Source organism: Dipodomys merriami, unplaced genomic scaffold (genome assembly GCF_024711535.1).
Source record: "Dipodomys merriami isolate MVZ:Mamm:240054 unplaced genomic scaffold, mDipMer1.0.p SCAF_13, whole genome shotgun sequence".
NCBI lineage: Eukaryota > Metazoa > Chordata > Mammalia > Rodentia > Heteromyidae > Dipodomys > Dipodomys merriami.
The window spans coordinates 42167378-42305460 of NW_027202604.1; the positions used below are offsets into that span (position 1 = coordinate 42167378).

Consider the following 138083-nt stretch of genomic DNA (forward strand, 5'->3'; position numbering starts at 1 on the left):
CGGCTGCCCAGAGCAGAGTCCTGGCACCTTGAAATGTGTCCCTCGCAGAGATGAAACCCTTTCACAAATCCTTAAGAAAAGGTAACTGGACCTCCGGAGCCAGAGGTGCCACCTTCTGTCCCCAGCTGCAACGTGGGAGAGGAAAAGGCCAGCTCAGGAACGACACAGGAGGTGAAGCAGGATACAAGCCCAGCCCAGCGAAAGGAGCTCAAGAGCCTGTCTCAAAAACAAAGTAAATCTAAACAAAAGGCCTGGGCACCCCATCAGAATCTCACACACACACACACACACACACACACACGTGCACTCACACAGTAACTGAACTTAAGTACAATTTAATCTGAATCAAAGAAAGTGAATCCATTCTGGGGAGAAAAACTGGCCAGGGAGCATCATGGACACGGCGCTGCATGAGGTGGAGCGTGGGCCGTGGCTGGGGGCAGCGTGGAGCGTGGACACGGTGCTGCGTGAGGTGGAGAGGCGGCCGTGGCTGGGGGCAGCGTGGAGCGTGGGCCGTGGCTGGGGGCAGTGTGGAGCGTGGGCCGTGGCTGGGGGCAGCGTGGAGCGTGGACACGGTGCTGCGTGAGGTGGAGAGGCGGCCGTGGCTGGGGGCAGCGTGGAGCGTGGGCCGTGGCTGGGGGCAGCGTGGAGCGTGGGCCGTGGCTGGGGGCAGTATGGAGCGTGGGCCGTGGCTGGGGGCAGCGTGGAGCGTGGGCCGTGGCTGGGGGCAGCGTGGAGCGTGGACACGGTGCTGTGTGAGGTGGAGAGGCGGCCGTGGCTGGGGGCAGCGTGGAGTGTGGACACGGCGCTGCGTGAGGTGGAGAGGCGCCGGTCGGCTCTGTGGAGAGAGCTCCCTTTGGATTTCAGGACCTGGCACACAGAGCCCTGCAGACGTGGGTCCATGTGCCTGTCGGCTCCTGAGCTGGCCACGCTGTTACTGACTGAAACCCACACTGACCAACTGAGCAAAGTCCTACTCCAGAGCCAACGACACACACAACCCATGTCACCTGCGGTCAAATCACCTGTGAGGTCACGTCACCTGTGAGGTCACACGTCACCTGTGTGGTCACACGTCACCTGTGAGGTCACATCACCTGTGAGGTCACACGTCACCTGTGTGGTCGTGTCACCTGTGTGGTCACGTCACCTGTGAGGTCACATCACCTGTGAGTTCACGTCACCTGTGTGGTCACGTCACCTGTGAGGTCACATCACCTGTGAGGTCACGTCACCTGTGTGGTCACATCACCTGTGAGGTCGCGTCACCTGTGAGGTCACATCACCTGTGAGGTCACGTCACCTGTGAGGTCACACATCACCTGTGTGGTCACATCACCTGTGAGGTCGCATCACCTGTGAGGTCGCATCACCTGTGTGGTCACGTCACCTGTGTGGTCACACGTCACCTGTGAGGTCGCATCACCTGTGTGGTCACGTCACCTGTGTGGTCACACGTCACCTGTGAGGTCACGTCACCTGTGAGGTCACACGTCACCTGTGAGGTCACACGTCACCTGTGTGGTCACACGTCACCTGTGAGGTCACGTCACCTGTGAGGTCACACGTCACCTGTGTGGTCGTGTCACCTGTGTGGTCACATCACCTTTGAGGTCAAATCACCTGTGTGGTCACGTCACCTGTCACCTGTGTGGTCACACGTCATCTGTGAGGTCGCGTCACCTGTGAGGTCACGTCACCTGTGTGGTCACGTCACCTGTCACCTGTGAGGTCACGTCACCTGAGGTCACGTCACCTGTGAGGTCACACGTCATCTGTGAGGTCACGTCACCTGTGTGGTCGCGTCACCTGTGAGGTCACATCACCTGTGTGGTCACGTCACCTGTGAGGTCACGTCACCTGTGTGGTCACACGTCACCTGGGGGCATGTCACCTGGGGTCACGTGTCACCTGGGAGCAGGTCACCTGGGGACACATCACCTGGAGGCAGGTTACCTGGAGGCAGGTTACCTGGGGTCACATGTCACCTGGGGGCACACGTCACCTGGGGGCAGGTCACCTGGGGTCAGGTTACCTGGGGTCACATGTCACCCAGGGACAAGTCACCTGGGGGCAGGTCACCTGGGGTCACATGTCACCTGGGGGCAGGTCACCTGGGGTCACATGTCACCTGGGGGCAGGTCACCTGGGGGCAGGTCACCTGGGGGCAGGTCACCTGGGGGCACGGGGCTGAGCACACTCCCCATGGGGGCTGCGGTTGGAGGGCAGCAGAGGCAGAGGACAGGGCAGTGCACCCCAGGGAGGAGGAGGACCGAAGTGGAAACCGTGCAGGAATGTGCAGCCGGGCAGGTTCAGGCACCCCAGGCCGCCCCCTGCTGGGAGCCGTGTGGCAGGGGCGCCCCCTGCCTGCGCTGAGACCCGCCTGGGAGGCAGTTTTGTCTCTGGCTTCGCCTGGTGCATGGGTAACGCTGGTCTCACAGGACCAGGTTGTTAGAAAATAAAACCACTTCTGCTTCTCTGCCATGTGGAAATGCGGCCAAGACCCTTGGCTGGGAGCCAGAGCCACGTAGCTTCCGGTGGGCTTCCAGCCACCAGACTCCTGAGCCAAGAACATGCCCTACCAGACACTCAGCCTCAGGCACCGTTAGAGCAACTGAGACCACCAAGCAAAGGCCCGTGGGCAGGCCGCTGTCCCCCAGGCCTGGCCGGGGTGTGGCCATGGGCTGTGCCCGGGGACCGCGTCCCTCCGATCGCATGGTGGCCACGCATGAGGGCCTCGGCAGACCAGCTACGCCATCACCGTCGCTCCCAGTGTGAGGGGCTCTAGGATCACCCCACATTCACTGATGAGTCTTAGCACACATCTTTCTAGAACACTGGGATTATTTGTTCTGTAGCTGGATGGAAGATTTACCTCCAAGTCACCCCTAGGCAGGATCAGGACTCCAGTTTCCCAACGCCCCAGTGCCACACACCGGTGCACATGGACAGACTCAATACGGCACACACAGGGTCGGGCACAGGCCACAGCCACCGCCCTCCCCAGGCCCCCCTCCGCAGCCCCTCCAACACTGCTTCCTTGGCTGCGGGAACCATGGCCACTCTTGCCTGTGCAGGGCCAGGAGTGCATCCTGGCCCCAGATGGAAGTGGGATCCCTGGGAGAGGGGGGGTTGGGGGGGTGAACGGGAGAGAGGCCACAGCCCTGTCTGTCCAGCGTTCAAACACAGCTTACGTAAGCCCACCCTCTTCACTCCAGGGAGGTCTGGGCCAGGACAGGAGCTGGCACTGAGATGTGGAACCATGGAAGGAGATGGACACCGGAGACCCGAGCAGCCCCGGGGCCTGCCCTGCTCTGGGTGTGTGTGTGTGTGTGTGTGTGTGTGTGTGTGTGTGTGTGTGTGTGTGTGTGTGTGTGTGTGTGTGTGTGTGTGTGTGTGTGTGCCCTGCTCTGGGTGTGTGTGTGTGTGTGTGTGTGTGTGTGTGTGTGTGTGTGTGTGTGTGTGTGTGTGTGTGTGTACAGGTCTGCTGCACGCTTCAGGCTGGCAGGCTCCCCACGGAGCACACTGCACAAGCCCTCATCACTATCACCTACCAGCACCTCTGGCAGGGACTCTGCCCACTCCCTTTCTATCTCTAGAACAGACCCATTTCCAATAAGCATCTTGGCTCGGTGGTAGAGCGCTTGCCTTGCATGCATGAGGCCCTGGGTTCGATTCCTCAGCACCACATAAACAGAAAAAGTGGTGCTGAAGTGGTGCTGTAGCTCAAGTAATAGAGCTCTAACCTTGAGCATATTGGAGCTCAGACAGCACAGGCTCTGAGTTCAAGGCATCTGCATGCTGCAACCTCCCCATCTGTTGTGTTCAGGTATGCTCACCTGTGTGTGCGCACAGCAAGGATGCACAACCATCCTGGAGTAGCTGTGCCCCGTGCTGTGTGCACACCTGGCCAATGCAGGACACGGACAGGGAAGGCCCGCCCTGCCCCAGGGACACCATCCAGGAAGGGCCCCGAGAAAATCACTCGGTCACGGACAGGGAAGGCCCGCCCTGCCCCAGGGACACCATCCAGGAAGAGCCCCGAGAAAATCACTCGGTCAGTGCTCAAAGGCTCACAGACACATCACAAGACTTGAGGCCGAGAGGAGGGCCAAGTGCCTGGGTCTCAGTCTGTGGCGCAGCCCGGGCTGGCTGCCACCGCCCCGCGAGCCTGGCCGTGTTCCGAGGCTGCCTCCTGCGGCTGGCTCCCCCCAGGTACAGTGTTGGTGCCGTGGGCGTGTTGCCCAGCCTCTGAGGCAAAGGGCCTGCTCTCCAAAAGCCAGCATGAGTCAGAGCACCTCGGTGCTCACCTCGTGCTCACAGAAGAGGCGGCCCCAGTGGGTGGCCCCAGCCACAGCCTGGGGTCCTACCAGCTCAGCTCCGGGACCCAGGCCTGGGAAGAGGAGGCTGGGAGCCAAGGCAACTGGGGGCAGGCACCCGGACTTGATGCAGAAAAGTGAGGCCGAGGACTCTGGAAGGAACGCAGCACTGGAGCCATGCAGCCACCCCGCCCCGGCCCTCAGAACAGAGGTCGCACCGTCCCCGACGGCCCCCCGCTGCAGGCTGAGCCCCTCAAGTGCTCTCTCCTGCTCATTCACACCCTGAGCCTAAAACAGCGCCTAACTCCACGTGAAGATGTGCTGGAGGAACGGGGTTCTGTTCCACGGCAGCATCACGTGACCCTGTCCAGTGGGGCCTCGGGGAGGCCTGCCAGACCAGCCAAGGGACCGGAGCGGACAGACAGCGGCGGGCGGCATCAGATCAGCATCAGCCTACCAGGCCTGGCCGACTGGATTGGTCTGAGCTCCCTGGGCTTCTCCAATCCCCAAACCTGGTCTTCCTGACTGGCAGTGGCCAGACCTCACAGCCAGGCCAGGACCTGGCCCAGCTTTAAAATGGCAGCAGCCTTTCTGGAAGCCCTGAGCCCTGGGGTGCACCCTGGCATTTCCTGTCTCAACCTGCAGCCCCCAACTGCTGGGAGTGGGTTTCCGGCGGGGCTGCGGCCAGGCCTGCACTATCAGCGCGGCACCAGACACCCCGGTCAGGATACTTGTGGTGAAACTGTGAGGTGGCCGGTCCTTGGGGTTTCTCTCCATGTCAGCCTCCAAGACAAATGGAGAGGAAAGTGACCCCCAGGCCCTCTTCAGCCCTGTGGGGGGAAAGGACCCCAGGCCCTCTTCAGCCCTGTGGGGGGAAAGGACCCCAGGCCTTCTTAGGCCCTGTGGGGGGAAAGGACCCCAGGCCTTCTTAGGCCCTGTGGGGGGAAAGGACCCCAGGCCCTCTTAGGCCCTGTGGGGGGAAAGGACCCCAGGCCTTCTTAGGCCCTGTGGGGGGAAAGGACCCCAGGCCTTCTTAGGCCCTGTGGGGGGAAAGGACCCCAGGCCCTCTTAGGCCCTGTGGGGGGAAAGGACCCCAGGCCTTCTTAGGCCCTGTGGGGGGAAAGGACCCCAGGCCTTCTTAGGCCCTGTGGGGGGAAAGGACCCCAGGCCTTCTTAGGCCCTGTGGGGGGAAAGGACCCCAGGCCCTCTTAGGCCCTGCGCTCCCCTCTGAGGCAGGCTGGGCTGCCTGCAGCTCCCCAAGTCCAGCCCCATCTGCCCTCTTGCCCCCCAAGGCTTGGAGACATGCAAAGGCCAGGCCCGGGCTACTGCGGGTCATACCTTACCAAGTGGGGGCCACAGTGGCCGTGCCACAGGGACAGGTGTCTGTACCCACAGGGAGGGTGCCTGGCTTCCACAGGGCCCCCCAGGGCACAGGGAGGCTCCCGGGGCAATGGCCTGGGGCCCAGGAGGGCAGGAGGCTGGGGCCTGCAGGTCCAGGTGTAGGCCTGAGCAGCACCCAGGGGCCTACATGCCTTCGTGACCAAGCTGTGGCCCCAGAGCAGGCTCTACCAGGACAGGCAGTGCCCTGTGCCCAGCCGGTGTGTGAGGCCACAGCGGGATTGCACAGCCCAGAGCCGTGGGAACCCCAGGGCCCCCTCCGGAAGTGGGGAAGGCCGGCCCGGGCTTCCCCAGGGGAGGGGCTGGGAAAGGTAGGCACACCCAGGCCCTGTCGGCCCCCCAGCTCTCCTCCCCCCGTGCGTCCTCTGCCGGGGACACAAGCAGCCTTGCCTGGGCGGGAGGTGCGGTGCCCTCCCGTGGTGTGCGCCAGTCTCTCCATTCCAACCTGGCTCTAAAACGGTCATCAGGCCAAGCCTCGTCCCACTGGAGCCTGAGCTCCGGCAGACTGGTCTGCGTCTCTCCCAAGCACGTCTGGAAGACCCATGTTGGGATGGATCTGCGTTCCGGTCTAACTGCTAAACTTGCGCTGAGGAACAATCCACCCCTCAGTGGAAAGTACTAGGAAAGCATTTATTTTCATTTGGTCACACGTGCTTTGAAAATAAAACAAAACGTATACACTCACAAAATAACCAAACATCAAAAGTTAGAAGGACTACAAGATGAAGAAGGGGGAAAACATGGACTGCTGAAATGCCTTTGTTCAAAACACGATGGTGTTTGGTGGTGGAGTTCTCTAAGCTCACAACCAGGAAGGCAGGCAGGGCCCGGCCTCTGGTCCCAAGGCCCGGGCCGCCGCTGGGCTGCTGCGCCGCCTCCCTCCACCTACCCTCTGCTCTCGAGTGCAGGCACAGGGCCCTGGACACAGGGCTACAGCGCATCGAGGATGTGGTCGATCTTGGTGACCAGCTCCTGGCGCTTCCCTGAGATGAGCCTCTCGCTCTCGATGTAGGTGTCTTTCTTGAGCTTGCCAGCCACCAGCCGCTCGGCCTCCACTGCCGACTTCAGCACCAGCTCCTTGACCTGCACGTCCAGCTTCTGCATTTCACTCACCTGGCCAAGAGAGTGGGGGCACTGAGAACAGGCCTCTCGCCGACTCAACACAGCCGCGGCCCAAAGCCAGTCACAACAGCAGCCAAGGACAGAGGGGCCGGCCGGCCGGGAGGGACTCTGGGTCCTGCCCCTCTGGGCGCCGACCTCACGGCCAGCCACTTGCCACCCCCGGCCTCATCGGCAGAAAACTGAGGACCAAGGGCAAGCACCGTGGAACCACCTGGCAAGATGCCCTGGTACCCGGGTGAGGGGGAGCATCTCTGCTCTGCTCAGTTAGGCAGTAGACCAATGGCTGGTGTGGGGTTAGGGCCGGCCAGGTGGAACTCATCCCATTACCAACAGTGCATGTGGCAGGGGACTGGAGTGAGCACGGTACACAGCCCAGGCCCAGCTCACGCACACCCAGGCACCGTCCTCATGTGGAGGCTGTACATACACTAATGCCCAAAGAGGAACGGGGCGCAGTCAGGGACCGTGAGGGACAGCTCTGAGCGGTGCCGGAGGTGAGGACACTTGCACCGCATGCCAGCCCGTGTGCAAGGCACTTACTCACAGAGCTACTTCCCCGTAGCTTGACCCAGAGGTCAAGTAACATCCCCAAAGTCAGAGTTGGAAGCAGAGCCTGCATTTGTATTTTTTGCCAGTGCTAGGGCTTGAACATTGGGCCTGGGTGCTATTCCTGAACTTCCTTTGCTCACAGTGAGTGCTCTATCACTTGAGCCACAGCACCACTTCTGACATCTTCTGAGTAGCTTATTGGAGATAAGAGTCTCATGGACTTTCCTGCCTTGGCTGGCTTTGAACCATGAACCTCAGATCCTGTATAGCTAGGATTACAGGCGTGAGCCACGGGCGCCCTGCTTGAGTTCTTTTTCCGTTGTCGTTTTTACCCTTTAGCTAAGTCTGGTCTTGAACTCTAAATCCTCCCACCACAGCTTCCCAAGTAACAGGACTGCAGGCAAGGCCACTGTGGCACTGAGAGGTGCACCCACACTCCGTAGAGGGCCATGGCAGACTGGAGCCCAGAGGAAACCCAGCCCCCCACCAGGACCTGGAACTTCCTGTGCCCAGGTGCAGTGCCTCGCAAACCGTGCCTGAGCAGCTCACCCGGCAGGCCACCTGGCTGGAGGCTGACTGAGAAGAGACCACAATGCAAACACTCACCCTGTCACACAGGTCAGAGCCCTCTGTCTTCAGTCTGGACTGCAGGACTGCGATCTCGCTGGTCACAGCCTTGTGCTCAGTCTCGAGGCTCTTCTTGCCACTGTTGAGGGTGGAGACATCCCGAGACTGTTTGTACCTATTGATGGTCTCGTCAAAGTGACGATAGAGGCCTATCCTCTTGTTGACCAGGGTCAAAACCTGCTCTGTGATGCAAGCCACCTTCATCCTGGCCTCTGCAGCTGGATCCTAGAGGAGGGAAGGGGTGCCATGTCTGACGGTGCTCAAATTTGAGCCCACTGCAGAACGCCTCCCAGGACACCCGGAAGCCCCCATTGTAGAACTCTCAAACCCATGCTGACAGTCAGGACGACGCGTAGCAATGGGCCTGACAGGGAACAAACAGATGAAGCAGCCCACAGGGCTCACCAAGCTGAGCCAGGACGGTAACATGAGAGCACACTGAGAACAGATAGGGAAAGTGCTGAGAAGAGGCTTCAGCACTAGCTGAAGGCTTGAAGGAGGCTTACTGTTACACGCTCCTTCTTAAATAAAGCCTTCGAGCGGAAGCTGGGAGAGCGCTTGCCTAGCAAGATGAGGCCCTGGGTTTGATTCCTCAGTACCACATAAGCAGAAAAGGCCAGAAGTGGCCTGAAGCTCAGGGACAGCGCCCAGGCCCTGAGTTCAAGCCGCAGGACTGGCACCCAAAAAAAAGCACAAACCAAGCATCTGTGGCTGTCTGTAACAGCTGTTAAGAAGCTAAGACCTGAGGATGGTGGTTCAAAGCTAGCCTAGGTAGGAAAGTCGGTAAGACTCTCATCTCCAACTAATCACCCAAAAGCCAGAAGTGGAGCTATGGCTCAAACGGCAGAGCATCAGCTTTGGGGAAAAAGGCGGCCCAGGCCTTGAGTTCAAACCCCAGGATTCCACCCCCAAAAAAGTAAGGAAACTGTTACAGATGACTTCCAGTATGTGTATTTAAAAAAAAAAAAAAAGTTTAAAGAAATAAAAAAGCATCTGCTTATTCTAGAAATTAAAAAAAAATACTATGTCGCATGTGCAGCCCGAGAGGTCTACAGGTATCTGTCAGTAGAGGGGGCTGGCAAGGAAGTGCCACGCCACCCCACCTACCACGCAGCAGGGGCTGCGTAGCCACCACCAACCCATCCACACCCACGCCGCCACGCGGGTTTCCAGAACTGAAACCAGACAGGGACTTCACCCAGTGCACTGGAAACCACAGTATCGAGAGAGAACTGGGAAGGCTGAGAACAAACACCAGGCCCTGGCTTTACCCCCAACTCCACACATACAAAGTATCTGCACAGTAAACGTTCGCCAAGAGGGGAGTGTCTGACAACAGAAGGGGGCTGCTCTCGGCTGTGGAGGTCACCTTGGTGATGGAGAAGTCCAGGCGCACATAGACAATGACGGTGAAGAACAGGATGTAGAAGGCAGCGACCACCAGCAGGGGCTCCTGCAGCATCAGCACCTTGTTGAAGGTGTAGTGGATCTGGGGGAGACGGGGAGACAGGCAGAGTCAGGGCCACAGGGACACCAGGACCTAGGTGCACAGACCCACCCCCAGCCTGGCTCACTCTTCACCCTGACCCAGTGGCAGCCCAAAGGCAGAGACAGGTCAGTCGGCAGCTGCAGATGCACTGCCTTGTGGCAGAACGGCACGGCCACGCACCACAATGTCCTGAATGTGCTGTTCCACCAGGTTCTTCTTGTAGGCCACAATCACGGGACGGCCAAAGGTGTCGAGGTAGGTGTAGTGCAGCTCGTCCGGGGCCCGGCTGATCTCGTAGGGGCTGTCCACTTGGATGTTCCTGGAGACAGAAAGGAAGGACACCCCGCGGCCTCCGGCCTCAGAGCTGGGGCCACAGACAGCGAAGCTCATGCTCCACTCAACACCCTTGCCCTCAGCCCTGAGGAGAACACGCCCAGCCCCAGCCCAGGGCCCACCTACACAGAGCCTCAGGAACACCAACACTCCTCACATGAGGGACAGGCTCCTAAGAGCACACCTGCGGCTCTCGTCTGCCTAGGTGCCCGCTGGAGACAAGAGAGGCCCCTGCTGAGCCATCTGAAGAGCCCAAGACGAAGTGGAGCTCCAGTCACTGCTCCAGTCACAGCAAAAGGCACACCTGGCCATCCTAGCCTCAAGAACTTCCTTCTGCTGGACAGAGCTCTTTATACAAGTTTTTAATTAATAAGTTTTTATTGTGAAAATACCGTACAGAAGGGTTACAATTACATGAGCAAGGTAATGAGTACATTTTTTTTTTGCTTATGTGGTGTTGAGGAATCGAACCCAGGGCCTCATGCATGCAAGGCAAGCGCTCTACCACTGAGCCACCTCCCCAGCCCAATGAGTACATTTCTTATCAAGCATTGTTGCCTCCTCCTCCTGTGTTTCTCCTTACCATCCCATCTCTCTCCCCCCCACTGTACGTCCTCCCCATACCCCCCCCCGAAAGTTTTATAAATAAACCTCATGCCTTCCTTTGAGCTTAACTTCAAGCTTCAGTCAAAGCTTTTGATAGGTATCCACTCAGACCCACGGAATGCAAGTACTTGAGGACCAGCGGAGAAACAGGGACACGGGGAAGGACCAGCATACTCACTTGGCCCCCTCAGGCAAAATGATCTTCACGGTCAGAGAATCTATTACTTGCTCGTCAAACACATGGTCCACAAACCTCATCTTCAGTGCATACTGGTCACCTGAGGAGTCAGGCAGATACAGGCAGCCATTAGAACAGAGAATGGGTCAGCAACTGGATCCAAGCAATGGCGCACACCCATATCCTTGCTACTCAGGAGGCTGAGACACAAGGATCAGGATCGTGGCTCAAAGCCAACCTGGGCAGGAAAGTCTGACACTCTTATTTCCAATTAACTAGCAAAGGCTAACAGTGAAAAAATAGTACTCAGGTATTGAGTTCACTCCCTAGTATTGGTATGCATGTGTGCGCGCACGCGCGCACGCACACACGCGCACGCACACACACACACACACACACAATTCTGTGAACTGGAGAACTGTAACAGAATTAAAGAGAAATATGCTGCATAACACCTATTTGCTTCAATAATGCTCCCATAGCCCAAGCAGGTAAGATGGGGAAAGGAGGATTGTTTTTTATCTGTTGAGTTGTGTGGTAAACCAAATGACTTGACTGAAATGTTGAATTCTGCCATCTGATACCCTCCAGATCCAGATTTCCAACACAGAATTAAATGTAACATACCAACAAAATGTCAACTGTAATACACACATCTTTCATACATGAAAGAAACTGGCCAGCCTCAAAGCAACAATTCTCGTGTGTGTGTGTGTGTGTGTGTGTGTGTGTGTGTGTGTGTGTGTGTGTGTGTGTGTGTGTGTGTGTGTGTGTGTGTGTGTGTGTGTGTGTGTGTGTGTGTGTGTGTGTGTGTGTCAGTGCTGGGGTTTAAAGAACATAAGGCCTAGCCAAGTGCTGGTGACTCGTGCCTGTAATCCTAAGATCACAGCTCAAAGCCAGCCCGAGCAAGGAAGTCTGTGAGACTACTTATCTCCAATAAACTACTAGAAAAAACTGAAAGTGGCGCTGTGGCTCAAGTGGTAGAGCGCTAGCCTTGAGCTGAGGAGCTGAGGGACAGAACCCAGGCCCAGAGTTCAGGCCCCACACAAACAACAACAACAACAAAAACGCAAGGCCTGTGCTCTTTAGGCATGTGCTCTACTACTCAAGCCATATTCTAAGACGTTTTAGCCTTTGTTATTTTCCGTTTTTCTGACCATGTCTCCAAGACAGCACTGACCATGACCCCTCTTATGTTTCCTATGGCGCTGGGATGTTATGTAACCAGCTTTTTCTAGGTTAATCACATTCTCACCTCAACCTTCTGAGTAGTTGCCCAGTCTCATAGATTATGGTCTTAAAATACCATTGTCCACTAGAAGAAACTACAGTTTCTTGAAAACTAAATTTAAGATCTGGGGCTGGGAAGGTGGTTCAGTGGTAGAGCGCTTGCCTTGCATGCATGAGGCCCTGGGTTCGATTCCTCAGCACCACATAGGCAAAAAGAAAAAAGCTGCAAGTGGCACTGTGGCTCAAGTGGTAGAGCGCTAACCTTGAGCTGCAGAGCTGAGGAACACAGAGTTCAGACCCCACCACTGCACCGCTCCCCCCCAAAAAAGATCTGTAGCTGAAATTATACAATTGAATCAGAAATGTCTTTCCACAAGACATCAAGAAAGAAGAGACTGAGCCAGTCACCAATGGCTTACACCTATAATCCTAGCTACTCAGGAGGCGGAGATCTGAGGATCGGGGTTCAAAGCCAGCCCAGACAGGAAAGTCCATAAGACGTTTTTTGTAGGTAGTGGGGCTTGAAGTCTGGGCCTGGGTGCTCTCCCTCAGCTCTTCAGCTCAAGGCAAGTGCTCTACTGCTTGAGCCACAGTGCTACTTCTAGTTTACTAGTGGTTTTTATTGGAGATAAGAGTCTCATGGACTTTCCTGCCTGGGCTGGCTTTGAACCTCTAGCCTCAGATCTCAGCCTCCGGAGTAGCTAGGATTACAGGCGTGAGCCACCAGCGCCTGGCTTATTTATTTTCGGTCAGTCATAGGACTTTTACTCTGGGCCTGGGTGCTGTCCCTCAGCTCTTCAGCTCAAGACAAGTGTTCTACCACTTGAGCCACTTTCTTGCCCGGGCTGGCTTTGAACTATGATCCTTAGATCTTGGCTTCTTAAGTAGCTGGGATTATAGGCATGAGCCACCGGGGCCCAGCAAAACACTGCCTTTTTTGTTGTTCGTGGTGGTGGTTGTGGGGCTTGAACTCTGGGCCTGGGTGCTGTCCTTGTCCCTTGGCTCTTCAGCTCAAGGCGAACACTCTAACACTTGAGCCACAGCACCACTTCCGTCCATAAGACTATTATCTCCAGGTTGCTGTATGGCTCACGCCTGTAATCCTAGCTACTCAGGAGGCTGAGATCTGAGGATCACGGTTCAAAGCAAGCCCAGGCAGGAAAGACCATGAGACTCTTATGGCCAATAAACCACTCAGAAAACAGAAACATGATGTGGCTCAAGCAGTAGAGTGCTTGACTTGCACTGAAGAGCTGAGGGACAGCACCCAAGCCCAGAGTTCAAGCCCGACAGACAAAAAAAGAAACTAAAAATTTAACCAGCTTTCTCTGATAGTAGAGAATTTCCACTAGTGTATGAACCCATTAGTATACAGATGCATTACTTTTACAACAATAATTTGTACAACAGAGTAGGCTCCTGACCTATTAGCATTCCCAAGAATACAAGAGAATACTACTGACACTGGAAGGGCTGGTGTGCTGGGAAAGAGGAAGCCACAAGGGAGGGAGGGGAATAAAAGACAGAAAGCCTCTCCTGTACTATTCTCTCACTGCATACAGACTCACCCAAATTATAGAGGTACTCATAGCTTGGGAGGTTGTAGCCAACCATGTAATGTGTCTTCCACCCGCCAAAGAGAGGGAATCGAGGCCGGATCTCCATCTCCACAGAGTCGTCCAAAATGAGAAGGTGGCTGGTGGAAACATTGCCAATCTCATCCCGGTAATAAACGTCCTGGGCAGCAGCAGGGAGGATGGTCTGCAAGGCAGTGGACACGGCTTCAAGACGCTGCAGGCACCTCCATGGAGTTGACCTCAGAGGCACAAGACTACAGCATCTTCATTATCCCTTCATCTAACTTTACTCCTATGGCTTTGAAATTTCTAATAGTCACATCTAACTCAATCAAGAATGCTAAGTAGACAAGAATCCTCTATATAGTAAATAATTAATCCTTGCAAATGCCCTTGTGAACTAAGCTTAGTAGAGGTAAAAACAATCCTACAAGTGACTATGCAAAAAAAGAACTTAAAGACGGAAGAACTTACATCAAATTACTAGGTAGAGTAAGGCTTTTTTTTTTTAGTCGTGGCCCCAGACTGCCAAAAAAAAAACAACAAAAAACAAAACAAAAAGATTTCTAATACTTGGTCATGAGGGAAGGATGAAATACATAACTCTGTTCATACTTTAAGCCTTTCTACAATAGAGAAGAACATGAAGATATTTAATACTGGGTTAAGAATATAACACAGTTAACCTGACTGACATGCTCAAAGCCTTGGGCTTCATCCCAGAAAAAAAAAAAAAAAAATGTCCTTTTAAGACAAAAAAAAGACACAGAACTATTCAAGTCACTTAATTTTTTTTAAACTGAAAAAGCAAAAATGTTGCTGGGCGCCAGTGGCTCACTCCTGTCATACTAGCTACTCAGGAAGCTGAGATCTGAGGATCATGGTTCAAAGCCAGCCCAGGCAGTAAAGTTCCTGAGACTCTTATCTCCAATAAATCACTAGAAAACCAGAAGTGGCACTGTGGCTCGAGGTAGAGCACTCACCTTGAGCTGAAGAGCGCAGGGACAGTGCCTAGGCCCAGAGTTCAAGCCCCACAACCGACAAAAAAAAAAGTCAACAATACTGTTTGAGTGTGGTATTATTTTTCCTTTCAAACCCATGGTTTGGGGCTGGGACACATAGCTCAGTGGCAAAGCACTTGCCTAACAAGTACAACAACCTGGGTTCCATTCCCAGTTCCAAAAGGAAGGGACAAAAAAAAAACACAGGGCTGGGAAGGTGACTCAGTGGTAGAGTGCTTGCCTAACATACATGAAGCCCTGGATTCATCAATTCCTCAGTTCCACATACACAGAAAAAGCCAGAAGTGGCCCTGTGGCTCAATTGGTAGCGTGCTAGCCATGAGTAAAAGCTAAGGGACAGTGAGTGCCCAGGCCCTGAGTTCAAGCCCAGGACTGGCAGTGAAAAATGAAGTCCAAACAAAAATTATGGTCTAGAGCCAGACACAAAGATACACATCATCCATAATCTCATCACAGAAGCAGCTGGATGGAGTACCAGGACAGCCAAGGCTACATTCCAGACATGATGGTGGTACACATTACTCATAATCCCAGCACATGGGAGGCAGAGGCAGGAAGATCGAGTGAGTACAAAGACATTGCCATATTCCAGTTATAGACCAGCCAAAAAGAATAAAAAATAATAAACCAGGCGCCAGTGGCTTACGCCTGTAATCCTAGCTATTCAGGAAGTTGAGATCTGAGGAATGCGATTTAAAACCAACCCATGCAGGAAAATCCATGAAACTCTTATCTCTAATTAACCACCAGAAAACTGGAAGTGACACTGTGGCTCAAAGTGGTAGAGCACCAGACTTCAGCAAAAGAGCTCTGGACAGACAGCATGTAGGCCCTATGTTCAAGCCCCACAACTGACAATAAAGAAATAAGCAAACAGTCTACTTGTCTAAGTTTTTCACTCAATTACTTGACAATTGATTAATTCCCAAACTATCTACTTTTTGCTACTTTCAAAAAGCAAGAGAGGGAAGACTGATGAAGTCAGTACTCACAGTGTCACATACCTTAAAAGAACGAATGGAAGATATCCCACTGTCTGGCTGCCTCTGGTAGTCGTATCGAGAGAAAGGCCCTTTGAGCACAGCCCCAGTGTGCTTCAAATCCACATTCTCTTCCACGGCAATATTACCCCAGTGGGAGACCTCGATCACACGGGTCATGCCGGTGATGGTCAGGAAAGGGCTGTTGTTCTCATAGTGCACCTTAAAGGCATCCTAGGGAGGAGGAGAAACAAGCACCTCAAGGTTCTGAGAAATAGTTTTCAACACTAGTCTACAATCACATTTGCAGGAGACGGTCTACACACATCAACACAATAGTAAATATGAAACTGCTAACTTTTTTTTCTGAGCCAAGATCTTGCCATACAGTAGCCCAGGCTGTTTCAAACTTGCAATCTTGATCTTTATGCCATCTCCCAAGTATGGCTGGAATTATACTTGGCTATATGCAATATATATATATATATATATTTTTTTTTTTTTTTTTTTTGGCCAATTCTAAAGCTTGAACTCAAGAAGCTTACACTCAACCTGTTCATGGCTGGAACTCTACCACTTGAACCAGTCCTCTAGTGTGTATGTGAACCATTTTTTCTTTTTTTTTTTTGCTTATGTGGTGCTGGGGAATCGAACCCAGGGCCTCATGCATGCAAGGCAAGCGCTCTACCACTGAGCCACCTTCCCAGCCCTGTGCACCATTTTTTAATGACATACATTAGGTCCTTTTGCAAATGTGGAAATAAATGTTCATTTGAAAAGACAAAATACACAAATTTTTTTAAAACCTAACATATCTTTTGTATTTAAAAAATTGAATATAAGCCAGGCACCAGCGGTTCACGCCTGTAATTCTAGATACTCAGGAAGCTGAGATCTGAGAATTGCGGTTCAAAGCCAGCCTGGACAAGAAAGTCCATGAGACTCTTATCTCCAATTAACCAGAAAGCCAGAAGTGGTGCTGTGACTCGAGTGGTAGAGTGCTCCCCTTGAACTGAAGAGCTCAGGGACAGAGCCCAGGCCCAGAGTTCAAGCCACATAACTGGGGGAAAAAAACTGAATATATCTATACTTCACTTACCTTACAGTAATGATATCAGATGGGTTGGGTGATTTTTGTAGGTTTTTTGGTAGGTTGTAGGGCTTGAACTCAGGGCCAGGATGCTGTCCCTGAGCTCTTTCACATCAAGGTTAGTGTTCTGCCACTTTAAAACACAACCTGTTTTCTGGTGTTGTTAATTGAAGAGTCTCAGACTTTCCTGCTTACACTGGCTTTGAAGTGTGATCCTAGGATCTCAGCTTCCTGAGTAGCTAGGATTACAGGCTTTAGCCACCAGTGCCCAGCTGGCTGTACTTTTTTTTTTTTTGCCAGTCTTGGGGCTTGAACCCAGGGCCTGAGCACTGTCCCTGACCTGCTTTTGCTCAAGGTTAGCCCTCTACTACTTGAGCCACAGCACCACTTCCAGCTTTTTCTGTTTATGGAGTGCTGAGAAATCAAGCCCAGGGCTTCTCCCAGCCCTGGCTGTATAATTTTAAACTGTAAATAAAGGAAAACTTTAACTAGGAAATACAAGCTCCAATGAAGACATACCATAAACTAGAAAAAAAAAATATATATATATGTGTGTGTGTGTATATATATATATATATATGTGTGTGTGTGTGTGTGTATACATATATATATATGTATACACACACACACAGTATTACTGCTTTTTTCTAACTGGAGTTCACAAACTTTTTTAGCTAAAACTTATGGAGCTAATATAGAGAGAGCTAACATACATACATGTATCAGGTCCTCTTTTATAAACCTTAAATGCATTATCTCATGCCACCCACAAAATAAGCTAAAATAAGGAATATTTTTATTTCCATTATAAAACCAAAATGGAGGCCCAGACCTAGCAGCCCCCCTTACTTACTAAAGAGCATAACCCTAAGTGGTAATACTGCACATTCAGCTCTGACCTGGGCAGTCCAACTTCATCATTTTATAGTTAAGTACCGCCTCCCACTTAGGTCCAGAAAATTAACATCTATACTTTCATCAGCTTCCTAACTTCTTAGCCACTTTTACCTTGAGGTTATTAGGGGGGAAAAAATCTTGATACCAGCAAAAATCAGCAGCACGAGCTGGGAAGGTGGCTCCGTGGTAGAGCGCTTGCCTCGCATGCATGAGGCCCTGGGTTCGATTCCTCAATACCACATAAGCAGAAAAAAAGCCCGAAGTGGCATTGTGGCTCAAGGGGTAGAGTGTTAGTCTTGAGCTGAAGAGCTGAGGGACAGCACCCAGGCCCAGAGTTCAGGCCCACAACCAACAAGAAAAATCAGCAGCAGCAGCAGCAGCTCTGACCACTGTATAGCCCTAATGCCCTTCTGTGAAAACCCTTGAAGCACAGAGAACAAAATGTCAAAGAGCACCCTCCTCAAGTTCATTCTGCCACTAGATTTTCATTGTCCTCGGCTTTGTGTTCCTGTACTGAGGCTTTAACTCAAGACTTTGTGCTTTTGCTTGACTTTTTTAAAGCTCAAGTCCACCATTCTACCACTGAGCCAAACCTCTAGGAAGTTCCCTGTGACCAGACTTGGTTATACCAGTACACCTTCATGTTTGAAGTTTTCTACAATATCTAAGTCTCAAGCCTGAACTGCTCCCTCCTAGCAGCACCCCAAGGCCCTCAGTCACTCCGGGACACTGCCACCCTAGCCACCCCAGCCCCCATCTCATCCCTCCACCACCCTCAACCCCCATCCCCACATGCAGTTATCCACTGTGCTCCAAGAGAATGGACGCTGAGACACACTCCACTTCAAATGTCCACCCACCCCAAGCCACCCCAGGCTATCAGCCAAGAGTCACTCTGCAGGATGCTACTTGGCCCCACCTGACTGTAGGCAGGGACATCTCTGAAAGGCCCATAATCCAGGAGGTCTTCAGAGCGCGTTGGGTTCCCCAGCTTGGTATAGCTCTCCACGTTTCGGGAAGCAAGCTTCACGCGAGTGGTCTGGGTCTTCGTTGGGTAGGGAGAGTAGAAATAGTGGTTCCCCTCAAAAACCACAAACTGTTTCTCTGCCTGTGTTATCTGGGTTGGATAGGGCTGAAGCACATGGGTGAAGACTGTTTCCACGATGACTGAAATCTTACTCCCGGGATCCAGAGCAACTGGGAGCTTGACCACGAAGAATCTTCCACTGAAGCAAGAGAATTGAGAAAGGTTTAGGTTAAAAGGTTAACAAGTGGGCTAGGAAGGTGCTCAGTGGTAGAGCGCTTGCCTTGCATGCATGAGGCCCTGGGTTCGATTGCTTAGCACCACATAAACAGAAAAAGCCAGAAGTGGGGCTGTGGCTCAAGTGGTAAAGGGACAGCGCCCAGGCCCAGAGTTCAAGCCTCACGACAAAAAAAAAAAAAAAAAAAAAAAAGGTTAACAAGCTTGTAGCTCAAAGTCACAGAAAAATTCTAGACCCAAAACAAATTTTTTTTTGTCAGTCTTGGGGCCCACACTCTGAGCCGGGGCGTTGTCCCTCAGCTCTTCAGCTCAAGGCTAGCGCTCCACCACTTGAACCACAGCACCACTCCCAGTTTTCTGGTGGTTTATTGGAGATAAGAGTCTCATGGGCAATTTCCTGCCTGGACTGGCTTTGAATGGAGATCCTCAGATCTCAGCCTCCTGTGTAACTAGGATTACAGGCATGAGTCACCAGTGCTCAGCTAAAGATGACTACCTTTAAAAGCTCACATTTTTATTTTTTTGGTCAGTCTTGGAGCTTGAACTCAGGTCCTGGGCGCTGTTCCTGGGCTTCTTTTGCTCAAGGCTAGCACTCTACTACTTGAACCACTAGTGCAACTTCCAGCTTTTTCTGTTTATGCAGCACTGAGTTGAAGTTCTAAACAGCAGAAGCCCATAACACCATCTCTAAATAACCAGCAAAAAGCTGGCTTAAGGCATAGCTCAAGTGGTAAAGCGCCACCAAGCAAATAATCAGAGCAAGATAACCTTAGCTCAAACCTCAGTACCACCTTTGTGTTGTTTTGGGGTTTTTTTTGGTCACTCATGGGGCTTGAACTCGGCCTGGGCATTGTCCCTAAGTTTTGCGCAAGGCTAGCAACTTTAACACTTTGAGTCACAGCACCACTTCTGTTTTTCTGGGAGTTAATTGGAGCCTCACAGACTTTCCTGCCCAGGCTGGCTTGGAACCACAATCCTCAGAGCTCAAGACTCCCCAGTAGGTAGGATTACAAGCATTAACCACCAGCACCCTGAATTCAGCTTCTGAATGTTTACTAGTCAGTTCCAATGATTACCCATAGCCAGTTCCCTTCATGACCTGATTCCCTTCCTCTGTTCATAGCACTACCATCTAACCAATTCTGGAATTCAGATTAATATTACCACTGTTAATAGCACTAATATCAAACCAACTGCAGAAACCTCAGGGATGTTCTGATACTTCACTCTACCCCATCCCAAATATCTGGTCAGTCCTGCCTTGGAGATTCCTCTTACACAGTCGTTTGTCAGATTACCTTTTACCCTTGATTTTGGTTTCTCGTACTTCCAGATTATTCTCTTCCTCATCTTCTCCCTTCACCTATTGCAAAAAAAAGTGAGTTATTCTTTAAACTTTTGGTTTCTAAGTTTTTTCTCTACAATAAAAACATAGCCAGCCAGGCACCAGTGGTCTTACCTGTAAAAAAAGGGGGGGGGGCCTGGGAAGGTGGCTCAGTGGTAGAGTGTTTGCCTTGCATGCATGAGGCCCTGGGTTTGATTCCTTAGCACCACATAAACAAATAAAGCTGGAAGTGGTGCTGTGGCTCAAGTGGTAGAGCGCTAGCCTTGAGCAAAAATAAAGCTCAGGGACAGTGCCCAGGCCCTGAGTTCAAGCCCCAGGAGACAGGAAGGGAGACAGACACACACACAGAAACACAGACACACATACAGAATGGGATTTAACACTCAAAGCATTCGAAGATGGTGGTGGTACAGCTAAGTAAAATAAGGCCTGATCCACTCTTCCCAGATACATCTGAGTACAGATGTTTTCATCCAGGGCAAGGCATGAAAGGGATTGGGGTCACTTTAGAATTCCAATCTCTATTACCCCTTTGTAGAGCTCCACATCCAGAACAGAGTGCTCCCAAGAAATGTGACACTCAATGGCTAGTCTCTCGGAGGAGCTGGGTAATCGCTTCCTGCCTTCTGTCCAGCGCCAACGGCCCGAAAAGCGCACCGCTGGGGTCCCGCCGCCTCCCCCGGAATCCACCGGCCCCTTCCTCTGGGCAGGGGAGGGGCGCGGCGCCCCGGGCTCGCCTTGCCCGTCTGGGCTGGCGGGGATCCGGGGCCCCCAGCGCCCTCAGCGCCCTCGGCTGCAGCCCAGAGGCCGCGCCCGCGAGGGACCCGGGCAGCCACGTGGGCGGTGGCCTGCGCGTCGGGGCCGTGCGGACCGGTCCGGGGCGGAGGGCACCCCGACCCCGGCGGCTCCCCGAGGCCTGCTCCCCGTCGGCCCCACCCGCCCCCCGAGCCCGCCCCCCGAGCCCACACCCACCCGCACCGGGGCGCCCCCACCCGCCCCCCGAGCCCACACCCACCCGCACCGGGGCGCACCCACCTGCACCGGAGCCCGCCCCCACCCGCCCCCCGACCCCACACCCACCCGCACCGGGGCGCGCCCACCCGCCCCCCGAGCCCGCCCCCACCCGCCCCCGGGAGCACCCACCCGCACCTCGAGCGCACCCACCCGCACCCCGAGCCCGCCCCCACCCGCCCCCCGAGCCCACACCCACCCGCACCGGGGCGCACCCACCTGCACCGGAGCCCGCCCCCACCCGCCCCCCGACCCCACACCCACCCGCACCGGGGCGCGCCCACCCGCCCCCCGAGCCCGCCCCCACCCGCCCCCCGAGCCCGCCCCCACCCGCCCCCCGAGCCCCCCCACCCGCCCCCGAGCCCGCCCCCACCCGCCCCCGGGAGCACCCACCCGCACCTCGAGCGCACCCACCCGCACCCCGAGCGCACCCACCCGCACCCCGAGCGCACCCACCTGCACCCCGAGATGCGCCAGCCGCGCCTCGAGTTCCGGCTCCAGAGCCAGGAGGAAGGAGGCGGCGCGCGGCGCGGAGCCGCCGCCCGCGTGCGCCAGGACCACCTCGGCCGTGACCTTGGCCAGGTGGCTGCTCAGGTCCACCGTGCGCCTCACGTCCTCGTTGACGAGCGGCGGGGCCTCCGAGGCGCCGCCCGGCGCCGGGGCGCAGGCCCCGAGCCACAGGAGCAGCGGCAGCAGCAGGCCGGCGGCGGGCGCCTCCATGACCGGACCCAGCCGAGCGCCGACGCCCGGCTCCGCCCCCGCCACGGGGCGGCCTCCCATTGGCCAGCCGGGGCCACGGGGCCGCGAAGGACCCCGTCTCCAGGGCAACCGAGCGGCCGCCGCGCGCCTGACCACAAACCGGAGATCGGCCCGGCGCTGCCGGAAGGCCCCCAGGTCCGACTCCGCGCCTGCGCCCGTCCTCTGCCCCCAAGGCCGCCAGCTTAGCTCGGGCAGAAAACGGAAGTTGGGTCCTCCAGCCCGCGACGCCGGCGGAGACTCGCGGGCAAACGAGTGCGCACTGGCCCCCGGACGCTCACCCGGCGTGAGGGCCGCTGGGGCCGCCCCCGCGGGAAGGGCGGGGCCGCCGTCCGGACCCGGGGTGCCCCCCCCCGCGGGAGGAGCCGCCGTCCGGACCCGGGGTGCCCCCCCCGCGGGAGGAGCCGCCGTCCGGACCCGGGGTGCCCCCCCGCGGGAGGAGCCGCCGTCCGGACCCGGGCCGCCCCGCCTGGGCACACTCGGTGGGCACACGTCGGAGTGGAAACTCCAGGGAGGGGTAGCGGCAGGGCCAGCACCGAGCCCGGTCGCGGCACACGGGGCGCCCAGTCCACCTCCGGTCCTCCTCGAATCAGGCTCACTGCCGGCTCGGCCAGGCCAGAGAGTAACGAGGGCGCCTGAGCGCCCTCCAGGCGACCACGGCCAGACGCCCCTCGCTGCGCCCTTCCTGGGCATGAGCTTTTATTTACTGTGGTTGGTCGGTCGTCGGTCTTGAACTCGGGGCTGGGCGCCGTCCCTCAGCTCCGCAGCTCAAGGCGAGCGCTCCACCACTGAGCCGCCCTCCCAGCCCTGGGCTGGGATGATGAAGCCCGAAGGCCACGGGCCAACAAGAAGGATAGTACTCAGGAGGCTGGGCCTGAGGATGGCGGTGCGGAGCCGGCTCTCCACTCAACTGCCGCTCCCTGACAGACAGACAGACCGGCGGTCGGCCAGCTCCGGCAACCGGCCTGGGTTCTGGGCAACACCCGGGAGGAGCTGCACCTCCAAGACGCGCGTGCGCGCACAGGCACACAAACATCCATCAGCCTAAATGAACTATCCGCCACTGGCGTGCGCACACGCCTGCGCGTGAGCACGCACGCGTGCTGGTTCCTCCGGAGGCGGAGGCCCGCCCGGCGAGGCCCGACGGAGGGCCCGGAGGCTCCGACGGAGAGCGCTTCCGCGGGGACGCCCCGGCGAGGCCCCGCCCCGGAGCCGCCGGCCCCGCCCCCGCGCGCTCCCACTGCGCACGCCCGGACAGCCGGACGCGAACTCAAGCCTCTCCAGGCTCCGTGGCCGAAACCACCCACCTAGACCCGGAAGCAGAATCTCCGCAGGTCTAGACGGCGTTACTGCCGCGCCGCCGCCAGAGGGCCGCGTCGGCGCGCGCTCCCCTCGGCGCCCGGGGCGCGGGCCCTGTGTGGTGACGCGCTCTCCTCGGCGTCCCGGGCGCGGGCCCTGTGTGGCGGCGGCGCGCTCCCCTCGGCGCCCGGGGCGCGGGCCCTGCGTGGTGACGCGCGCTCCCCTCGGCGCCCGGGGCGCGGGCCCTGTGTGGTGACGCGCGCTCCCCTCGGCGCCCGGGGCGCGGGCCCTGTGTGGCGGCGGCGCGCTCCCCTCGGCGCCCGGGGCGCGGGCCCTGTGTGGCGGCGGCGCGCGCTCCCCTCGGCGTCCCGGGCGCGGGCCCTGTGGGGGGGCGGCGCGCTCCCCTCGGCGTCCCGGGGCGCGGGCCCTGCGTGGTGACGCGCTCCCCTCGGCGTCCCGGGGCGCGGGCTCTGCGTGGTGACGCGCTCCACTCGGCGCCCGGGGCGCGGGCCCTGTGTGGCGGCGGCGCGCTCCCCTCGACGCCCGGGGCGCGGGCCCTGTGTGGCGGCGGCGCGCTCCCCTCGGCGCCCGGGGCGCGGGCCCTGTGTGGCGGCGGCGCGCTCCCCTCGGCGCCCGGGGCGCGGGCCCTGCGTGGCGGCGGCGCGCTCCCCTCGGCGTCCCGGGGCGCGGGCCCTGTGTGGCGGCGGCGCGCCGGTCCGGTCCGGCGGGTCGAGCCCGCCCCGCGCCTGGAGCTCGAGCCCAGGCCGCGGCCCCCGTCCCAGGCCGGGGCCTCGGTGCAGGGTTGTGCGGGGGGGCCCCCCCCCCCACGACCGCGCTCCTCTGCTCAAGGCGAGCGCTGCGCCACGCTAGCCATGGCGCCCCTTCCGGCTATTGAGAGAAGCGTCTCGGCCCTGCCTGCCGGGGCTGGCCTCGAACCGCGATCCTCAGAGCTCGGCCTCCTGTTGGCGAGGGTGACGGGCCTGAGTGCCGGCGCCCGGCTGAGCGGACATCTGAAAAGTGTTGGGTTTGTGACCACGAAGCTGTGCTGCTTGGTACAGAACGCGGGCGGGGGGGGGGGGGGGGACACGTGGCTCGGTAGCCTGATCGTCTCATGTGCAGGAGGCCCTGGGTTCGATTCCTCAGCACCACACGCACAGAAAAAGCCAAAGTGGCGCTGTGGCTCAAGTGTTGGGGCGCCATCCTTAAGCAAAAGCAGCTCAGGGACAGCGCCCAGGCCCTGAGGTCAAGACCCAGGACTGGCAAAAAAAAAAAAAAAAAAAAAAAAGCCCAAATCTCTATGACAACCTGGAGCCCACACATTCAAAATCTACCGTAAAAAGCAACACACCTAAAGCTGGGCATGATGGTGCACAGCTGCAATCCCAGCTACACTGGAGGCTGAGGCAGGAGAATCATGAATTCAAGGCTGGTTTGAGCTACATAGTAAGACCCTGTCAGATAAAAAAGCAATGAGGGAGCTGGGAAGGTGGCTCAGTGGTACAGCGCTTGCCTTGCATCCATGAGGCCCTGGGTTTGATTCCTTAGCACCGTAGAAAAAGCCGGAAGTGGTGTCGTGGCTCAAGTGGTAGAGTGCTCGCCTTGAGCTGAGGAGCTGAGGGACAGCGCCCAGGCCCAGAGTTCAGGCCCCACAGCTGACCAAAAAAAAAAGCAATGAGAGTGTTAGCAGTGCCCAGGTTCGATCCCTAATACCACCCACAAGTGAATACAGTAAACCTGCATGCAGAGAGATTGTTTGCATGGTCACAGATTTTCTGTAAGTTGCTGTTTTTTAAAGTTATAGAGTACACCTTACTGGGGTTTAGTACAATGGTATTTCTTTTGCCTAGTATGTATGAAGCTCTGAATTTGACCCCTGGTCATGCAAAAACATGTAATAAAATATACATACAAAATAGAATACAACATTGAAGAATTTATAGAAAAGACAATTTTATATTAAAATATTGTTATCTCTGGGAGGTAAATTTATATAGTTTTCTCCTTAGTGTCAATTTTCCAATTTTTTTGGTGTTTTGAGCATGCATTTGAAAATCATGAATGGCTAAAAAAAACTTAAAATCTTGAGTCTAATAAAAAAAAAATACTGGAGACTTTATTTTTTTTTTTTTTTTTTTTTTTTTTTTGTCGGTCGTGGGGCTTGAACTCTGGGCCTGGGCGCTGTCCCTCAGCTCTTCAGCTCAAGGCGAGCGCTCTACCACTTGAGCTACAGCGCCACTTCCGGTTTTCTGGTGGTTTTTATTGAAGATAGGAGTCTCACGGTCTCTCCTGCCCGGGCTGGCTTTGAACCGCGATCCTCAGATCTCAGCCTCCTGAGTAGCTAGGATTACAGGCGTGAGCCACCAGCGCCCGGCTAATACTGGAGACTTTAAAGTTGGCACTACCAAAAAGGACTCTGGCCTCGGGACAAAGGATGGTGTCTTAAGCAGGACCACTAATGGGATCTTCTCAGTCCGTACCCGGTGGCTTTCTTACTCAGTCTTCCTTACCTGTGGCTCTCATCTTTATACATGACACCTCAGGCTTACAAGATGGCATATCACTTCCTCTATCACATCCATGTTTCAGAAAGGAGGAAGGGGGTAAAATGTCAAACTTCCCTTTCTAGCTCAGTCAGCGCTTCTCTTTATGGGCTTCACAGGGAGCACACCCAGCAACTTCACTTCCACCTCGCTTAGAACCCTCTTACCTGGCCACCTCTCCCTGTACTGTGTTACGTGTATGTGTGCTGCTCATGTGCTTGGACATGTTCCAGACTAGCCCTCTACTACTGGAGCCACATCACCACGTCCAGCCTTTTCTGAGTAGTTTATTGGAGATAAGAGTCTCATGAACATCCCTGCTCAGGCTGGCTTTGAACTGTGATTTTCAGATATCAGCCTTCTGTGTAGCTTGGATTATAGACATGAATAGTGAGGTTTTTTTGTTTGTTTTAGTCAGTTGTGAGGCTTGAACAGCCCTGGGCACTGTTCCTCAGCTTTTTTACTCATAGCTTGTGTTCTACCACTTTGAGCCACAGCACCATTCCTGGTTTTCTGGTGGTTAATTAGAGGTAAAAGTTTCCCAGACTTAGCCGGGTGCCGGTGGCTCACACCTGTCATCCTAGCTATTCAGGAGGCTGAGATCTGAGGATCATGGTTCAAAGCCAGCCTGGGCAGGAAAGACCATGAGACTCTTTATCTCCAATAAACCATTAAAAAACTAGAAGTGGTGCTGTGGCTCAAGCAGTAGAGCGCTTGCCTTGAGCTGAAGAGCTGAGGGACAGCACCCAGGCCCAGAGTTCAAACCCTATGACTGACAAAAAAAAAAGTTTCCCAGACTTTCCTGCCCAGGCCAGCTTTGAACCACAATCCTCAGATCTCAGCTTCCTGGGTAGCTAGAATTACAGGTGTGAGCCATCCATGCCCAGCTCAAGCAGTGTATTTTTTTTTAATTAATTTCTTTGGTGGGGTCCAGTCATGGGGCCTGAACTCTGGGCTTGGGCTCTGTCCCTCAGCTCTTCAGCTCAAGGTGAGCACTCTATCACTTGAGCTACAGCAGCACTTCTGGTTTTCTGGTGATTTTTTTTTTTGCGGGGGGGGGGGGGGGGAGTCCGGTCGTGGGGCCTGAACTCTGAGCCTGGGTGCTGTCCCTCAGCTCTTCAGCTCAAGGCTAGCGCTCTACCACTTGAACCAGAGCGCCACTTCCGGCTTTTTTCTTTTTTTTTTTTTTTGCTTATGTGGTGCTGAGGAATCGAACCCAGGGCCTGGAGCATGCAAGGCAAGCTCTCTACCACTGAGCCACCTTCCCAGCCCTCTGGTGATTTATTGGAGATAAGAGTTTCACAAACTTTCCTGCCTGGGCTGGCCTTGAACCGCAATCCTCAGATCTCAGCCTCCTGAGTAGCTAGAATTACAGGCGTGAGCCAGCGGTGCCCAGCTCAAGTAGCATATTCTTTATCCGGACACATTACCTGGAATAGAACACTTCTGTCAGAAGAATGAGAGTAAATACATGGCTTTAGTGTCTATCATAGTATTAATACTTTCTGTGGGGCTTCAAAGCCTTTAAAATCCCATTGTTTAATGGGAATCTTGAGGGGAAAATGCAGTTGCATCCCTGACCCCTTTCTACAGTAGCCATGTGTCAGGAACAGTGTTTCACAGCACAGGTCAAGAACCAAAGAACAAACCCCATCTCTTCAGCTCTTATAGACTGGGTTTGTTAGTCATGTAACTACCAGTAAGAGGAATAGGTCTAATGTCTTTATGATAGTATCACATTGTTTCAGCTTTACCATCTAAAATGCTCATTTTCCACATTTATCATCATAGTTCAGGTTTCTTCCCAGGCTGACCCTCACAACAATCTTTTAGTTTTTAGTGTGGTTTGCTTTTGTTTTTGGTTTGTTTTGCCAGTCCTAGGGCTTGAACTCAGGGCCTGGGCATTGTCCTTGAGTTTTTTTTTTGCTCAAGGATAGGACTCAACCACTTGAGCCACAACACTACTTCTGGCTTTTTCTGTGCATGTGGTACGGAGGAATCGAACCCAGGGCCTCATGCGTGCTTACGCAAGGCACCTTCCCAGCCCAGGCAAGAGAAACTTTGCACTTAACATCTTGAAGTATTTCCTCTTTGTCTTTTTTTTTCTGAGTATAGGTGTGTGTGTAAATATATGCATAAATATTTTATATTTTATTGTAAAGATGCTGTAGAGGGGTAATGAGTCCATTTCCTATCAAGCATGTTACCCCCTCCTTTGTTTTTCCCCTGCCATCCCTTCCCTCCCGACATACTTTTTTTTCAGCAAGCAGTGTTTCTCTTCCTGTTCCCCTTTCTGAGCCAGGCATAAATTGAGGTTAACACAAGAAAGAAGGCTTTGCTTCTGGCTGACATTCCTACTTCCTGGTTAAGGCACACTGGTGACAAAGCTCAGTCAGACAGCAGTGCAAAGTAACAGTGACCTTATCAAAATGGGCGTGTATATGTCACACATCTACGTCCAGACTGGTCTGGGGATGTGGTTCAATGGTAGTGTTTGCCTAGCATGTATAAAGTCCTAAGTTCCACCCCCAACACTGGGGTGAAGAATGAGAAGACTACATGAAGCTACATTGTAGCTGTTTCAGGAATCACCCATATCTCCACAATAGAAATAGAGCCTCCCCCTTTTGCTTCTTCCCTTCTTGGGAGTTGCCATGTTTAAATAATTTAAAACTGGACTGGGATGTGGCTCAGTGGCAAAGCGCTTGCCTAGCAAGTGCCATGTCCTGGGTTCGATCCCCAGTACCAAAAAAGAAAAGACCAAAAAAAAAAAATACGGGCTGGGAAGGTGGCTCAGTGGTAGAGCGCTTGCCTTGCATGCATGAGGCCCTGGGTTTGATTCCTCAGCACCACATAAGCAGAAAAAGCCAGAAGTAGAGCTGTGGCTCAAGTGGTAGAGTGCTAGCCTTGAGCTGAAAAGCAGGCCCCACGACGGACAAAAAAAAAAAAAAAAAGAAAAGAAAAAAGAGCATCTTGGTATGGGAGGATTTGCCTTGCCTGCCTTTACTTTTATGTGTGCCACTACTGAGGTTTGAACTCAGAGCCTGGAGCTCTCCCTTGACTTTATCGCTTAAGGTTATCACTCTAGTACTTGAGCCACAGCTCTGTTCCTGGATTTTTGCTGCTTGGTTATTTGTCTTTTTGGTCGTGGCTTAAACTCTGGATCTGGGCACTGTCCCTCAGTTCTTCACCTCAAGACGATGGCTCTGCTGCTTAATTGAATAGAAAGGTCTCCTGGAATTTCCTGCTGAGTCTGGCTTCAAACCAAGATTCTCAGATTTCAGCCTTCTGCATAGTTAGGATTATAGGCATGCTCCATTATACCCAGCCTGAATTTACATTTCTTAAAGATAATTTTAGGAAGTGAAGCTGTAGAACAAGTGGCAGCGCACCCACCAGCTTTGAGGGGGAAAAGCTGTGAAAGCATCCAAGTCCTGCGTTCAAGCCCAGAACTGGCACACAAAAAAAGAAAATTTTACTTTAACAAGTATAAAACCTACATACCATCAGGTCTAAGAGGAACTGAATACTTCAAAGCCAGGCATCAATGACTTATCCTGTAATCCTAGCAACTCAGGAGGAAAGCTGAGGATCACAGTTCAAAGCCAGCCCAGGCAGGAAAGTCCAAGAGACTCATCTCTAATAAACTACCAAGTAGCTAGAAGAGGATCTGTGGTATAGCAATAGCCTTGAACAAAGGAAACTTGAAGACAGCACCCAGGCTCTGAGTTCAAGTCTCAGGACCAGTACAAAAACAAAAAACAAAAAACTTGCAAGTCACCTATCTTTTAAGACTGAACATCTAGAATAATGAATTTAAAATAGGTAAAATGTATTCCATTAAAATTAAAGACTTCTAAATGTATCAAAGAAAACTTAAGGTTAATGAAGTTTGTCACTATTAATTTGGAGATTATTTATTTATTTTGTGGTTGTGGGGCCTGAACTCGGCCTGGGTGCTGTCCCTGAGCTCTTCAGCTCAAGTCTAGCGCTCTACCACTTGAGCCACAGCACCACTTTTTTTTTCCTGCTTATGTGGTGCTGAGGAATAGAACCCAGGGCCTCAGGCATGCTAGGCAAGCGCTCTACCACTGAGCCACCTTCTCAGCCCCAAGTGGCTATTAATTTGGATACAGTTCTTTTACTAGGGCACTGTAGACCAACTTGAAATGGAGTCACTAATGCTAAAACCAGAGCTGTTTGCTGATGAGATAGAAGTCTGGCTCAGTGGCAGAATACTTACCTAGAATGGGTGAGGTTCCTAGGATCCCCAAAATCTCTCCCCTCCCTAAGGAGTCAAGTGTCCTGTGCTTTAGTAAGGTCCGCGATGTAGGCTGGTATCAGCCAGCTGATAGCTAGTTAGTTGCTTGTTCCCTTCCCACATCCAGTGGAGTTCCTGAGCACTATACAGCTAATTCTCAGTTCTTGAATAACAAGCAAATCAGATCTCCAAAACTCAATTTGTTGAAGTTTTCTTCTTTGATACAACCCATAGAATGGGAGAAAATAGTTAAAGCCAGACATGGTAGCACATGTTTGTAATCCTAGCTACCTGGAAGGACATATTAGCAGACTGCCTGTGGAAAAAGCATGAGACCCTACCTGAAAGGCAAGCTAGGGCTGGGGAGGTGGCTCAGTGGTAGAGTGCTTGCCTTGCATGCCAGAGGCCCTGGGTTCGATTCCTCAGCACCACATAAGCAAAAAGAAAAAAGCCAGAAGTGGCGCTGTGGCTCAAGTGGTAGAGTGCTAGCCTTGAGCTGAAGAGCTGAGGGACAGCGCCCAGGCCCAGAGTTCAGGCCCCACGACTGGACCAAAAAAGTCTCTGGGACTTTTGTGCCCAGGCTGGCTTTGAACCGTGATCCTCAGATCTCAGCCATCTCAGCCTCCTGAGTAGCTAGATGACAGGCCTGAGCCACTTCTACATCCAGGCAGCATGCGTGCCCGCGTGTACGGTGTGTGTGTGTACGTGCACGCACGTGCATGTGTGTACACAGGTGTGCTCGTGTATGTGCGTGTGTGCGTGTGTGCCCGTGTATGTGTATGGGTGTGCCCGTGTATGTGTGCGCGCGTGTATGTGTACGGGTGTGCCCGTGTATGTGCGCGTGTGTGCGTGTGTACGGGTGTGCCCGTGTATGTGTGCGCGTGTGCGTGTGTACGGGTGTGCCCGTGTATGTGTGCGTGTGTACGGGTGTGCCCGTGTATGTGTGCGTGTGTACGGGTGTGCCCGTGTATGTGCGCGTGTGCGTGTGTACGGGTGTGCCAGTGTATGCGCGCGCGCGTGGGCGTGTGCACCCGTGTATGTGCGCGCGTGTGTGCCCGTGTATGTGTGCGTGTGTACGGGTGTGCCCGTGTATGTGCGCGTGTGCGTGTGTACGGGTGTGCCCGTGTATGTGCGCGTGTGCGTGTGTACGGGTGTGCCAGTGTATGCGCGCGCGTGGGCGTGTGCCCGTGTATGTGTGCGTGTGTACGGGTGTGCCCGTGTATGTGCGCGTGTGCGTGTGTACGGGTGTGCCCGTGTATGTGCGCGTGTGCGTGTGTACGGGTGTGCCCGTGTATGTGCGCGTGTGCGTGTGTACGGGTGTGCCCGTGTATGTGCGCGTGTGCGTGTGTACGGGTGTGCCCGTGTATGTGCGCGTGTGCGTGTGTACGGGTGTGCCCGTGTATGTGCGCGCGCGCGTGTGCCCGTGTATGTGCACGCGCGTGTGTGCCCGTGTATGTGTGCGTGTGTGCCCGTGTATGTGCACGCGCGTGTGTATGGGTGTGCCCGTGTATGTGTGCGTGTGTATCTGTGTATGTGCACGCACGCGTGTGCGTGTGTACGGGTGTGCCCGTATATGCGCGTGTGCGTGTGTACGGGTGTGCCAGTGTGTGCGCGTGGGCGTGTGTACGGGTGTGCCCGTGTATGTGTGCGTGTGCGCGGGTGTGCCCGTGTATGTGTGTGTGTACGGGTGTGCCCGTGTATGTGTGCGTGTGCGCGGGTGTGCCCGTGTATGTGTGCGTGTGCGCGGGTGTGCCCGTGTATGTGTGTGTACGGGTGTGCCCGTGTATGTGTGCGCGTGGGCGTGTGCGCGGGTGTGCCCGTGTATGTGTGTGTACGGGTGTGCCCGTGGGCGTGTGCGCGGGTGTGCCAGTGTATGCACGCGTGCGTGTGTGTACGGGTGTGCCCGTGTATGTGTGCGTGTGTGCGCGCGTGCCCGTGTATGTGCGTCCTAGGCCTTGCACTCGGGCCCCCGCCGCCGAGGCCCTCGGTGGTTCTCGGCTTTGGGGCCGCGGCTGGCGGCCCCTCGCTTTCTCCCGATGCTGTGCGGGGCCTCCTGAGGAGCAGCCGCCCGCTCCGCACCCCCGGGTCGGTCGGTCTGTCGGTCCCGCCCCCCGTCCCGGGGTCAGTCTGTCGGTCCCACCCCCCCGTCCCGGGGTCGGTCAGTCTGTCGGTCCCGTCCCCCCGTCCCGGGGTCGGTCGGTCGGTCTGTCGGTCCCGTCCCCCGTCCCGGGGTCGGTCGGTCGGTCTGTCGGTCCCGTCCCCCCGTCCCGGGGTCGGTCGGTCGGTCGGTCGGTCCCGTCCCCCAGTCCCCCCGTCCCGGGGTCGGTCGGTCGGTCGGTCCCGTCCCCCCGTCCCGGGGTCGGTCGGTCGGTCGGTCGGTCCCGTCCCCCCGTCCCGGGGTCGGTCGGTCGGTCTGTCGGTCCCGTCCCCCCGTCCCGGGGTCGGTCGGTCGGTCGGTCGGTCGGTCCCGTCCCCCAGTCCCCCCGTCCCGGGGTCGGTCGGTCGGTCGGTCCCGTCCCCCCGTCCCGGGGTCGGTCGGTCGGTCGGTCGGTCCCGTCCCCCCGTCCCGGGGTCGGTCGGTCGGTCGGTCGGTCCCGTCCCCCCGTCCCGGGGTCGGTCGGTCGGTCGGTCGGTCCCGTCCCCCCGTCCCGGGGTCGGTCGGTCTGTCGGTCCCGTCCCCCCGTCCCCCGTCCCGGGGTCGGTCGGTCGGTCGGTCGGCCGGCCCGCCCCCCGTCCCGGGCACCCAGCCTCCGCTGTTCCGAGGCGTGGGCCCGGGGGGGCGGAGGAGCGGGTCCGACTCCACAGGGCGCCGCGGGCCGCCAACTTTGCGTTCGTACGGCGGCCGAGTGCGCGCGGCCGGGACGTGACGTGACGTGACGTGACGTGAGCGCGGCCGGGGCGGGGCGCGCCTCCTCCGGCGTCGGGCGTCTCGTGACGGGCACTTCCGCTCGGGGCGGCGACGGTGGCGGAAGTGGGAGCGGGGACCGAGCCTTGGCCATAAAGCCCGAGGCGGCGGCGGCGTCGGGGGCTGGCAGACGCAGGGCCGACCGCAGGCCGACCGACCGCCGCAGCGCAGCGCAGCGCAGCGCTCTCCGCCCGCCCTCCGTCGCGTCTCCTCGCGGAGCCCGCGCCGCGGCCGCGGTGAGTAGCGGCCCGGGCCGGCGGCCTCCCCCCCGCGGGCCCGGGCCTGGCGTCCCGCGGCCCGGGCCTCCCCCCCGGGCCGTCCGAGCCGCCGGGCCGCCGCGTCCCCGGCCCCCGGAGCGCCCGCGGGCGGCGTCGCGGCGGGCCCCCCGCGCCGGGCCCGGCCCCACCCGCCCGGCCCGCGGTGGGCGAGGTCGCCGCGGCCTGAGTCAGGGCGGCGGGCCGGGTCACGTGCCGCCCGCCCGGCGAGCGCGGCGGCGGCCGCGGGGCTCCGGGGCTCCGGGAAGTTTCCCGAGTCGGTGCGCGGGCGGCGCGGCGGCTCCGGCCGGCCGCGGGTCTCGGCTCGCCTCCCGCGGGGCCGGGCCGGAGCCGGAGCGGGGCCCGTCCGCCCGCGCCCGCGGCCCCGCGCGCCGCCCAAGGTCACCGTCCGTGGTCCGAGCCGCGGCGGGGCGCCTCGGCGGCGGGTGCTGTGCGGGCGCCGGCCGGCGGGAAGGCGCCGCGCGCGGGGGGGCTGAGCCCAGCCCCGGGACGGCCCGGCCCGCCCGGCGAGGCCGGGGCGCGGGGACAGCGGCGCCCGAGGGGCCCGCGCCGCTCGGGGGCTCCGGCCGAGCGCTGGCGTAAACAAACCCGCGGTGGGCAGGGAAGGCGCGGCCCTGCCACTTGGGGCGGCGTTTTCTTTCCCCTTCTTACTTGCCTGCCGTGCCAGCCATGCCATTGTCACAGCCCCAAACCCTGTCATCACGGAGCAGCCCTTCAAGTACCGTCCGGCAGGGCGCCGTGGCTCGCCTGGCCCCCAGCTGCGGGAGGCTGAGCGCTGGGGAGGGGAGCTAGCCCAGTCTGCACCGAAGCCCACCAGCCTTTTTTATTTTGTTTTTTTAATTGGTTATGGGCCTGGGGTCCAGGACCTGGGTGCTGTCCCTGAGCTCTTGAATTACAGCACCACTTGCAGTTGTTTTTTTTTTTTTTTTTCTTGTGGTTAATTGGAGATGAGTCTCTTGGACCTTCCTGCCAGTGCTGACTTTGAACCACGATCCGCAGATCTTAACCCCTTAGTAGCTAGGATTACAGGATGAGCCCCCACCACTGGCTGAGACTTTCATCTTCAATAAACTATGTAGAAAAACCTGGAAGTGGGATTGGGAATGGAGTGCTTGCCTAGCCTGCCTGAAGCCCGAGGCTCAATTCCTCAGTACCAGGAAACAGAAAAAGCCAGAAATGCCGGTGTAGCTCTCACCTGTCAGCCTAGCTACTCAGGGGTCTGAGATCTGAGTATCAAAGTTCAAAGCCAGCCTGGGCAGGGAACTCTGTGAGACTCCTATCTCCAATTAACCACCAGAAAACCAGAAGTAGTGCAGTGGCTCAAGTGGTAGAGCGCTCACCTTGTGCTGAAGATCTCAGGGACAGTGCCCAGGCCCAGAGTTCAAGCCCCACTACCACCAAAAAAAAAAAAAAGTGGAAGTGGTACTGTGTCCACAAGTGGTAGAGTGTTTGTTAACCTTGAGCAAAAGAAGTTTAAGAACAGCCCACAGGCCCTGACTTTGGAGCTAGTTTTCTGGGTCTACCAACAAATAAAGCAATAAAGTTTGGTCTTTTTTTTTTTTTTTGTCCGTCGTGGGGCCTGAACTCTGGGCCTGGTTACTGTCCCTCAGCTCTTCAGCTCAAGGCTAGGGCTCTACCATGTGAGCCACAGCACCATTTCTGGTTTTCTAGTGGTTTATTGGAGGTAAGAGTCTCACAGACTTTCCTGCCTGGGTTGGCTTTGAACCGTGATCCTCAGGTCTCATCCTCCTGAGTAGCTGGGATTACAGGTGAGAGCCACCGGTGCCCAGCTTTGATTTTTTTTTTTAATTTTTAATCTTTTTTTTTTTTTTTTTTGCCAGTCTTGGGGCCTGAACTCTGGGCCTGGGCACTGTCCCTCAGCTCTTCATCTCAGGGCTAGTGCTCTACCACTTGAGCCACAGTGTCACTTCCGGCTTTCTTCTTTTTACTTATGTGGTGCTAAGGAATTGAACCTCAGGCATGAGGAATTGGGCCTCTGGCATGCAAGGCAAGCGCTCTACCACTGAGCCACCTTCCCAGCCCATACTTGAGCTTTTTTTGGTGCTTAATTGGAGATAGGAGTCTCACAGATCCTGCCCAGGCTGGCTTTGAACTTCCATCTTCAGATCTCAGCCTCCTGAGTAGCTAGGATGACAGCTGTGAGTCAAGCCACTACTACCTGGCAAGAAAGCTTCTGAATGCTGCTTTGGATAGTGGTTCATGAATTACTGGTGACCCTGATGTGGTTGAAATCAAAACAGGCTTTTTAGGAATCTGACTAGCTTCAGTTTTTTTTTTTTGTTGTTGTTGTTATTTGTTTTTTTTGTTTTTGGTGAACTCTGGGCTTGGGTGACCTTCAGCTCAAGGCAAGCACCCTACCACTTGAGCCACAGCGCCACTCCTGGTTTTCTAGTGGTTTATTGGAGATAAAGAGTCTCATAGACTTTCCTGCCCCGACTGGCTTTGAACCGTGATCCTCAGATCTCAGCCTCCTGAGTAGCTAGGATGACAGGCGTGAGCCACTGGCACCTGGTTTAGCTTCAGTTTTATTACTCTAGATTTTGATTCTGAAAACAAATTTGAGATTTGTTACTCAGGAAATTCTCCTGGGGGGAAGAGAAGACTTGGGAGTTAGTTCCAGTGGTGACATTCAATATTAGCCTTGTTCATTTGCTTCAAGAAGCCATACTTGATGCAGTGGGCCTAGAGTCCCCTGGGACTTTCTGTTTAGCTGACATCATCACTACTGTAGAGATTGGTCTGCTTGATTCTATCCATTTCCTGGTCACCTAGGACTGCGTGTGTTGGCATGAAACAAATCTGAGGAAGCACATTGTAGCACATTAAACCCTGAGGACTTAGGCAGTTCTTGTAGGAATTTGGCATCTGACTTGGCAGGTAGAGGAAAGCGGTTCTCTGCTCCAGCTGTAAAGACAGCCTGCTTCTTACTGGGTGACTCATCTGACTTCAGGTGTCCTTTAAATATTACTTAACAGACAGTGCGCATGTGTGCAGGTGTAGCAAGACCGCGGTGTACAACCAACATGGGTTAATGAGTGGGAAAATTACTCATGTAAACAGTTACACCATTTGGTTTCCAGTATTCTTTTTTTTGTTGTTGTTGTTGCTCATGGGGCTTTTGAACTCTGGGCCAGGGCTCTGTCCCTCAGCTCTTCAGCTCAAGGCTAGCACTCATGCAAGGCAAGCACTCTACCACTGAGCCACCTTCCCAGCCTCAAAGCTACTATTTTTAAGGTTTGTTTCCTTTTGTCAGTCCTGGGGCTTGAACTCTGGGCATGGGCACTGTCCCTAGGCTACTTTTACTCAAGGCTAGTGCCCTGTCACTTGAGCCACAGTGCCACTTCGGCTTTTTCTGTGATTAATTGGAAATAAGAATCTCATGGACTTTCCTGTCCAGGCTGGCTTTAAACTATGATCCTCAGATTTCAGCCTCCTGAGTAGATAGGATTAAAGATGTGAGCAACTGGTGTCTGGCTTATTTTTTTTTTAACTATTTTTTTGTCTTTTTTGGTACTGGGGATCGAACCCAGCACGTTGCACTTGCTAGGCAAGCGCTTTGCCACTGAGCTACATCCCAGCCCTGCCTGGCTTATTTTTAAGTTTTTACGTATTTACTATTTTGTGTTGATCTTGGGGCTTGAACTCACCACCTGGGTGCTGTCCTGAAATTTTTGCATTATACTGCTTGAACCAGTGCTCTACCTTGACTCTTCGGTGATGAATTGGAGTAAGAGTATCACAGCAGCTGGGAATGTGGCTCAGCGGTAGAGTGCTAACTAGCATGGATGAGTTCAATTCCTCAGTACCACACAAATAGAAAAAGCCGGAAGAGGTGCAATGGCTGAAGTGGTAGATTGCTACCCTTGAGCAAAAGAAGCTCTGGAGCCAGTTGCTAGTGGTCAACACCTGTAAAATCCTAGCTACTGATGATCATGGTTCAAATCCATCCCAGACAGGAAAGTCCATGAGACTCTTATCTCCAATTAACTACCAAAAAACCAGAAGTGGCGCTGTGGCTCAAGTGGTAGAGTACTTGCCTTGAGCTGAAGAGCTCAGACACAGTGCCCAGGCCCAGAGTTCAAGCCCCAAGCCTCAGGACTAGAAGGAAAAAAAGGTCTCCCAGACTTTCTGCCTGGGCTGGTTTTGAACCATGGTCCTTAGATCTCAGCCTCCTGAGTAGTTAGGATCATAGGTGAGTCACCAGCACCCAGCGAAAGGAACTTTTAATCTTTAAAACCACAGCATAAGCTTAATGAAAAATACTACCTTTTATATATAAATGTAGTATTTTGTTATTCTACCAGCATCGTGGACTGACCTGAAATAGCTCTGGGTTCCCTGAGCCAGACCCTGGTAAAGAGCCTGTGCCATTCAGTTGATGATGGTAGTTGGTTTGCTTGTTTTTAAATACGTGTGTTTTGCTGGGCATCTGTAGCTCAACCTAGTCAGGGGACTGAGGTACAAGAGTTGCGATTTGAAGCCGTTCCAGGCAGGAAAAAAGGCTGTGGAACTCTTCTTTCCAATAAACTACTCAAAGCCAGAAGTGGTAGTGTGTGGCTCAAGTGGTACAGCGCTAGCCTTGAGCAGAAAGTTCAGGAACAGAGCCCAGACTCAGAGTTTAATGAAACCCCAGGACAGCAAAAATAAAGTGTTTTTTGTTTTGTTTTTGGCAGTCCTGAAAAAAAAGAACAACATACTGTTTAGTTTTTATTTTATTTTTGCTGTCCTGGAGTTTGAACTCTGGGTCTGGGCGCTATTCCTGAGCTGCTTTTGCTCAAGGCTAGCGCTCTACTACTTGAGCCACAGTGCCACTTCTGGCTTTTTCTGTGTGTGGTACTGAGGAATTAATTGAACCCAGGGCTTCATGCATACTAGGCAAGCACTTTACCACTAAGCTACATTCCCAGCCCCCCAAAGTGTTTTATAGAAATCTTCCTGCCCTCCATTTGTAAAGTGCTTACAGTTTACATGTTCTCTTGGTGCTCAAGTTCATTTCTTCCTGAGATGGCTGAGGTTGGGTGTCGGGGATTATCTGTCTACTGAAACCAGCTCATGAACTTTCTGATAGACTCTTCTGCGTTTTCTATTACTTTCATGCCATAAGTCTTTCATTTAAAATCACATGTCTTTTGGCTGATTATTAAACTAGTTCTTAAAAAAAAAGAGCTAGGAAGTAAGAAACAAAGAAAAATTTGTGGTTCATTATCCAGAGATCAAAGTATAAACTGGTTATTTTCCTCTTTTGAATGTATACTTTGTATACTTTGATTCTTTTTCTGGGGGGGGGGGGTCCGGTTGTGGGGCCTGAACTCTGGGCCTGGGCGCTGTCCCTCAGCTCAAGGCTAACGCTCTACCACTTGAGCCACAGCGCCATTTCTGGCTTTTTTCTTTTTGCTTATGTAGTGCTGAGGAATCGAACCCAGGCCCTCATGCATGCAAGGCAAGTGCTCTGCCACTGAGCCACCTTCCCAGCCACATATACTTTGATTCTTTAGTGAATCACCTTATCCTGGGTGTGAGCATTGAACTGGGACAGATCTGAGGATCATGGTTCAAAGCCAGCCCGAGCAAGGAAAGTCCATGAGACTCTTATCTCCAATAAACCACTAGAAAACTGGAAGTGGCACTGTGGCTCAAGGAAGTGGCACTGTGGCTCAAGTGGTTAGAGCGCTTGCCTTGAGCTGAAGAGCAGAGGGATAGCGCCCAAGTCCAGAGTTCAAGCCCCACAACCGACCAAAAAAAAAATTAAAACGAATAAAAGACCTTAGAAAGCAAATGTTGGACTTTAAATTATGTTCATAAAGTGTCTAACCAGTTCATGTTCTGTGTTCTCTGGTTTTTTCTTGCTGTATTATAACATGGAGGATTCCTAATAGTGGATTCCACGTGGATTTGTATACATATATTAAAATATTTCTTTTCTGCTTTATTATTTTGACACATAAAGTGAGGATTAATTTTCATACATAGAGTGGACTTTGGGGCTAGTTTTTATTTTCAGGGCTTTTGATTTGTTTTTTGGTTTTTTTTTTTTTTTTTTTTTGGTCCAGTTGTGGGGCCTGATATCTGGGCCTGGCCGCTGTCTCTCAGCTCTTCAGCTCAAGGCTAGCGCTCTACCACTTGAGCCACAGCACCACTTCCGGCTTTTTTCTTTTTGCTTATGTGGTGCTGAGGAATCGAACCCAGGGCCTTATGCATGCAAGGCAAGCGCTCTACCACTGAGCCACCTTCCCAGCCCTTTTCAGGGCTTTTGAATTGGAGAAAGCTTCTAGGTAGGAAGAGTACATTGTGTCAGCTCAGTCCTTCTGTCCTCTGGCTGGTTTTTGAAAGGTTACAAAGAGGTACTAATCATTTCTGCAAGATGTTGTGTAAAATCCCATCTCCAGCCCCTCCTGCCCGGTGACTGTCTCTGGCTTGCAGTTCTAGGAGCCTGTGAGGTCAGCTGAGCCTGCAGAGCACCCAGCTTGTCGCCCCGTTTCTGACGAGAGGTGAGTCCAGTACTACCTGAGAGGGAAGCGCGTGGTTATGCCATTGCCAGCTCTGCCTGCACACCTCCCTCAGGTGGCGTGTGCACCTGTTCAAACACTGCTGGTCAGAAACTGAGGAGTGAGTTGGTTCTTTGCTTCCCACCTCCCCAGGCTCTACGCCTGTGGATACTGGAGAAGGAGAAAAGGTGAAGTCATAGCTCATTGAGTGGTAGAGGGCTTGTCTAGCATGCATGAAGCCCTGGGTTTGATTCCTCAGTACCTCATACACAGAAAAAGCCGGAAATGGCTCTGTGGCTCAAGTGGTTAGAGTGCTAGCCTTGAACAAAAGAAGCTCAGGGACAGTGCCCAGGCCCTGAGGTCAAGCCCCTGGACTGGGCAAAAAAAAAAAGGTGAAGTCACCATGCAGGCTTCCTGGGACCTGCTATGTGAGTGCTGTGGCCAGGGAGAGGCTCAGAGACTCTGCCCTTGGGGAGGCTTTCTGACTGGCTGCGTGACACAGGAAGAGCCATCTACAAAAGAGAGTGAGAGTGTGTCAGTCGTGATGGGTAGTAGACTTGAAGACAGTGTGTTTGCTGTTATTATTGCTTGTAGCATGTTTTGTGATGCTAGGATTAAGCCCGGGACCTTAAGACTTATTAGGCCAGCATTCTACCACTAAACTACATCTCTAGACTTATGTGTGTCAATAAATACAAAATGGTATATTGAATCAGGTGCTGGTGATTCACGTCTGTAATCCCAGCTACTCAGGAGGCTGAGATCTGAAGATTGTGATACAAAGCCAGCCTGGGCAGGAAAGTCTGATACTGAGCATCCTTCCTTTCGTTGGTCCTGGGGCTTAAACTCTGGGCCTGGGTGCTGACTCTCAGCTCTTCAGCAAAAGGCTAATGCTCTACTATTTGAGCCACAGCACCACTTCTGGTTTTCTGGTGGTTTATTGGAGATAAGAGTCTCACAGACTTTTCCTGCCCGGGTTGGCTTTGAACTGTGATCCTCAGATCTCAGTCTCCTGAGTAGCTAGGATTGCAGGTGTGAGCCGCCTGGCTGTGAGACTCTTAATCTCCAATTAACCACTGAAAAACTGGAAGTAGAGCTGTGGCCCAAAGTGGTAGGGTACCAGCTTTGAGCAAAAAAGTTCAGGGACAGGACCCAAGCCTACGAATGACCCCCCCCAAAAAAAAAATTTTTTTTTTGATAGAACAAGAAATTTTGCAAAGAAGTCTTTGTACCATCTCTGTTTATACCTACAAAAAGACAATTCTTGAGGGCTGATCAAAAATATTCTATAGGATACTGAATACAAGTGGGAATATGTCTTTTTTTGTACTAAAAATATACATCCGTAAATAAACATTTAGATGCATACACAGAATGTTTGCTGATGAGGGGAGTTGGTTTCATCTAAATAGTTATTTTGGATTGGGGTTGGACAGAGATCCCCCTCTCGATGTGGATTTTGTTGATCTGGAGGTACCTCCAGGAAAGGGGAGAAAGTTGGGTCTATAACCTTGCAGATAGGTTAACGCAACAGAACTTGGAAGCTGGGAGCTAGGTAAGCAGTCATGTGATGGTGGTAAGCCATGAAAATAAGGAATTGGTAAAACCTGAGTGCAGTAAAAGAGCATGGTATACATTTTTACTCAGATGATTTTAAGTAGGGTGTGTGATTTTCAGGTGTGCTAGTATTTAATAGGAATCCAGCTAAGAACTACGATGTGGCTAAAAGTAAATGGTTTGTGGTACTCCAAATTGGTCATGTTTCTTTTTTTGTTGGTCATGGGGCTTGAACTCTGGGCTTGGGTGCTGTCCCTGAACTCTTCAGCTCTGCCACTTGAGCCACAGCACCACTTCTGGTTTTCTGGTGGTTTATTTTTTTATTTTATTTTTTTTTGGGTCCCGTCATGGGGCCTGAACTCTGGGCCTGGGCACTGTCCCTCAGCTCTCCAGCTCAAGGCTAGAGCTCTACCACTTGAGTCACCACTTCTGGCTTTTTTCTTTTTTGCTTAGGTGGTGCTAAGGAATCGAACCTAGGGTCTCATGCATGCAAGGCAAGTGCTCTACCACTGAGCCACCTCATCTTATTGAAGATAAGAATCTCACGGACTTTACTGCTCGGGGCTGGCTTTGAACCCTGATCCTCAATCTCCTCTTCTGGTTTTCTAGTGGTTTATTGGAGATAAGAGTCTCACCGAGGGGCTGGGAAGGTGGCTCAGTGGTAGAGTGCTTGCCTTGCATGCATGAGGCCCTGGGTTTGATTCCTCAGCACCACATAAGCAAAACAAAAAAAGCTGGAAGTGGAGCTGTGGCTCAAGTGGTAGAGCGCTAGCCTTGAGCTGAAGAGCTGAGGGACAGTGCCCAGGCCCATAGTTCAGGCCCCATGACCGGACCCAAAAAAAAAAAAAAAAAAGTCTCACCGACTTTCCTTGCCCAGGCTGGCTTTGAACTGTGATCCTCATATCTCAGCCTCTCTTGAGTAGCTAGGATGACAGACATGAGCCATCGGCGCCCGGCTTTAATAAGTTTTTTATTGTGAAAATACTGTACAGAGGGGTTACAATCACATGAGCAAGGTGACAGATCTCAGCCTTCTGAGTAGCTGGGGGTTACAGACAGGTGTGAGCCACCAGCGCCTGGCGCCCAAAAACCTTTTAAACCTTTTTTAGTGCTGGGAATGTGGCTTAGTGGTAGAGTGTTTACATGAAGCCCTGGGTTCAATTCCTCAGTATCATGTAAACAGAAAACGCTGAAGTGGAGCATGGCTCAAGTGTTACAGAGTGCTAGCTTTGAGTAAAAGTATCTCAGGGACAGTGCCCAGGCTCTGAGTTTAAGTCTCAGGACTGGAAAAAAATAAAAATAAAGAGCTTTTTTAGAGAAGATCTAAGCTGACTTCTGTAGAGCATTCTTTGTATCCTCCATTAAATATACTTTCAGAGGATGCTTCTGTTAAAGCAAAAGAAGTTAAATAGTTCGCCAGAATACTAGAAGTTTTCAGGTGTGCTGATCACAGAGTTACAGCAAGTTTATACTCCCTGCAAGCTTGAGACTCCAGGCCCTGTTTCTAGAAGAAAGCCAGGTGTGGTGATTCATGTCAGTACCCAGGAGGTTGAGGAAGCAGGACTGCGGTCCCACGCCTGAACCTCAGTTGGTGCTACGCTCCATACAGTGAGATGCCAGGTAACAGTGTTTTCTTCATGATAGTAATCCCTTGAGGTTACAGATTGTCTTGTGATCTTGGGGCCATCTAGGCCGTGTAAGCATCCCTGATGACGTTTTCACAAGGATGAAATTACCAGATGATGCATTTCTCAAAACTCAATCTTGTCATTAAGCAATATGAACACAGTCTGTTGGTTGGCACCTGTGTTTGTGTCCTCCACTCACAAATGTGATCTTTCTCCATTGTGCCTGAGCATTGATCTTGCATGTACTTTGGCTGAAACTTGAAGTTAGTGTGTGATGGGAAGTAACATGAAATTTTTTCCTTCACAATTTCATAAACCTTTTTTTTTTGGTCTGTCATGGGCCCTGAACTGTGGTGCTGGGCACTGTCTTTGCTCTTTTTGCTCAAGGCTGGTATTGTACCCCCTGTAGCCACAGCATCCCTTCAGTTTTCTGGAGGTTAGTTGGAGATGAGAGTCTCACAGGCTTTTCTGCCCGGCTGACTTTGAACCGTGATCCTCAGATCTCAGCCTCCTGAGTAACTAGGATTACGGGCATGAGCCACTGGTGCCCGGCTGCAGCCTCTTTGAGTAGGTAGGATTACAGGCTTGAGCCACCAGCACCCACCTCTTTTCTCTTTTTTTTTTTTTTTTTTTTGGTCAGTCCTGGGACTTGAACTCTGGGCCTGGGTGTTGTCCCTCAGCTCTTCAGCTCAAGGCAAGCGCTCTACCACATGAGCCAGAGCACCACTTCCAGTTTTCTGGTGGTTTATTGGAGAGAAGAGTTTCACAGTCTTGCCTTCTTTTTTTGGTTGGCCGTGGGGCTTGAGCTCAGGACCTGGGCACTGTCCCTCAGCTCTTCAGCTCAAGGTGAGTGAGCTACAGCGCCACTTCCGGTTTTCTGGTGGTTTATTGGAGATAGGAGTCTCACGGTCTCTACAGCCCGAGCTGGCTTGAACTGCTATCCTCAGATCTCAGACTCCTGAGTAGCTAGGATTACAGGAGTGAGCCACCAGCGCCCGGCTTCTTGCCTTCTTTTTATAGACAAGGTTTTATTGTGTAGCCCAGTCAGGCTTTGAACTTAGTTTTCTCCTCAGCTGTCCAAGTACTGGGATTACAAGATGTACCACCGTACCTGGCTCTACTTAGGTACGTTTGAGTTTACTGTCTCTCTTTTTTTTTTTTGTCGGTCGTGGGGCTTGAACTCTGGGCCTGGGCACTGTCCCTCAGCTCTTCAGCTCAAGGCGAGCGCTCTACCACTTGAGCTACAGCGCCACTTCCGGTTTTCTGGTGGTTTATTGGAGATAGGAGTCTCACGGTCTCTCCTGCCCGGGCTGGCTTTGAACCGCGATCCTCAGATCTCAGCCTCCTGAGTAGCTAGGATTACAGGCGTGAGCCACCAGCGCCCGGCTGAGTTTACTGTCTCTTTAAGAAGACCGATCCAGTAGCAACAAATACTGCAGATTGAAATGAGGAAAGACTGGAGCACAGTCTGGAGACTTGTGCTACGCCTAGAGTAATGCTAAAGGCAATGAGGAAGGCCAGTAAAGCCCAGTAACTAAACCTGCAGAATTTGCTAATGAGTGATAGGAAAGAAAAGAGAAAATTGAAGTTGTGTAGATTTAACCTATAGGATTAGAAAAATCATGGATCCTGAAACCACAGAGAATTGCTTTGGAAAGGAACTAGTATTGGCAAGGTTAAGTAATAGCTGTCTGGTATCCCTTTTGTGGTAAAGTAGCTTTTGAAATACAGAAGCAAAGTGTTGGGAAACTTTGGATACTTTGTTTCTTAGCACTTCCTCCTCAGCCTGAAAATGTTGGCTTCTGCTTCAGCCTTAGAGCACCCTATATTACCTGAAATTTAGGTTTTCTTGTCTATCCATGTATGATCACTTGTTTTTTGTTTTTTGTTTTGTTTGTTTGTTTGTTTTGATCATGGGTCTTGAACTCTGGGCCTGGGCGCTGCCCCTCAGCTCTTCAGCTCAAGGCCAGCGCTCTACCACCTGAGCCACAGCACCACTTCCGGCTTTTTTCTGCTTATGTGGTGCTGAGGAATCGAACCCAGGGCCTCATGCATGCAAGGCAAGTGGTCTACCACTGAGCCATCCAGCCCTAAGAGAGTTGGGTTTTGTTTTTGTTTTTGTTTTTTGGTTGGTTATGGGGCTTGAACTCTGGGCCTGGGCGCTGTCCCTCAGCTCTTCAGCTCAAGGCAAGCACTCTACCACTAGGTCCACAGCACCACTTCCGGTTTTCTAATGGTTTATTGGAGATAAGAGTCTCACAGACTTTCCTACCCAGAGTTGGCTTTGAACCTTGATCCTTAGATCTCAGCCTCCTGAGTAGCTAGAATGACAGGCGTGAGCCACCGACACCTGCCAAGAAAGTTTGTTTTTTTTTTTAAGAAAATCTTTTTTTGATTTCAAGCATCTATAAGGAGAAATGTTTTGTTTAAACAACAACAAAAAAACAAATGGTTCCTGCAATTTAAGGTTCAAAGATTTATTATTGCTCAGATGTACTGGCAAAATGATCCTTTTTTTTTTTTTTTGGTCCGGTCATGGGGCCTGAACTCTGGGCCTGGGCGCTGTCCCTCAGCTCTTCAGCTCAAGGCTAGCGCTCTACCACTTGAGCCACAGCGCCACTTCTGGCTTTTTTCTTTTTGCTTTTGTGGTGCTTAGGAATCGAACCCAGGGCCTCAGGCATGCAAGGCAACCGTTCTACCACTGAGCCACCTTCCCAGCCCCCAAAATGATCCTTTTAATCAGCTAACCAACCCCTTGATTGTTAAAGCCTCTGTTGAACAAAAGGATATGGCAGTGAAAGGTAATCCTGTTTTTGCCTTTCCAGAGCTTCATGAAAATCACCAGCCTCTAGATTGAGTGTTATGAACATATAGGACTAGTGGGTCTTGGAGTTTCTGCTCTAATCATTTGCTTAGAAGACCTACCTCTAGGCAGGAGTTTAGTATAAAGAAAGCCTCTTTGTCAGGTGCCAGTGGCTCACACCTGTAATCCTAGCTACTCAGGAGGCTGAGATCTGAGGATCAAGGTTCAAAACCATCCCTGACAGGTAAGTCCATGAGACTTTTATCTTCAGTTAATTACAGAACAAGCCAAAAATGGAGCTGTAGCTAAGTGGTAGAACACTACTAGCCTTGAGCAAAAGAAGCTCTCAGACAGTTCCCAAGCCCTGAGTTCAGGCCCCATTATCAACACACAAAAAAGAAAAAAGCGTCTTTTTGGAAAGCTTTTTCTGAGCCTACCTAGATTAATCACTTCTGGCTCTTTATTTTGTGTTTAAAGATTTTGTTGTTCTTTTAATTACAGTTGCTGATTACCTTAAAAGTTCAACTATGGCAACTGATGCATACTTTGTTTTTTTGCTTTTGTTTTGGTTGGTGGAGAGGCTTGAACTGGAGGCCTGGGCAGTATCCCTTAGTTCTTTTTGCTCAAGGCTTGTGCTCTACAACCTTCAACCATAGCTCCACAGCTCCACTTCTAGTTTTCTGGTGGTTAATTGGAGAAACGAGTCTCACAGACTTTTTTTTTTCTTTTTGCCAGTCCTGAGGCTTGATTCAGGGCCAGGGCACTGTCTCTGAACTGCTTTTGCTGAAGGCTAGCATTCTGCCACTTAAGCTACAGCACCACTTCTGGCTTTTTTTGTTTATATGGTGCTGAGGAATTGAACCCAGGTCTTCATGCATACTAGATAAGCACTCTCCCACTAAGCCACCTTCCCAGCCTCATGGACTTTCTTGCCTGGGTTGGTTTTGCCTCCTGAGTAGCTAGAATTACAGGTGTGAGCCACCAGCATCTGGCTCTGATACATGCTTTCAAAAGTCAAGGTCCTTTATAGTTCCCACATCTCACTCTTTGAATGAAATCTAATATTGCATAAACATCATTACCTCCCTGTGTGCTTAGGCAACGAGCAAGTACACGTGTGTGTGCCAGTATTGGGGTGGGAACTCAGAGTCTTGTGCTCTTAATCCACTCACAGCTAGCTGGTGCTCTTCTCTTTTTTGGCCATTCCTTAGGCTTGAAGTCAGGGCCTGGACACTGTCCTTGCTTTTCTTTTGCTCTACCACTTGAACCACAGCTCCTCGTCTGGCCTTTTCTGTTTCTGTGGTGCTGAGGAATCAAACCAGGGCTTCATGCATGCTAGGCAAACACTTTACCACTGAGCCACCTTCCCAGCCCCTGGTGCTCTAACTCTTAAGCCGTATCTCTATTTACAGCTGTCTTCCCTTCCCTCTTCCCCCTCTTTTTCTTTTTCTCCTCTTCCTTCCCCCCCTTCCACCTTGCCTATTTACCTTTTCCTCTTTCTCCCTTTCTTCTCCTTTCCTTTTTGTGTTGGTACTGGGGCTTGTGAACTCAGAGCCTGGTACTGTCTCTTAGCTCTTTTGCCCAAGGCTGGTGCTGTACCACTTGAGTCATAGCTCTGGTTTCAGATTTTTGGTTGGTTAAATTGGAGAAAGAATATCACAGACTTTCCTGCTTGGGATGGTTTTGAGCTGCGATCTTCAGGTCTCAGTCTCCTGAGAAGCTGGGATTATGGACATAAGCCACTGGCACCTGGCAGCAATGACTCTAATTTTAAGCCAACCTCAGAGCAGGGAGAATCTCTTAGTAATCTTTGCAAGTTTAGCAGTTGACCTTGTACAAGTGCTTGAAAAACGAATCTTTGTTGATTCTCAGGTCCGCTTCTGAATAGACCTATGTGTTGGGACCTGTCTCCCCAAATTAGCATGTCCTCCGAGCCAGTTGTCCTTTATAAGATCTTCAAGACTTGGTTCTACACAGCAAATACTTGTGTAAAAGGAAGCACGTCTATTGTGGAGCAGTAGCTGCCAGGCTACTTAAGATGGCTTAAAAATAATTGGAATTTTAGAGTAATTATAGGAGCAAGTTCTGGTTGTACTTAACTCAGTGTGTTGAAATAGTGAACTGAGTAAGATGATTTTAAGCACTGCTGCAATGCAATTAGCATTTAATATTCTCTTTATATAAGCCTGCTGACTGGCGCCATTCCTGATAAGCATTTATGTTGGGCTTACCGGAAGTGGCGCTGTGGCTCAAGTGGTAGAGCGCTTGCCTTGAGCTGAAGAGCTGAGGGACAGTGCCCAGGCCCAGAGCTCAAACCCCATGACCGACAGAAAAATTAAAAATTAAAAATTAAAAAAAACATGAAAAAAAGTATGTTGGGCTTCCCATGTAGAGAGCTCTGAGCCCAGTCTTCACATTGTCCTCCCTTATACTAGGCACCAAATTTAATCCCCTATTTTGATACTTTAAAGTGGGATTTAAAGTCTGTTGTAATGATTTTTTTTAAATGGTGTCTTATTCCACAGAATTGTACCCCTATTGTAAATGGTTAAAATGCTAAATCTTAGCTATATTTTTCTACAGTAACATATGAACTGTAATAAAGGAGTATTTGCTGTAACTTTATGCTAATGAATTTAAAACCCAAGATGGGAAATTCTGGTGGTTTTGAAGTAAAAATGATGGGTGAGTTTTGTTTTTCCTAGGCTTCGGGTAGACTTTGTAAAGATTAAAAGGGCTAGGCGATGGAAAATGGAAACCATGTTTCTGCCGACTCTTCAGGAGCTGGAAAGGATTCTTTTTTAAAAATGTTTAATTCTCTTTTAATCTTTCCTCACCAACATACTAAACCAAATCATGTTACTACTACTTTTTTTTGGTCGGTTGTGGGACCTGAATTCGGGTCTGGGTGCTGTCCCTCAGCTCTAGGCTAGTGCTCTACCACTTGAGCCACAGCGCCACTTCCGGCTTTTTCTGCTTATGTGGTGCTGAGGAATTGAACCCAGGGCCTCGTGTATGCAAGACAAGTGCTCTACCACTGAGCCACCTTCCCAGCCTACTTGTTCTTTATTATAACCCCCAAACTACAGAGTTAGATGAAGGCATATGCACATTGGTATGGGACTGAGGCTTAAACTTATGCTCTTGGCATTCTAACTCTGCTTTTTTGCTCACAGCTGGCGTTCTCCCACTTGAGCCATACTTTGCAGTGTGGCATTTTGCTGATTCATTGGAAATCGAGCCTCTTGGGTTTCCCTCCCCAGGCTGGCTTTCAGCTATAATCCTTGAGTTGGTAGGATTACAGGTTGACTGGCAGAACTACTTAAATTTGTCTTCTAAAAGTGGGGTGTAGAAGAGTAAGTATGTCATTAAACACTCCTGAGTACTTTGGTATTTTGGGTCAAGAAATTTCTACTTGTTGAAATAACTTAGACCAAGTCTGCCTGTACAGTTGCTTTGCTCCACAGGACAGATAGGAACAGGGTGCTCACTAACAAGTAAGACAGCCCAGAAGAAATACTATGGGAAACAGAACATAGATCTTTCATGAGAGCTAATGGCCCAAGAGTGTACTAAATGTTTGATTCCTCTCTGACTTTATGATTTTAAAATCAACTACCCAGTCGACCATGACTGTCTGGGAGCAGGAGCAAGCTGGTCCTAACCTGATCATACCAGCAGAGCATACTTTCTGATGAACAAGACTGTCAGTACTTCTGCCTTGGGGGCTCAGCTCAGGTGAGAAGAGCACCTGTATAGCAAATGCAAGGCCCCAAGTTCAGAATATCTAGACACTTGGCTCAAGCTTGTAATCCTTGCTCCTCAGTAGGCTGAGATCTGGTGGTTTGAAGTCAGCCTGAGCAGGAAAGTTGGTGAGACTGTCTACAATTAAGCAGCAAAAAACTGGAAATGGAGTGCTAGAGTGCCAACCTTGAGTGAAAAAGTTAACAGACATCCTGGACAGACAAATCTCCCCCCCTCCTTGGTCATGGGGCTTGAACTCTGAGCCTGGGCGCTGTCCCTCAGCTCTTCAGTTCAAGCTAGTGCTCTCCCACTTGAACCACAGCGCCACTTCTGGTTTTCTGGTGGTTAATTGGAGATAAGAATCACATGGACTTTCCTGCCCAGGCTGGCTTTGAACCGTGATCCTCAGATCTCAGCCTCCTGAGGAGCTAGGATGACAGGTATGAGCCACCCGACCCGGCAGACCCTTGTCTTGAAGCAATGGCTCCCACAGTTTGCAGATGATGCACTGATCAGGGTGAGAATACCAGGGTCTCTGCTCCCAGACATACATGTCTGGACAGGCTCCCTCTTTTGTCAGAGTCCACTCCTTCCTGCTGTGAAAATTGAACTGTTGCTCAAGTCCATGACACTTGTGTTTTTACCATGTCTGCCTTCCTCTGGGTACACATTAGATACGCATGTGAACCAAATAAAACAAATGAGTACAAAATGCCACTCCTATTTGTGTGTCAATAGTTATTTAAATTTACCGTGCCTAAGACCATCCCTGTTCCCCTCACACGTGCTCTTCTTCAGGGTTCTTGGGTCTAAGAAATCCCCTTGGTCTTCAGAGACACAGACCTACTTCTTTGGCATTACTCCACACACTTCCTGCTGCTTTGGCATGCAACTGCTGTCCACTTTCCCTTTGCCCTCACTAATAGAGTTTTCTTTTGAGATGGCAAGTGGCAGCCTTTGGTTTTGCAGGGCCTTTGCATGGTGTGGTGAGAACAGAGAGGAGGGAGACCTCCCTGGTGAGGCTGCCGAGTGCTCTGAGCATCTTAGGTCCTCCACAGTGACAGAAGGAAGGTTGGAGGCTGCCTGGGGCTCTGTGGAGAGGACTGGGTATTCTTTTCTGTGATCTGACTTGAAGAGACTAGGGAATCACAGATAAACCCTTGTACCCCGAGGGGTAGCACTGGACTAGGAGTTTTGGGTTATTCTGAAACATTTATGTTGACTGAAAGGCAACTAGCACTTAGCCAGTTAAGGGAGGTGCTGCATGTCAAGGCTAGGAGAGCAGAGTAACAGGATTCAGACAAAGGCTACTTACAAACACGTACCCAACTCATTATGTCAGTGGTGCATACCGATAATCTCAGCCCCTTAGGAGGCTGAGTTAGAAAGATCTGGAGTTCAAGGCCAACCTGGACAATATAGTGAAACCCTGTCTCAAAAAAAGTACAGATGGCAGAATTACTAAACTTTTTAAACCGGTACTGGGGCTTGAACTCAAGGCGTATGGCTCTCACTTTTTAACTCTCAGTGTTGGTACTCTACTGCTTGAACCACAGCTCCAGTTCTGGTTTTTTGCTGGTTATTGGAGATATAGTGTTAGATTTATCTTCACCAGCTGGCTTCAAACCACAATTTTAAAAAGTCTGCATCCTGGGTAGCTAGGATTATCAGCACAAGCCACCAGTGCCCAGCTTGAGTTACTGAAAAAACATAAGCCATTTTTATTTTATTTTTGTCGGTCATGGACCTGAGCTCTGGGCCTGGGCGCTGTCCCCCAGCTCTTCAGCTCAAGGCGAGCGCTCTACCACTGAGCCAGCCCCAGCCCCCATTTTTATTTTTAAGTTAATCTAGTCTGTTGTGTTCTTCTTGCCCCCAGATTTTCTTGGATTAGTTTAACCTCTGGGAGTAGGAGTGGCTGCTCTTGAATCCTGTTCCCAAAAGACATGCCACCCTTTGAGTTCCTGTGCTGTCTTAACTCTCAGGCTTCCCCACGTGTCCTGCCTGCCTCCCTCCCTGCCTGCCTGTTAGTGGTCACTTCCTGCTTTCCCTCCTGGCTCCAAAGCCCTGTTGAGGGGGCTTTTTATTCACCTTTGGCTCTTCTTTTTTTTCCCTGCGAAGAGGGGCCTCATCCTTTGCTGCTGCTTCACAAACCCTTAGTGATGTTTTTAGCCATTGGAGTAAGTAAAATGAGCTGGTGCTGGCACTCACTGAGGTCTACTTGTTCCAACTTTACCCTTTCTGATTTAATCTCTTGAGACAGAAGTCCAAATTTGTATGCAGAATACCACTTTCTCTCATTCTTTGACAACTAACCTGAGCTGTTTTTATCAAAAATTAACTAGTTGCTTTTTTCCCCCTTAGACCTCCTTTTTAGAAGGTATATGCTAAATGTTTCTATAACCTCAAATTCTACAGTAGCAAAACTTGTTCACCTCCTAGCCCAAGACTGGTTATCAGAGATAGGCCAGAGAGGATTTTAATTTGGTGAAATAACTGACTTTATTATTTTTAATGTAATTTTTTTTTTTTTTTTTTTGTCGGTCGTGGGGCTTGAACTCTGGGCCTGGGCGCTGTCCCTCAGCTCTCCAGCTCAAGGCGAGCGCTCTACCACTTGAGCTACAGCGCCACTTCCGGTTTTCTGGTGGTTTATTGGAGATAGGAGTCTCACGGTCTTTCCTGCCCGGCCTGGCTTTGAACCGCGATCCTCAGATCTCAGCCTCCTGAGTAGCTAGGATTACAGGCGTGAGCCACCAGCGCCCAGCTTTTAATGTAATTTTTATTGAGATTAAGTGATTACATAAATTTCACAGTATTGTAGGATAGTGATACTTAAAGTCACAAACATTTTAACCTTCACAAGGCAAATTGTTATTATCTTGCCTATAAAGTTTGTGAATTCTATAAGCTTTGACAATACAACTATTATTCCCTCCTTCTATTATTTTTTTAAGACAAGAAGTACCTCTCCCTACCCCTTACCCCCCAACAAAAGTGGCACAGTGACTAGCCCTACAAGTCTTAGAAAGTACCTTATATAAAAATACAGAATTGGCCGGGTGCTGGTGGCTCACGCCTGTAATCCTAGCTACTCAGGAGGCTGAGATCTGAGGATCACGGTTCAAAGCCAGCCCGGGCAGGAGAGACCGTGAGACTCCTATCTCCAATAAACCATCAGAAAACCAGAAGTGGCGCTGTAGCTCAAGTGGTAGAGCGCTGGCCTTGAGCTGAAGAGCTGAGGGACAGCGCCCAGGCCCAGAGTTCAGGCCCCACAACCGGACCCAAAAAAAAAAAGAAAATACAGAATTGGGGGCTGGGAAGGTGGCTCAGTGGTAGAGCGCTTGCCTTGCATGCATGAGGCCCTGGGTTCGATGCCTCAGCACCACATAAACAAAAAAAGCCAGAAGTGGCCGCTGCGGCTCAAGTGGTAGAGCACTAACCTTGAGCCAGAAGAGCTGAGGGACAGCGCCCAGGCTCAGAGTTCAGGCCCCACGACCAACAAAAAAAATTTAAAAAAACAATACAGAATTGGCCGGGCACCAGTAGCTCATACCTGTAATCTTAGCTACTCAGGAGGCTGAGATCTGATGATTGTGGTTCAAAGCCAGCCCTGGCAGAAAAGTCCAAGAGACTCTGTCTCCAACAAACCACCAGAAAACGAAGTAACACTGTGGCTTAAGTGGTAGAGCGCTAGCCTTGATCTGAAGAGCTGAGGGACAGTGCCCAGGCCCAGAGATCAAGCCCCAGGACCGACCCTCGCCCTCCCTCCCCCAAGGAAAAAATCCTCAGAAGCTGGGTACCAGGATTGAGAGTCAAAGCCAGCCCAGGCAGATAAATCCAAGAGATTCTTCAGTCAACTAGGAGAAGGCTGAAGTAAAGCACATGGCTCATGTGGTTGGAAGCCAGCCTTCAGTAAAAAACTGAATGAGAGCACCAGGCCTTGGGTTCAAGCCCCAGTAAACACCCCACTCCATTCCTGCTTTTTTTTTGGGGGGGGGGTCGGTCATGGGGCCTGAACTCTGGGCTTGGGCACTGTCCCTCAGCTCTTCAGCTCTAGACTAGCGCTCTACCACTTGATCTACAGTGCCACTTATGGCTTTTTCTGCTTATGTGGTCCTGAGGAATGGAATCCAGGGCCTCATACATGCAAGGCAAGCGCTCTAGTACTGAGCCACCTTCCCAGCCCTCCCTGCTATTTTTTATTTTTTTTATTTTTTTTTGGGGGGGTCCGGTTGTGGGGCCTGAACTCTGGGCCTGGGCGCTGTCCCTCAGCTCTTCAGCTCAAGGCTAGCACTCTACCACTTGAGCCACAGTGCCACTTCCGGCTTTTTTCTTTTTGCTTATGTGGTGCTGAGGAATCGAACCCAGGGCCTCTGGCTTGCAAGGCAAGTGCTCTACCACTGAGCCACCTTCCCAGCCCTCCCTGCTATTTTTTTTTTTTTTTTTTTTTTTTTTTTTTGTCGGTCGTGGGTCTTGAACTCTGGGCCTCGGCGCTGTCCCTCAGCTCTTCAGCTCAAGGCGAGCACTCTACCACTTGAGCTACGGCGCCACTTCCGGTTTTCTGGTGGTTTATTGGAGATAGGAGTCTCACGGTCTCTCCTGCCCGGGCTGGCTTTGAACCGCGATCCTCAGATCTCAGCCTCCTGAGTAGCTAGGATTACAGGCGTGAGCCACCAGCGCCCGGCTCTCCCTGCTATTTTTTAAATGGAGAATTCACATCTTTATCTTGAGTCTTCTTACTTTAAAATGTCTTTGTTTATTCAGATTTTTTTGTCTTGTTTCCTCATTTGGAGTTTCTGCCTATGAACAGCCACAGTGGTAATTACAGTGTAAATTAGGGAAATTCTGGGGGGGTGGGGGGAGGAAAATGGGAAGGGGAAACAAAGGAGGAGGTAACAATGCTTGATAAGAAATCTTTCCCATGTAACCCCTCTATTATACGGTAATTTCGGTATTTTCACAATTAAAAAATTAAGGAAATTCCTCAAGAAAATGAAGTGGCAAAAGTCATGCAAGTGGGCTGGGAAGGTGGCTCAGTGGTAGAGTGCTTGCCTCACATGCATGAAGCCCTGGGCTCGATTCCTCAGCACCTCATAAACAGAAAAGGCTGGGAGTGGCGCTGTGGCTCAAAGAGTGCTAGCCTTGAGCCGAAGAGCTTGAGGAACAGCGTTCAGGCCCAGAGTTCAAGCCCCATGACCGACCAAAGAAAAAAAAAATCATGCAAGGTTTATAGTTTGACTCAGTGTTCCAATTTTCTGAGCAGTGTCTGTGGGTTACAACTGTACCCTTCCCCTACACCAGCACTTAACCTTGGTTAACTTTCCCACTGTTTATTTGGGAGCTAAAAAGGGCAGTTAACACTTCTGATCCTGTGCCCTGATTAGGATGTTGCATCTCAGTGTTTAGGGCTGTAAACACCTATGAGCCACCCCAGGCTTTCCTTGGGCTTGGTGACTCCCTGGAGAGCCTGAGAGTCAGGCTGGGGTAGTTGCTCCCTGAGGAACTGGAGTACCAAGTCAGGTGGTTTGGCAGGCCCAGTGTCCCTGATTTCTGAGCCTTCTGCTGAGTGGACTCTTTCGAGAACTCCCACTCAACTGCAACCAGCCTGCTACCACCTGCTTCCAGGTGTGGGCTGAATCTAAGAAATCCGTTTGTTCCTTGTCTGACCTGGGGAGTGAGGAAGGGGAAGGCTGCAGTCAGAGCTAATGCTTTGGGTTTGTAGTCTAGTGCCCTACTGCCTGCGGACAGACAGCTGGCAGCAGTATCGAAATGCCTCTCTGTAACCTGCTCTCATCCTCTTTCCTATTGGACTCTGCTCTGTCATCTGGTCATCTGTGTTTGGTGCAGAAATTAATAGCAACCAGCCAGGCACTGGTAGCTGAAACCCATAATCCTGGCTACTCAGGAGACTGAGATCTGAGGATTATGGATTAAAGCCAGCCAGGCAGGCAAATCTAAGAGTCTTTGGGGTGGGGGTGGGGGAGAGGAGGGAAGGTTGGTCCCGGGGCTTGAACTCTGGGCTTAGGTACTGTCCCTGAGATTCTTTTTGTTCAAGGCAAGTGCACTACTACTTGAGCCACAGCGCCACTTCTGGCTCTTTTGAGCAATTTATTGGAGATAAGTCTCCCAGAGTTTCCTGCTCTGGCAGGCTTTGAACCTCAATTCTCAGATCTCACCCTCCTAAGTAGCTAGGTTGCAGGTGTGAGCCACTAGTGTCCAGTTCCTGAAAGACTTACCTACAAATAGCCAGCAAAAAGCCAGAAGTGGAGATTTGGCTCAAATGGTAGAACACCCGACATGAGTGTAAAAGCCAAACAATACAAGGCCCTGAGTTTAAGCCCCAGTGCCAGAGTGCACACAAAAAAAGTATAATAAAATAATTGTGCCGGGCACTGGTGGCTCAGGCCTGTAATCCTAGCTACTCAGGAGACTAAGATCTGAGGATCATGGTTCAAAGCCAACATGGGCAGGAAAGTCTGTGAGGCTCTTTAGCTCCAATTAAACACCAGAAAACCAGTAGTAGCTCTGTAGCTCAAGTGATAAGAGTACTAGCCTTGAGCAAAAAAGAGTCCAGTGCTCAGACCCTGAGTTCAAACCCCAGAACTGACACAAACAAAAATAGCTGTTAATAATTTTTTGTTTTTTTGTTTTGTTTTTGTCAGTCGTGGGGTCTGAACTCTGAGCCTGGGCACTGTCCTTCAGTTCAAGACTAATGCTCTACCACTTGAGCCACAGTGCCACTTCCCGCTTTTTCTGCTTATGTGGTGCTAAGGAATCGAACCCAGGGCCTCATGCTTGCAAGGCAAGCACTCTACCACTGAGCCACCTTCCCAGCCCTAACAAATAGTTTTTTGTTGTTATTTTTGTTCTTTGTGGGTCGTGGGGCCTGAGCTCCAGACCTGGGCGCTGTCCCTCAGCTCTTCAGCTCTAGGCTGGCGCTCTACCACTTGAGCCACACCTATGCTTCTGTCATTTTGGTAGTTAATTGTAGATAAGAGTCTTAACAGACTTTCCCTCCTGGGGGGCTAGTTTCAAACCTTGATCTTCAGATCTCACTCAGCCAACTGAGTAGCTGGGATTATAGCCACTGGCACCCTGCTAGAGGCCCTCTTCTTTATTCAGGTCTTAGGGGTTCTAGTAGAAGACCCCTCAGACGGCTCTGGAACCTGCTCTGGGGCTGCCTAGCATAGACACAGCAAAGGTGCTTCTTCCCGATGTTTCAGCTCACTGTGTTCTCCTCCTGTAGTCTGAAGGATGACCTCTAGGAAGAAGGTGTTGCTGAAGGTCATCATCCTGGGAGATTCAGGGTAAGTGTTTCTCAAGAATTTGAGCTGTAAGGTTGGTTTGGAGCCTTGTCCTGCTCTGGGCCTCTCTTCCCTTCAGTTTGGGATGTAGTGGAAACTTGAGTGTTCTCCTTTGAAGTGTAATTTGCATTCTTTGCAGTGTGTGGGGTGGCTGTTGGAACCTGACAAATGGTTATTTTCATGACTCTCCTTTCCTCCAAGCTGGCCAGACTAAGGAATCCTGTTGGCTCTGGCATACTGACTACTTTCCCATGCACTTGTTACCCTTCTCCTGTGGAAGAGTCCGGGAGAGGGGACTGGGTTCTGAGTCCAGATCTGCCATTAACCAGTAATTAACTAGTAGCTCTTCAGTATTGTCTGGCAGCCTTTCCAGATTTAGTGTCTCACTTGGCCCATGGTGGCTTTGATTTCCATGAGACGGACATTAAAAATAAGCCAAGAATGAAAGTATACAGATATAGTCCCATCTACTTGGGAAGCTGAGGCTGGCAAATTGCTTGGACACAGGCAAGGCTGCACAACAGAGACCCTATCTCCAAAAATGCTCTCTCCATTTATTTTTTGCCAGTCCTGGAGCTTAAACTCAGGGCCTGGGCATTGTCCCTGAACCTTTTTGTGCTCAAGGCTAGCGCTCTACCACTTGAGCCATAGCACCACTTCTGGTTTACTGGTGCGCAGCGGGTGGAGGTGGAGGGGGTGGAGGTTATTGGAGATAAGAGTGTCATGGACTTTCCTGCCCTGCCTGGGCTGGCTTTGAGCTGTGATCCTCAGATCTCAGCTTCCTTAGTAGCTAGGACTAAAGGCCTGAGCCACCAGTGCCCAGCTTGATTCAGTTAATTTAAATTGTCTGAGGAAGCTTTACAAAATCAGCATGTGTCCATCCTTAGACAGGTGAGAGGACTTCAGTATGTATTTCCCTTTCCTGCTAATGTCAGGATTGACAGAGACTGCTTGGGGCCCTGTATTGGCCTAAGAAGAACCACCAGGCCCTTCTTGCTCCATTATGTACGGAGTGTTTCCCCGCAAGTTCAGTGCTGGTAGTGGTGGTATAAAGAAGACTCTTTTTTTTTTTTTTTTTTTTTGGTCCTGAGGCTTGAACTCTGGGCCTGGGCGCTGTCCCTCAGCTCTTCAGCTCAAGGCTAGCGCTCTACCACTTGAGCCACAGCGCCACTTCTGGCTTTCTGAGTGGTTTATTGGAGATAAGAGTCTCATGGTCTTTCCTGCCCAGGCTGGCTTTGAACCGTGATCCTCAGATCTCAGCTTCCTGAGTAGCTAGGATGACAGGCTTGCCACCGGCACCTGGCTTAAGAAGATCTTTAAAAAATTATCACCATCTTCAAAACCTCATCTTACCAACCCCTCCCTTTCCCTCCCTCCCTCCCTCCCTCCCTCCCTCTTTTTTTCTTTTTTCTTTTTTTTTTTTTTGGTCCGGTTGTGGGGCCTGAACTCGGGGCCTGGGCGCTGTCCCTCAGCTCTTCAGCTCAAGGCTAGTGCCCTACCACTTGAGCCACAGTGCCACTTCTGGCTTTTTTCTTTTTATATGTCTTTTTTTTTTTTCAAACCAGGGCTGAGAACCGAACCCAGGGCCTTGGGCGCGCCAGGCGGGTGCCCTTCCGCTGGGCTAAACCCCCAGCCCCCCGGCTTTTTTCTTTTTGCTTATGTGGTGCTGAGGAATCGAACCCAGGGCCTCATGCATGCAAGGCAAGCGCTCTACCACTGAGCCACCTTCCCAGCCCCCCTCCCTCTTTTTTTCTTTTCTTTTTTTGGTCGGTTGTGAGGCTTGAACTCTGGGCCTGGGCACTATCCCGCAAGGCAAGCGCTCTACTGCTTGCCACAGCGCCACTTCCAGTTTTCTGGTGGTTTATTGGGGTAGGATGGTGTGGAAATGGGAACGGATGAGAAGAGGAAACAAAGCAAGAGCAACAATGCTTGATAAGAAATGTACTCATTGCCTTGCTCATGTAATTGTAACCCCTCTGTATGGTATTTTCACAATTTAAAAAAAAAAGTCTCATAGACTTTCCTGCCTGGGCTGTCTTTGAATCTCGATCCTCAGATCTCAGCCTCCTGAGTAGCTAGGATTACAGGCGTGAGCCACTGGCGCCTGGCTCACACTCCCTCTTGATGTTTTGTTACTGAATAATTTCTTTGGTAGAGTTCTCCAATCCATCCTTTCCTACCTTCCTTCTTTTCTTCCTGCATCCATCCTTTCCTTCATTTCCTTACCATTCTTTTTTTTTTTTTTTTTTAATAAACAAAAGAGCTGGGCACCTGTGTCTCACACCTGTAATCCTAGGTACTCAGGAGATTGAGATCTGAGAATTGAGGTTCAAACCCAGCCTGAGCAGGAAACTCCGTGAGACTTAGAACCAGAAAACCGGAAGTGGGGCTATGGCTCAAGTGGTAGAGCGCTAGCCTTGAGCTGAAGAGCTGAGGGACAGCGCCCAGGTCCAGAGTTCAAGCCCCATGACCGATACCAAAGGAAAAAAAAAAAGAAGAACAAATCCTGATAGGTAACCCATGCTGGCCTTGAACAAATTATAAGCCTTCTACCTCACCCTCCTGACTGCTGGGATTGCAGGTCCTGGCTCAGAAGAGCTTGCTTGCTTTGAGTTAGATTGTGATTTGATTACATAACTTGTTTTCTCTGTGTTGGGTTTTTAAACTTGAAGCAGCATGTCAGCTGGTGTGGCACGTGTTTCTGCTCAAAGCCAGTGGCTTCCTCTTGTTATTACTTCACCAAACTGAATACAGCCACTAAGTGGAGAAAGTGGCGATCATTTTAGAATAGCTCTTATTCTTGAGCTTCCTTTAGGAGTGAGCATCTTCTGATGTTGACATTTTTGAAAGGGAAAAAAAGAAGGATAACTCCTCTCTTCTGAGTTGCCTCTGTTAACACTGTAAACAGCAATTCCACGTGTGACATTTGTTTTGCAGTGTTAGGGATGGAGTCCTGGGTCTGGAGAGTGCTAGGCCATCACTGCTACTGAGCTATTCCCCTAAGCATACCCAGGACAGTACACAGCTCCCAATGTGTGGTGCTGCCCTCTGCTGTGGGGAAGTTCCTCGTTCTCAGTCAAGATGAGCAGGTTGTCTTTGCCTTTTCCTTTCCTTTCCTTTCTTTTTTTAAAATTTCTTTATTGAGATTAAGTGATTACATAAACTTCACAATATTGTGGGATAGTGATTCTTAGCTAAGTCACACACACATTCTAACCTTCATCAGGCAAATTGTCATGATCATGATCTATCAAGTTTGTGAATTTTACGAGCTTTGACAGTACAACTATTTCTTCCACACTGGGGGATATGTGCATTTCTGTCCTTAATGTGACCTGTTCCCTCTTTCCTCTCATTCCCTTCTCCCATCGCTGCCTTTGAGTTGCTTCGTTCATTTTCACCCGTGTCCAGCGCAGCTGATTGCCCTCTGTTGTGCTCTGGTTCTGTGCCTCCTCCTGGCTTCCCTCAGAAGAGCACATGTGTATTCCATATATGGGGTCAAGAACATAGAGTCATCTAAAAACAATAGGACAAAGTAAGAAGAGGTCCTTTGTTTTTTGAGTCCTGTTTACTTTTGAGCAGGTTTTTTTTTCTTTTTCTTTTTCTTTTTTTTATCAGTCCTGGGGCTTGAACTCAGAGCTTAGGCACTGTCCCTGCACACTTCAGCTCAAGGCAAGCACTCTACCACTTGAGCCATAGCACCACTTCCAGTTTTCTAGTAGTTTATTGGAGATAAGCGTTTCACAGACTTTCCTGCCTGGGCTGGCTTTGAACCGTGATCCTCAGATCTCAGCCTCCTGAGTAGCTAGGATGACAGGCATGAGCCACTGGAGCCCTGCTCAGGTTTTCTTTTAAAGCTGCAGGTGTCACAAGTGGTTTTATTTATTTTATTTTAGTTATTTATTGGTCATTTGTGGGACTTGAACTCAGGGCCTAGGCTCTGACCTGGAGCTCTTTCGCTCAAGGCTAGCGCTCTACCACGTCTGGTTTTCTGGTTGTTAATTGGATAAGAGTCTCACAGACTTTCTGCCTGGGCTGGCTTTGAAGGCCATCCTCAGATCTCAGCCTCCTCAATAGCTAGGATTATAGGTATGAGCCCTGGGGCCCAGCTTCAAAGTTGGTTTTAATTGTTGGTTTGGTTTGGTTTGGTTTTTTTACTTGTGGGCTTTCTCCAATTTCAGTGTGGGTAAGACATCACTCATGAACCAGTATGTGAACAAGAAGTTCAGTAACCAGTACAAAGCCACAATAGGAGCAGACTTTCTGACCAAAGAGGTGATGGTGGACGACAGACTAGTTACCATGCAGGTAAGCCATTGTACACTAGTGCTAGCCACACCTTGTTAGCTTATCTAATAATAAACTTAAAATACTTAGGCATTTTTCCTCTTTGTTGCTCAAACTTTACTGTTACATTCATGTGTAAGGCATATAGATATCCTACAGATGGAATTACTAGATGAAATTCTAGACACCCAGATTTTTCTTGTTTCTGGGTTTGTTTGTTTTGTTTTTTGTTTTTCTTGGTAGTGGGGCCTGAACTCTGGGTCTGGGTGTTGTCTCCTACTCTTCAGCTCAAGGCTGGCACTCTACCACTTCCAGCTTTTTCTGCTTTTGTGGTGCTGAGGAATCGAACCCAGGGCCTCATGCATGCAAGGCAAGCGCTCTACCTCTGAGCCACCTTCCCAGCCCTTGTTTCTGTTTTTATTAGCATACACAACTAGTAGATGGAGGGTCTCACTGTGGCTTCTTTACACAGCGCATCCCAGTCAGCCTCCCACTCCATCACCGCCTCACCCCATTCTTCCATTCTTTTTTTTTTTTTTTTTTTTGGTCGGTCATGGGGCTTGAACTCTGGGCTTGGGCGCTATCCTTCAGCTCAAGGCGAGCGCTCTACCTCTTGAGCCACCACACCACCTAGAGCTTGATACCAGGGCCTGGGCTCTGTCTCTGAGCTTCTCTGTGCTCAAGGCTAGCACTCTATCACTTAAGCCACAGCGTCACTTCTGGCTTTTTCTGTGTATGTGGTACTGAGGAATCAAACCCATGGCTTCATGCATGCTAGCTCTACCACTAAGACACATTCCCTGCTCGGATTATGCTTTTTATAACTTTTTTCCTTTCCTTTCTTTTTTTTTTTTTTTTTTTTTTTTTTTTGGTCACAGGGCTTGAACTCTGGGCCTGGGCACTGTCCCTCAGCTCTTCAGCTCAAGGCTAGCACTCGACCACTTGAGCCACAGCAACACTTTCTGTTATCTGGTGGTTTATTGGAGATAAGAGTCTCACAGACTTTCCTGCCTGGGCTGGCTTTGAACCACAGCCTCAGATCTCAGCCTCCTGAGTAGCTAGGATGACAGGTGTGAAACACCAGCGCCCGGGTATAACTTTGAAGTTAAATTATTTTGAGCTTATTAGGAATAGCCCCTCTAACTTCTCAGCTTTTCCTTTTCATTTCACTCTTTGCCTTTTCTATTAGTAGTCATTTAGTTCTCAGCTGAGAGACCAGTTCTCACGTATCTCTGCTCTTGGGATCTGTCTGAAATACCGGCAAAGCATAATATTTGAGACGAGGCCACATGTGAGAGGGTGTCATGGGACCCTTTATATTTGAAAAGTGTGTCCAAGTCTAGATTGAGTTCTGTTTATGAAACTTTTATACTTTCATAGGAATAGTGATCTGTTTCTACTTCATTATGTGACCCAATTCTTGATTCTTCTCTACCTTAGTCCCCTTCTATGAGAAAATGGTTGTTTTTACACGTACACACATATACATCCTCAAGGAAGAACATTTATGAGTAAACACAAAGATCCTATCACTGGTGGCTCCTCAACCCTGCCTTGGCCCTGCAGACCCTGTCTCACCTGCATGTGTGTTCTGAGGCAGAGGACTGTTTCTGATAACCTCGTCCTCATATTACCACAGCTGTCTTCTCAGTTTAGGTGGCTGTCAGGGAGTGGAGAAATCTAGTGTTGCTCTTGAACCTACCCTAGCACTGGAAAGCAACAATTTGCATTGGTCAGTAGGACCTGTGCGATATTCCATTTCTGTCAGGGTGTGTGATTGCTTTGTTTTGTAATAGAGGGTTTGTTGTTGTTTGGTCCTGGTTCTGGGGCTTGAACTCAGGGCCTGGGCACTGTTTCTGAGCTTTTTTTGCTCAATAGTAGTGTTGTACCCCTTGTGCCACAGTTCTATTTTCAGTTTTTTGGTAGTTAATTGAAGATAGGAATCTCACAGACATTCCTGTCCAGGCTGGCTTCAAACCATAATCCTCAGGTCTCAGCTGCCTGAGTAGCTAGGATTACAGGTGTGAGCCACCAGTGCCCAGCTTGTAATTGAATTATAAAATATTATAAAAAATACAAAGCATGCTGAACTTTTAAACCAGACTTCACTTTATTGAAATGTATAGATGTGAATGTACAATTCAGTGACTAATCACCTCCTTTTGTTTGTGTTTCCCCCAGAAAGGCTGGGTGTGGGAGCCATACCTGTGGTCTCAGCACTGGGGAAGCTGAGGCAGGAAGAGGCCAGGGTCCAGGCCAGACGAAGCCCCATAGCAAAATTGTTCTCAGAAACAAACGAATATTCCTAGAGAATTCCCAGGGTTATAAGGGTACATAAGCATATAAGAGTATACATAGCTACCCATGTAGGGCAGTATATAAAAACTTACTTCCTAGCACTCCAGAGAGCAGACTCCAGGTCCCACTCTCAGATACTCTCTGCGCTTACTTGGTAGGGTTGTTTAGGGTGCTGCTTCACTGTGGGGGTCTGCGTCCCGAACCCTGTAGCTTTGTGGGTGCCCCCCCCCGTCAGCCTGTGTGCTGTTACAGGCCCCCCAGCACAGATGCACCTGCTGCTCTGCTGAGCGTCCTCCAAGTTGGAAATGTTTATTATTTCTTGCAGATCTGGGACACAGCTGGTCAGGAACGGTTCCAGTCTCTTGGTGTGGCCTTCTATAGAGGTGCAGACTGCTGTGTTCTGGTGTTTGATGTGACTGCCCCTAACACATTCAAGACCCTTGACAGCTGGAGAGATGAGTTTCTCATCCAGGCCAGTCCCCGGGATCCTGAAAACTTCCCCTTTGTTGTGTTGGGAAACAAGATTGACCTCGAAAACAGACAAGTAAGTGCCAGAAGTGATGGGAGTTGTCACAGACACCCACCCCTCCAATTCCTTAGGGCTTTGAAAAGTTCTATGCTAGGCGGTTCTGGATGGTTCTTGGTGATAGAGTCCCTCATCCTGGGCCAGGGCCATCCTTTGAGGTCTTTGAGAAGTCTGGCCATGCTGGCTCTGTGTCTGACCCTGAAGCACCTCCTCCAGTAGTGTTGCTGCTGCCAGCTGTTGCTGCTCTTTGAACCTTTTGCTCTCTGAAGTAGGGAGTTTGATCTCACTCTCGGTGGCCTGCACAGATCAATGGTATAGAAGATTGCTGGGGGTTTTGAATTAAATGGTTTTTGTGTATTTTCAAACAGTATTTGTTGGAAACATTCTTTTACTAATTATAGCTGCTTATTTCTGACCACTAATCCCTTAATTTTCTCCTTTCTAAGACTTGTCTCTTGGCTGAAATGGGCTAGCATTGGAAAGGAATGAGGATGTGTGAAAGCTATGAAATTATGTGTCACTTGAGTACACAGCACGGGTATCCACGGCCAAGCAGGCAGGAGTGTTCAAGAGATGAGATGGTGCTGTTCGTCCTAACTGGCTTTTTTTTTTTGGGGGGGGGGTGCCAGTCCTGGGGCTTGAACTCATGAACTCAGAGCCTGAGTGCTGTCCCTGAGTTTTTCTGCTCAAGACTAGGGCTCTACCACTTGAGCCACAGCTCCACTTCTGGCTTTTTCATGGTTGATGGGAGATAAGAGTCTCAAAGACTTTCCTGCTGAGGCTGTTTGAACCACAATCCTCAAATCTCAGCCTTCTGAATAACTAGGATTATAGGCATGAGCCACTGGTGCCTGTCTTGGTCTGGCTTTTATTCCCTTCACAAACCACATGTGAGCATAGCTGAGGTCAGTAGCACAGGCTGCCCACGCTCTGAGTCTGGCACTATCTGTGATCCTCACAGCCAGCTCACGAGTCTTGGCAGATCTCCACGGTTGTTGCTCATCCTCATCCCAGGTCTGACTTGCCTGTGTACCTACAGGCTGTCACTGCTCCTGTTAGTGCACATGTGCCCTGCTTCTTCCTGCAGGTGGCCACGAAGAGGGCACAGGCCTGGTGCTACAGCAAAAACAACATTCCCTATTTCGAGACCAGTGCCAAGGAGGCCATCAATGTGGAGCAGGCGTTCCAGACAATCGCAAGGAATGCACTTAAACAGGTAGGTGTCCAGGTCTCCACAGTGGTCTGGCACCCTCTGGTGATGACAGCCTGGCACTGGCCCAACCCTACTGCCCTTGCTTGTGATCTTTCCTAGCACCTTCGCATGGGCAGCCAGGAAACTCTGTTTCTGGGAAGTCAAAGGCAGTCTCTGCCTGAGTCCCAGAAGTTCTGCTCTGTGCGTCATCTAAAGACTGTGCAGTGAAAACATGGGCCTGCGGCTCGAACCCAAGAACGCAGGGCCGGGGTGCTGTCCCTGAATTTTTCTGCTCAAGGCTACTTTCTTTTCATGCCAGTAGATCAGAAAACCCTTTTCCAAATTGCTCCTTCTCTTTAAGGAGGAGATACACTTAAATTCAATTACTAATTCTATTAGTCCTTAGACCTAGCTTTTAAAAATTACATCTGAGCTCCTATTTCCCCATCTTTGTAACATGCCCTTTGCAGGGCATTTGTGATGGTTTTATGAGGTGGACATACATGTTAAGAAAGACCAACAAGAGGCAAAATCCAAAACAACTGTATTAAGGAGCCTGGAGCTCCGCGTGACAAGGTAACAGGAAGGCAGGGTGGGCTGGAGCAGGGGAGAGCAGGTCACCCAACATCGTCCCATGTGGCACAGCAGGTGTTGGGCTGCAGAGAAGGCAGCTGTCAGGACACCAGGCTGGTCAGGTGCACCGGTTCTCAGAGAACAAGATGTCTGGCTGTGTGGGTGAGAGACCCTGGGAACAAGAGGGCCTGCACAAGTGACAGCCTGCCTGGCGAGGCTTGCGCCCGAGCGCCCAGCACCTCTCTGGAAACGCCAGTGTGTGCTGACTGCAGCACAGACCTGCACTGACTAGTGACCCCACAGGCTTTTCAGAGTCCATGCGGCCACTTAGGAGTCCCCTCCTTGGTGGCTGGCGTCACTCTCAGTGTTCCTCTGATCCTTGCTGTCCCTGCTTCTTTGCGTCACAGCTGTTAGGCTGAGAGGTGTGCTTCCTCGCACGTGTGTGAGGGTTTGGTTTCTCCACCTCCCTCCCTCCCAGCGAGCAGAGGGTGTCCTCAGCTGCTGAGGGCCACGCCAGGTGCGGGCCTGCCGGTTCCCCTTTGTGGCCACTGGTCCACTCTAGCTCGGCTATTTGGGTCTCTCTGCTTGACTAGCCTCCACAAAGCACCTGAAAATTCTCACCAGGGCCTGGGGAATTGAAGTTCAGTTCACCTGTGCTCCATGGGATGGTCTCATGTTTCAGCCCAGCCTGTGGTATTTATTAAGACTGTCTGAGAAAAATTGAGGAAGTGCTACACAGGAGACCCTTTCACAAAAAGAAAGTTAGGGCCAGAAAGCAGGACATCTTTGGAAATACTTTTTTTTTCCTTTCGAATAGCCATTTGTTTACTTTGCTAACATATGGAATAAGAGATCTTCCCTGTCCTGCCGGCGTGGCCTGTGTTGTATTTAATGTGCACATACTTTGGGATGCATGTACAGTTCCCTTAGTTTCTCCTGGCGATGTCTGTGTCTCTTTGGACACAGACTTGATTTGGTGTTTTGTTTTGTTTTGTTTTTCCCTTTTTGCCAGTCCTGGGGCTTGATCTCTGGGCCTGGGCACTGTCCCTGAGCTTCTGCTCAAGGCCAGCACTCTACCACTTGAGCCACAATACTACTTCCAGCTTTTTCTGTGTATTTGGTACTCAGGAATTGAACCTGGGGTTTCGTACACACTAGGCAAGCACTCTACCACAAATTCACATTTCCAACCCTCAGACTTGATTTGAAAGCCTTTAGATGTGGAGGTGTGGCTCAAGCGGTAGAGCTCCAACCTACAACCTAGCAAATGTGAGGCCTTGCATTCAAACCTCAGTACTGTCTCAGAAGGAAAGAGTCTGGGGTCTGGGGTCCGGCTCCTGTCAGGGCACAGTTCTACTTGTTGTTTGTGGTTAATTGTTTGCCAGTGCTGAGTCCACCCTGAGGACCCGTGGTGCTCTGTCACTTCTGAGCCATACCTGTAGCCTGGCTTTTTGCTGATTATTCTAGAGATGGAGTTTCTCCAGCCTTTATGCCTGGGCTGACTGTGATCCATGATCCTCAGATCTCACTCTCCTGAGCAGCTAGGGTTACAGGTATCCAACTTCATCATTCTATCTTATATCTTTTTTCTTGCCTGGCATTTCTTTTTTTAGCTGTCTTGTATTTTATGGGTTTTTTTTTTCTTTTCTACTTTATTGAAATCTGTGTTTCTTTTTCTTTTTTTTTTTTTGGTCCGGTTGTGGGGCCTGAACTCTGGGCCTGGGTGCTGTCCCTCAGCTCTTCAGCTCAAGGCTAGTGCTCTACTACTTGAGCCACAGCGCCACTTCCGGCTTTTTTCTTTTTGCTTATGTGGTGCTGAGGAATCGAACCCAGGGCCTCAGGCATGCAAGGCAAGCGCTCTACCACTGAGCCAACTTCCCAGCCCTTCTTTTTCTTTTTTTTTTGTTAATTTGTTTTTATTGGGGTTTAGGACATGGGATGAGAAAGGTCACCTTGGGACATGCCCTTCCCCCCAGGAAATGTCCATTCTAATCCTGGGATGCTTTTTTTTTTTTGAGCTTTTTCTTTTTCTTGGCACTACTTTCTACTTTATTGAAATCTGTGTTTCTGCGGTTTTCTCCCCTCCACCCCAGCTGCAGCCCGTGCGTCTCTGTGGGGTGCGCCTGTCCCCATAGGCTGCCCGGCACACCACAGGGACAGGGTGGCTTGCACCTTGGACCTTGACCTTTCAGTCCAGAATGAAGCTGCAGCAGGCTGGGTCCTGCTGTCCTCTGTCTCTGTGCAGAGTGGGCAGGTTCAGCTGCTGCCTGGGGCATCCCTGACCCCGTGGGAGCAGGCCACACCAGACGACCTCGTTTAACTGTGGCCGCTCGGAACACAAGGACCCCGGTGGGCAGGGCTTCCACAGAGGGGCTTCGAGGGAGTGACCATCCTGCCCATACTATTACTTAGGTTTTATATCCTTCAGAACGATTTTATAAACTTCAGATCCTTGCCTAGAACGGATGTAGGTATTCCGAGGCACAGGTGGGAAGGAAGGTGGCTCAGTGGTGGAGTGCTCGCCTTGCATGCATGGAGCCCTGGGTTCCATTCCTCAGCACCACATACACAGGAAAGGCCAGAAGTGGGGCTGTGGCTCAAGTGGTAGAGGGCTAGCCTTGAGCTGAAGAAGCTCAGGGACGGGGCCTGAGTTCAAGCCCCAGGACTGGCAAAAAAAAGGATGAAACGCTGGTGAATGTTGCCACCAGAGACTAAGACGCGAGGGGGAGCCTTCGGGACGGGAGTGGGGCTTGGAGGCAGAGCCCTTGCTTACCAACCCGGAGGCTGTGGCTGCAGTCCCCGAGCAGGGCCAGGGAGGCCACTCCCATAACTGGACTGATGATGCTTGGGGGAGGGGCGGCCACAGGTGAGCACAGAGGTTCTTTTTGGAATGATGGCTGTTCCATACAGAGGGTGGTGACCATTCAGTCTTTAAACACACTAACATCACATTTGCACAATTCATGAACTATACCACCGTAAAAGTTGTATCTTCCTTAAATATGTATTCCCAGATGTTGTCTATTTTTTATTTATTTTTTTGTTGGTCATGGGTCTTGAACTCTGGGCGTGGGCACTGTCCCTCAGCTCTTCAGCTCAAGGCTAGCGCTCTACTACTTGAGCCACAGCACCACTTCTGGTTTTCTAGTGGTTTATTGGAGATAAGAATCTCATGGTCTTGGGCTGGGAAGGTGGCTCGGTGGTAGAGCGCTTGCCTTACATGCATGAGGCCCTGGGTTCAATTCCTCAGCACCACATAAGAAAAAAGAAAAAAGCCGGAAGTGGCGCTGTGGCTCAAGTGATAGAGCACTAGCCTTGAGCTGAAGAGCTGAGGGACAGAGCCCAGGCCCAGAGTTCAGGCCCACGACCGTACCAAAAAAAAAAAAAAAAAAAGAATCTCATGGTCTTTCCTGCCCAGGCTGGCTTTGAACTGTAATCCTCAAATCTCAACCTCCTGAATAACTAGGATGACAGGCATGAGCTACCAGCAACCCAGCCACTGAGAGAGCTTTAAATGAAAAGGAACAGAACTGGGACGTTGACTCAGTGGTAGAGTGCTTGCCTTGCATGCGTGAGGCCATGGGTTCGATTCCTCAGTACCACATAAGCAGAAAAAAAGCCCAAAGTGGCTCTGTGGCTCAAGTGGTAGAGTGCTAGCCTTGAGCTGAAGAGCTGAGGGACAGCGCCCAGGCCCAGAGTTCAAGCCCCACGACCAACAAGAATAGAAACAGTCCCTACTTGTGTCTAAGGCTGCAGGCAGCAACTGGCACATCACCCAGTTCCCTGATAATGCACACGGTTCTGCCACACCCAGAGGTGCAGCCCTGCTCCCCACGGGAGCCATGCCCTCCAGTGGGGGTCTGCTCCTGATTCTGCAGCACTCGGGAGACAAACCTCTTCTAAATCTTAGGAAGAGAAAGGAAGACCGTGGCTGTCCATCAGTCTGAAAACAAGTGGGAGGTGAGGACAGGGGAGACTGGGACTGGGTCCAAGAGACTCAGAAGCAAAGCTGCAGCCGGCACCATATGGGAATCCTGTCCCAGGTTGGCCTAGTCTGAGAGAAGTCAAGAATCCAGACTATGGCAAACTGTTCTGTTTTTTGTACTGGTCTTAGGCTTGAACTTGGGACTTGGGCACTGTCTGTGAGCTTCTTTTGCTCAAGGCTAGTGCTATACCACTTGAGCCACAGCTCTACTTCTGGCTTTTTGGTTATTCATTTGTTTCATTGGCTTTCCTGCCCCAGCTAGCTTCAAACTACGATCCTCATTTCTCAGCCTCCTGAGTAGCTAGGATTACAGGTGTGAGCCACCGGATGCCCAGCAGGTAAGTTTTAAGTATTGGCAACTCTATGGGCCAACCATCCATGAACATGTGTGAGCAGGACATGGTCTTCGGGTCACCAGGCCATGCTCTGGGCAGGAGTATCAGGCAGCTTGTCCCTGGATTTGTCATCACCAGGTGGCCTGCTCTGCATCCAGGGTGGGCCCACTCTGTCCCTTCTCTGTGCTGTGCTGCTTGTCAGAAAGCCCAGAGGTGACTAGCCTTTCTTTCTTGCTGTCTAGGAGACAGAGGTGGAGCTGTACAATGAATTTCCTGAACCCATCAAACTGGACAAGAACGACCGGGCCAAGGCCTCAGCCGAGAGCTGCAGTTGCTGAAGAGGCAGTGAGCACTGAGCACAGAGTCCTTCACAAACCAAGAACACACACACAGGCCTTCAAACATAAGCCCTCCCTCCTGTAAACAAACAAGAACACACACAAGCCTTCAAACACAAGCCTCCCTCCTGTAAACAGAGCAGAAAGCAACCTCTCACATCCAGCTGCCAAAAGAAACCCCACCACATTGTCCTCCATCCACACATACCCACGTCATAGTACACACACAGACACACACACACACACACACACAAGCGAACTGCAGCACAGGCCTGCGGGGCTCCTGGTCAGTCGCCCCCCGGTGTGGCTGCAGACCCCAGTCTGGCTGGTCAGCAGTGAGCTTGCTCTTCTTGTCCATTGGAAAGCGAGAGGACTGTTCACAGCGAATCTCTCTAATTAGTGATCTGATTTTTTTAACGGTCTTGTTATCCCTGACCCCATCCTCCCTGCCGAAGGCCCCCTTGGGAAGGCCGGTGCCCACGCTTCATTTACAGGCTTACACCCAGTCTGATCAGACTGAGTTTTGTATGTATCTGTTAATGCTTGTTACTTTTAACTAATCAGATCTTTTTACAGTATCCATTTATTATGTAATGCTTCTTAGAAAAGAATCTTATAGTACATGTTAATAATATATGCAACCAATTAAAAATTATAAATTAGCGTGAGGAATTTGTGGATCATGTGTGTCAGGCCCTGTAATACAGGCATGTAAGGTGGAGGGTTGGACCCTGTCTGGATTGCAGTGTTAGAGATGCAGCATTTGGAAATCCAGCTAGTGGCAGTATTCTGTACAGTAGATGCAAGAATCATGTACGCCTTTTATCAAAGACTTAAGAGCCAAAAAGCTTTTCATCTCTCCAGAGGGAAAACTGAACTAGCAGTCCCCTTGTGTCTGAATTTTCCAAAAAGTTGACTTGCATAATACAGTTGTACGTGCAATGGATAAATGGCTTATTTCAAAACTCGAAATTCTTATTTCCTCCCTTCCCCTACTGCTCCACATTTCAGAACTCCCGTTAGATGTGCACCTACTCTCCGAGGAGAGGAGAGCCCTGGCAGACCTGTCCTAGCGACTTGACCTTTGTTCTAGAAGGCGCTCCTTTTAGGATTGTGGTGTCCTAGGTTAGCAGACCTTCTCCTTCCCACCTAGCTTCCCCCCCCCCCCCAGCCACCCACCTTCTCAGTTGAGCCCTGGCCACTCGGCCCCCTCCCGAGGACTGCCTGCACCCTGACTGGCTTGAGGGAGCACGCCCTTCTCCAGAGGTCTGTGTTCTAGGTGTGGGCTGCGTCTTCTGTAAAGAGATGAATGGGATGCCAATAAAACTTAACAAGAACAAACAACAGCTTCCTTGGCCCTGTGTGCTGGTTTGTTGTTTTTTTTTTCCTCTCTCTTCCTGTAGATAAATGGCTCCAAAGAGATGTTTACTGCCCACAGCCAGTGTTCTTAGGGTAGGGTCCTTCTCCCTGGCCCATCCACCCCTGTAGGACCTGCCTTTATTGTTTTTGCAATCTCAGTATTGTGGGTGGTTAATCCTTAAATGGACACAGCATAGTCCCCTCAGAGTAATGGTCACCATGACCCTGAATTCAAGCCCCAGTTACAAAGTAAATCCAAAGAGGTGTCACCTAGGAGCCAGACTCCAGTGGCTTACACCTGTAACCCTAACTCCGCAGAAGGTGGAGGTCCAAGAGACTCCTCTCCAGTTTGCCAGCAAACAGTGGAAGTGGAAAGTGGGGCTACGCTCAGATACTAGACCTCTATCTAACCTTTAGTTCAAGTCCAGGACCTGCATGAAAAGTAAATAAGATCTATGAGAGTAGAGCTGTGGCTCAAGTGGTAGAGCAAAGCAAGAGAGCAGGGAATGTGGCTTAGCAGTAGAGTGCTTGCCTAGCATGCATGAAGTCCTGGGTTCAATTCCTTAGTACCACATAAACAGAAAAGGCCAGAAGTGGTGCTGTGGCTCAAGTGGTAAAGTGCTAGTTGAGCAAAAGAAACTCAGGGACGGTGTCCAGGTTCTGAGTTCAAGCCCCAGGACTAGAAGGCATACACATGTATGCGCATGCGCCCACACACACAAACACACACACCAATAGGAAGTGGTTCCATCTTCTGGTGTGTCTTCAAATCCTTCTAGGTTTCTTTGTTTTTTTTGTGGGTTGTGGAACTTGAACTCTGGGCATGGGCGCTGTCCCTGAGCTCTTCAGCTCTAGACAAGTGCTCTGGCACTTGAGCCACAGCATCACTTTTGGATTTCTGGTGGTTAATTGGAGGTAAGAATCTCAGGAACGTGGGCTGGGAAGGTGGCTCAGTGGTAGAGTGCTTGCCTTGCATGCCTGAGGCCCTGGGTTCGATTCCTTAGCACCACATAACCAGAAAAAGCGTGAAGCGGGCACCAAGGCTCAAGTAGTAGAATGCTTGCCTTGAGCTGAAGAGCTGAGGAACAGCTCCCAGGCCCAGAGTTCAGGCCCCACGACTGAAATAAATACGAACCCTGGGCCTCATGCATACAAAGCAAACACTACCTCTGAGCCACCTTCCCAGCTCAAACTTTTTTTTTTTTGGTCAGTCATGGGGTTTGAACTCGGCCTGGGTGCTTGTCCCTCAGTCTTCAGCTCAAGGCTAGCGCTCTACAACTTGAGCCACAGCGCCACTTTCAGTTTTCTGGTGGCTTCAGAGTTTCACAGCCTTTCCTGCCTGGGCTGGCTTTGAACTGTGATCCTCAGATCTCAGTCTCCTGAGTAGCTAGGATGACAGGCCTGAGCCACCGGTGCCCCGCTTCCAGGAACTTTTTTTTTTTTTGTCGGTCGTGGAGCTTGAACTCTGGGCCTGGGTGCTGTCCCTCAGCTCTTCAGCTCAAGGCGAGCGCTCTACCACTTGAGCTATAGCACCACTTCCAGTTTTCTGGTAGTTTTATTGGAGATAGGAGTCTCACGGTCTCTCCTGCCCGGGCTGGCTTTGAACCGAGATCCTCAGATCTCAGCCTCCTGAGTAGCTAGGATTACAGGCGTGAGCCACCAACGCTCGGCTCCAGGAACTTTTTATTTTACCCCTTATTACTTCAGTGACTGGCTCATCTTCCAACAATGTGTGGGCAGTTTCTATGTGTTTGGATATCTTCTGTAGTCTCCTTTGCTGTTGAATTCCCGTTTAAATACTTTGCCTACCCTGGGGTGCACTCCAGCTCCTAGTGTATGTTATTTTCGCTGGAGTTCTCACCAAGGAAGGCAGTCCTTTGATTTTGTAAACTTCTTAGGGTTTAGTCATGGCCAAGTGGTGAATTATTTATTACTCATAGCTCTATTTTAGGGAAGAAAAGGAAAAAGGCTGTTAAAATAAATGTAGCTCAGGCTGAGCACGCGACTCAAGGCCCTGGGTTTTGTAGGCAACATCACCCTCCCTGCCAAAGAAGGAGAAAAAGTCCTACAGTAAGTAGAATTAAAGGGTTGGAGGCATAGCTCATTGGTGCAGCACTAAACCAATGAGCCAAAATCGGGTCCCAGTCTCACACCAAAAAAGAATTGATAGCCTGAAAACAGCCATACTGCCAAGGCGATCTACGAATTTAACACAATCCCCATTGAAATCCCAATGACATTTTTTACTGAGAGAAAATATAAAAATTCACCTGGAACAGCAAGAGACCTCGAATAGCCAAAGCAATTTTAGGCAAAAAAGAAGGAAAAGAAAGCTGATGGTATCATGATCCTAGGCTGAAAGTCTCCTACAGAGCTATCAAACAAAAACATTTCAATGTTGGCATAAAAGCAGGCCTGAACACCAGTGGAACAGACTAGAAGACCCAGTGGCGCTGTGGCTCAAGTGGTAGAGCGCTAGCCTTGAGCTGAAGAGCTGGACCCAAGATATAAAAAATAAAAATGTAAAAAAAAAAAAAAAAAGGTTGGGCGCCACTGGCTCACGCCTGTCATCCCAGCTACTCAGGAGGCTGAGATCTGAGGATCCTGGTTCAAAGCCAGCCCAGGCAGGAAAGTGCATGAGACTCTTGTCTACAATGAACCACCAGAAAATAGGAAGTGACGCTGTGACTCAAAGTGGTACAGCACTAGCCATGAGCAAAAAGAGCTCAGGACAGTGCCCTGACCCTGAGTTTAAGCCCTGACAGAGGAAAAACAGAAATCCTCAGAGCAGGATAGCAGTAGCAGTAAATAAAAGGTATTTTCTGGAAGGCTCTCTGGTTTGACCCAGTGCCTGGGGCCTAGCGGCATCCAGCCCTCCCACAGGTCAGAGGCCTTCTAGCCCCTCCCAGACCCAGACTGCTCTTAAAAAGTTGAAGCCAGGTGCTGGTGTCTCACGCCTGTAACCCTAGCTACTCAGGAGGCTGAGATCTAAGGATCCAGGTTCAAAGCCAGCCCGGGCAGGAGAGACCATGAGACTCCTAATCTCCCATTAACCACCAGAAAGCCGGAAGTGGTGCTGTGGCTCAAATGATAGAACACTAGCTTTGAAGAGCTCAGGGACAGCGCCCAGGCCCAGAGTTCAAGTTGTTTGAAGAGCACCCTTGAGTTTGTTTGGGCAAAATAGCAAGTTCTTCTAAAAAATTTAATGGTAAGAGCTCACAGTCCATAAGTCCACTGGGATGGGAGGCCCCGGAGACGGAGGCGCCAGGCTGCTAGCGCGGAGGGAGAGGGCATCCTCATCATCAGCCCCGGGACTCAGCTAGGCCCGGCACGGAAACATCAGCCCACAGACCCCTGGGAACCCAGCGGGATCCCCGGACCCTCCACACTGCACCGGGGAAGGGGCTCCCGGCCCTGGAGCGGCGGGCCCTGCCGACGGCCCAACGCCCCATTTCCCCCGCTTTTTTATTGGCTTCTTGGGAACCCCCCTCCGGCTTCCACTGTGGGCTCGTGGATCCCCACCATGTGTCTGGTGGAGCTGAGCGCTGCCGCCTGCGGGCCTCTCCCGCCTGGCCACGGCGCAGGCGCAGACTCAAGCGCGTGGTGCGCGCCCTCCCTCGGCGGCCTGGCCGGGCGTCCCCCTCCCGCCCTGCCCGTGGCCTGGCCGGGCGTCCCCCTCCCGCCCTGCCCGTGGCCTGGCCGGGCGTCCCCCTCCCGCCCTGCCCGTGGCCTGGCCGGGCGTCCCCCTCCCGCCCTGCCCGTGGCCTGTACTGAGGGAGCTGTGGCGTGCAGGCTGAAGTCTTTGACATCACCTGAGCTTAAATCCTGGAACTATGTTTCACCAAGTGCAAGCACAGCGTTTGCAGGGTACTGGGAGCCTGCCACGCCCTGTGAGGGACCAGAGTGACACTCCTGAACTTCTCAGCTTCACCGTGGGCTTCAAGGAACGGACTTTAACTCTTCCCTGCCCCTCCTCCAGGGCAGTGCTTCCCGGGAGCTGACCTCGGTCCGGGAGCTTCACCTCCAACTCTGACTCCACACCCTGGCCCTGCTCCTTGACTAGCCCGTGCAGTGGCCTCCCTCGCCTAGGGGCCGCCTGCCTCTCCACCCCACCCCCGGCGCACCAGCCCCACCCACGCGGCCGTGTCCACTGACCTGGCTTTGGCCTGCCTCGATGTCCCTCCCCTTCGAGGCTCTGCACCCTCCGTGCTGCTGGACCAGTAAGCACCTTGCTTTTTTTTTTTTTTTTTGGGTCTGGTCGTGGGGCCTGAGCTCTGGGCCTGGGTGCTGTCCCTCAGCTCTTCAGCTCAAGGCTAGCGCTCTACCACTTGAGCCACTGCACCACTCCCGGCTTTTTTCTTTTTGCTTATGTGGTGCTGAGGAATCGAACCCAGGGCCTCGAGCATGCAAGACAAGCGCTCTACCACTGAGCCACCTTCCCAGCCCCGCACCTTGCATTTTCAGAGTAGTCTGCTCAAACTGTGCAGTCTCTGACAGACATTTTTCTCTGAGGGCCACCTTGCAGGCATGGTCCCGTGCGTGCGTGCGTGCGTGCGTGCGTGCGTGCGTGTGTTTCACCTGGATTCTGGACCTGAACTTTCTGCTTAAAGACCTCAGCCTCCCGAGTCCCTGGGGTGACAGGCGTGAGCCACCAGGGTTCAGGCTGCATGGAACTTGGACGTTGTGGTGTGTCCCTGGCCCTGAGGAAGTGGCTGAAGTGGTTGAAAGGCTGAGCAAAGAGGCTGAGAGAAACCAGGCCGCTCCCAGAGAACCTGACCTCGGGTTTATTTTACACTGGATTGCAAACGGGCTCAGAACAGGGCAACAGGTGACAGGGCTCTCAGAGAGCAGCACCAGGGCCAGTGAGGGTCAGTGAGGGCCAGTGAGGGCAGCGTGAGGGTCAGTGAGGGCAGCGTGAGGGCAGCGTGAGGGCCAGTGAGGGCAGCGTGAGGGCCAGTGAGGGTCAGTGAGGGCCAGTGAGGGCAGCGTGAGGGCCAGTGAGGGCAGCGTGAGGGTCAGTGAGGGTCAGTGAGGGCCAGTGAGGGCAGCGTGAGGGCCAGTGAGGGCAGCGCCAGGGTCAGTGAGGGCAGCGTGAGGGTCAGTGATGGCAGCGTGAGGGTCAGTGAGGGCAGCGTGAGGGTCAGTGAGGGCAGCGTGAGGGTCAGTGAGGGTCAGTGAGGGCCAGTGAGGGCAGCGTGAGGGTCAGTGAGGGCCAGTGAGGGCAGCGTGAGGGCAGCGTGAGGGTCAGTGAGGGCAGCGTGAGGGTCAGTGAGGGTCAGTGAGGGCCAGTGAGGGCAGCGTGAGGGCCAGTGAGGGCAGCGTGAGGGCCAGTGAGGGCCAGTGAGGGCCAGTGAGGGCAGCGTGAGGGCCAGTGAGGGCAGCGTGAGGGCCAGTGAGGGCCAGTGAGGGCAGCGCCAGGGTCAGTGATGGCAGCGTGAGGGTCAGTGATGGCAGCGTGAGGGTCAGTGAGGGCAGCGTGAGGGTCAGTGAGGGCAGCGTGAGGGTCAGTGATGGCAGCGTGAGGGTCAGTGAGGGCAGCGTGAGGGTCAGTGAGGGCACACCCCAGGACGCGGACGCGGACACGCGCGGACGCTCACACCCAGCACAAAGGCTGGGAAGGTCCTCGGTGTCCGTCCCCGGCCTGCGCGGTCCGGGTCCTCCTGGTCCCACCAGCCGCTCCTTCTGGAAGAGAAAACACGGATTTTCTGCGGGGCCTTGGGCCGCATCCGCTCCGCCCCGCCCCGCGGCCTGGGGGGCCCAGAACTGCCGACCCAGGGCGGGCGGAGCTGCGTGGGGACCCCCGCGCCCTCCTCGCCGCTGGCCTCCGCCCCGCCGCCCAGCGCCCTTCCCCCCCCGCGCCCCCCAACGCCCTGCGCCCCCCGCCCCCGCGCCCCCCGCCCCCGCGCCCCCCGCCCCCGCGCCCCCCGCCCCCGCGCCCCCCGCCCCCGCGCCCCCCGCCCCCGCGCCGCCCCGCCCCGCGCCCTCCGCCCGGCCCCGCGCCCCCCGCCCCGCGCCCCCCCCGCGCCCCCCCCGCACCCCTGCGCCCCCCAACGCCCCGCGCCGCCCGCCCCCGCGCCGCCCCGCGCCCCCCACCCCCGCGCCGCCCCGCCCCGCGCCCCCCGCCCCGCGCCGCCCCGCGCCCCCCGCCCCGCGCCGCCCCGCGCCCTCCGCCCGGCCCCGCGCCCCCCGCCGCCCCGCGCCCCCCGCGCCGCCCCGCGCCCCCCGCCCCCGCGCCGCCCCGCTCCGCGCCCCCCGCCCGGCCCCGCGCCCCCCGCCCCCGCGCCGCCCCGCCCCGCGCCCTCCGCCCGGCCCCGCGCCCCCCGCCCCCCGCCCCGCGCCCCCCGCCGCCCCGCGCCCTCCGCCCGGCCCCGCGCCCCCCGCCCCCGCGCCGCCCCGCCCCGCGCCCTCCGCCCGGCCCCGCGCCCCCCGCCCCGCGCCGCCCCGCGCCGCGCCCCCGCGCCCCCCGCACCCGCGCCGCCCCGCGCCCCCCGCACCCGCGCCGCCCGGCCCCGCACCCCCCGCCCCGCGCCGCCCGGCCCCGCACCCCCCGCCCCGCGCCCCCCGCCCCCCCGCGCCCTCCGCCCGGCCCCGCGCCCCCCGCCCGGCCCCGCGCCGCCCCGCGCCCCCCGCCCCGCGCCGCCCCGCGCCCCTCGACGCTGGCCGCCGCGCTCCGAGGCCGGGCGGGCGCGGGCCGGGGGGCGGGCGGCCCCGGAAGGGCCCCGGGAAGCTCTCGGCGGGCGCGGGCCGGGCCCCGGCTGTTGGTGCTCTCAACGCGGTCCGCCGAGAGGCAATAAAAGCGGGGCGGGGCGCCGTCCTCGCCAGAACGCGGCGCGCGCCCCGGCTCCGCGCAGCTCGCTCGGCCTCGCCCCGGCCCGCCCGCCCCGGTCCCCGGCGGGACCCCGGCCCGCGCCGCCCCCTCCCCGCCCGCCCCAGCCCTGCCGCCCGGGCCCAGGCCCGGCCGCGGCCGCTCCCGCCCGGAGCCGCCGCGCGCCCCCGGCCCCGCGGCGCCGCCCCGGCCCCTCGCCTTCCTCTTCCCGGCGCGGCCCCCCGGCGCCCGCGCGCCGTCCTCCGCCAACCCGCTGGCCACCATGTCGGTGGAGCTGGAGGAGGCCCTGCCGCCCACCGGCGCCGAGGGCGCGCGCGCGGCGGCCCGCGGAGGCCCGGCCGCCCCGGCGCGGAAGCGGAGGAGCCGCAAGAAGAACCAGCCGGGCCGCTACAGCCAGCTGGTGGTGGAGACGATCCGGCGGCTGGGCGAGCGCGGCGGCTCCTCGCTGGCGCGCATCCACGCCGAGGCCAAGAAGCTGCCGTGGTTCGACCAGCAGAACGGGCGCACCTACCTCAAGTACTCGGTCCGCGCGCTGGTGCAGAACGACACGCTGCTGCAGGTGCGCGGCTCGGGCGCCAACGGCTCCTTCAAGCTCAACCGCAAGAAGCTGGAGGCCGGCGCGGCCCGCGGCGCCCCCGCCGCCGCCGCCAAGGCCGCCAAGGCCGCCGCGCCGCAGGCCGGGCGCGCGGACTCCAGGCCCGGCCCGGCCCGGCCCGAGCGGCGCGCGCCCGCCCCGGGCAAGGGCGCCGCGGCCCCGAAGGCGGCGCCCGCCGGGGCCAAGAAGGCGAAGAAGGCGGCCAAGCCCGGCGCGCCCCGGGCCCGCAAGTGAGCGGGCGCCGGCGCCCCTCCCGGGGGCCCGGACCGGGCTCGCGCAGCCCCGGCGCCCCCCCCCCCCCCGCGCCGCCGTCCGCCCGCCCGCCGCTCGCTCCGGGTGTTTGAAACGGCCCCGGCGACGTCCTATTGGCTCGCGCCCTCGGTAAAAGCCGTCGCCATGGTTACCAGCCCGGCGGCGCCAACGGGCCGGCCGCGCCCGCGGCCCCCGCGGCCTCCGCGCGGCCTCCGCGGCGCAATAAAGAGTTCAGCCTCCGAGCGTCTGGTGGTCCTGTGCGGGGCGGGCGGGGGACGGGGAGGGGGGGCGCTCGGTCCGGCGGGGCGGGCGGGGGACGGGGAGGGGGGCGCTCGGTCCGGCGGGGGACGGGGAGGGGGGCGCTCGGTCCGGCGGGGTGGGCGGGGGACGGGGAGGGGGGCAGGGAGGGAGTTCCAGTGAAGAATGGCAAATTCCCCGGTGGGCCACGCTTGGGGCCGGGGCCTGATGGGTCCCAGCCTGAATTGAGTCCTAGGTCCGTGGCTCACCAACTGGTCCCGCCAAGGGAGAGGAGGCTGGGTGGACACCATTTTGTCCATAGATTGTCTCCAGAGTGACAGCAGCTGCCCAGACCCCAAGAGGGGGAGCAAGTGAAGCAAGGGGGTGGGGGTGGCCAGAAGGGGAGCAGACATGAGGCGGAGTCCTGAGCCCCCTGGGGCTGTCCAGGCCTCCCTGGGGCTGTCCAGGCCTCCCTGGGGCTGTCCAGGCCTCCCGGGGCTGTCCAGGCCTCCCTGGGGCTGTCCAGGCCTCCTGAGGCTGTCCAGGCCTCCCTGGGGCTGTCCAGGCCTCCTGAGGCTGTCCAGGCCTCCCTGGGGCTGTCCAGGCCTCCCTGGGGCTGTCTAGGCCTCCTGAGGCTGTCCAGGCCTCCCTGGGGCTGTCCAGGCCTCCTGAGGCTGTCCAGGCCTCCCTGGGGCTGTCCAGGCCTCCCTGGGGCTGTCTAGGCCTCCTGAGGCTGTCCAGGCCTCCCTGGGGCTGTCCAGGCCTCCCTGGGGCTGTCTAGGCTCCCTGGGGCTGTCTAGGCTCCCTGGGGCTGTCCAGGCTCCCTGGGGCTGTCCAGGGCTCCCTGGGGCTGTCCAGGCCTCCCTGGGGCTGTCCAGGCCTCCCTGGGGCTGTCTAGGCTCCCTGGGGCTGTCCAGGCCTCCCTGGGGCTGTCCAGCCTCCCTGGGGCTGTCCAGGGCTCTCTGGGGCTGTCCAGCCTCCCTGGGGCTGTCCAGGGCTCCCTGGGGCTGTTCAGGCCTCCCTGGGGCTGTCCAGGCCTCCCTGGGGCTGTCCAGGTCCCCTGGGGCTGTTCAGGCCTCCCTGGGGCTGTCCAGGCCTCCCTGGGGCTGTCCAGGCCCCCTGAGGCTGTTCAGGTCCCCTGAGGCTGTCCAGGCTCCCTGGGGCTGTCCAGGCCTCCCTGGGGCTGTCCAGGCCCCCTGAGGCTGTCCAGGCTGCGCTGGGAGGGGTGGCCTGCTCACTGTGGAGCAGAGGCCCTGAGGTTGAAGATGGAGTCTGTCCTTGCACTCCAAGTTCTCCAGGAGCCCTGTGTCCACCCAGCCCCATCTGGAGCCAGGGCTAGAGCTGGGGGCTCTTCCCATGCCCTGCCCAGGGTCACTGGCCACTCCAGCTTGCTCACTGGACCCCGCTGGGCTGGCCAAAACACCTGCCTTGTTTGGTCATCTGCATCTCTGAGAGCACCTGGGACAAAGCCCTGGACTCGTGCCGTGTGGGCCTTGTGCTCTGGGGCTCTGGGGCCTGGGCGCTGACCTGGGCTGTGTGAGGGCCACACGACTCCATTGAACCCTCTGGCTGCCGCCTGGGAGGGATCTGTGCAAAGCCCTCAGCTTTGTCCCTAGGACACCATTGTCCATGTCAGAGCGTACCTGACTCTGGGCCATGTTCACAAAACATGAGCCTCTTTCCTTCTTTCCTGTTTTGCCCTGGAGGGAGCCTTGGTTCCAGTGGATACACAGCGGATACACAGCGGAGCACTCCGAGGAGAGCTTCCTGCCCAATGTGGCTGGAGGCAATGGGTTTATGAAATGGCCAGGTACTCTCATCCCACCCAACCCACAAGGCTGGGTCAGGTGCTGGGCCTGGCTCTACCAGGAGCTTTTAGTCTGTTCTGTTTCCTTATCTCAAGAGGAATGAAGAAAGCCAGGCATGGTGGCTCACAATGCAATCCTAGCTAAGCAGGAGGCTGAGATCTGACGATCGTAGCTCAAAGCCAGCCCAGGCAGGAAAGTCCTTGAGACTCTTCTATAAACCACCAGAAAACGGGAAGCTGAAGAGTTGAGGGACAGCGCCCGCCCAGGCCCAGAGTTCAAGCCCCACAGCAGACCAAAAAAAAAAAAAAAAAGAGGAGCAAAGAAAGATTGGTGTGTGTGAGACAGAGCTGGTCTGGGCACTGTCCCTGGGCTTTTTGCTCAAGAATAGCACTCTACCACTTGAGCCACAGCGCCACTTCCAGCTTTTGCTGTGTATGTGGTACTGAGGAACTGAACCCTGCACTTCATGCATGCAAGGCAAGCACTCTACCGCTAAACCACCTTCCCAGCCCGGTACTTCTGGTTTTCTGGTGATTCATTGAAGGTAAGAGTCTCACGGACTTTCCTGCCCACACTGGCTTCAAATCACGATCCTCAAATCTCCACCACCTGAGTAGTTAGGATTACAGGCATGAGCCAGCAGTGCCTGGCAGAGATTTACTCACCTGCTAACAAACTAGCCTCATAAGCCACTTCAAGATCTCAGGCAGGCTTTGGGGAAAAACAGATCTATCTCCATCCGCACCCCAGTCTCCCGCAGACACTGCCAGGACCACACACACGCCACTTGCAAGGTGGAAGGAGTAAGTCTTGAGGAGCTGGTAAAATAAAAGGAGATCCCACATGGAAGGACTCCTCCACAGTCAGTCACTCCTGGCTGGATCCTCAGGACTGTGCCAGGCTGGGATGGGAGAGAGGATTCACTGAGGATTCACACACAGGCAGGAGAGCCAGTCAACAGCATCCCAAGGGTGGTCAGAGCCCCGTCAGGGCCCAGGACAACAGGGCCAACCACATCCAGGAGGATTTTCTACTCCAGAGCCCACCATGGGCATGGGTCTGGGGCAGGAAGGAGGGCTCCCCCCAGTTCCCAGGTTCCATGCAGAAGTACAGGTAGTAGAGATGCATACTTGAGGCTGGGAATGTGGCTCAGTGATGGAGTACTTGCCTAGCATGCATGAAACCCTAGGTTCGATTCCTCCATACCACATAAACAGAAAAGGCCAGAAGTGGTGCTGTGACTCAAGTGATAGAGCCCTAACCTTGAGCAAGAACGCTCAGGAATAGTGCCCAGAACTTAAGTTCGAGCCCCAGGACTGGCACAAAGAACAAACAAGCAAACAAAACCTAGAGAACAAGAGACAAAGCACTACGCTGGTAAAGTGCATTACACATTGGCAAGGAAAGTGAGGGAAACAAGATTCAAGTAACTCTAAAACAAGTGAAAATCTGAAACGCAATCTGACAATAGTAAAGCTGGTGACTTAGAAAAGTGTCTGAGGACTGCACATATGAAACCTGAACCTATAAGCAACATGTTTTTGTTTTTTTTTTTGGTCGGTCGTGGGGCCTGAGCGCTGTCCCTCAGCTCTTCAGCTCAAGACTAGCGCTCTACCACTTGAGCCACAGCACCACTTCTGGCTTTTTTTTTCTGCTTATGAGGTGCTGAGGAATCGAACCCAGGGCCTCAGGCATGTAAGGCAAGCACTCTACCCAGCCCAATATGTTCTTACATAGGAATGTATTTGCTGCAACATGATGCCTATCTAAAGTACAGCTCAGCTGTGTGCTGGTGGGTCCGGCCAGTAATCCCGGATGTTTCAATAGGCTGAGACCTGAGTATCCTGATTCAACACCAACCCAGGCAGAAAAGTCCCTGCCCCTGAGTTTATTACCTACCTGCAATTAGCAGCAAAAAAGTTGGAGTGGAGGCATGGTTCAAGTATAAGGTAAATGAAGATTAGTCACACCTTTGAACACTTTTGTTTTGTGTTAAGACTCCACTGCCCTGGGCTCCGTACTCCTGGGTCCACAGAGGCTGAGATCTGAGGATCGGGCTTCAAGTCAGGCAAGGCAGGGAAGTCCCCAAGACTAACCAGCAAGAGCAAGCATGGAGCTGTGACTCAAGTGGTAGAGCACCAGCCTCTAGCAAGAGAGCTGGAGGGGGCAGCTCAGGGACGGAGCCAAGACCCCTAGAGTTCAGGACCCCCCCCCCCCCGAGGGCGCAGCCCCCTCAGCACAGCCCCACCAAAGCGCAGCCACCCCAGAGCTCAGCCCCACCAGAGCGCAGCCCCCCAGGGCACAGCCCCCCCCAGAGCGCAGAACCCCAGGGCGCAGCCCCCCCCAGAGCACAGCTCCCCCCAGGGCACAGCCCCCCCAGAGTGCAGCTCCCCAAAGGGCACAGCCCCCTCAGAGCGCAGCCCCCCAGGGCACAGCCCCCCCAGAGTGCAGCTCCCCCCAGGGCACAGCCCCCCCCAGAGCGCAGCCCCCCAGGGCACAGCCCCCCCCAGAGCGCAGAACCCCAGGGCGCAGCCCCCCCCAGAGCACAGCTCCCCCCAGGGCACAGCCCCCCCAGAGCGCAGCTCCCCAGGGCGCAGCCCCCCCAGAGCGCAGCCCCCCAGGGCACAGCCCCCCCAGAGCGCAGCTCCCCAGGGCGCAGCCCCCCCCAGAGTGCAGCTCCCCCCAGGGCACAGCCCCCCCAGAGTGCAGCTCCCCAAAGGGCACAGCCCCCTCAGAGCGCAGCCCCCCAGGGCACAGCCCCCCCCAGAGCACAGCTCCCCCCAGGGCACAGCCCCCCCAGAGTGCAGCTCCCCCCAGGGCACAGCCCCCCCCAGAGCGCAGCCCCCCAGGGCACAGCCCCCCCCAGAGCGCAGAACCCCAGGGCGCAGCCCCCCCCAGAGCACAGCTCCCCCCAGGGCACAGCCCCCCCAGAGCGCAGCCCCCCAGGGCACAGCCCCCCCCAGAGTGCAGCCCCAGGGCACAGCCCCCCCAGAGTGCAGCCCCAGGGCACAGCCCCCCCAGAGCGCAGCCCCAGGGCACAGCCCCCCCAGGGCACAGCCCCCCCAGAGCGCAGCCCCCCAGGGCGCAGCCCCCCCAGCGCGCAGCCCCATCGTCCCCCCCAGGGTGCAGTGCCCCAGGCCGTGGCCCGAGCGCAGGCAGGCCCCTGTGTGCGCAAACGCCGCTGTGACAGAGAGGGAAACAAAGAGAAGCCATTTACGGACCATGAGAATAGGAAACAGAGTCGTCCCCATTCCACAGGCTAAGTCCGCGGGCGCCCGGGGCGGGGCCGACGCGGGCGGGCCGGGGGGCGGGGCCGGGGAGGCGCCCTCTGATTGGCAGAAACCAGGATCCCTGATTTGCATAGTGCCTGAGGCCATAGCTCCCAGCTGGGGTGTGGGCGGGGCCGGGAGGGGCGGGCAGGCCCACGCGGCCTGGGCCTGGCCGGGTCCCCCCACCCCCCGGCCCGCGCGCAGGGCACCCCCCACCCCCCGGCCTGCGCGCAGGGCGGCCCCCGACCCCCCGGCCCGCGCGCAGGGCGCCCCCCGAACCCCCGGCCCGCGCGCAGGGCGCCCCCCACCCCCCGCGCAGGGCGCCCCCCACCTCCCGGCCCGCGCGCAGGGCGCCCCCCACCCCCCGGCCCGCGCGCAGGGCGCCCCCCACCCCCCGGCCCGCGCGCAGGGCGCCCCCCACCCCCAGGCCCGCGCGCAGGGCGCCCCCCACCCCCAGGCCCGCGCGCAGGGCGCCCCCCACCCCCAGGCCCGCGCGCAGGGCGCCCCCCACCCCCCGGCCCGCGCGCAGGGCGCCCCCCACCCCCAGGCCCGCGCGCAGGGCGGCCCCCGACCCCCCGGCCCGCGCGCAGGGCGCCCCCCACCCCCCGACCCCCCCCGGCCCGCGCGCAGGGCGCCCCCCCCTCCCCGGCCCGCGCGCAGGGCGCCCCCCACCCCCCGGCCCGCGCGCAGGGCGCCCCCCACCCCCCGACCCCCCCCGGCCCGCGCGCAGGGCGCCCCCCCTCCCCGGCCCGCGCGCAGGGCGCCCCCCACCCCCCGACCCCCCCGGCCCGCGCGCAGGGCGCCCCCCACCCTCCGCCTGTCCTCCCCACCCCTGGGTCTCCGCCTGTTCTCCTCCCCACCCCCCGGCCCGCGCGCAGGGCGCCCCCACCCCTGGGTCTCCGCCTGCCTGTCCCCCCGCCCCCGCCAAGGCAGCCACAGCTGGGCCTGGCTTGAACTCAGGACGGCGCTGTCCCTCAGCTTTCTTGCTCCAGGCCAGCGCTCCACCCCTTGGGCCAGACCCGTCCTCAACCCCAGCCAAGGGCGGCCTGGGGACCCCGGCGCCCAAAGCAGCCAGGGCCCTGCAGGGCCATCCACTCCAGGGCCAGCCTGACCCAGGCCTGCGCGGCCAGTGAGGGGGCCGACACTGGCCTCCCCAGCTGTCGGTGCTGGGATGCGTTTCCTCGGGTGTCATTGCAGATGTCACAAAAATGATCATTGTTCCCTTGACAGTGGGATTTGGTAGAGGCCACTGGGAAAGATGTCCTTCATATAGCAGCAGGTTGCACACTAGTTGGGGAGGGCCGTCCACCCCAGGTAGAGGGGAGTGTGGTGGCGCACCACCCACCCACTGGTGGCCTCAGGCTCCCAGTGCATGGAGCACTCCCACTTCTGGCCACTTGGTGGGAAGTCTCGGTTTCTCTACCTGTGCTGGCTTTGAATCACAACCCTTCTGTCTAAGCTCCCTGAGTAGCTTGGATTCCAGACAGGAGTCACTGGGTCAGCCTGGTTCTACATGAAACCATTCAAGACACCCCCAAGTCCTTACTGAAGAGATGAAATAAGGAGCCTCCACCTGGCCTGCCCCCCCAGACCATCCACAGGATGCCAGGAAAAGCAGTGTGACCCAGAATTCCCCCGCCAGCATCACCTAAAGTGCAGACCAAGGTTTATCCAATGTACTTTATTCATAATGAGCTAGCAGCACGGGATTGGGCTCTCAGCAGGGAGGGCTTGGATGGAGAGCCCACCTCTCCTCCCAGGCTGCCCTGCTGTTAGCCACTCTCCTCAGGAGCCTCAGCTGCAGGACCACAGGCTGTTCTCAGCAGTCCCCTTTGGGAATGGAGCAGCCGGGCCTGGGTCTGTGAGAGTCTGTCACTGCCTGTGAGGTCGCTTGGCCTTGGGTTCCTCCTCCTTCTGCTCCTGCTTCAGCCATCGATCCAGGAGGCCTGCCCCACTGCCTCTCTTGGCTGGCTGTGGGCTCTTCTGCAGGAACTGACTGGACCACTGAGGCACATCCAACTCTTTCTTCAGGAGGGCTTTGGGGGTTTCCTTTATGGGCGACTTTGTGACCAGCCACTGCATCAATTTCTGGCTACTACCACTTGCTTTGGACTCCTAGGAAAGAGAGAAGTTTTTACCACCCACCTTGACCTTTTCAGGAAGACCATCCAAAGAGCACAAAGAGGCCTTAGGAACCAGCATTCAGCGTGCTCTAAGAACAAGAGCAGCCAGCAGAGAAGGCTGCAGACAATGAAAACAGCCTTAGAGAAATGAAGTAATTTACTGGAACCAAGTAAGAGCATGTAAGAAAACCAGAAGGCACTAGTGGCTCACACCTGTAATCCTAATTACTCAGGAGGTTAAGACCTGAGGATCGCAGTTCAAAGCCTGGTCAGGAAAGACTGAAACTCTTAGCTCCAATAAACCACCAGAAAACCAGAAATGGCACTGTGGCTCAAGTGGTAAGAGTGTTTGTGTTGAGCTGAAGAGCTGAGGGACAGCACCCAGGCCCAGAGTTCAGGCCCCATGACAGAAAGAAAGAACGAAAGAAAGAGAAAGGAAGGATGGAAGGAAGGAAGGAAGGAAGGAAGGAAGGAAAGAAGAAAACCAGCAGGCTCAGGACTGTAATCCCAACTACTCAGGAGGTTGAGATCTGAGGATCATGGTTTAAAACCAGCTGAGGAGCCGAGCGCTGGTGGCTCACGCCTGTCATCCTAGCTACTCAGGAGGCTGAGATCTGAGGATCTCGGTTCAAAGCCAGCCCGAGCAGGAGAGACTGTGAGACTCCTATCTCCATTAAACCACCAGAAAACCGGAAGTGGTGCTGTAGCTCAAGTGGTAGAGCGCTCATCTTGAGCTGAAGAGCTGAGGGACAGCGCCCAGGCCCAGAGTTCAAGCCCCATGACTGACCAAAAAAAAAAAAAACGAAAAATAAAACCAGCTGAGGGGGCTAGGAATGTGGCTTAGTGGTAGAGTGCTTGCCTAGCATGCATGAAATCCTGGGTTCAATTCCTCAGTACCACATACACAGAAAAAGCCGGAGGTGGCGCTGTGGCTCAACTGGTAGAGCGCTATCCTTGAGCAAAAGAAAAAGAAGCTCAGGACAGTGCCCAGGCCCAGAGTTCAAGCCCCAGTACCAAGAAAGAAACACACAGACACACACAGAGGTTGGGCAGGAAAATTCATGAGAATCTTATCTTCAAGGAACAACCAGACACACAGACACAGACACACAGAGGTTGGGCAGAAAAGTTCATGAGAATCTACAGAGGTTGGGCAGGAAAATTCATGAGAATCTTATCTCCAAGGAACAACCAGACACACACACACACACCACACACCCACACACACCACACACCCACCCCCCCACACACACACCACACACACACACACCACACACACCACACACACACACACACACACACACACACACACACACACACACACACACACACACACACACACACACACACACCCCACCCCCCCCAGGTTGGGCAGAAAAGTTCATGAGAATCTTACCTCCAAGGAACAACCAGAATGCCACAAGAAACTAGGCGGGGGTGGGGGAGGGGTGGGGGGGGTAGGGGGTGTCAGCAGGGGCGCGGAGATGGGAGGGCAGGGATGGTAAGGGGAAACAAAGGAGGAAGCAACAATGCTTGCTAAGAAATGTACTCATTACCTTGCTCATGTAATTGTAACCTCTCTGTATGGTATTTTCACGATAAAAAATAAAAATAAATAAATAAAGGGCTGGGAAGGTGGCTCAGTGGTAGAGCGCTTGCCTTGCATGTCTGAGGCCCTGGGTTCAATTCCTCAGCACCACATAAGCAAAAAGACAAAAGCCGGAAGTGGTGCTGTGGCTCAAGTGGTAGAGCGCTAGCCTTGAGCTGAAGAGCTGAGGGACAGCGCCCAGGCCCAGAGTTCAGGCCCAACTGGACCCCAAAAAAAATTTAAAAAATAAAAAAAACTAGGCAAGCGTGAAATGCCCTTCTGAGAAAAAAGGGTGAAAAAGTATGGCAGTGGGGCACACTGACATTGATGAAAGTGAACTACATACATAACTAGTGGGGGAGATGGGAGGAGGGAATGGGAGAGAATGAGGGTACTCTTACCTGACACATGTAAATGTAATCCCTCTGTACTATCACCTCTATAATAACCTTTTTTTTTTTTTTTGTCAGTTGTGGGGCCTGAACTCTGGGCCTGACTGGGCGCTGTCCCTCAGCTCTTCAGCTCAAGGCTAGTGCTCTACCACTTGAGCTACAGCGCCACTTCCGGTTTTCTGGGGTTTTTTGTTTTTCTCAGTAGTGGGGCCTGAACTCTGGGCCTGGGCGCTGTCCCTCAGCAGTTCAGCTCAAGGCTAGTGCTCTACCACTTGAGCCACAGTGCCACTTCTGGCTTTTTCTGCTTATGTGGTACTGAGGAATCAAACCCAGGGCCTCATGCATGCAAGGCAAGCACTCTACCACTGAGCTGCCTTCCCATCCACTTCCGGTTTTCTGGTGGTTTATTGGAGATAAGAGTCTTACAGACTTTCCTATCCCGGCTGGCTTTGAACCATGATCCTCAATCTCAGCTTCCTGATTAGCTAGGATGACAGGCCTAAGCCACTGTCGCTCAGCTTAACAATAATTTCTTAAAAAAAAAAAAAGGCTCAAGGCCCTTAGTTCAAGCCCAGAAATGGCACAGCAGAAAGAATACAAGCAAAAAAGAAAGCCAGGGAAATGTGTGCTCCACAGCCACCACAATCAGGGTCACAGGCATTTCTGGGCTGTTGTTACACCCGGTGCCCCATTCAGAAACGCCTATTCCAAGCAGAGGTTCTGGATTAACATCAGGCTGCCTCTCCAAAATATGACAGTGCAACCACTAATGCAAAGTGAATATATGTATTTACTTTTTTTTTTTGGGTGTCGGTCCTGGCACTTGCTCTCTCTGCTCAAGACCAGAGCTCTACCACTTCAGCCACAGCTCCACTTCCAGCTTTTAGGTTGTTAACTGGAGTCTCATGGACTTTTTTTTTTTGGCTAGAGCTGGCTTCAAATAGCAATCCTGCTGGGCACTGATGGTTCACACCTGTAATCCTAGCTATTGAGGAAGATGAGATCTGAAGATTGTGGTTCGAAGCCAGCTTGCCCAGGAAAGCCCGTGAGACTTTTTTTTTTTTTTTTTTTTTTGGTCACGGGGCTTGAAGTCAGGGCGTGGACAGGGCCTCTTTGTGCTCCAGGCTTGAGCTCTATCACTTTGAGCCACAGCTCTACTTCTGGTTTTCTAGTGGCTTCATGGAGATGAGTCTCACAGACTTTTCTGCCCAGGCTGGCTTTGAACCGCTCTCCTCAGATCTCAACCTCCTAAGTAGCTAGGATTACAGGAATGAGCCACCAGCACTCCACTTCATGAGACTCTCAAGTCCAATAAACTACCAAAAAAGCTGAAAGTGGAGCTGTGGCTCAAGCAGTAGAGTACTAACCTTTAGCAAAAGAAGCTCAGAGTCAGTGCCCAGGCAGGCCCTGAGTTCAAGTCCCAGGGCCAGCACCAAAAAAAACAAAAAAACAATGGTGATCCTAAGATCTCAGCCTTCTAAGTAGCTGGAGTTACAGGAATGAGCCACCCACGCCCAACTACATTTTCTTTTTTTGATGGGACCCAGGACCCTGAACATACTAGATAAGCGTTCAGCCATTGCAGTGGAGCAATGGAACCTTACTGTTAACATTTTGGGAGAGTTTTCCAGAGGCACAGCTGCTCCGTACTGTCTGCCTAAGGAGTGTGAGCATTTTGGGTAGTTCAAAGTGCTGACTGTGAAAGGCTTGTCACCAAAGTCTTACAAGGGGACTAATAGCGCCCCCTACCTTTTTAACCATCAAGTTGACAGGAGCCAGACATTCAGGAGTATCGTTTCGAGAGTTGTTCACCACTGGAGAGACCGGGTGGAAAGTGATGTTCTCTGTGGGATGAATTAACTTCAGAGCTTCCTGAGATGAGACCTCACCAAAGTCGAGCCATTTGGAGACTGCTTCCTCTCCATCTAATATGGCAGGCATCCTAGCCAAGAGGTCAAAAGTGCCATTAGTGAGGATAGGAAGACAAAGGACAGATTTCACTGATGCCTCCCTTGGTCATCTGAGGGGAAGCCGCACACTGTCTGTCACATGCCTCCCAAGGGCACAAGAGTCAACCCTGGGAGAGACAGGCATGTAGCTGTCTGGTCTTTTTGAGACAGGGTCTGGCTATGTAGCCTAGGCTGTCCTCAAACTTGAAATGCTCAGCCTCAGCCTCCCAAGTTCTGAGACTATGTAGAGAAGGACCACTATACATGACAAAACCTATCTCAAAAAAAAGTTGGACCTTTCATGACATTAGATACCACAGAATTAACTTAATGATAATCATGGTGGTTTCAAACATTTTTCCAAAGCTATCTTCAGTGAAGAAAGGCCACAAGTATATATGAAAATGGTATGAAAGGATGAAGGAGGTTACGCAGTAGATCAAATGTTTAAAACAAGTTGCTATGCTCTAAGCTACATACTGGTAGCTCATACCTATAATCCCATCTACCTAGGAGGGTGAGATGTGAGGATCAAGATTCAAAGCCAGCCCGGGCAGAAAAGTCCATGAGACTCTTATCTCCAATAAATCATTCAGGAAAAGCTGGAAGTGTTGCTGTGGCTGAAGTGCTAAAGCGCTAGCCTTGAACATAAAGAGGATCGGGGATAGCATCCAGACCCTGAGTTCAAGCCCCAGGACTGGCAAAAAAACAAGTTTATGTTCTAGACTAATACAATGCAAATAGCTAATACTAATATAACTAATACTAATACAAATAGCTTATACTAGCCGGGCGCTGGTGGCTCACGCCTGTAATCCTAGCTACTCAGGAGGCTGAGATCTGAGGATCGCGGTTCAAAGCCAGCCCAGGCAGGAGAGACCGTGAGACTCCTATCTCCAATAAACCACCAGAAAACCGGAAGTGGCGCTGTAGCTCAAGTGGTAGAGCGCTCGCCTTGAGCTGAAGAGCTGAGGGACAGCGCCCAGGCCCAGAGTTCAAGCCCCACGACCGACAAAAACAAAAACAAAAACAAAAACAAATAGCTTATACTTCCTGGCCAACGGTACAATTGATTTTAGGAGACACACACAAACATCCACATTAACAGTACACACGTACCAGACGTAGGGCTCAACTGAACTCAGGGCCTAAAAACTATCCCTTAGCCCTCTGCTCAAGCTGGAATGCTACTATTGAGCCAGAACTCTAGCTCAAACTCAAGTAGCTATGACTGGAGTAGCTAGGACTATGTTAATGTATTTTTCTTTTGTGGGCTGGTACTATTCTTTAAAGGTACTTGTTTTCTGTTTGTTTTGTGGTGGTACGGGGCACTGTCACTGAGCTGTTTTTTTTTTCCTCAAGACTAGCATTTTACCACTGGAGCCACAGCTCCACTTACAAAAAACTTTTGGGGGGGCTGGGAAGGTAGCTCAGCGGTAGAGTGCATGCCTTGCAAGCATGAGGCCCTGAGTTCCATTCCTCAGCACCACATAAACAGAAAAAGCCGGAGCCGGGCGCTGGTGGCTCACGCCTGTAATCCTAGCTACTCAGGAGGCTGAGATCTGAGGATCGCGGTTCAAAGCCAGCCCGGGCAAGAAAGACCATGAGACTCCTATCTCCAATAAACCACCAGAAAACCGGAAGTGGCGCTGTAGCTCAAGTGGTAGAGCCCTCGCCTTGAGCTGAAGAGCTGAGGGACAGCGCCCAGGCCCAGAGTTCAAGACCCACGACCGACAAAAAAAAAAAAAAAAAAAAAAAAAAAAAAAAAAAAAAAACGGAAAAAGCCAGAAGTGGCGCTGTGGCTCCATTGGTAGAGCGCTGAAGAGCTGAGGGACAGCGCCCAGACCCAGAGTTCAGGCCCCATGACCGGCAAAAAAAAAAAAAAACAACCTTTTGGTGGCTAAATGGAGGTAAGAGTCTCATAGGTCTAGGGATGTGGCTTAGTGGTAAGAAGCTGCCTAACAAGCTCAAGGCCCCCAAGTTCAAACCCCAGTACAAAAAAAAAAAAAAAAAAAAAAAAAAAAAAATCTCCTGCTCGGGCTGGCTTCAAACTGCAATCCTCAGATTACAGCAAGTCAGAGGTGCCAGTGGCTCACACTCCTGGAGACTCTAATCTCCAATTAACTACTCAAAAACCAGAAGTGGCATTGTGGCTCGTGGTAGAGCACTAGCCTTGAGCAGGAAGAGGCTCAAGGCTAGCACCCAGGCCGAGTTCAAGCCCCAAAACAACAAAAATAAAAGCTGAGGAAGTGTCTTGCCTGTGGTGGATGTCGCTCAAGCCTCTGCAGGAGTCCACTGTGATGATGGTGTAGGAGTAGAGGAGGTCTCCCCCCTCCGGGGGCTCCCAGCAATCAAAGATCCCTGCCATTGTCAGCAGCCTCCAATTGTCCCAGACCTTCTCCCAGTTCTCTGGGCTGCCTATCACACCACTGCTACCTGACTGGAACACATGGGAAGATTAGACACACTCAACAGCCCTCCCATAAGCACAGCAGGAGCTTCTTCAGACCACAAAGCAGTCATTTTAGAAATAATTCAGCCCATTCTCATTCCCCCTCTCTCTCTCTCTCTCTCTGTTGGTTGTGGGGCTTAAACTCAGGGCCTGGATGTTGTCCCTAAGATTTTATGCTCAAGGCTAGTGCTCTATCACTGGAGCCTCAGCTCCACTTCCTTTTCTGGTGGTTAATTGGAGGTAAGTCTCAGGGACTTCCTGCCCGGGCTGGCTTTGGACTGTGATCCTCAGATGTCAGCCTCCTGAGTAGCTGGGATTAGAAGTGTGAGTAACTAGTACCCAGCTTCAGCCCATTCTTTATCACTGATCCACTGTCATTAATAAAAAGGGGCTTGGTGGCAAATAGTTCTGAAGTTGAGGCTTACAGTTCCTAAACACCTTTCTCATTTGGCATTTTCGGGCCTACACAGGTAACTTGAACTCAAACCCCTGTTTGTAAAATGAAGGTCTCATGCAACCTACACCTCTGTGTAGGTTGCTGAAGCAGTCTTCTTCACAAAACTCTTCCCACCCCCTTTCTCACCAGGCCAACTCCTATACACTGTTGAAGCGTCCATTTAAAACCTGTAATATTGAAGGCTGAGAAATGCATTACTTATATTCCAACAGTAAGAAAAAAGGTAGGCAATTTACAAAATCATACATTTTTTTTAAGGTTATATCAGTGATTTGAGATCCTGTTCAATCAACAAGACTGGAGCCTGAAAAAGAGCAGGGATAACCTCTCTGAGACAACACAAATACTAGTTTATTGATGGCAACAGAAGGAAAACACGGCTTCATACAAACAGTAAAGAACTCTATAACCCCCAGGCACTGCAGAAATCAAGGGGTTTGTGTTGACTCACAGGGTCTCTGCAGACCTCATTAATGCTTAGAGAAAACAGGAGCAGACTGGGCTTCCAGGCTGTTGCTGCGTACAGAAGGAGGCCTTCCCTCATGATTTCTCTCCTAAGGACTTGTCTCTAGTTGCCAGGGAAACAGTGGAATTTAAACCACGATCCTCAGATCTTACTTAGCCTCTAAGGAAGCTAGGATTATAGGTGTGAGCCACTGGCACCCCACTTTTTTTTTTTTGAAACAGGTCTTACTACATAGCTCAGGCCAGCCTCTAAGTCAAGATTCTCCTGCCTCAGCCTTCTGATTTCTCAGATTATCAGATTATAAATTTGTGTTCACCATATGTGTCTTTATTTTTTTTATTTTTGTCAGTCGTGGGGCTTGAACTCTGGGCCTGGGCGCTGTCCCTCAGCTCTTCAGCTCAAGGCGAGTGCTCTACCACTTGAGCTACAGCGCCACTTCCGGTTTTCTGGTGGTTTATTGGAGATAGGAGTCTCACAGTCTCTCCTGCCTGGGCTGGCTTTGAACCTGGATCCTCAGATCTCAGCCTCCTGAGTAGCTAGGATTACAGGCGTGAGCCACCAGCGCCCAGCATATGTGTCTTTATTATTGAAGAAATGTTTATGAGAATTTCTTTGGTCTTGGGGCTTGAACTCTGGACCTGGTGCTATCCTTGAGCTCTTCAGCCCAAGGCTAGTGCTCTACCACTTGAGCTACAGTGCTATTTCTGGTGGTTTACTGGAGATAAGAGTTTTAGGACTTTCCTGCCTGGGATGGCTTTGAACTGCAATCCTCAGATCTCAGCTTCTTGAGTAGCTAGGATGACAGGTGTGAGCCACCAGGTACCCGGCAAAAATATTCTTCTTCATAGTCACATATCCCTTATGATGAGGTAGTTCTGAGAAATTCAGCACTGGAAAATTTCATTGTTGCATAACACCATAGGGTGTACTCACACAAATGCACACAGTACAGCCTACCTACACCGCCAGGCTGAGGCACAGCCACTATACACATGCACTGTATCACTGACTGAAACAATTCATATAGCACATGACTGTGACATGTTTCCCTGTCCTTTCCAAAAATGTATTGTTAGTGCAGCTGCTAATACCTTTTCTGTCTTGACTTGGGGAAAGTAGATGAAGTATGGCTGCCTCTGGCTTGTTCCCTGACAGCGCTGCCACTCGTAGAATCCATCTGCCAAGACAACACAGCGTCGTCCCTTTCCCAGAGGTACCTGAGAAAGAAAAGCAATCATTATGTTTCATAGGGTTCCGTTGTATGGACCTGAGTTTAAAAAAAAAAAAAAAAAAAAAAAAAAAATATATATATATATATATATATATATATATATATATATCAGGTTCAAAACAGTAATCCTTCTGTATATCACCTTTATAATACCTATAAAATTTTTTTTAAAAATCTCAGGTTCAAGGCTGGGGATGTCATTCTGTTTTTGTTTTTCCTGGTCCTGAGGTTTGAGGCCTGAGCTGCTTTTGTGCTCAAGGCTAGTGCTCTACCACTTGAGCCACAGTACCCCTTCTGGCTTTTTCTGAGTGGTTCACTGGAGATAAGAATCTCATGGACTTTTCTGCCCAGGCTGGCTTCAAATTATGATGCTCAGATCTCAGTCTTCTGGTGAGTCAGGCCTGTAATCCTAGCTACTTGAGAAGCTGAGATCAGGAAGATCTCAGTTCGAAGCCAGCCCAGGCTTCGAGAGGTGTGGTGGCACACATCTATGACCCTAGTTATGACGGGGAGCCTCAAAATAGGCAGATTGTCCCCAGCATGTGCTTGGACAGGCAGTGAGACTCTCTCCCCAAAATAACCACTGTAGGTGTGGCTCAGTGGGAAGAATGCATGCCTAGTAAGCATAAGGCCCCAAGTTCAAACCCTAGTACTACCAAAGTAAGTAAACATGTAAACAGAAATATTTACTGGAGTTGGAGTGTAGCAAGTATACAGCACTTGCCTAATATATACAACACACTAAATTCAGTACCCAGGACCTCAAATATAAATTACTTTAACAATAATAAAAGCCGGGCACTGGTGGTTCATACCTATAATCCTAGCTCCAGGAGACTGAGATCTGGGGATAGCTGGATAAAACTATCCCAGGCAGTCCTGTGAAACTTTTATCTTCAATTAACCAGCAGAAAACCAGAAATGGTGCTATGACCCAAAGTGCTAGTCTTGAGGGAAAAAGCTCAGGGACAGAGCCCAGGCCAGAGTTCAAGCCCCACAACTGACAAGACAAAATAATAAAGACAGCAAGTAAATAAACTTTAGAGGCATAACTTGGACAGATATTTGTACACCCATATTTATAGCAGCATTATTCACAATTGTCAACAGGTGAGCTCAAAATGCATCCTCCCCTCCCCATTGATAAATGGATAACAAAAGGTGAATGAAACATTATTCAAACAAAATATTATTCAGAGCTGGGCGCCAGTGGCTCAAGCCTGCAATCCTAGCTACAGAGGAGGCTGAGAACTGAGGATCACGGTTCAAAGCCAGCCTGGGCAGGAAAGTCCATGAGACTCTTATCTCCAATTAACCACTAGAAAACCTGAAGTGGCGCTGTGGCTCAAGTGGTAGAGTGCTCGCCTTGAGCTGAAGAGCACAGGGACAGTGCCCAAATAGAGTTCAAGCCTCATGACCGACAAAAAAAAAAAATTCAGACACGAGAAGAAAAGTCTGATACATGCTACATAATGTAGTTAAAACCTGAAGACATTTTTTTTTAGTGTAGCAAAAGCCACAAGAGGGAAAACATTTTACAATTCTATTTTGATGAGCTATCTAGAGCAGTTAAGTACATGGAGACAGAAAGTAGGATGGTAAGCTGGGTACTAGTGGCTTCACACCTGTCATCCTAGCTACTTGGCAGGCTAAGAGCTGAGGATCACAGTTCAAAATCAGCCCAGGGAGAAAAAGTCCATAAGACTCTTATCTGTAATAAACTACTCAGAAAAGCCAGAAGTGGAGCAGGCTCAAGTGGTAGAGTACTAGCCTTGAGCACAAAGAAGCTCAGGAACAGCTCCCAAGCCCTGAGTTCAAGCCCCAAGACCGGCAACAACAAAAATAAAATGAGCAAGTGCTAGCGGCTCAGGCTTATAATCCTAGCTATCAGGAGGCTGAGCTCTCAGTTTGAAGCTAGCCGAGGCTGTGAAATCCGAGAGCCCTCTCCTGCCAAGTATTGGGACTTGAACTCTGCCTCACAGATTTCTCACTCAAGGTTGGCACTCTATCACTTGAGCTAAACCTCCACTTCTGGCTTTCTGCTAGTTATCTGAAAATAGAAGTCTCCCTGATTTATCTGCTTGGGCTGGCTTCGACCCTTGATCCCTAGAGCTCATCCTCCTGAGTAGTTAGGTTTACAGGTATGAGCTACATTAGCCTGGCTCTATGAGACTCTTTTCTCCATCTAACCAGCAAAATGCCAGATTGGAGGTGTGACTCAAATGACTCGTGGAGTGCCAGCTGTGAGCAAGAAAGCTGAGCAAGAGTCTGAGGCACCAGGACCACTACCACCACCAGCAGCAGCAGCAACAAAACAAGAAAATACCCCAAACTTCAGGTCTAAGATGATCTTAAAGGAATTACCTTTCTTCCTTTTCTTCACTAGTGCTGGGATGGAATCTAAGACCTTGGAACACTAGGCAAGGACCTAGACTACCAAACTTCATCCTGAGAGAAGTTAATGTCTCCCCACTCAGTCACACACATGTTGAAAGGCTGAAATAACGTGTATGCAAATGACCAGTTCTTCTGTAACCAGTGGTACACACGGTAGCCATCTCTGAAGATGGCTCCTAGCACACACACCCTGGGCCCTGCAGCCTCCTGTCCTGAACCAGCAGGCTCTGCCTAACGGACAGACAGCGGTAGGAGGAGGGATGCTGTGTGGAGACCGAGGCCAGGTCACAGCTGTATAACCCTGTCTTACCTTCTCTGTGTGACTGAGGCATACTGAAGCATATCTACCCAGATGCTTCAGGCTTGAGTACATGAAAAGGCTTCCAGATTTCTAGCCAATTATGAGGCATGGGTAAAGAAGCTGTCCGGGGCTGGGAAGGTGGCTCAGTGGTAGAGCACTTGCCTTGCATGCATGAGGTCCTGGGTTCGATTCTTCAGCACCACATAAACAGAAAAAAAAAAGCCAGAAGTGGCGCTGTGGCTCAAGTGGTAGAGTGCTAGCCTTGAGCTGAAGAGCTGAGGGATAGCGTCCAGGCCTAGAGTTCAGGCCCCACAACTGGACCAAAAAAACCCAAAAAACAAAACAAAACAAAAAAGAAGCCGTTGGGCTGGGAAGGTGGCTCAGTGGTAGAGTGCTTGCCTTGCATGCATGAGGCCCTGGGTTCGATTCCTCAGCACCACATAAGCAGAAAAAAAAAGCCGGAAGTGGCGCTGTGGCTCAACTGGTAGAGCACTAGCCTTGAGCTGAAGAGCTGAGGGACAGCGCCCAGGCCCAGCGTTCAGGCCCCACGACCGGACCCAAAAGAAAAAAAAAAAAAAAGCCGTCCTGACATCCACTTCCACCTGTCATCTGATTACAAGCACATCAGAACTTCCAAAGAAGTTGGCAGTTGAGCACAAGCCAAGCCATAGAAGACAACTGTTGAAATCAGTTTTGGCCTATTTGTCTGTTACTGGCCTATTTGTCTGTTACTAAACAGAACAGTATTCAATATTATCAACTGGGAATATTCCTTGGGATCTTTCTTTATTTCTCAGGCATGCAAAGTACTCATTACAAACATGTGTGTGCACATGTGCATGTGTGTAGAGAGAGAGAGAATGTGCCTTCCACCTACCTTGAACGATCGTTTCTCCATCATAGTGTCACTACGACAGTTGGTGGTGTTGAACTGCAGCTTAGAAGGGTCACCTTCTCTGAACCATGAAGGGACCAAGCCCCATCGCATGAGAGCAATGACCCGCTCTGACGAGTCTGAGTCCTGCCACAGAAAAGACGTTAATATCAAGAAGACCATTTGAAATTAAAAAAAAGCAAACTTAGCACATGTACTACACTGTCACTACTGTTGAAATGCAAGGACTACAAGATGATTCAATGGGAAAGGGTCATCGAGGCATGGGGCTCAGGCCTATAATCCCAGCACTAGAAAGGTAGAGGCAGAAGTAGTGCAGATTCAAAGACAGCCAGGACCCTATGTTAAAAACCAAACCATAGGGCTGGGAATGTGGCTTAGAGGTGGAATGCTTGCTTACCATGTGTGAGACCTTGGTTCAATACCTCAAAACCACATAAACAGAAAAAGCCAGAAGTGGTGCTGTGGCTTAAGTGGTAGAGTGCTGGCCTTGAGCAAAAGCAGCTCAAGGACAGTGCCCAAGTCTTGAGTTCAAGCCCAGGACTGACAAAAACAAAGAACAAAAAACCACAGCCTAGTACCAGTGGCTCTCGCCTATAATCCTAGCTACTTAGAAGGCTGAGATCTGAGAATTCTGGCACAAAGATAGTCCAAATGGACAAATCCAAGAGACTTTTTTTTTTTTTTTGCTGGTCCTAGGGCTTGAACTCAGGGCCTGGGTGCTGTCCCTGAGCCTCTTTGTGCTGAAGGATAGCACTCTATTATTTGAGCCCAATTGTCACTTCTGGCTTTTTCTGATTAGTTTATTGTAGATAAGAGTCTCACAGACTTTCCTGCCTGGGCTGGTTTCAAATCACGATCCTCAGATCTCAGCCTTCTCAACAACTAGGATTACAGGCAAGAGTTACCAGCACCTGGCTTCAAAGAGACTGTTATCTCTAATTAAAGAGCTGAAGCTGGAAATGGAGACGTGGCTCAAGTGGTAAAAGGCTAGCTGTGAGTGAAAAAATGAGGGCTCAAGGCCCCAAAGTACATTAGCAAGAAAAACAACAAACAAACAAGTAAGCTGGGTACTATTGGCTCACTGCTGTCATCCTAGCTACTCAGGAGGCTGAGATCTGAGGATCTCGGAAGCCATCCTGGACAGAAAAGTCCGTGAGACTCTTAAACTCAAATAAACTACTCAGAAAATGTGGTACTCAAGTGGTAAAGTGTTAGCTTTGAGCACAAAGAATCTCAGGGACAGTATCCAGGCCCTGAGTTCAAGTCCCAGGACTAACAAACAAAGTAAAGAAACAGGGAAAAAAAAAAAAAAAAAAGAAGGGAAGCCTAGTTAAAAAACAACTTTAAGCCCAGCACTGGTAGCTTACACCTATAATCCTAGCTACTCAGGAGGCTGAGATCTGAGGATCACCATTCAAAGCCAGGTTGGGCCGGAAAGTCCGAAAGACTCTTATCTCTGATTAACCACCAGAAAACAAAACAAAACTGGAAGTGGCGCTGTGGCTCAAGTGGTAGAGCAACTGCCTTGAGCTGAAGAGCTGAGGGACAGAGCCTGGGCCCCAGAGTTCAAGCCCTAAGACCAACAATAAATAAATAAATAGGGCTGGGAAGGTGGCTCAATGGTAGAGTGCTTGCCTTGCATGCATGAGGCCCTGGGTTTGATTCCACAGCACGACATACGCAGAAAAAGCTGGAAATAGGGCTGATGCTCAAGTAGTAGAGTGCTAGCCTTCAGCTGAAGAGCTGAGGGACAGTGCTCAGGCACAGAGTTCAAGCCCTGCCCAACAACAACAACAAAAAAGAAAGGAATCAACAATGGCAATATCTCAGAAAGATTTCCTTTTGTTTAAACACAACCCCTCCATTGTGCTCCTTATAAAACGTCACCCTATTTCCTTCAGTATCCACTAATTCCCAATTCCCTTCACTCACACTCACACAAACATCCTTATTTGCAGAGGTTCCTATAAATTCCCTCCTTTTTTTTTGGTGGCCCTCCTCGGGCTTGAATTCAAGCCTGGGCGCTGTCCCTGCGCTTCATTTGCTCAAGGTAATCACCACTTGAGCCACAGCTCTACTTCTGGCCTTTTGATGGTTAATTGGAGATCAGACTTAGGGACTTTCCTGCCTGGGCTGGCTTCAAAGCAAGATCCTCAAATCTCAGCCTCCTGTGTAGTAAGGATTATAGCCATGAACCACTGGCTGCCGGCCTATTGGTCTCTTTTAATTCAAGTGTGTTCACTGGACAATTGTAAACCAAATCCAAAGGTGAGAGCCAGGGACACAATATAGCTGAGAGGTCAAAATACTGAAAAAATTGCTTAGCATAAGTCATCTTTGCCACTGTCCTTCAGATAGAAAATGAAAGAGGAAGTAATTTGCAAATCAGTGGTTTTCAATGCAAATTTGCAATCTATACTGGAGATGGCCGTTGGGATTTGGATGAATGAACTGCTGAAATGCTTCTAATTTTTATAATTTACAGGTTTGAGAAAAAGTATCAAATTAAGAAACCAAGCGGGGCTGGGAAGGTGGCTCAGTGGTAGAACGCTTGCCTTACATGCCTGAGGCCTTGGGTTCAATTCCTCAGTACCACATAAGCAAAAAGAAAAAAGCCGGAAGTGGTGCTGTGGCTCAAGTGGTAGAGCGCTAGCCTTGAGCTGAAGAGCTGAGGGACAGTGCCCAGGCCCAGAGTTCAGGCCCCACGACCAGACCCAAAAAAAAAAAAAAGGAAACCAAGCAATTCTTTTTTCTTTTTTGTCACTATTGGAGCTTGAACTCAGAATCTTGGATTCCCAGTTTCCTTGCTCACAGATGGTATTCTACCACTTAAGTCGCATCTCTAGTTTGGCTTTTTGCTGGTTAATTGGGAAATGAAGTCTCTCAGACTTTTCAGCCTAGGCTAGCTCTGAACTGGGATCCTTGTGCTCTCAGCTTACTGCATAATTAGGATTAATGCTTGAGCCATTAGCTACCTGAATAAACCCTAGCCATTGTAACAAAACTTATTACAGACCTACAGTCAAACACAACTTCAGCAAATCCATACCACTGACACAGTCTTGGGCTGTTTGGGAGACCAACTTTCTCTCCTCAAGGTTCCAATATCTTTTTATGGAGTGAGGAGACTGCTGGACCTCTCTCAATTGTCAATCTCTTATTTGGCAAGTCACAATCTTCCTGTATTTCTTATCGGGGGCTTGGACTCAGGGCCTGGGCGCTGTCCCTGAGTTTCTTTTGCTCAAGGCTGGCGCTCTTACCACTTGAGAACAGTGCCGCTTCCAGACTTTTCTGTTTATGTGGAACTGAGGAATTGAACCCAGGGCCTCATGAGTGCTAAGGCAAGCCCTCTATCACTGAGCCACATTCCTAGCCCATGTTGTCTTTTTTTTTTTTTTGGGGGGGGGGGTCCAATCGTGGGGCCTGAACTCTGGGCCTGGGCACTGTCCCTCAGCTCTTCAGCTCAAGGCTAGCACTCTACCACTTGAGCCACAGCGCCACTTCTGGCTTTTTTCTTTTTGCTTATGTGGTGCTGAGGAATTGAATCCAGGGCCTCAGGCACGCAAAGCAAGCGCTCTACCACTGAGCCACCTTCCCAGCCCCCGTGTTGTCTTTTTCCAGTAAACAGTCACTAATTCTCCAGAGGTATTGAAGAAAGAACAAGGGCTAAAAAAGAATAAAACTAAAGCTGGGCACAGGTGGCTCACGCCTGTAATCATAGCTACTCAGGAGGCTGAGATCTAAGGATCGAGGTTCAAAGCCAGCCCAGGCAGGAAAGTCCATGAGACTCTTACCTCCAATGAACCACTCAGAAAACCGGAAGTGAGCCGGGCGCTGGTGGCTCACGCCTGTAATCCTAGCTACTCAGGAGGCTGAGATCTGAGGATCGCGGTTCAAAGCCAGCCCGGGCAGGAGAGACCGTGAGACTCCTATCTCCAATAAACCACCAGAAAACCGGAAGTGGCGCTGTAGCTCAAGTGGTAGAGCGCTCGCCTTGAGCTGAAGAGCTGAGGGACAGTGCCCAGGCCCAGAGTTCAAGCCCCACGACCGACAAAAAAAAAAAAAAAAAAAAAAAAAAAAAAAAAGAAAACCGGAAGTGGCTCAAGTGGTAGAGCCTTGAGCTGAAGAGCTGAGGGACTGCACCCAGGCTGAGTTCAAGCCCCATGACCAACAAAATAAATAATAAAACTAATATGCTTAATCATTTTCTTCCTTTTTACTTTATATCTTTCTTTCAATTATGTTCTTTTTTTCCTTTCCCTTGATTTCTCTTTTCCTTTCTTTGATTTTCTTCTCATTAAAAATGTTTAGGGGCTGGGAAGGTGGCTCAGTGGTAGAGTTCTTGCCTTGCATGAGGCCCTGAGTTTGATTCCTCAGCACCACATAAGCAAAAAGCTGGAAGTGGCGCTGTAGCTCAAGTGGTAGAGCGCTAGCCTTGAGCTGAAGAGCTGAGGGACAGTGCCCAGGCCCAGAGTTCAGGCCCCACGACTGGACCCAAAAAAATAAATAAATAAATAAAAATAAAAATGTTTAAATAGCCATGTGCTGGTGGCTCATGCCTGTAATCCTAGCTACTCAGGAGAGTGAGATCTGAGGGTTGTAGTTCAAAGGCAACCTGGGCAGGAAATTCCATGAGACTCACCTCCAATTAAGCACCAGAAAACCAGAAGTGGTGCTATGGGCCCAAAGTTCAATATCCAGGACCAGCACACAAAACTAGTTTCAATAGGGAAGTAAGGTGTGTATCTGGTAAAAATGACTCAAAAAAACCATTTCATGTAAATGGCTTCAGTCAACCAAGAAGATTAATGTTGGGGTTAGGAGTGTAGCTCAGCAACAGAACGTGTGCTTACCATTTGTGGAGCCATGAGTTCCATCACCAGAAAAAAAAGTTATTTAAACTGTTTATTTTAGGATTATGAAAATGTGATTCCTGGGCTAGGAAGGTGGTTCAGTGGTAGAGTGCTTGCCTTGCATGCATGAGGCCCTGAGTTCAATTCCTCAGCACCACATACACAGAAAAAGCCAGAGCTGAGGGACAGCGCCCAGGCCCAGAGTTCAGGTGCCATGACAGGCAAAAAAAAAAAAAAAAAAAAAAAAAGATTATTGGGCTGGGAAGGTGGCTCAGTGTAAGAGTGCTCACCTAGCATGCATGAAGCTCTGGGTTTGATTCCTCAGTACCACATACACAGAAAAAGCCAGAAGTGGCAATGTGGCACAAGTGGTAGAGCAATAGCCTTGAGCAAAAGAAGCTCAGCAACACTGCCCAGGTCCTAAATTCAAGCCTCAAGACCGGCAAAAAATAAGTAAAAAATTTAAAAGGGCTTGGAAAGTGGCTCAGTGGTAGAGTGCTTGCCTTGCATGCGTGAGGCCCTGGGTTCAATTCCTCAGCACCACATAAGCAAAAAGAAAAAAGCCAGAAGTGGTGCTGTGGCTCAAGTGGTAGAGCACTAGCCTTGAGCAAATGAAGCTCAGAGCGAGTTCAAGCCCCCAGGACTGGGAGAAAAACAAACACACACAAAGGACCTAAAAAAGCCTAAACAAAGTAGTTTTATTTTATTTACTACATTTTTCTGCGTTGCTGTGGATTGACCCAGTTTTTTTTTTGTTTGTTTGTTTTGGGTCCGGTCATGGGGCCTGAACTCTGGGCCTGGGTGCTGTCCCTCAGCTCTTCAGCTCAAGGCGAGCGCTCTACCACTTGAGACAGAGCAGCGCCACTTCTGGCTTTTTCTGCCTCATGCATGCAAGGCAGGCGCTCTACCACTGAGCCACCTTCCCAGCCCATTGACCCAGTTTTGAGTATGGGAAGTGGGCACATACCCGGAACTCTAGGCCTGGGACCCTAACTCCACTGGCGCGGGACACTGAAGGGACCCTGACTGCCGAGGCTCGACAGCCGCCGTCTTTAAACGGCGTGCTCACGCTCACTGTAAGGCTGACGCGGACTGGGCCTGTCTGAAGCAGCGACACGGCTGCTCACGCTCACTGTAAGGCTGACGCGGACTGGGCCTGTCTGAAGCAGCGACACGGCTGCTCACGCTCACTGTAAGGCTGACGCGGACTGGGCCTGTCTGAAGCAGCGTGCGCATCTCCGGTCGGAGGGCGTGCGGACAGCTCCGCGGGCGCCACGGGGCCGGGCTGCGGCGGGCTGCGGCGGCCTCCCCAGCCCCGCGGAGGCTCCGGGCGGAGGCCGGGCCGGCCCGCGCTTACCTTCTCCAGGTGCAGTCGCGAGAGCAGCACGGGCCCGCGGGACCCAGGGCTCAGGTTGTAGGTCGGGCGGTACTTCTCCGGATCCCTCCACTGCGGGAGGCGCCGCCGGCCCTGCCGGTCCCGGTAGGCGCAGGCTCTGGCCAGGGCCTCCCCGGGCAGGTGGCAGGACGTGCGCCCACACATGGTGCGGCGAGGCCTGCGGGCCCGCAGCGGGTCAGGCGTGCGGCCCCGGCGGCGCCTCACGGGGCTCGGGGGTCCCGGGAAGCCGGCGGCTGGGCGTGCGGCGGAGCCTGAGGCCCGCGCCCGCCCCGCCCCGCGCCCCGCCGCCTCAGGCCCCGCGCCCGCCCCGCGCCCCGCCCCGGCCCGCCCCGCGCCCGCCCCGCCCCGCGCCCCGCCCCGCCCCGCGCCCCGCCGCCTCAGGCCCCGCGCCCGCCCCGGCCCCCGCCGCCTCAGGCCCCGCGCCCGCCCCGCGCCCCGCCCCGGCCCGCGCCCCGCCGCCTCAGGCCCCGCGCCCGCCCCGGCCCGCGCCCCGCCGCCTCAGGCCCCGCGCCCGCCCCGCGCCCCGCCCCGGCCCGCGCCCCGCCGCCTCAGGCCCCGCGCCCGCCCCGGCCCGCGCCCCGCCGCCTCAGGCCCCGCGCCCGCCCCGGCCCGCGCCCCGCCGCCTCAGGCCCCGCGCCCGCCCCGGCCCGCGCCCCGCCGCCTCAGGCCCCGCGCCCGCCCCGGCCGGCTCTCACCGGCGCCTCAGGCCCCGCGCCCGCCCCGGCCCCCGCCGCCTCAGGCCCCGCGCCCGCCCCGCCCCGGCCCCCGCCGCCTCAGGCCCCGCGCCCGCCCCGGCCCCCGCCGCCTCAGGCCCCGCCCCGCGCCCGCCCCGCCCCGGCCCCCGCCGCCTCAGGCCCCGCGCCCGCCCCGGCCCCCGCCGCCTCAGGCCCCGCCCCGCGCCCGCCCCGCCCCGGCCCCCGCCGCCTCAGGCCCCGCGCCCGCCCCGGCCCCCGCCGCCTCAGGCCCCGCGCCCGCCCCGCCCCGGCCCCCGCCGCCTCAGGCCCCGCGCCCGCCCCGGCCGGCTCTCACCGGCGCCTCAGGCCCCGCGCCCGCGCCCGCCCCGGCCGGCTCTCACCGCCGCCTCAGGCCCCGCGCCCGCCCCGGCCGGCTCTCACCGGCGCCTCAGGCCCCGCGCCCGCGCCCGCCCCGGCCGGCTCTCACCGGCGCCTCAGGCCCCGCGCCCGCGCCCGCCCCGGCCGGCTCTCACCGCCGCCTCGCCCCCGTGTGCGTCCTCGCTCTGCGCGTCGGGGCGCCCGCGGCTCCTCGCGCTCCGCCCGCAGACGGGGCTCTGGCACCGGCCCCGCCCCCGCCGCTTCCGGCCCCGCCCCATAACGGCCCCGCCCCATAACGGCCCCGGGCCGTGCCACTTCCGGGCCCCGGCCACAGGCCATCTCTTCAGCTCAGGGCGGATTTCCCCGAGCTTCGCAGCCCGGGTCCAACTTCGGTGCCCAGGGCGCATCCACCGCGCCGACCGCCCGGCCCCCGCCGCCTCCCCGCGGCTGTCCCGGGCAGTTCCCAGGACCCCGACGCCCCCGGCGGCGCCCCCTGGGGCCTAGGCGCGTGGCCACCCTTCTCCCCGGGCGGCCCAGCCGCAGCCTGAGCCGGGAAGGGCCGCCAGGTCCAGGGAGGAGGCGGCGGATGGCACGGGGTGCGGGCGGGGTGGGGGAGCGCCAGCCTCGTCTGCAGAAGCAACGCTGGGCCCATCCCACAGGTGAGGACTTTATCACCACCCGACACTGCTCAAACTAAACCGACATTCCCCCTCTGTCCTGATGAGGGACGGACAGTTTTTACAACTCAGAGTAATTCACAATAATTGCTAATTTTATTTTATTTATCTGTTGGCAGAGACTTGGGAAAGGGTTAACGGCTTTGGGAGAAGGCACAACTTCTGTGACGGTTGGGGAAAATAAGAGTAGTGCCTGTGTAGGCTGGACCCCTAGCCCACAGATGCCAAGAGAACATCTACTGGCAGTTCCTGTGAACTTCTGGCTGTCACCTGCATCGTCACTGTGTCCAGAAGCAGTAGCCGGGCTCGCACAAGGATGTCATGGCCACCCCGGAACACACCTGGAAGGACACAGAAGCGCAGTGGGATGAGGCAGAAAGGGATGAGGGCTAGGCTACAGATAGCATCCATAGCAAACCACGAAGGCAGTGCTGGTGAAGTTAACTTGGTAGCCCAACACTGGGTAGTATCTCCACCTGAGGAGCTGAAAGCACACAGCAAAAGACCCAAAACTGTTTCCAAAGAAATACCAGGAGGGCTGGGAATGTGGCTTAGTGGTAAAGTGCTTGCCTCGCATACATGAAGCCCTGGGTTTGATTCTTCAGTACCACATATACAGAAAAAGCCAAAGCTGGCGCTGTGGCTCAAGCCTTGAGCAAAAGAAGCCCAGGGGGGGCTGGGAAGGTAGAGCGCTTGCCTTGCGTGCTTGAGGCTCTGGGTTCGATTCCTCAGCACCACATAAGCAGAAAAAAAAAAGCCGGAAGTGGTGCTGTGGCTCAAGTGGTAGAGCGCTAGCCTTGAGCTGAAGAGCTGAGGGACAGCGTCCAGGTCCAGTTCAAACCCCACGACTGACAAAAAAAAAAGTGCTATTTCAGCTTCTGCCAAGCTAATCCATGGCACTTGATGTTAGAAGCACTCACACAAACGAACTGAATGAGAACAAGATGAAGGGACAGCCCCAACAAGACCCAGGGGACCAAGTTGTTTCATTATGGTCAGGAAGGGTGGGCCTGCGGGCTGAAGCTATGAGCACAACCGAAACACAACACCCTCCTGGCCCTGTTTATAAACATTCAGTGGAGGCGGGGTAAAAAAGAGCATCCCAGACTAGGTGTAACTCAGTGGTATAGCACTTGCCTAGCACCCACAAGTCCTGGGTTAGATCTTCAGCACTGCAAGGCTATAGGCGGTATCCATTTTTTTGTTAATTGTTTGGGCTACAAGTATTGCCCTTTTTGTGTTAGACCTAGGTCATTATCCCTGAAGAAAAACACATAATATGAATTACATATATATGCTTGAAAAACAATCTGGGGAAATAGGCACAGCTGCTACTAACAGGGACTCTGAAAAGGGGGTAGTTGGGTTGATCATACCATTTAGTTTCGGGGAATGTCTAAAAATCTCCAAGAGGAAATGCTTACATATCCATCCCCCCTCCCTTTTTTTTTGTTGGTCCTGGGGCTTGAACTCAGGGCCTTGGTGCTGTCCCTGAGCTTTTTGCTCAAGGATAGTGCTCTACTACTTTGCACCAGAGCTCCACTTTCTGCCTTTGTAGTTAATTGGAAATAAGAATTTCACAGACTTTCCTGCCCAGGCTGGCTTCAAACTATGATCCTCAGATCTCAGCCTCCTAAGTAGCTAATATTATAGGCGTGAGCAACCGAGGCCCAGCTAGGTCTTGGATTTTTTTTTTTTTTTTTTTTTGCCTATCAGGACCTGGGCACTTCCCTGAGCTTCTTTGTGCTCAAGGCTAGTGCTCTACCACTTGAGCCACAGCACCACTTCTGGATTTTTCTGCTTACATGGTGCTGAGGAATCGAACCCAGGGCCTCATGCATGCAAGGCAAGCGCTCTACCACTAAGCCACCTTCCCACCCTTCCACTTCTGACTTTTTTGAGTAGTGTATTGGATATAAGAGCTTGGAGCCAGTGGCTCACACCTGTAAGCCTCGATCTAAGGATCTGGGCAGAAAGTCCATGAAACACTTTAACTCCAAATAATCACAGAAAAAACCTAAAGTAGCACTGTGGCTCAAAAGGTAGCGTGCTAGTCTTGAGCAAAAGGAGACTTGGGGCAGCACCCAAGCCCAAAGTTTAAGCCTCAGGACAAGCAAAAAAGTCTCATGGACTTTTCTGCCTGGGCTGGCTTTAACCTGCAATCCTCAGATCTCAGCTTCCTGAGTAGCTAGAATTACATGCATGAGCATGTGCCTAGCACCCACTCTTGTTAGAAAAGACCAATATAAACACAGAGGACAAGCCAAGACACAAGAGAAAATACAAAGTACTGGGGAAAAAAAATACAGCAGATGCTTAATTTCATTCAAAATATTAAAAATACTTACATTACAATTAACACAAAGATAACATAATCCACCCAGACTGGCAAAGGTTCTACAGTATGGTGACATATGATGCTACCTAGGGTGTATAAGGTGTATGTACAGTTATTGTGGAAAAGAGCCACGGGTTATCAAAATGACAAATGCAGATCTGACTTGATTGAGCCTCAAGAAACTTACAATAGATATTTTATGCAAAACAAAGTATGAGTATTATTTGTTATAGCATTGTTTGTAAAAGATGGGAAACCAGTAGGGGCTAGTTTCATAAAATACTGTGTAGCTACCCAATGGGATACAAGGAAGCCATAAAAAGGAATGTGGATTTAGTTCTGAAGCCGCCGGCGGCGGCTCGTTGTAATCCTACCTACTCAGGAGGCTGAGATCTGAGAATCGCAGTTCAAAGCAGGCCTGAGGAAGAAAGTCCGTGAAACTTTTATCTCCAATTAACCACCAGAAAACTGAAAGTGGTGCTATAGCTCAAAGTGGTAGAGCACTAGCCTTGAGCTGAAGAGCTGAGGGACAGTTTAAGCCCCATAACCAACAAAATAAATTTCTAAGACTGGACAGAGGTAATATTTGTATAACATTAAGTATAACCCAATCCACTCATCTATACACTTAAAAATTGTTAAAACTGGGCTGGGAAGGTGGCTCAGTAGTAGAGTGCTTGCCTTGCATGCCTGAGGCCCTGGGTTCAATTCCTCAGCACCATATAAGCAAAAAGAAAAAAGCCGAGAGTGGCGCTGTGGCTCAAGTGGTAGAGCGCTAGCCTTGAGCTGAAGAACTGAGGGACAGCACCCAGGCCCAGAGTTCAGGCCCACAACCGGACCCAAAAGAAAAAACAAACAAACAAAAAAAATGAGTCTCATGAACTTTCCTGCCTGGGCTGGCTTTGAACCATGATCCTCAGATCTCAGCCTCCTGAGTAGCTAGGATTACGGGTGTGAGCCACCGGCGCCCAGCTAGATTTTGCATTCTTAGTGAATTTAAATGCAGTGGCATCTGGCTTCCCTGTGTTTCCAGTGCAGTCAGAAGCCCGACCCAACGGCATGTCCATCAACACCTACACAGATGACTGGAGTGCTACTCACCGGCCAGGAGCAGCGTGTGGGTGTTCTTGGTGTCTGGCACCTTGTCTGACCTCTCACAAGGATGCATTCCCAAAAACTTCACAATATTGCCCACAGCCTCTATGGGAAAAAGCCCAAGAATGTTAAAACTGATGCACACACACATTTTGCACTGAGATGTATGTATTCCCAGGCCCAAGCCACACATCCCTTGGTGCCAGCAACACCTCCACACAGTGTGGGGGCTTCTAGGTCAAGCAGCATTTCACAGACATGTGCTCTCAATGTGGCTTGAGGGAGAAGCACCTATCAGCAGTATCAGCAGTAGCCCAGGTTCGGTAAGGCAGGGGGTCAGAGATGGCACCCCGCTGGATTTTACCTTCGAGTGTCTTGATGGTAGACAGAGTGAACGTCTCCTCCTTCTCAAACTCATCCCCAACCTCTTCCCAGGCTGCTTCAAAGCTTGGTTTCATGACCTTTTGGATGTGGTCAGCTACAGTGACTTCTAGATCCTCCAGCTGGAGAGAGGGGGGTACAAGTTAGGCACAGAGTCAGGTACCGTGGCTCACGCCTGCAATCCCAGCTATTCAGGAGGCCGAGATCTGAGGATCAAGATTCAAAGCCAGCCCAGGAAAGTCCATGAGACTCTCATTTCTAATAAACCACTATAAAACCGGAAGTGGCACTGTAGCTCAAGCGGTAGAGCACTCGCCTTGAGCTGAAGAGCGCAGGGACAGCGCCCAAGCCGAGTTCAGGCCCCAGGACCGACAAAAAAAAAAATTGTGATATATATATATATATATATATAACAATTGTTCGGTGGCCAATGACTCCCACTGGAGTGCATTCTAAGAAAATTGCCTGCATGTAGATTAAATTTATACCCAAAGAGATTTTATTATTTTTTGGGGGGGGAGGACGGGAGGAGGGTCAGTCTTGGGACTTGAACTCCAGGCCTGGGTGCTGAGTTCCTTTTGCTCAAGGCTAGCACTCTTACCACTTTGGACCACAGCTCCACTTCTGGTTTTCTGGTGGTTAATTGGAGATGAGTCTCATGGAGTTTCCTGCCCGGGATGGCTTTGAACCTTAGATCTCAGCCCCCTAAGTATCTAGGATTATAGGATGAGCCACCAGTACCCAGCTCCAAAGGGATATTTACGTGTGTGTGTGTGTGTGTGTGTGTGTGTGTGTGTGTGTGTGTGTGTGTGTGGTGTGTGTGTGTATGTGGTGTGTGTGTGTGTGTGTGTGTGTGTACACACACACAGTTTTTTGGGTCCGGTCGTGGGGCCTGAACTCTGGGCCTGGGTGCTGTCCCTCATCTCTTCAGCTCAAGGTGAGCGCTCTACCACTTGAGCCACAGCCCCACTTCCGGCTTTTTCTGTTTTATGTGGTACTGAGGAATCGAACCCAGGGCTTCATGCATGTGAGGCAAGTGTTAGAGTTAACACTAAGCCACATTCCTAGCCCTCCAAAGGGATATTTAATGCAACATTAAAAACCAAATGCCCAAGATTAAAGGAGTGAAATGACAACCAGGTTATGATACATGTACCTGGTAGAGCAGAGTCATCAAAAAATCAGGGCTAGGCACCGGGGCCACCCTAGTTATTTTGGTAAAAACTTGCAAAGGAAAAAAGATTCATTGTACTCATAAACTATAAACTGAAGTGTTGAACTGAAACTCCTTTGTACAACTATTTAAAATTTTTTAAAAAGTTTACAAAGTAACCTGTAATGATAAAGGAAAATAGGCTGGTTTTAAGTGAAATAAGCAAGATCTACAATGTACATTTTGCCCAATATAGGTTTTTCTCATTTGTTTATGTCTTGTCCCCGCCCACTCGGTTTTCTTTCTACATATGAACATGCATTTTTAGGAGCGAAAAGAAATTACTTGAAAGAGAGCTATAAGTGAAAGCATCAAGAATAGGATTTAGCCAGGAGCCAGTGGCTCAGGCCTGTCATCCCAGCTACCCAGGAGGCTGAGATCTGAGGATCACGGCTCAAAGCCAGCCCAGGCAGGAAAGTCCACGAGACTCTTATCTCCAATAAACCACCAGAAAACTAGAAGTGGTGCTGTGGCTGAAGTAGTAGAGCACTAGCCTTGAGCTGGAGAGCTGAGGGACAGGGCCCAGGCCCAGAGTTCAAGCCCCACAACCGACCAAAAAAAAAGAAAAACAAGGATTTCGTCTGGTTATCACTCAGACGGCATAAAAGTATAGCCTTGGGCTGACCTCCAGTACAGCTTCTTACCACGTACTCATCCTCATAGCCCTCATCATCTGTCTCTCCCGTGGTTGGGTCACAGTCCTTGACAGTGAACTTCATGACACAGCTGAAGGTGCAGGCCACTGTGGAAGGAATGGCTGAGTGGTCAGGCTGTTCCCAGCCTGCAGAGGGGTGAGTCCTCCAGGATTCTGCTGTGTTATCAGGAGCAGCAGCATGTCACTGAGCCCCGCAAGCTTGCAGGACAGGAGAGGCATGTCAAGGGCTCAGAGAAGAAAAGAGAGCAGACAATGAGCAAGAGCTCTGTCCATGCCTATCACAGGCCACTGTACAAGGTGTGAAAAAAGAAGCTTCTGGTTTTCTTGGGAGAAGTGGATTTGGGATGTTAGAGGTTAGTGTCTGTTTTTGAAAGACAATGTGGTATAATGAAAGAGGACTTATTTGAAGACCAAATGATCATTTGGTTCTGAACTTGTACAATTAATTTTAACCTGAACCTCAGTTTCCTTATCCAGCAACTAGAATAGTAGTACTCATTCCCAAAGGTTTGCTATGAGGATGAAATAGAGAATATACTAAAGATACTTGTGCCTAAGCCATTACCAGTGTTCTCAGATCTGAAATGAGCGCTGTGCACTCCATACCAATCCCAGTAGGTGGTTTTTAGAGAGGGCTCACCAGCTGTGGGGTCTTCCCTGGGCACAGCCACCAGCGTGTAGCAAGTCCCAGGCTGGTTGTAGGGTAGGCTCCGGGCAGGCACGTAACAGAGCACCTCGTAGGCCTCCGTGGGCTCCAACTGCACTGTGACATTCTCCAAGGTCTGGTCGTTGAGCGTGTTTGTGCAGTCAAACTGGACCAGGAGGATCAAGGACCAAGTTTGCTGCACAGGAAGAGCCAGGAGGTCCCCACCCCTACAACCCAAGCTGACCCCATCCCGCCTGTGCCAGGCTCCCTGTCTCTGAGCAGAGATGGGAGGCACAGGGGTTTACACCCAATTTGGTGTGGGTCAGGCTCTCCTATATGGTTCCTGGCACGTGTACCAACAGCCCACCCTGCTCACCTGAAGCACCATGTGGTCAGCAAAGGTGTGTTTAGTGCAGCGAATGACATACTCTGTCTCCGACTCGGTCAGGGCTACAGGCTCAAGCGAGGACTTGAAGAGGGGCCCCAGCCCACGAAACTCTGGCACTGAAGCCAACTGCTCTGGAATACACAGGTCAAGTTCACGTGGCTTCTCACACTCCATTATCAACTTGGGATAATTTCTTCTTCTGGTTTTAAGACTGGTTTGCTATGCAGCTAAGGTTAGCACTGAACTCAACATCTCCCTGCCTCAGCCTCCTAAGTGCTGAGATTCCTGGCATATGCCACGATTCCCAGCTTGTGATGGTATTTTAATAAAGTTTTTTGCTGGGTGCTGATGGCTCAGATCTGTAATACTAGCTACACAAGAGTAAGATATAAGGATACCAGTTAGCAGCCAGACTGGGGCCTGGTGCTTGTGGTAATCCTATTTGGGAAGCTGGGGTGTGAAAAATCTGGCTCAAAACCAACCCTGGCAGACAAATCCCCAAGAGATTCATCTCCAATTAACCACCAGAAGCCAGGTAAGAGTTTTGGTCAAGTGGTAGAGTCCTAACCTTGAGCAAAAAAGCTAAGTGACAGTGTCCAATCCCAGCATTCAAGCTCTAAAACCAGAACAAAAAATGAAAAAGAAGGGCTGGGAAGGTGGCTCAGGGGCAGAACGCTTGCCTTGCATGCATGAGGCCCTGGGTTCGATTCCTCAGCACCACATAAGCAGAAAAAGCCAGAAGTGGCGCTGTGGCTCAAGTGGTAGAGTGCTCGTCTTGAGCTGAAGAGCTGAGGGACAGCGCCCAGGGCCCAGAGTTCAGGCCCTACAACCGACAAAAAAAAAAAGCAGCAGCAGCTGGGTGCAGGTGGCTCACACCTGTAATCCTAGCTAATCAGGAGGCTAAGATCTGAGGATCATGGTTCAAAGCCAGCCCTGGGAAGGAAACTCTGTGAGACTCTTATCTCCAATAAACCACCAGAAAACCGGAAGTGGCGCTGTAGCTCAACTGAGCTGAAGAGCACAAGGACAGCGCCCAGGCCCAGAGGTCAAGCCCCATGACCACCCCCCCCCCAAAAAAAAAAAAAAGAGATAGAGAAAGAGAAAGAAGCCAGCCAGCATGGACAGAAAACAAAAAAGTATGTGAAATTCTTATCTCCAATTAACTACCAAAAAGCTACAAGTGGAGGTGTATCTCAAGTGGTAGAGTGCAAGCCTTAAACAAAAAAGCCAACCAAGAGCTCAGCCGAGTTCAAGCCCCAGCACACATGCTTGAGCATGCACATGTGTGTGCATATTCTTTCTCTCTCTCAAAAAAAAAAAAAGTGTTTTCTTTTGGTGACAGTACTGGGGCATGAGCTCAGGACTTGAAATACTTGAAATACTGTGGTGAAACCCCTTGGTACCATTAATACATGCTGAAAAAAAAAAATGACAGAAGAGGAAGCAAAACAGGCTCTGCTTGAATAGCCATCACTGGGAGAGAAGAGGCTAACAGAAAGTGAATGAGGGGACTGGGAAGGTGGCTCAGTGGTTGAGCGCTTGCCTTGCATGCATGAGGCCCTGGGTTCTATTCCTCAGCACCACATAAGCAGAAAAAGCCAGAATTGGTGCTATGGCTCAAGCGGTAGAGTGCTAGTCTTAAGCTGAAGAGCTGACAGCGCCCAGGCCCAGAGTTCAGGCCCCACAACCAGCAAAAAAAAAATGAATGAGGATGAATATGGTCCAAGTAGTTAGCCTGCCTGCATGAAAACAGGACAATGAAACCTGCTGCAATAGTTTTCAGAAGCGGAAGTGGGAGCTGAGCGCTGGCAGCTCACACCTGTAATCCTATCTACTCAGCAGACTGAGATCTGAGCACCACCGGCAGAAAAGTCCACGAGGCTCTTATCTCTAGGTAATCAGACAGAAAAAAAGGTGAAGCTAATAAAAAAAAAATTAAAGACTAATAGGATATAACAACAACAAAAAAAAGCAAAAGAAAAAAGGGATGGGTGTGGCTCAGTAGCAGAATGCTTGCTTAGCGTGAGTGGGAGACCAGGGCTCCAGCCCCATTAGGGAAAAAAAGGGCGGGAGGGGAGGGGAGGGGGGGGCACATAGCCCTTACCACTAAACTTAAGCTACCCAGGAGGCTTGAGCCCTGGAGGTCAGTAGTCTGAAGCCAGCCCAGACAGAGAAATCCTTGAGTACATCATCTCCAAGGATGGAGATGTGGTTCAAGTGGTAGAGTGCTAACTGTGAGAGAGAAAGTTGAGCAAGCTTGAGGCCCTAAGTTCAAGTACCATACCAGCATACATACAAAAGAGGAAGTAAAATGAAAGAAGGAAAGGGAGGGAGGAAGGAGTAGGCAGCTCTGAGAGAGAGAGTCATCTAGCTCTTCTAGTCTTTCCATTTCCTATCTGTGCAATTCGGGCAAATCACCGTCTCTCAGGTTTTGATTCCCTCCACAGATACCTAACGGGCTCACTGCCAAGAGCAGTGAGGACAGGCCACATACTCTGTGACCCACAATGCTACTAGGGTCCCGAGAACATGGGGCCCCACACCATCACATTGCTGATTTCGGGCCAGTAGTTTACTTACCCTGGAAGATCTCCAGCCGGGTGGCAGCTACTTTCTCAGGCTGTTTTGTTACTGTAACAGGTGTGGTTTCTGCAGAGCAAATGTATCTGGTGAGCACAGGTCCAGGGCAGCAGGGCAGTGTGGTGTGGGCTCCACATTACAAATTCCAATCCTCCTCAAAGTGGGAGGCATGTAAGAAGAGGCAAGTATCTAAGTCCCCACTTCCTAAAGTCAGAGAGGTGAGGGGCCTGGAACCTGGCGGCTTTGCCTGGATCTGAGGGCCTCAGGGTGGAGCACAGGACTTACCAGTTCTCTGCTCTGCGATAGGTGTGGTGGCCAGGGGCACAGACTTGAGGTCAAACGGTTTTTCTGATGGCTCGAGAGTGTACTGCTGCAGAGCCCTCTCCAGACCAGGGATGGACACAGTCAGACCTGGAAGCAGCGGGAGAGGCTGCATGACTGGATGGCACCACAGACACACAGCAAATCCCCAGGAAACTGAGGCCCCGGGGCACCCCATTATGAATGAGGTGGTTTGATCCAGTTAACTGTCTGGGCCCCATTTTTGGTCCTTATCTGCCTTTCCACAGGGTTGGTGTGAGGAGATATAAAGCCACAAAGGGTAAAGGGCTGCAAAAAGAGAATGAATGAATGTTTCAATGTATTGGCTGTTTTCACTGATATTCATGACTGGCAAGATCTGGGATGTGATGAGGTCACAGTAATGCCATGAGGACACCATGAACGTCAACCAAGAATGTGTCCTCTTGACTTCCATGCTCTAGAGCCACAGGAGGTGGCACAGCTCCAGGAAGGTCCCGGGTGAAATAGCTGGGAAGACTCACCATTTAGGATATAGCCTGCATTGAGAGCCTTCTGCTTCTGCTCCAGGACATTCAGGTAGAAGGTAGCTCGGTCTCTTACTTCATTGTCATCATCCATCACACACCTGCAGCAGGCACACAAGAGGCTCCTGGCTGAGCCCCGGGACTGCAGCAGGGACGGTGGCACTCTAGCTCGGACCCCAGAGGCTGTAACTCTTTTTTTTTTTTTTGGTCGGTCGTGGGGCCTGAACTCTGGGCCTGGGCGCTGTCCCTCAGCTCTTCAGCTCAAGGCTAGCACTCTACCAGCTTTTTTCTTTTTGCTTATGTGGTGCTGAGGAATCGAACCCAGGGCCTCATGCATGCAAGGCAAGCGCTCTACCACTGAGCCAACTTCCCAGCCCTTCATCCACAAAATCTTATGGATGATATCCTCAAAGTGGAAATAAATGTCCATCAATTGATGAATAAGCAAATGTGCTATGTTTACATACTCAGATATTGTTTGGCAATAAAAAGGAAAAGTCTACGTATGTTGACATACCTACAACATACAACAGGTATGTTGACATACCTGTAGTCCTGGCTACTTTGAAGGTAGGAAGAGGCTGAGGCCAGCTCTATCAACAGAGTAAGGCCCTCTCTTGTGCCAGTACTGGGGCTTCAACTCAGGGTCTGAGTGTTATCCCTTAGCTTTTTTTTTTTTTTTTTTTTTTTTTTTTTTTTTTTTTTTGGGTCCGGTTGTGGGGCCTGAACTCTGGGCCTGGGCGCTGTCCCTCAGCTCTTCAGCGCAAGGCTAGCGCTCTACCACTTGAGCCACAGCCCCACTTCCGGCTTTTTTCTTTTTGCTTATGTGGTGCTGGGGAATCGAACCCAGGGCCTCATGCATTGCAAGGCAAGCGCTCTACCACTGAGCCACCTTCCCAGCCCTCCCTTAGCTTTTTCACTCAAGTCTGACACTCTACTACTTGAGCTGTAACTCCACTTCCGGCTTTGTGGTGGTTAAGTGGAGATAGGATTCTCTTGGACCTGTGTGCCCCTACTGGCTTCAAACCTCAGCTTCAGACCTCAGCCTCCTGAGTAGCTAGGATTGATCTGCACACAGCTGAGATAGGATCTTGCTATTTAACCCAGGTTCCCCATGCTTCAGCTTCCTGGGTACTGGGATGGTAGGTGCTCCACGACACCCAGAAACTGTTTTCAAAGTTGTTGTTTTTTTTTTTTAATTACCAGGTGGGTTTTTATTTTAATAGTCTGAAGGCAGCTTAGGCTACCAAGAAAAAAAGCAAAGCTTCGGTCCCACCCCCAGGAGAAATGTGTATGCGCGTGCACCCACAAACAAACTCACATACTCAGAACTGGTGATTGCTTTAGACTGGAGGGGTTGGCAGAAGGACTGATTACTAGTGGACCCAGTTTTTTCTTTTTATTTGTGCCATCTTAGGAGTTGAACTCTGGGCCTCAATACTGTTCCTGAGCTTTTTTTTTTTTTGGTCAGTCATAGGGCTTGGAACTCAGGGCTTGGGCGCTGTCCCTGTGCTCTTCAGCTCAAGGCAAGTGCTCTACTGCTTGAGCCACAGCGCCACTTCCAGTTTTTTTTTTTTTTTGTCGGTCGTGGGGCTTGAACTCTGGGCCTGAGCGCTGTCCCTCAGCTCTTCAGCTCAAGGCGAGCACTCTACCACTTGAGCTACAGCGCCACTTCCGGTTTTCTGGTGGTTTATTGGAAATAGGAGTCTCACGGTCTCTCCTGCCCGGGCTGGCTTTGAACCACGATCCTCAGATCTCAGCCTCCTGAGTAGCTAGGATTACAGGCGTGAGCCACCAGCGCCCGGCTCACTTCCAGTTTTCTAGTGGTTTATTGGAGATAAGAATGTCACGGACTTTCCTGCCCAGGCTGGCTTTGAACTGAGATCCTCAGATCTCAGCCTCCTGAGTAGCTAGGATTACAGGAGTGAGCTACCGGCGCCCAGATTCCTGAGCATTTTTTTGTGTGCTCAAGGATAGTACTCTACCACTTGAGCCATAGCTTTACATCTGGCTTTTCTAGTAATTAGACATAAGTATCGCATGAGTTTTAGTGCCTGGGCTGGCTTCGAACTATGATCGTCAGATCTCAGCCTTCTGAGTAGCTAGGATTACAGGCATGAAACACCAGCACCCAGCTGGACACAGGTTTCTTTGTGGCGTAATAAAAAATGTTTTAACCTTAGATTGTGATGATGGTTCATGACTCTATGACTGAATTATACTAAAACCCATTGAATGTTAAATGGGTAAACTGTGTAGTATATGTTTCACTTCTCAATATAACTATTTATTTATTTTGCCAGTCCTGGGGCTTGACCTCAGGGCCTGGGCGCTGTCCCTGAGCTTCTTTTGCTCAAGGCTGGTACTCTACCACTTAAGCCACGAGTCACTTCCAGCTTTCTCTGCCTATGTGGTACTGAGAAATGAACTCAGGGCTTCATGCATGCTAGGTGAGCACTCTGCCACTGAGCCACTTTCCCAGCCCCATAAAATTATTTATTAATGGAAAAAAATAGTTCATATTATCAAGTGTCAGTGCTGGGCTTTGTGTATTAACATTCTTCTTGCTTTTCTATGCTTTCCTTTATAATCAGTAACTACATAATTTCTCTCTCCCTTATTAAAAAGATGAAGGAGCTGGGTGCCAGTGGCTCTGCCTGTAAAGCTAACAACTCTCAGGAGGCGGAGATGTAAGGGCCACAATGCAAACCCAACCAAGCAGCAAAGTCCCTGAGAATCTTATCTCCAATTAAGCACCAAACAGCTGGAAGAAGAGCTGTGGCTCCAGTGGTAGAGCACTAGCCTTGAACAAAGGAGCTCAGGGGAAGCACCAAGTCCTGAGTTCAACAGCAGGACTAGCACCAAAAAAAAAAAAAGCTACCTGGACCCAAGAGCACACTGTCACCCAGTGTCCCTGAGCCTAGACTCACCTCTTCAGCAACACCAAGATACTGGGCAACATCTCTTCATTCTGGGCTCCAAACTTGGCCAGAGCACTCACAGCACCTGAGTTTATGAAACAAATGTGATGAGCTCAGAGCACCTGAACAGCTCTACACATCAGTGCTTGGGCAGAAAAGTTACAAGACTCAAAGTTACCACCTACTTAATGAGTAGCCTTGGCACCACTCAAGCCTGGACCTCCTCATCTAACGGAGAACAGAGTTCCTGTTCTGGAGTTTCAGGGGCTATTTTCAAAATGTACTAGGACACAGAAACTGTCTATAATGTCAGGCTTCTTAGATTCTAAATGGTCACAATCTGCACTTAAACAGTAGATTAATAAAAATGAAAAAGTGAATTTTTTTTTTCCACTCTTGGGACTTGAACTTAGGGCCTGGGCTCTGTCCCTGAGCTTTTGTTCAAGGACAGCACTTTACCTCTTGAGCCACAGGGCCACTTCTGGCTTATTCTGTGTATGTGGTACCGAGGAGTCGAACCCAGGGCTTTAGCATGCGATGCAAGCACTTTACCACTAAGCCACATTCCCAACTGAAAAAGTGACTATTATTTAATGAATAGCAATGACAAAAAGAATATCTTCCCATGGGGCTGGGAAGGTGGCTGAGTGGTAGAGCGCTTGCCTTGCATACATGAGGCCCTGGGTTCGATTCCCCAGCACCACATAAGCAAAAAGGAAAAAAGCCGGAAGTGGCGCTGTGGCTCAAGTGGTAAAGCGCTAGCCTTGAGCTGAAGAGCTGAGTGACAGCGCCCAGGCCCAGAGTTCAGGCCCCACGACTAGCGAAAAATAAATAAATAAATAAAATAAAATAAAATAAATTTAAATCTGGTGCTGCTGGATCACATCTGAAATCCTACCTACTCAGGAGATGGAGATCTGAGGATCATGGTTCAAAGCCAGCCTAGTCAGGAAAGTCCGTAAGACTCTTTATCTCCACTTAACCACCAGAAAATCAGAAGTGGAAATATGGCTCAAAATGTAGAGTGGTAGCCTTGAGCAAAAGAGCTCAGGGACAGCTCCCCAAACCCAGTGGTCAAGCCCCACAACTGACAATAAAAGAATAGAATGGGGGCTGGGAAGGTGGCTCAGTGGTAGAGCGCTTGCCTTGCATGCTTGAGGTCCTGGGTTCAATTCCTCAGCACCACATAAGCAAAAAGAAAAAAAGCCAGAAGTGGTGCTGTGGCTCAAGTGGTAGAGTGCTAGCCTTGAGCTGAAGAGCTGAGGGACAGCGCCCAGGCCCAGAGTTCAACCTCCCACAACCCACAAAAAAAAAAAGAGCTTTTCACAGACTTTCCTGCCACAGCTGGCTTTGAACTGCAATCCTCAGATCTCAGCTTTCTGAGGAGCTAGGATGACAGGTGTGCCACCAGTGCCTGGCATAGGGTAAATTTTTTTTTTTTGCTGGTCGTGGGGCTTGAACTCTGGGTCTGGGCGCTGTCCCTAAGCTCTTCAGCTTAAGGCTAGCGCTCTACCACTTGAGCCACAGTGCCATTTCCAGCCTTTTTCTGCTTACGTGGTGCTGAGGAATCGAACCCAGGGCCTCATGCATGCAAGGCAAGCACTCTACCACTGAGCTACCTTCCCAGCCCCCATAGGGTAAATTTTTATATGCGCTCATATCTCAACAAAATATTTTTTTAAAAAGCTTGGAGCTGGGCTGGGTAGGTGGCTCAGTGGTAGAGCGCTTGTCTTGCATGCATGAGGCCCTGGATTCGATTCCTCAGCACCACATAAGCAAAAAGAAAAAAGCCGGAAGTGGCGCTGTGGCTCAAGTGGTAGAGTGCTAGCCTTGAGCTGAAGAGCTGAGGGACAGCGCCCAGGCCCAGAGTTCAGGCCCATGACCGGACCCGCCCCCCCCCCAAAAAAAAAAAAAAACTTGGATGCCAGTGACATCCTAGCTACTACAATCCTACCTACTCAGGAGGCTGAGATCTAAGGATCACAATTCGAAGCTAGCTAGGTAGGAAAGTCCCTCTTATCGCCAATTAATCACCAAAAAAGCCCATAGTGGAGCTATGGTTCCAGTGGTAGAGTGCTACCCTTGGGCAAAAAAAAAAACCAAAAAACTCAGGAACAGCACTCAGGCCCTGAGTTCAAGAAAAATGAAAAAAAATCAGCTTGGCTTGGTAGTATATTATGCCTATGATCAGAAGAAGATAATGAGTTCGATGCCAGCCTGGGCAACACAATGAGACCTTGTACCAAATCAAACAAAAGCAAAATAAAAATTTTAAGTAAAACTTAGGGAGCTAGCTGGGGCCGGTGGTTCACGCCTGACATTCTAGCTACTCAGGAGGCTGAGATCTAAGGATCACAGTTCAAAGCCATCCCAAGCAGGAAAATACATGAAACTCTTATATCTCCAATAAACCACCAGAAAACCCGAAGTGGTGCTGTGGCTGAAGTGGTAGAGCACTGCCTTGAGCTGAAGAGCTGAAGGACAGCGCCCAGGCCCAGAGTTCAAGCCCCACAACTTCATAACAACAACAAAAAAAGAAATCTTAGGAAGTTGGTGCTGGTGGCTCGTGCCTATAATCCTAGCTACTCAAAAGGCTGAGATCTGAGGGAGCAAGGCTCAAAGTCAGCCTAGGCAAAAATGTGCATGAGACTCCAAGTAACCAGCAAAACACCAGAGACAGAGGCATGGCTCAAGTGACAGAACACAATCCTTAAATAAGAAAGCCAAGGGGCTGGGAAGGTAGCTCAGTGGTAGAGTGCTTGGCTTGCATGCATGAGGCCCTGGGTTCGATTCCTCAACACCACATAAGCAGAAAAAGCGGGAAGTGGCGCTGTGGCTCAAATGGTAGAGTGTTAGCCTTGAGCTGAAGAGCTGAGGGGCAGCACCCAGGCCCTGAGTTCAGGCCCCATGACCAGCTAAAAAAAGAAAGCCAAGCAAAGAGTGAAGGTCTGATTTCAAGTACTGGCACAAATGAATGAACGTGAAACTTTAAAAACAAAAATCAAGTGATAAAGCATCATTCAACTAGATGACAAAATTCATCCTACATCACCACCATCATCATCAACAAACCCACAGCTGTGAGGAAAAAAATACTAACAGGTATTCAGGTCTCTGTCAGAACCATCACTTGAGCCTGAGCTCAGACCCACCTGCCCGGACCTCCTCATGCTCCAGGACCACTCGGTTATAGATGAAGCGGATATACTTGGAGGGGCTGTTGGTCTTGGGTCCCTCCTGGCCTAGCAGATGCAGGATTCGGGTGGCCAGCACAGTGAACTCGCAGTCCTCGATGAACTCACACAGATGGGACAGACCCGTCTCCTTGCTCTCCGAGTTCTCCTCAATGATGCTGATGATGCAGTCCACAATAGCTCGCTTATATTCGAAGCCTCCCTACAGAGGAAGGGATCAACTGGGCAAGGAGCCTGCTCCTTTCAGAGGTGCTAAGGCCTAGGGCCAAGCAGGTCGGTGACACTGCTCCAAACGATTCTTTAGAGGCGGGGCACCTGGTTTACCACCTCTATCTCTTTTTGTGGGTAGATCAAAAGAGCTGGCCTGGATGCTCACAAGGAACTTCTATCAGAAGAGGATAGAATGGAACAATTTCAGAACCTACTTTCCTTCCTGACTTTGAGATAAGACAACAGGCAGAAAAGGTGGTATAGCTGCTATGGAAAACAATATGGCAGATTCTTGAAGTATTAAGCAGAATTACCATCTGATCCAGTAATTCCACTTCTGGGCAGATACACAAAAGAACTGAAAGCAGAGAGTTAAACAGGTATTTGTACACTCATGATCAGAGCAGTATTAGTCACAATAGCTAAAACATGGAAGTAACCCAAGTGTCCACTGATGAATGAGTGCAAAGGAATACTATTCAGCCTACAAAGGAAGGCTACACTGTGGACTAACATTGCCATATCATGCTAAATGAGGTCAGAAAGCCAGAGAGTGACAGACGCACACAGGCACTGTGTGAGCCCACCCTGAGGAGTGACTTGCTGCCTCGCTGAGCATCACAGCCTTTCTCTCATCCATCATTCCAAAACAATACCAAACACACGAGGCACTGGCTCCTCTACTATCTGCCCCTTGACCCACTCTTGATCTTGACCCACTTTTGGGTCCAAGGGTTTCTGTGGAGCTAGGCACCCCAACACCAGGAGCGCTGGCCCGTCCTGCATGGCGTCTCACCTCCTCCCGCAGCATGGTGAACAGGAAGCTCATGAGGACAGCCTGTTTTCGAGGGTACTTCTGACACAGGGTGCTGATGGCCTGCACAACCACCACCTGCGTGGAAGAGACGGGGTGAGCAGCGGCCCTGCCCCAGCAGTAGATGCCCACTGGACTCCCTAGGTCAGATGAGGCCTGGGCCCAGCACCAAGAACTTCACTCGGAGTGCAGGTAGGTGGTCTCTGACCCACCCAGAGTGAGAAGCACACGGTGGCAGGCGCCATGTGGGCACCAGCTTTTTTTTTAGGTCCAAGACTGGAACTTGAGCCAATACCTGACTCTCACTGGCTACCAACTGAGCCACGCCTGCAATGCCAGCCGCAGTCCTCCCAACTGCCTTTTCACTCAGACATTCCCAAGCTGCTCAGGGTGCTGCCATCAACCTCAAGTAGGAAGTGCTGCCACCATCTCTGCTGACATTCCTTCACGCAGCTTTCCAAGTGGACCATGTCCTGCCAATGGCTGCCTACAGGCTCCTGCACTGCCTTGCTCCCCCGTGCCTCCCCTGGTCTCTCATGGTGAGTCTGTCCCCCTCCCCGGGTCTCTCAGGCTGTCTACCTCCTCTGTACCTCGCCCGGACCTCTCCCACAGCCCACTGCCCACAGGGTTCTGTAGGGGAGTAAGATGCATCTCACTTGCCACAGTTCTTATCACACACAGGCAGTGCACTGTGCGTGCCCATACTATAAAGTTTATCTTGCTGTGTTACAGTGGTCACATCACTGTCTTTGACTCCTCCATGGGGAGGTTGGAATGGGGTACTCAAAGAGGCCTGCAGGTGGCGAAATATCTTGCTGGGGGTGCTCAGGCCTTCTTTTCTTTTCTTGCACTGGTCCTAGGGCTTGAATAAGTGCCTGGGCACTGTCCCTAAGCTTTTTCCTCACTTGAGCCACAGCTCAACTTCTAGCTTTTTAGTGACTTATTGGAGTCTCACGAACTTTCCTTCCCAGGCTGGCTTTGAACTGTGACCTCAAATCTCAGTCTCCTAACTAGCTAGAATTACGGGCATTAGCCACAGACACCCAGCTTCTAATTTCATTTCCTTGCAAATAAATAATTCTTTCACAGGCTGGGAAGGTGGCTCAGTGGTAGAGCGCTTGCCTTGCATGCCTGAGGCCCTGGGTTCGATTCCTCAGTACCACATAAGCAAAAAGAAAAAAGCTGGAAATGGCGCTGTGGCTCAAGTGGTAGAGCACTAGCCCTGAGCTGAAGAGCTGAGGGACAGCGCCCAGGCCCAGAGTTCAGGCCCCACGACTGAACCCCCCCCCAAAAATAATAATTCTTTCACTTATTTCAAAGTGAAACAAAAATTACTACAAAAGCCACGGGTAGTGGTACATGTGTAAAATTCTCATACTTGGGAGGATCATGAGTTTGAGGCACTATCCTGGGCTACACAGACGGATCGTGTCTCAAAAAACCAGCCAGGCACTGGTGGCTCACACCTGTAATACTAGTTACTCAGGAGACTGAAATCTGAGAATTGCAGTTCAAATCCAGCCTGGGCAGGAACATCTATGAGACTCTTATCTCCAATTTACCACTCAAAAATCAGAAGTGGCACTGTGGCTCAAGTGGTAGAGCACCAGTCTTGAGCACAAAGAGGCTCAGGGACAGTGCCCAGACCAGCCAAAAAACAAAAAACAAACCATGAAACAACAAAAAGAATCTGAGGGAAAAGGTCAAAAAGCAGCAGTAAAGCAAGAGCACTGGACATTGATGAAAGTGAACTATACAACTCGTGGGAGGAGATGGGAGGGAGGAAATGGGAGAGAATGAGGGAACAGATGACGCTGTGAGAAAGGAAATGTCCTCACAACCTGATGCATGTAAATGTAACCCTCTATAATAGCAATGAACCAAACAAACAAGAAAAGCTCAAACTCCCACCTCCACCAGCTCCAGCCTCCTCGCCTCTGGGTTGCCTACTCCTTTTCCACCTCCACCAGCTCCAGCCTCCTCGCCTCTGGGTTGCCTACTCCTTTTCCACCTCCACCAGCTCCAGCCTCCTCGCCTCTGGGTTGCCTACTCCTTTTCCACCTCCACCAGCTCCAGCCTCCTCGCCTCTGGGTTGCCTACTCCTTTTCCACCTCCACCAGCTCCAGCCTCCTCGCCTCTGGGTTGCCTACTCCTTTTCCACCTCCACCAGCTCCAGCCTCCTCGCCTCTGGGTTGCCTACTCCTTTTCCCACACCTACGAGCCGCCACTTCTTTCCCACCCGCCCTCCTCTAGTAACTTGCAGCGCATTTCTGGTTTTTTCATTGTATCACCCCAATCTGAAGTTATACTGTTGACCAGTTTATGTATTATCAATTCACTAAACTTCCCAGCAGAAGGAAGCATCATAAGGCAAGGCTCCCATCCTGAATTCACTGATACAACTCTACGGAACACAGCGACACACCCAACAGGCTGGGAAACTATGGTTCTTGAGGCTAAAGTGACCAGGAGGGGAGCTGGGAAGGTGGCTCAGTGGTAGAGCGCTTGCCTTGCATGCATGAGGCCCTCGGTTCAATTCCTCAGCACCACCACATAAGCAGGGGGAAAAAAAAAGCAGGAAGTGGGGCTGAAGCTCAAGTGGTAGAGTGCTAGTCTAGAGCTGAAGAGCTGAGGGACAGTGTCCAGACCCAGAGTTCAGGCCCCAGGACTGACTGGGAGGAAGGCCTGGGGGCAAGGCAGGAAGAGGATGCACCCTTTTCCACAGCCCCCAGGCTACTTCCAGCACAGGGACTCTGGGGCTGTGGTGTTCAGAGGGTGCCAGTACCTTGAACTCGTCAGAGATTTCTGACACGAAGGAGGAGATCTGCTTCATGAGGCGGTCGATGCTGCTCTCGCTGCCTGTCTTGAGGAGGGTGGTAATGGCCAGCGTGGCAATGCTGCGGTTGGAATCTGTGACCAGGTTCTCCAGGTCCAGGTTGCAGGCTGTCACAGCAGAGGGGTGTCTCATGGCTACCTGTGTGGAGAGGACAGAGACAGAGAAAGAGCAGGGACCAATCTGTTACTTCCTTGGAACTGTCTGGCCCTGTCACAAATTGTATGGACAGACATACCTCATCACCTCTAACCCTAACCCCTACTCCTTTAGGTCAAGGTGGGAAACACCAGCTGGCTTAAGCCTAACTCCCAGACCATCCCCAGACGCCAGGCCCTCCCTCACTCTTCCCATTCCCAGACCCTTAGGTACCTTATTCAGGGTGCGGACAGCAGCATAGCGAAGCGCAGCCTTGGGTGAGCTGCAGAACAGCTGGAGCACTGTGGGAAGACAGATGCCGCATGCACTGGCTGCAGGCAGGCTGGAAACCCCACTGCAGCAAGCACGCTTAGGAAGATCTGCTCAGCTAGGGACGATGTGGGTACCCGAGACAGAGGCAAAGGCACTGACATGTCAGGCAAGTGGGCTGCACAGGCAGTGAACACAAGTGACGTGCCAGCCCCTTGCTGAGTAGGTGAGGTGCCTTGTCTCACTGGAAGCAACTACAACAGTGCCCATTTTACAAATAGGGAAGCTGAGGCACCAAGGGTGCAAATCAAGCGAAGTCACTCTCGGTGACAGCCACGGAGGACAGAAGCAGAGTTAGCACCCAGCACTGACACTGGGTACCAGCTCCTCAGGAGGCTGAGATCTGAGGATCATAGTCTGCTCACACCTGCAATCTGAGTGCTTAGCCTTAGCACTGAGGTACCACTCCTCTCCCTCAGCTCTGGCTGCCAGAAAGTCAGAGCTAAAGTTTGTGCTCCAACTGTTTTCTGGAATATTCACATTCCTGTCCCATTGTGTGTGTGTGAGCATGCACACATCCCAGTCTGGGACTTAAACTCAGGGCTTAGACACTGCCCCTGGGCTTTTGTGTTCAAAACTAGCACTCCACCACCTGAGCTACCACTCCACTTCCAGAGTTTTGATGGTTAATTGGAGACAAGAGTCTCAAGGAAGCCGGGCGCTGGTGGCTCATGCCTGTAATCCTAGCTACTCAGGAGGCTGAGATCTGAGAATCACAGTTCAAAGTTAGCCTGGGCAGGAAAGTCCATGAGACTCTTACCTCCAATAAAAAAAAAAAAAAAAAGAAAGAAAAAAACTAGAAAACTGGAAGTGGCACTGTGGCTCAAGCCGTAGAGCACTCGCCTTGAACTGAAGAGCACAAGGACAGCCCCCAGGCCCAGAGTTTGACCCCCACTACAAACAACAACAGTCTGACTTTCCTGCCTGTGCTGGCTTCAAACCATGATCCTTAAATCTCAGCTTCTTGACTAGCTAGGATTACAGGCGTGAGCCACTGCCACCTGGCTGCTGTTGTACTTTTAAGAATGATTCATTTTTCTAAACAGGATCACATTTACTTGAAGCCTCCTCTATTTTGTTTACATCACTCAATACAGGGTTATAAGAAGAATTAAATACTCAAATTGGTGGATGATTTCATTAGTTTGTTTCAGAGGAGCAAACAATAACCACACATAAGCCCCCTCTCTGCCTGGCCAGTCTTATCACTACTTTGGGGAGTATCAGAAAATCAGGAGGTACAGACATCCTAAAAGGCTTGACTTTTCTGCCATAGCCTCTTTTGCTTTCCTGTGAAGAATGCTCCCTTCCTCTGCTCTTGGAATACAGGGTTAAACACCTACAGACCCTCCCCTTTGTAATCTAAACACAGTCTCATCTGGCACTGGCCTCCTGGTGCCTCAGAGCCTGCATTCTACGGCTACGCCAGCACCGAGTGCAGATGAGACGCACTCAGTGGTTTAGGCAGCTTAACCACACAAACACACGCTGCATCTGTTCCAGGGCCAGGCCCTCTTCTGAGCACTTGGTATGGAACACACATTTACTGCCTCCCAGAAGGATCAGCACCTACTGTTCAGAAAGGAAACGAAGCTCAGGGAAGATGAGCCTGGCTGAGCAGTGTCCAAAGTGCAGGTGGCTCCGTAATACCAGACCATGGCCTGTTTCAGGGCCCTCCCCCCCCCCCCCCCCAGCTCAGCCCCTGGTTCCCAGGGTGAGGGACCTGTGCTGACCTGACACAGCGGGGGCCAGCTCTTTGGTACTGCAGCCTGGCAGATTGACGATAGCCGAGGCAGCTTCATACACCACCATCTCGTACTTGTTACGCAAGCAGCTCTCGATGAAGTCAAACAGTGGGCTATCGTGGCTACGAGAGAGCACAAGGTGGCAAAGGAAGGTGAGGACAGCCTGGCACGGTAGACTAAGTGACAGAGGTCCCTGCCCGCCGTCCTCATCTAGCAGGCAGCAGACGGTCCCTACCCGCCGCCCTCCTCATCTAGCAGGCAGCAGACGGTCCCTACCCGCCGTCCTCCTCATCTAGCAGGCAGCAGACGGTCCCTACCCGCCATCCTCCTCATCTAGCAGGCAGGAGACGGTCCCTACCCGCCGTCCTCCTCATCTAGCAGGCAGCAGTCCCTACCCGCCATCCTCCTCATCTAGCAGGCAGCAGACAGTCCCTACCCGCCGTCCTCCTCATCTAGCAGGCAGCAGACGGTCCCTACCCTCCATCCTCCTCATCTAGCAGGCAGGAGACGGTCCCTACCCGCCGCCCTCCTCATCTAGCAGGCAGCAGACAGTCTCTACCCGCCATCCTCCTCATCTAGCAGGCAGCAGACGGTCCCTACCCGCCGTCCTCCTCATCTAGCAGGCAGCAGACGGTCCCTGCCCGCTGTCCTCCTCATCTAGCAGGCAGGAGACGGTCCCTACCCGCCATCCTCCTCATCTAGCAGGCAGCAGACAGTCCCTACCCGCCATCCTCCTCATCTAGCAGGCAGCAGACGGTCCCTATCCGCCATCCTCCTCATCTAGCAGGCAGCAGACGGTCCCTACCTGCCGTCCTCCTCATCTAGCAGGCAGGAGACGGTCCCTACCCGCCGCCCTCCTCATCTAGCAGGCAGCAGACGGTCCCTACCCGCCATCCTCCTCATCTAGCAGGCAGCAGACGGTCCCTACCCGCCGTCCTCCTCATCTAGCAGGCAGCAGACGGTCCCTACCCGCCATCCTCCTCATCTAGCAGGCAGCAGGCTGTTCAGAACTTACCCGCCGTCCTCCTCGTTCAGCAACCTGCTGGCCACCCGGATCATCATACAGTAGGCAAAGGGAGACTTCAGGCCATGCCGGGAGAACTTGCTGATCATCTTACTGACTGCCAGGCGGTCATTCTTCCGCACGTGATATAGGAGACCCAATGCATGGTACTACAAGAGAGACAGGAAATACAGGCAGCTGACTTTTGAGTCTATCTCCTTCTCGGCTTTGGTAAGTTCAGTGCACTTCCCTGAACTTCAGTTTTCTCATTTCCAAGAAGAGCACAGTGTGGTATCAATTCAGAGGCTCCAGATGATACAAGGAAACGAGGCCTGGGTAGCTAAGGGAGAGCTGTGTTGGTGAAAACCCAACCAAATGTTTCTGTGCACTGCTACAAAGCCAGCTATGCAGAGGGTTTTAACAAAAGGTGTTTCCTCACTGCCTGGGCCAGGTGAGCCGTGACAGCCTCACCTCCACACACTCACCTGGGCCAGGTGAGCCGTGACAGCCTCACCTATCAGAACACTGAGCTGTTCTGAGCCAGCTGCTCAGTGGTCAGCAGTCCAAGCTCCCAAGTGCCTTCCTCAGTCTACTGACAAGGATTGTGAAGGCCAGGCCAACGGCTCTTGTGGCGAGCAGACACTGACTGGGTGTTGCCAGGCCCTGCCTGAGCGTCCTTAGCCCGTCCACATCTCACCTGGACCATGATGTTATCACTGGAAGCTGCCTCCTGGGCCTCGTTCACCCAGCGCTTGACAACGTCGAAGCTGCACTTCAGCAGGTGCTGCAGGCAACAGGCAGGTCATACCTCCACCCCACCCCGACCCCCACCCCGGTCCTGAGGCTGCAGACAAACTCAGTACAGTTACCACCCTCACTGTCCCCCAAGTGCCAAATCCAACTTCAACAATCTGTCACCCAAGGATGGGTCAAGGCCACCCCAGCTCATTCCTGACCAACCCAGAGTTCCTGTTGTCCCTACTGAGGGGGCAGAGCTCTGGGGGGGGGAGGAACAGAAGCTGTTATTTTATTCAGTGCCCACCCCCACCCCCACCCCATCCCCGCCCCTCGCCCCTCGCAGGGCTCTGGTTGCAGCTACGCACCAGTGACGATACCAAGGCAGAACTGGAGACACTGGGCACCTTGTCCACAATAGCTTGTTTCATGTAGCGCTCAATGGCCTGCAGCATAGTACTCTGAGAACAAGAAGCAAGGTAGGAGGGGCCCACAGGAGTACAGGTACCCAGAAAACACAGACCGTGCAAAAAAAAAAGAGTCCAGGGCCAGGTGTCGGTGGCTCACGCCTGTAATCCTAGCTACTCAGGAGGCTGAGATCTGAGGATCACAGTTCAAAGCCAGGCCCAGTAAAAGCCGTGAGACTCTTACCTTTGGAAGTAATGATGTGGCTCGAAGTAGCAGAATGCCAGCTTTGAGTGCAAAAGCTCTGGGACTATGCCTGGGCCCTGAGTTCAGGCCCAGGGGTCTGACTGGGGGTGGGGAGTAGGACTCACATCTGTGATCTGGCAGAGTGCTCGAACAGCAGGGCCTCGGTAGTTATCTTCCTTCCCCGTCATATCTTTTGTCAGGCTACATTGGAAAGAAGGCATAGTCCACACATCAGGCCAGGGCCTGCCTGACAACAGCTCTGTCTTCCATCAACTGCACTCACTGGATAACTACTTGTTCCCTTTCATTCTCTCCCTTCCAAGCCAAATTCTAGCCCAGACAGCTAGAGAGATTTTTATAAAACTCAAAACTAACCAGGCCACTCCCCTGCTTTTACTAAGATACTTCTGGTAGTTTCTCAATGCCCAAAACAGAGAAGTTGCTGAAGAAGCCCTGCATTTACTGCTGTTGTAGCCTGGAACAGTAGGCTTCACCTCCCACCTGTCTTGATAATTTCAACAAGCCACTCAAACCGCTCTTCTGGTTCAAAACCAAACTAATACCCTTCTAGTCCATCACAAGTCCATGAATTATATCACATTCTATTTTTTTTTTGTCCTGGTCCTGGGATTTGAACTCAGAGCATAGGCACTGTCCCTGAGCCTTTTGCTCAAGGCTAGTATTCTACCACTTGAGCCACAGCTCCACTTCTGTTTTTTTTTATTTCTTTTTTTTTTGTTTTGGTTGGTTGTAGGCCTTGAACTCTGGGCCTGGGCACCGTCCCTCAGCTCTTCAGCACAAGGCTAGTGCTCTACCACTTGAGCCACAGCGCCACTTCTGGTTTTCTGGTGGTTTACTGAAGGTTAAGAGTCTCAAGGACTTTCCTGCCAAGATCCTCAGATCTCAGCCTCCTGAGTAGCTAGGATTGTAGGCGTGAGTCACCACACCTGGCTTGTTTGTTCATCTCTTTAGTGGTTAATTGGAGTCAAGAGTCTGTCAGGATTTCCTGCTCGGACTAGATTTGAACCACCATCTCCAAATCTCAGCCTCCAGTGCCTGGCTCACACTCTATTCCTAATGGCCTGGCTGATTGGATATTTCCATCTAAATTCTAGGGCTATAGAAACAACAGCCATCTTGTTTGCTGCTGTACTGCCAAAGCTACACATGGACTTGTACATATCCAAATGATTTTCAAAATGCACTCACAAATGAACATATGGACCTTTACACACACAACTGTGGCAAGAAAAAATAAGGGCTACACAGTAGTCTGTAATAATCCTAGCTATTCAGGAGGCTGAGATCTGAGGATCATGCTTCAAAGCCAGTCCAGGCATGAAAGTCTGCAAGACTCTTATCTCCAATTAACTACCAAAAAAGCTGCAAGTAGAGCTGTGGCTCAAGTGGTATAGTGTTAGCCTTGAGTAAAGTTCAGGGACAGCACCCAGGTCTTGAGTTCAAGCCCTAGGACCTGCACATGCACATGCGTGCGCACACAAACGCACACACACACATACACACACACACAGAGAACCAAGTCCTAGTTCACAAGGACAGTTTTTATTTTTGCTGGTATACAGTCCTTAGATCTCAGACGTGAACCACCCACACGCAGCTAAGGATTGTACTTTAGTGATATCTGTCCCCTCAGTCACTCAAGCCTAATGCAGAAAGCAGTAATTGGCATACAAGGCTGATAACCTGCCTTCCTGCCCTCTATACATCTGTTTTTCTTGTGGTCTCCCTTAGCATTCCAAGCTAGCTAGTTTAAGAAGAAAGGGGGGCTGTGGTGGTCCCTGTGTGCTCGTTCGGTGCAGACTGGGGACCTCTTTTGTGAAGCGACATCTGAAGAGACTCCACCGCTCGCAATGGCCGACAAAAAGCCCAAGGAAGGAGTCAAGACTGAGAACAACGATCACATTAATTTGAAGGTGGCGGGGCAGGATGGTTCTGTGGTGCAGTTTAAGATGAAGAGGCACACACCACTTAGTAAACTAATGAAAGCCTATTGTGAAAGACAGGATTTGTCAAAGAGGCAGATCAGATTCCGATTTGATGGGCAGCCCATCAATGAAACAGACACACCTGCACAGTTGGAAATGGAGGGTGAAGACACAATTGATGAGTTCCAGCAGCAGACAGGAGGTGTCTACTAAACAAGGGAACCTGCTACTTTGCTCCAGAACTTTGTTCTTATAGACCAAGAATACATTCTTAATTAGAAAAACTGCAATTTGGGTCCACCACATCCTGACAGTATAGTTTTCTCTATTCTTTCATTTTCCCCTTTCCCATTCCTTTATTGTACATAAAGTAACTGGTGTATGTGCACAGCATATTGCTTTTATTTTTTTTGTCAGTCGTGGGGCTTGAACTCTGGGCCTGAACGCTGTCCCTCAGCTCTTCAGCTCAAGGCGAGCACTCTACCACTTGAGCTACAGCGCCACTTCCGGTTTTCTAGTGGTTTATTGGAGAAAAGAGTTTCACAGACTTTCCTGCCCAGGCTGGCTTCGAACCACGATCCTCAGATCTCAGCCTCCTGAGTAGCTAGGATTACAGGCGTGAGCCACTGGCACCTGGCTGTTTTTCTTTTCTTTTAAATTAATTGACCAATGGTGTGTGTGTATACTTTTTATTTTTTGGTCAGTCATGGGGCTTGAATTCTGGGCTTGGGCGCTGTCCCCGCACTCTTCAGCTCAAGGCCAGTGCTCTACCACTTGAGCCACAGCACCACTTCCAGTTTTCTAGTGATTTATTGGAGATAAGAGTCTCACAGAGTTTCCTGCCCCGGCTGGCTTTGAACCAAGATCCTCAGATCTTGGCCTCCTGAGTACCTAGGATTACAGGCGTGAGCCACTGGCGCCTGGCTCCAATGGTATATTTTGACTGACATCAAATGAAGATGGGATGGGGAAAAATACTGGTTCTGTGAAAATATCCCCCTTCTCCATTCGTGGCATGCTCATTCAGCTTTTTTTTTTTTTTTTTTGGGGGGGGGGTCAGGTCATGGGGCCTGAACTCTGGGCCTGGGCACTGTCCCTCAGCTCTTCAGCTCAAGGCTAGCGCTCTACCACTTGAGCCACAGCGCCATTTCCGGCTTTTTTCTTTTTGCTTATGTGGTGCTGAAGAATCAAACCCAGGGCCTCAGGCAGGCAAGGCAAGCGCTCTACCACTGAGCCACCTTCCCAGCCACCTTCTCAGCTTTTATCTTTATATTTCGGTAAGTTATTTTACTGTTTTAACAAAAAAAAAAAAAAAAAGAAAAAAAAACAACAAAAACCCTGCATACCTTGTTTGATTGGAGAATTTTAATGCTTTCGTTTATCATTGTAAAACCAAAGACAATTTTATAACTTTTTTGTACATAGCTGTTACATGTAGGGCAATCTGTCTTTAAGTATAGGTAAATTACTCTTTAAAAAAAAAGAATCCTAGATAGTTTTCCCTTCAGTGAAGCATCTAGTTGTTTAAATAAACTTCTTGTTTAAAAAAAAAATGAGGGCTGGGAAGGTGGTTCAGTGGTAGAGCACTTGCCTTGCATGCCTGAGGCCCTGGGTTCGATTCCTCAGCACCACATAAGCAAAACGAAAAAAGCCAGAAGTGGAGCTGTGGCTCAAGTGGTAGAACACTAGCCTTGAGCTGAAGAGCTGAGGGACAGTGCCCAGGCCCAGAGTTCAGGCCCCATGACCGGACCCAAAAAAAAAATAATAATAATAACAACAATAAAAAATAAAAAAATAAATGAATGAAAGAGGCTGGGCACCGGTGGCTCAACCTGTAATCCTAGCTACTCAGGAGGCTGAGATCTGAGGATCACAGTTCAAAGCCAGCCCAGGCAGGAAAGTCCATGAGACTCATCTCCAATAAACCAGCAGTAAAAGCCAGAAGTGGCACTGTGGCTCAAGTCGTAGAGTGCTAGTCTTGAGCTGAAGAGCTGAGGGACAGCGCCCAGGCCCAGAGTTCAAGCCCCATGACCAACAACAACAAAAAAAGGGAGTGAAAGGAAGGAACAGTTTGTTCTCTAGTCCAAGCTAGGGTAGTAAAAGGGAAGCAGCACACTCTAGAGGTGGCGTGGGGTGACACCAGTAACTGAGTACGAGTGACACAGGAGGAAATAGCACCTGGCCACATGTCCGTCCAAAGTCTCATCACTGTGCATACGAGAAAAAAATGACTTTTGTCACTGGAACCCATCCAAGGCGCTACCCACAGCCCCAGACTCGCCTGCTGGTGACGATGATGACGTCTTCAGCAATGCAGGACATCTCCTTGATGGTCAGGTAACACATCCGGCGGAGCGTGGGCTGAAAGGATGGGAAGGCAGTTCGGTGAAAGGGCCAGAGTGGAAAGGAAACCTCCAATCTACACAGAGCAGTCTAGTGACTGCTGGGCCAATCTGGCCCTCTGCCACCCTGTCATGCTGCTTTCCCCAGGAGAGCCAGATGGGTACTTACATCATTGGACTGAAAGAGCTTGGTCATTGCGAAGAAGGCCTCTGTCGCTTCGGTGGTCCCCAGATGGTCCCCCTGTGGTAACAAAAAGGAGCCTCGGCTTGGGTGAGGCCGGTGGCCAGCCGTGAGTCAGCACAGGCTGGATCCCGGTGGCCAGCCATGGGTCAGCACAGGCTGGATCCTCAGACTCAGAGCTGGATGCTCAGGGAACTCAAAGCGGGGCTGCCCCTAAGACCACACAGACTGTCACAGAGCCTGAGCACCCCCACACACACACCCAGTGCCGCTTCCTCTGCCCTCATGTTCATCCTGTACCTGGTTTATGAGGTAAAGGATCTTGGTGAGGATGTGGGCACATTTCCGAGGGTTGATAGGAGTTTCATTAAAGACTCGGGCCTAGGAAGAAGAAGAAGCGAGTATTATCTACTAGCCCAGTTCATGTTCCCTCTGCCACCCACTGTCAAGTTCATATGGGGTCTAAGAAGTCATAGAGTCAATAACACACAGGACTAGACAATCTTATTCTCATAAGGATATACTACTTTTCCTTATCATGGACAATTCTTGTAATCTTTCCTGTTGTTGAAGAATGTGCTGAGTTACTGACTGACAGACACTTAGCAAGCACTCAACCAGAGAGAGATGACGAATGTACACATAACCAATTCTCTTCTGGAACACAGTTCTCCTGTCTTCCAGACAAGGGTTCCTTACACCGTACTCAGACTGCCCTGAAGATGGTGCTCATGGTGGAAGACCAAGGGAAATCCCACTTGCCTCCTGCAGCACTGCACTTTTCTCCAGGTGCTGGAATGGGTTGGAACCTCCACCTGCAGCCAAGAGTGGAGAACACCGGTCAGACGGAGGCCTCGCCAGGAAAGCCAGAGGCATGGGGCTGGCACTGGAGGGGCCATCTGTCCAGACCCCGCCGCTGTCTGTCCAGGACCCGAATCCCCGCGGAGCCACGTGTCGGTGGCGCTCTCTGCTTTCATTCTGGCAACTAGCACTTCACGGAGCCCGCACGGGCCAGGGACCAACCCGGCCGCCCCGGACCTGCGGGTCGGCACCCGGCGGAGGTCCGGCGGTCCGGCGGTCCGTCTACCCATCGGGCCGCCCCAACGCGCTCACCCCGGCCGCTTCGTCCTGCTGCGGCGCCTGAGCCGGCGCACGGCCCAGTGCCCGGCCGGGGGTGGGGAGGAGAACGCCCGCGGCCGAGCCCGCAGCGGGTCACGGCGATGGGCGGCGGGCCGGGCCGGGCCCCGCAGCGGGTCACCGCGATGGGCGGCGGGCCGGGCCGGGCCCCGCAGCGGGTCACCGCGATGGGCGGCGGGCCGGGCCGGGCCCCGCAGCGGGTCACCGCGATGGGCGGCGGGCCGGGCCCCGCAGCGGGTCACCGCGATGGGCGGCGGGCCGGGCCCCGCAGCGGGTCACCGCGATGGGCGGCGGGCCGGGCCGGGCCCCGCAGCGGGTCATCGCGATGGGCGGCGGGCCGGGCCCCGCAGCGGATCACCGCGATGGGCGGCGGGCCGGGCCGGGCCCGGAGCCTCCCCCCAGCACGAGCCCCGCCGGGCTCGGGGTCCCCGGCCCGCACCCGCCGCTCACCCGCCTCCTCGTCCTTCTTGTCGAATCTCTTCAGCATGGCGGCGGCGCCGGAGGTGCCCCGCAGGACCGGCCGCCGACACCCAGCAGCGAAGGCGCCGCGCCGCGCCGCGATCTCCGCCTCGCCGGCCACTTCCGGGCTCCGGTGGCCACGTCGACGCGCGCCCCGCGCCTGCGCACTGCGCCCCGCGCCTGCGCACCCTCGGCCGCCGACGCCGCTCCACCCGGGCCGCGGGGAGGCCGGGCGTCCGCGGGGCCTGCGGGGATCCTGGCGACGGAGGTGGGGACCCGGGGTGTGGGGTGTGGATCCCAATCGAGACCCCGCCTCTGCGCTCCTGGGCGTGTGAGCCCTGCCCGTCCCCCGCCCCGTCCCGTCGTCCCCTCCCCCGCCCCCTCCCCCGCCCCTCCCCCCGCGTCGTCCCCGCCCCCGCCCCGTCCCCGCCCCCGTCCCGTCGTCCCCGCCCCGCCCCCTCCCCCGTCCCGGTCCCCTCCCCCCGTCCCCCGCCCTGTCCCCTCCCCCCGTCCCCTCCCCCGCCCCGTCCCCTCCCCCCGTCCCCGCCCCGTCCCCTCCCCCCGTCCCCGCCCCGTCCCCTCCCCCGTCCCGGTCCCCTC

General features: G+C 52.4%; 6 protein-coding genes and 1 pseudogene across 8 annotated transcripts; 3 read left to right on the forward strand and 4 right to left on the reverse strand.

Annotated features, from left to right (window-relative positions):
- Positions 1–345: 345 nt before the first annotated feature.
- On the reverse strand, positions 346–2207 carry LOC138824499 (mucin-7-like). The gene is made up of 3 exons (XM_070018372.1): positions 2132–2207; positions 1972–2035; positions 346–838 (listed from the first exon to the last, which is right to left on the reverse strand). Exons 1-3 carry the CDS (start codon positions 2205–2207, stop codon positions 346–348), a joined length of 633 nt encoding a protein of 210 aa, XP_069874473.1.
- A 4119-nt stretch (positions 2208–6326) lies between these two features.
- On the reverse strand, positions 6327–22498 carry LOC138824878 (dolichyl-diphosphooligosaccharide--protein glycosyltransferase subunit 1-like). Its single transcript, XM_070019302.1, has 10 exons — positions 21491–22498; positions 19977–20041; positions 18337–18643; positions 15455–15664; positions 13420–13612; positions 10622–10721; positions 9685–9823; positions 9385–9504; positions 7995–8240; positions 6327–6830 (listed from the first exon to the last, which is right to left on the reverse strand). The coding sequence occupies exons 1-10, from the start codon at positions 22481–22483 to the stop codon at positions 6648–6650; spliced, it is 2556 nt and encodes an 851-aa protein (XP_069875403.1). The 5' UTR covers positions 22484–22498; the 3' UTR covers positions 6327–6647.
- A 10348-nt stretch (positions 22499–32846) lies between these two features.
- Positions 32847–71489, forward strand: LOC138824879 (ras-related protein Rab-7a). 2 transcript variants are annotated; one of them, XM_070019303.1, is made up of 7 exons: positions 32847–33031; positions 39512–39579; positions 56552–56612; positions 60791–60917; positions 63520–63738; positions 64808–64936; positions 70048–71489. In XM_070019303.1, exons 3-7 carry the CDS (start codon positions 56560–56562, stop codon positions 70141–70143), a joined length of 624 nt encoding a protein of 207 aa, XP_069875404.1. In that variant the 5' UTR covers positions 32847–33031; positions 39512–39579; positions 56552–56559; the 3' UTR covers positions 70144–71489. The 2 variants fall into 2 exon arrangements, with proteins under 2 accessions (XP_069875404.1, XP_069875405.1); XM_070019304.1 differs by lacking the exon at positions 39512–39579.
- A 7040-nt stretch (positions 71490–78529) lies between these two features.
- Positions 78530–79234, forward strand: LOC138824571 (histone H1.10-like). The gene has a single exon (XM_070018422.1). It carries the CDS (start codon positions 78591–78593, stop codon positions 79155–79157), a length of 567 nt encoding a protein of 188 aa, XP_069874523.1. The 5' UTR covers positions 78530–78590; the 3' UTR covers positions 79158–79234.
- A 6921-nt stretch (positions 79235–86155) lies between these two features.
- On the reverse strand, positions 86156–106279 carry LOC138824880 (abasic site processing protein HMCES-like). Of its 2 annotated transcripts, none has more exons than XM_070019305.1 (7): positions 106200–106279; positions 104954–105149; positions 98723–98866; positions 95008–95133; positions 92800–92981; positions 90342–90534; positions 86156–86604 (listed from the first exon to the last, which is right to left on the reverse strand). In XM_070019305.1, the coding sequence occupies exons 2-7, from the start codon at positions 105134–105136 to the stop codon at positions 86362–86364; spliced, it is 1071 nt and encodes a 356-aa protein (XP_069875406.1). In that variant the 5' UTR covers positions 105137–105149; positions 106200–106279; the 3' UTR covers positions 86156–86361. The 2 variants fall into 2 exon arrangements, with proteins under 2 accessions (XP_069875406.1, XP_069875407.1); XM_070019306.1 differs by lacking the exon at positions 106200–106279 and adding an exon at positions 106068–106088.
- Positions 106280–106795: 516 nt separating this feature from the next.
- LOC138824881 (coatomer subunit gamma-1) lies at positions 106796–137630 on the reverse strand. Its single transcript, XM_070019307.1, has 24 exons — positions 137475–137630; positions 136650–136702; positions 136188–136268; positions 135876–135947; positions 135646–135725; positions 131544–131619; positions 131136–131228; positions 130730–130816; positions 130045–130202; positions 129018–129151; positions 127189–127256; positions 126769–126957; positions 123966–124061; positions 122918–123161; positions 119775–119850; positions 116842–116945; positions 116303–116428; positions 116018–116086; positions 113426–113568; positions 113044–113215; positions 112393–112490; positions 110519–110657; positions 110161–110259; positions 106796–107062 (listed from the first exon to the last, which is right to left on the reverse strand). Exons 1-24 carry the CDS (start codon positions 137509–137511, stop codon positions 106932–106934), a joined length of 2625 nt encoding a protein of 874 aa, XP_069875408.1. The 5' UTR covers positions 137512–137630; the 3' UTR covers positions 106796–106931.
- LOC138824572 (small ubiquitin-related modifier 2 pseudogene) lies at positions 133290–133642 on the forward strand (annotated as a pseudogene).
- Positions 137631–138083: the final 453 nt, after the last annotated feature.

What these genes read in the sequence shown, in the direction of transcription:
- LOC138824499 (XM_070018372.1), bottom strand. Translation starts at nt 2,207, where the DNA reads ATGGGGAGTGTGCTCAGCCCCGTGCCCCCAGGTGACCTGCCCCCAGGT. An exon ending in CCCAGGTGACCTGCCCCCAG is followed by an intron (nt 2,036 to 2,131) that starts GTGACATGTGAC and finishes ATGTGACCCCAG; the next exon opens with GTAACCTGACCCCAGGTGAC. An exon ending in CAGGTGACATGTGACCCCAG is followed by an intron (nt 839 to 1,971) that starts GTAACCTGCCTC and finishes CTCTCTCCACAG; the next exon opens with AGCCGACCGGCGCCTCTCCA.
- LOC138824878 (XM_070019302.1), bottom strand. Translation starts at nt 22,483, where the DNA reads ATGCCCAGGAAGGGCGCAGCGAGGGGCGTCTGGCCGTGGTCGCCTGGA. An exon ending in TGGCGCATCTCGGGGTGCAG is followed by an intron (nt 20,042 to 21,490) that starts GTGGGTGCGCTC and finishes TTTTTGCAATAG; the next exon opens with GTGAAGGGAGAAGATGAGGA. An exon ending in TGAGTACCTCTATAATTTGG is followed by an intron (nt 10,722 to 13,419) that starts GTGAGTCTGTAT and finishes CTGACTCCTCAG; the next exon opens with GTGACCAGTATGCACTGAAG.
- LOC138824879 (XM_070019303.1), top strand. Translation starts at nt 56,560, where the DNA reads ATGACCTCTAGGAAGAAGGTGTTGCTGAAGGTCATCATCCTGGGAGAT. An exon ending in ATCATCCTGGGAGATTCAGG is followed by an intron (nt 56,613 to 60,790) that starts GTAAGTGTTTCT and finishes CTCCAATTTCAG; the next exon opens with TGTGGGTAAGACATCACTCA. An exon ending in ACAGACTAGTTACCATGCAG is followed by an intron (nt 60,918 to 63,519) that starts GTAAGCCATTGT and finishes TATTTCTTGCAG; the next exon opens with ATCTGGGACACAGCTGGTCA.
- LOC138824571 (XM_070018422.1), top strand. Translation starts at nt 78,591, where the DNA reads ATGTCGGTGGAGCTGGAGGAGGCCCTGCCGCCCACCGGCGCCGAGGGC.
- LOC138824880 (XM_070019305.1), bottom strand. Translation starts at nt 105,136, where the DNA reads ATGTGTGGGCGCACGTCCTGCCACCTGCCCGGGGAGGCCCTGGCCAGA. An exon ending in CCCAAGTCAAGACAGAAAAG is followed by an intron (nt 92,982 to 95,007) that starts GTATTAGCAGCT and finishes CATGTGTTCCAG; the next exon opens with TCAGGTAGCAGTGGTGTGAT. An exon ending in TCAACTTGATGGTTAAAAAG is followed by an intron (nt 86,605 to 90,341) that starts GTAGGGGGCGCT and finishes TCTCTTTCCTAG; the next exon opens with GAGTCCAAAGCAAGTGGTAG.
- LOC138824881 (XM_070019307.1), bottom strand. Translation starts at nt 137,511, where the DNA reads ATGCTGAAGAGATTCGACAAGAAGGACGAGGAGGCGG. An exon ending in ATCTTGGTGTTGCTGAAGAG is followed by an intron (nt 116,946 to 119,774) that starts GTGAGTCTAGGC and finishes TGCCTGCTGCAG; the next exon opens with GTGTGTGATGGATGATGACA. An exon ending in CTGACCACATGGTGCTTCAG is followed by an intron (nt 113,216 to 113,425) that starts GTGAGCAGGGTG and finishes CTCCTGGTCCAG; the next exon opens with TTTGACTGCACAAACACGCT.